We start from the raw sequence: 125,924 nt of genomic DNA on the forward strand, positions 1-125,924 counted from the left end.
CCGAGACGAGTCACACGGCTATTGGCAAAACTTCAAGGCCAGGCAGGCTCTGCTGCAGAGCTGTGAGCCCAGGCAGGGGAGATTCAAACCTCACAGCACCCCGTGCAGGGCCAGGAGCCCCTCCTGCGAGTCCAGAGGGACCCTGGTGTGACAGCAGATGGCACATGTGGCACCAGGCCAGGGGAGAGCCTATGACACGGGTGCTAAGGACAGGGACTCCCATTTTTTCCCCAGGTTTCTGAGCGATTCCCCACTCTGGATGTGGTGTGTGCACGGAAGGGGCAAGGCTCGGCTGTCTTTGGCTTCTCCCTGCCACAGCCAAGGCACAGAGCAGCCAAAGCACAGAGCAGCCAAAACACAGAGCAGCCAAAACACAGAGCAGCCAAAACACAGAGCAGCCAAGAGCTCCCTGAGCCCCCAGCCAACCCTCCCGCAGTGGGGCACACACCAGCCCTTGCTCCCTGGCAGAGCACAGCCCAACAGCTCGGCTGTGGTACAAATGTAATTGCTGGGAAGGTCCACAAACACATTTGCATGTACAAGGTGCAGTCTTAGATCAAGCAATTTCCTCACTACATATGTACAGCCCGGTCACAGCTGCTTTTGATCCGATTCTCTTTGTATCCCGATAATGTACAGAGAGCCTTTGTGTGGCGGTCTGTTTATTTAAATGGATTTGGAGCAAACATTTTTTTAAAGCTGAAGCTTTGAGCCTCTAAGTGGGTTACCAGATTATATGCTGTCTCCATTTTAATTACATTTGGCTCGTTTTGTTTATTGCATACATTTTCAAGAATTATGCTCACCGTGAGAATTGAAAGCATTTTGCTTCAGAAGATACCTGCCCTATAAAGGGATCCAACATCACACACGAGAGACGATGCAAACCTTCCCATCTCCAACAGCATTCTCCCTTCAGCTAGGACAGGAAAAAAGGAAGAGGATATATGGTCTGTCAAGCCTAAATTTAAAGTGAAGCATCCAACGAGGATCAAGGCAGCACCACCAGCCTAACAGGAGTTTGGCACGAACAAATACTAAACTTAAAAGATGTTCTTGCTAGGGGATGAGTGATCTTGGTTGTGGATCTCAGAGGGAAGAGAACCCAGAGCCTAGCACAGCCCAGCCAAGATGTTTGTTTGCCCATCCCTGTCTCAGGGTGGGAGCCCTTGCCAGCACTGCCCCAGCCCTTAGCATCTCCCCAGGGAGCCCTTCCCTTGTGCCCAGGCTAGACCAGGAATTTGTCTTCCTCAGACAAGGGGGTTTGTGTGAGGGGGGCTCAGCTTCCAGACAGAAGTGGAGTGATCTGTCAAGGACAGGGAACAGGGCTCCAGCCCAGAACCTTGGTGGAAAGGATGGGAAGCAGCAAGAAGTGACCCCAGAGACCTGAACTGCACATTTAGGGATTTGGGATGTAAATGAGTAGAAATTTCAATACAGCATAAGGAACTAACGAGGTCACAGTCACCTCACATGCACAGTCCTGGCCTTCTAATTAGACCAAAGATAGCACAGGAGAGAAAGGAGGAGGGTGAGCCAATGACAGCTTAAATAGTGGCAGGAATTTTAGGGTTGTGGTGGTTTTGAGGGGCAAGAGGAAGGGGACTGATGCACTGCAACATCAGTTATGCACTCAACAGCAGCTGAGATGAGCCCTCAATTACTCAGCAGACCCCTGACAAGGACACCCAAGGAGGAGGAGGAAGAGGAAGCAGGCCCACTTTCATTCTAGCACAGCCCTCTTTCTCTGCTCTACCACATGGTTTAGGAGGTTTTTGGGGAAAGCACAGCCCTGCACTCTCTTCCTTAGCAGTCCCTCTAGGAAAAGCATTTTCACATCAAGGGGGAGGTTTAGCTGAGCTGATGCTCACCAAGAACAGCTCCAGCTGCAGCGTGGTAGTGGGATTTGGAATCAGCCATACAGGAGCCACTGTGAGCTGCAGTGGGGAAAGCCTACATCTGTAACCACTTGGTCAGGAGGACTGAAGACAGCCTCAGCAGAGAGGCTCCAACCCAATGGGAACTAGTCACTATTTCTCTTGCTGTTGACATGCAGCTGCAGTAGCTGTGGGTGATTTTAATAAGGCAGGCCAATATTTCTATCAGTTCTGGGAGCTATAGATGGAACCCATATAGTATCTGGCTCAGGGCTGAATGATTAATCACAACAAGGTCCAAAGCTCTTCTCATACCTTGGAACCAGAGGGAAAACACATTTCATTCTGGATGTCACAATCTGGGGGCAGAGCAGGCTTCCCATGGCCAATTCACAGACTCAAGTGCCGTGGAAGAGCACTGTGAGAGCAGCAAATCTGCTCTGTCCCTGCTCCCCCACCCCACCAGTGGCAGCCAGTTCTGTGGGATCAGAGCCTTTCTGTGTAAAGGGGCTCCTGGATGCCCCTTTGAGCCCCTGAGAAACACCATTCACAGTATTAGAGCTGACACAGCTACAGCAGAGACACCCACCAGATCCAGCCTCACACACCCCTCACTGCCCTCTTCTCCTGTTCCAGTGATTTGGCTGCTCCTCCCAGCCCCAGCCCTGCTGGGATGCTCCCATCCTCAGCACCCACAGCTCAAAGAACACTTTCCCCTCTCTGGACAGCAGTGGAGGATCTGGGAGGAGCAACAGACCAGCCTCACATTCCATACAGCACAAACTAGCACCTTAACTCCTCATAAACCATCCAAACATCTGCTTTCTCCCAAGAGGTCCTTTTGCTAATTCCCTCTGTCATCATCCAGGCACTTTTTGCTCTTCCCAGTTATCCCATCAACACCTTCCCAGCCTGGTGCTGCATCCCCAAACCCCAGGAGCTTGGTACTGGCACCAGGAACCACCATGGAGGGTTTGGGAGAAGCTTAATGAAACCAACTGCTAGGGGCCACAAGCTTCACCTTTTTTTTTATCCACTTTAATGAACGTTTTTATTGTCTCTCTCTCAATTTTTATTAAGAGAAGAGCCAGACAAGTAGTTGGAGGGAATATATATTATGGCATGAAGCACAGGCACTGTGCAAGGGGATGTCTGTGACCAGTGCAATCCACTTGGCATGCATGAAGGAATGATTTAGGCTGGGGAATGCTTATTGTTGGCTGATGACCAGCATTTTCCTGCATGATCAATGTCTGCACCTTGACTTTCTGGTCCACAATCAATCCATGCCTGGGCATGGTCTGAGTTTTGGGAAGTGCAATGTCTGCAAGGGCTGAGCCACTTGGGGCTGCAGTACTGATGTGGCTCATTCTCCTGAGTTGGCAAGAGTTGACCCAAGCCCATATTTCAGCTCTGGGGCTCAGAACACAATTTATAGTAAAAATATAATTTATAATAAAAGTCTCTCTGCCCACACCATCTTTAAAAAATTTACATTTCCCTTCACAAACTCTACTACCTCCAGAAAACATGAGGAGGAGAGGGAAGTGCCCTTTTAAAGTTATTCAGTATGGACAGATTGGGTGTTTCAGTGGTCACATCGTGGCTCAAACCATCATAAGGTCTGAAATAAATCCCCACTTTTATTCTCTTAATCTTGTCTAGCCTCTGTTCTAGGTAGCCACTCCAAGGCATCAGCCCCACCTCATGTGGGTGAAAATCATTAAACCCCTGGGCAAAGGCTGTGCTGCTGTGGGGAAGGGGGGTCACAGCCCTCCCCAAAGAAGCCAACTCTGTCCCCAAACTCCCAGACAGCAGATCAGGTGAGCACTGCACCCTCCACACCTCTTCCCCTGTCCTGAAACAGCAGTTTCCCTCTCCAGCTGGGGAGAAAATGACCCAAATGGCTTTAAAATAAATGAATATTAAACGAGCACGTGGCACTGATAGCGGTGACCGACTGACATGGCACAAATGTCCTCCTTTCTCTGAGGAGCAGAGAACAGCAAGGACAGGGGTATGGAGAAACTTGTCCTTGGGGGAACCAGGAGGAGAGGGGTCAGGGCAAGAGGGACAGCAGGGCTTTAACCCAGAGTCTGTGGAGGTCGAGAGCCAGGCATCCCGGGGCCAAGCCAGCAGTGTGCTGGGTCATGAGCAGGAGCTTGTGTCCTCCACCCCACTGAACACCTCATCCCAGCATGGGATGATCCAGCTGCAGGCTGGAACATCTGGGATGGCAGGTCTTCCCTCCAGGGAGGGGATTCTGCACCCACAAATTATCTTGGCCATGAACTGGAGGCCCCCTGGGTGCCACTGGTCCTTGTACACCCCAGACTTTGCTCCCTCGCTGCTTAACCCCTCTCAGTTTTATTCATATTCCAGTTCACCTGTAAGAACCCTTGATGTGAAAAGCAGGGGGGTTTTACCCTTATTCTTCTGATTTTATTTTTTTTTTCATATAAGGCCTCTGCTGAGTAATCTTTGTAATTAATAGCCCCTAAAATAAAATATAATTAAAAATAATGTGGAACATGAAAAAGCTGCCAGCAGCTCACAGTGGGGGAGGCTGACAGGGGGCAGTGCACCTGGGACAGAAGTGCCCAGGTTGGGCTGTGGGGGTGCTGCAATATGCTGGGGTGGGGCCACCCTGGACTCACTTCACCCTAAAGCAATTTCTACATCCCCAAGAGCACTTGGACTTCTCTGTCACACCTGTGGGGACACTGGGGTGCATCTGGTCCCCCTCCCGTGGGAGGTGGGGCACGGCTGGCTCTGCTGGGATGAGATGCTGAACAAAGTGCTGGGGCACCAAATCCCACCCTGCAATGGCTCCATACAGACCCAGGGAGCCTTCCTGGATAGAAAAGTTTGATTTTGACACTCTTAGAAAGCCAGGCATGGAGAAGTGGCTTGTTGAACCCCCACTGTGCTCCCCAGCCACCCTCCTGCAGGAGCTGAGCACTGCAGAAGCATGGAAGCGAGGACTGGCTCATTTAAATTTCATGTTGATGAGGAGATCTTCCTCCTCCCTCCAGCAGAGAGCAGATGTTCTCACTTCACATCGGCAAAGCATCTCTAAATAATTCCCCCAGCAGCAACGTGCACGGTAATACCATTGTTTATATGTTATTAGTTAATATTTCATAGGCAAACCTGAAATGTTTAACCTTTTAAAGATACATTGAGATGCATTCTGGGCTTCTGCCACCAAAAATATCCTGTCAGTCCCATCATTAGCTTTCTCTCAAGACTGAGGCTGCTCATGGCACATAATTAAAAGAGCACTTTGAATTTTCAGCAGCTCACAGCATCTTCAGGATGCACAGGAGCCCAGGCAACAGAGGCAATGCCCCAAAGCCATGCCAGGCATGGGTACAAGAGGCAAGGGATGTGGTGTGAGAGGTGGCAAGCCCTGGGAGTGAGCCACGTGCCTGCAGCTCCTGTGGTCCCTCCTCTGTGCCAGCTCCTCGTCGTGCTGGTGGCACCTGGGGAGCTTTCAGCCAGTTCCACACGTTTTAGCTGGATCCTGTAATTTAATAATCCTGTGATTTAGCTGTGTGTGGCCTCTCCCTGGCATGAATCACCACTACCTTAGCGAGTCCACGGGCAGTACGAGCAGCTTTGCCTCTGGGGTTAACCAGTCTGGTGGTGGTGAGGGGGGACACTTGTTTTGGGGCTGCCCAAACACGGACAGAGCCAACAGGAACAAAATGACATCCTCAGGTGGAGGAGGTGCACGGTCTGGTGGGTCAGGGCTGTCAGCATGGGAGCAGGGCAGAGCTCATGGGGATCCAGCTGCCTTGTGGGCTGCAGGGAACACAAGGGAAGGTGGTGCTGTGAAGCCCCACAGCAGCAGGGCAGTCCAGTGCCAGCCCCATGCCCTTATGCTCTGCACACCGGTACCAGGGCAGCGTGTCCCCACATCCTCCCTTTCCTTGGGGTAAGGAGTGGCTTTGGGAATTTCAGGACATCACAGCCCCAGCCCTTGCCATGGGAGCTCTCCAGAGAACAGCCCAAGTCTTGAGAGCACCCAGGGATGGGGCAAAGGACTGGCAGGTAGCCCACACCAACCTCCCAGCAGCCCCACAGCAAGGTACAGGACATCAACAGGATCAAAGTCTGTCTCTGCCTCCTGGGAGTTGTTGCAGTGGAAAGCCTGGACCAGACTGTGCCCCAAGCAGCTTCATCTCCCTCAGCACTGCCCTGGGCAAGCTCCCAAACATCAGACATGGCCACAGCACTCAGTCACCCTCAGAACAGCAAGTCCCAAGACCTCTCAAAGAGCTGCCTTCCCAAAACACCCAGGTTTGCTTAGGACAGACGTGCTCACCCTCGTGGGGACCAGCTACCACCCAGAAATCACCCAGGGTTTCCCCCCACCATGGGCCTGATCCATTTCACCAGCTGAGTGTCCAGCTGTGACAGCCCTGACCCAGCCCCAGCATGGACAGGTGATGCTTCAGTCCACATCCAACCCCATGTGCAGCCCCACTCCAGCAGCAGCACAGTGGAGACACCATCCTGGCTTTATTTCAGCCCACTTGGGTCCTGGCCCTCCAAGCCCAGATCTCTCCCAGCCCTGCAGATGCTCCTGCCCCTCTCCTGCCCCAGTTCCTGCCCGTAACAGTGTGAGCAGACACAGAGCACTTGCACACACAGAGGAGCCAACGGCGAAAGGGAACATATTAATGCTCCCCTAACCAACAGAGGGGAATTAATCACATCAAACTGGTTTGTTGTTGTTGGTTTTGATTATAATTTTTTAAGCTCGAGCTTCTATCTGTCATTACTGTTATATTGCATAACTAGGAAGAAATCTGAATGAAGTTAATAGCTGCGGAGAGCAGTGCAGAATATTCATGTGCTGTGAGCCAGAATGAGGCAAATGTGAATCTTTATTACCAGTGGAGGTTGTTAAATATTTTCTGTTTGAGACACGCTGTGACACATGAAACTCAATTAGAATATAACTAAACCCCACTCTAAATTATAGATAAATGACAACAAATGAAGGGGAACAGCCTGAGCTCCCCAGTGCACAGCCTGGGGGAACAAGGGGGACAACTTTGAGAGGAGGGCAGCCCCCTCAGGACACCTCCATCCCAGCCAGCAAGCAACAAAACAGCAATGTGTTTCCTCTGCAGGGATGATTTTTGCCCTAAGATATCCTGAAGGAAACACTCAGGGAAGCAGGATTGAACCCATTTCCCTGCTAACCAGCTCATGCATTCACCTGAAACAGCCCCAGACTTCCCCCTTCCAGTGCACCATAAGAACTCCTGAGCCCTCTGTTCCTGGGCTGTGTTTCCTTAAATCTGACTGTGCCTGGTAATAAAAAACATAGTAAAAAGGAAAGACAGATGTTAAGGAAAAATATGTATAAAGGGCCAAAGGCTGCACTGGTGCTGTGTTACAGAAATGCTGGGATTTTCTATCTCTTGGCTCATCAAACCCGAGCTAAGGACATGGTCAGGGATGGAAAATCAGGGGCTGAAAGACCTTTGGGGTTAATTCTGTAATTGTTCTGTGAGATGCTCGTCATCACTAGAGAGGTTGCATGGACTGAGTGAGTTTTAAGTGGCTGCTGCTGGGATCAAGCAGAGCCTCTGAGCAATATCCACAGGGATATTGCTGTGGGTGGACAGAACACATGGGCAGACAGGCATGCTCTTAACTCACTTTCTCCCTGACCCTGCCAAAGCTCCCAGGATGCTGGGATTCCCCTTGGTGGCCTTGTAAGGGTATCCAGCAGGAGCATCCCACAGTGTTGCCATGGAGATGGGGTTCAGGAGAAGCCTGGGTGCTACACTCCTCTGGGGAGGCTGCAGGACCCCCACTGCATTACAGCCCTTCCCCTTGGCTGTCCTGGGAGATAAAAGGGATTTAAGGACTTCATTAGTGCCACAAGGATCTCATCCAGAAACAGAGGAAGGATCTGTGCTGGTGATCAAAGCCCAGGCCCTTCATTAGTGGCAGTGTCCAGGACCTTCATTAGCATGTGAAGAGGGAGCCCAGAGCAGCACAGCAGACAGGAGGATGGGGAAGTGCTGTGGAGAGAGAACAGCACCTGCCTAGAGGAGTTTTTGCCTTCTGTGCTTCTCAGATCTGCAAGTCTCAAAGGACACCAGGCCCGTGCTGTCCCCTTGACCCCAGTCCCCTCTGGGGGCTCTGCCAAAGCACTGCAGTCACAGGAACAGCAACAGTGAACCTCTGCCCAACACTGACCTGGGCACTGACCTTGTGCAGCACAGAGCTCCACAAACCCCATGGAATCCTGTGTGAGCTCCACAAACCCCATGGAATCCTGTGTGAGCTCCACAAACCCCATGGAATCCTGTGTGAGCTCCACAAACCCCATGGAATCCTGTGTGAGCTGCACAAACCCCATGGAATCCTGTGGGAGCTCCACAAACCCCATGGAATCCTGTGTGAGCTGCACAAACCCCATGGAATCCTGTGGGAGCTGCACAAGCCCCATGGAATCCTGTGGGAGCTGCAGTTCTGCCGTGCTGGTGTGCATCGCCCCAGGGATCGCCTGCCACCCGTCCCCATGTCCCCACAGAGCTCAGGCAGCACTGCTGCCCCAAAAGCACCATCCCACAAGGGTGTGCAGCATGATTTCTGCATTTCTGAATAGCTATTGATCCCTCCTTTATACTCTTCACCCCGGATCGATCCAGCTCAGCTTCTGTGACTCAAACTAAATTAGCTGCCATTAATCCATGGATAATTGCAGTGAGCCCAGCTCTGAGTGTCCCAGATTCATGGGTGTCAGGGACGGGAAGGACAGTGCTGGGTCACACAGGGACATTCAGGTTTCTCCTCTGTGGGTAAAAACCCCAAACAAGCCAGCAGACATCAGCCCAGAGGCACCAGGGGAGTTGCCTCAGGACATCCATGCTGCACCAGAAGCCTGGCTCCTGTGGCTGGGAGCTGCTATTCCAGCAGATTTGGCCCCAAGATCTGGGCATTGCCTCCCAGCTACAGATTTCTCCAAGCCTCAGCATTCCTGATGTGGGTTGTAGTCTCAGGTGATACCATGAAATTGCTACTGGCTCCTGCCAGGCTGCAGTACAAGGTGTTAACCCCAAATTCTACTCGGCCACAGGGAGAGGAGCAGCCTCAGCCCTCCTGGAGTCTTGGATAAAACCCCAGATGGAAAGCAGAGCCTGTTCCCCTTTGATTAGCAGCCCAAGCTCCCTGGGAGCCCTCAGAATCTCTCACCTCTAATTTAGCAGCTCACAAAACACCGAAGGCAGTGGAGATGCCACTGTGGCCTCACCCGGACTGACAGGCTGGCACAGCAGCTGGGGATATCCCCACACTGACAGCAAGGTCACCCCTCCACTGCAGTTCTGATTCCTCTGTACACCCCCAAAACACCCCTCCCACCCAGGCACCCAAAAAGGCACCCACAACACTGCACTTTCCTCCCTGGACATCCTCCTCTGGCCTTCTGTAAAGCCTCCAAAATAAACATTTAATTTTGATTCAATGCAACAGTTACCGCAGTCAGTAAATACCAAAACTCCATAAAAGGAGGATTAATGGTCTTGTGCACCCCTGCCCTGGCCTGCAATTGCCAAGTGTCCATTGTACAACCCTTAATTGGGTGCACATGGCCTCCAGCAGCACCACAGGGCCTTCAGCCATCCCTGCACACCCCTCACTGCCTTCCCAGCCCTGGCCAAGGGGGGTTGAGAAGTGGCTGGGATTGCTCCAGCTGCCAGGCAGGAATGGGAGACTTCCAAGTGGTAAATTGGTTCTAAGCATTGGACTGTGGGTACAGAGCCTGTTCAGAGCAGCTGAGCATTATGTGGGGATGATGGTCCCCAAAAAGCCTCGGCCAGTGCACCTGGCAAAGGCAGCCAGCCTGGGGAGAGTTGTGAGTTCCTCTGCACAGCTCTGGAGCACAGAAGGGCTCAGGGGATGGCCAGGCAGGGCACACACTCCAGGGCCATGCAGAGGTGCTACAGGGCTTGGATAGAAATGTGCTTTAGTGGGAGGGGAAACTAAAGCAGCAGCTGAGCCACGGGGGACACCCCCAGCACAGAGTCCTCACAGCACGGCCTGGCTGTGTCCCCTTGGTCCCAAGCTGCATGGAAGGTTAGTTTAAAAAGAAAGAAACATGTTTTGAGCAAGTGCTGGCCAGCCTCAGCTGCAAATTCACTTGTCAGGAATATTGGAATTACTTGGAGCTGGATGGTGTGAACATCTGTGCAAGGCAAATGCTGGGGGCAGTGCCCACCATGTATCCCCACCCATATCCCCTGCAAGGAGATCCTGGCAAGCCCCCCAAATTATCCAGGAGAGGAGGCTGAAACTCAGGGGGTTCACCATGGCAGTTTGCTGGCTGCAAATTCCCTCTGGGTGAATACTGGAGTAACTGGGCTCAACAGCCCAGGACTGGCTTTGGAGGGACTCCTCATACCAGCCCCACATCTCCTGCCCCCCTGCACCTGCCTGTCATGGGTTCCCCTAATATTTTGGGACATCATGGAGCCTTTCTATCACTCCCAGAGCAACCACTAAGCAGCACTTTCAAACAGCCTCCTCCTGCAGCAGACCCAGCTACCAAAATCTGCCTGTTCATGCCCAAAATAACCCTCAGGCAGGAGCTAATCGTCCACTCAGGCATAAGCAGATCAGTGCTCAGGTGCTGGCCACCCAAGTGTGGGACAAGGGGGTGCTCATGTGTGAGTTAACCATGTGCCCAGGTTAAGAAACCTCATTATTTTGCCCAATGTACCTTCTCAAAGGCTGGCATGCCAAAATTGCACCACAACATGTGTTTTGGATGGGGGTATTGACAGTGGAGCAGAGTTGGATCCAGGATCCACCCTTCTCCATCCCCCACAACAAACAGCTTTCAAAGCTCATCTCCCATTGATGTCACATCAATGCCACAGGAGATAAAAGCTGAGAGATCCAGAACCAGAGCTGGGTTTTCCAGGGAATATTAATTAGAGGGAAAGCCTCATTAGCACAGAAAGGATGGCTGCTTACAGTGCTTCACCCTCACCCCATGAGTCCTGGACCCCCCAAAGGGGCATGGTGGGTGTCAGGTCTCCCACCTGCCTTGGTGCTCTGATAATGGGGTGCTCTGCACATTTCCTGATGTGTTAAATGTTAAAGCAGGTGTTTATATTAAAAAGATGGCAAGAGAAAACCTGTTTCTCCCCATCCATGGTTGCTAAGGCTCCCGGGTGAGCCCAGAGCCCTGGGCAGGGGGAAGTCCCCCTGTGCCATCTCCAGCAGCCTGATGGCAAACCCAAGTGTTTGTGGGGAAAAAGCAGCACATCAGTTATCTGCTGTGCCTTTGGAGAGCTTTCTTGACAGCTCTGCAGCTGGAGAGGAGCAGGGGGAGTGCAGGATGCCACCTCCAGCCACGCTGAGCCTCAGCACTGGTGGAGAAAACCCCTGCATCTGCTACCAAAGGGAATGCAGGAAGGGATCAGGAAAACAGACAGTGTGAAGTGGCACAGGACCCCTGAGCCTGGAGATCCCACTCCAATCATCCTGAGAGCCTGGGCAGGCTGGGAAGCACCCACCAGCCCTGTCTCCTGGTAACTGTTCCAGAAAACAACCCTTGAAAAAAATGAAATTGGAGGGGTGGTGACAGGAAAGGGACGACAGGATGCACCACTGGGAGGGTTGAACCACTGTAGTCACCAGTGATGAGCAGCACCCCTGGGAGCCCCAGCACTGGCAAAGGGGTCCAGAAGGGGAGCTGCAGTAGAACTCAAGCAAACCCTTCCCCTGCTAAAGTCATAAAGGCCAGGGGTGGTTCCAGGGACAGGCAGAGTGTGGGAAGCACAGGACATGGCCACCAGCAGGCAGGGACAGCAGCAAGGCAAAGGTACTGGGAGATCAGAGGTGCCACAACAACAGTTATTCATCACAGAAAAAAAACTTCTCACTCTTTTTTGTTTTGTATTGTTTTATTGAGAGGTGAAGCCAGTTCATCCTGACAGAGGTTCACAGCACAGCTCTGCCTGGGGGCTGCTCGCAGAGACACCAACAAGCGACAGGGGATGGGAGGGAAGCACTCAGTGTCTGTGCCACGAGGGGCTGGTGGGCACCAAAATGGGCTCAGCACATCACCCCAGCCCTGTGCCACCTCAGGGACACTGTGGCATCTGTGTGGGCTTCCCCACAGGCACTCAGCAGCAGCCCTGCTCGCCGAGGATCATCTCCTGGCAGACACAAACCAACTCGCTCTGAGTGTCAAATCAATCCCCACAGCAGAGATGCCAAGCTAAAAAAAAAAAAGGGAAAAAAAAACCCAAAAGAAAGCAGGCAGCCATCTGCCAAACCAGCAATTTTCAGCTGGATTTTCAGAAACACTTCAGGCTTTTAAAACCAAGAGAGGAGAGAAAGCAAAACCACTCCTCTTCCACAAGCACAGAAAGCACTCAGATGAAGTGCAAAATTCCCATTTGACTTCAAAGGCATTTCTCCTGGCTAGTGACCCCCAAATCCTGGCACAACCCACTAGAAAGCCAGTGGGCAGTGCCATTTTGCTGCCAGATGATGGCATCCAGCCAGCTGGGGTGAGGTGCCATGCTGGGGGAGCCCAGGGTGTCAGAGGGATGCTGAAAAACTGGTACTCATCCATTTGGAAGCAGGGAGAACAGGGAGGGAAGGAGGAGAGGAAAGGGAGAATAAACTTTACATCACTTGTAATCAGCAGGTTTTTTTCATGCACTATATATTAAGTTAATGTATGTTACAATCTCCTCTGTAATGGAAAAATACCACAGCTGTTGTAGCCAGTAACACTTTTAAGGGCATGTGACTCCCAAGTCATCCAGGTGCTTTTGACAGTGTTACCCTGGGTTACTATAGCAACCCAAACAGTTTTCCCATCTGACTTCTCCATTAACATTGGGATTTATATTTAATTTGTTTTCCTTTTCTTTAGCAAGAAGGGGTGAGAAGCAAGCGTGCATACAGGGCCAGGAGATGCTCCTCCATGGGTGTCTCCTGGCCATACCAACACCAGCACCCAGGACCACAGCCAGTTGTGCTGAGAGCAGCAGTGCAAGCAGCCCCTGACATGCTGCAGGTGGGGAAAGGCACAGCCCCACTGCACTGCCAGGGAACCAGCTGGGATGGTGCTCAGGGTGGCTCTGTTGTTCTCCAGTGTTCCCATGCCAGTCTGTCCCACTCTTGCTTTCCCGTGGGCAGCAAGACCGAGGGGCTCACGAGCTGAGCATCCCACGCAGCTCCTGGACAGAGGTGACAGGCAGGGAGCAGGTGAAGTTGCTGCAAATATAGGCAGTGGCTTTCCCATCCTTCCTCTCCAGGGATGCGAGGAAAGGCAGTTGGCGGTAGAGGAACCCAGTGCTGTCTCCATCTGCGACCATCAGCACCTGCCCAGAAAAGGAGCTGTGAGAGTCAGAGAGTGCAGCTGCTTCTTCCTGCCCCACTGACATGCTGAGGGCTGGCACTGTCCCCACACACACTCTCCCAAAATGGGGAGGGGATGGGGAGCTGAAGGGACCCACTCCAGCCCTCTGTCCCACAGTGGTCACATCCCCATAATGCAGGAATTAGCATGGTGGATACGTGGCAGCTTTGCCTCCCTGAACCACACCAAACACTTGACACATCCTGAAGCACAGGGATCAGCACATCCCAGCCTAGCCAGCTCCTTGGGACACCTGCCCAGCCCAGGACAGCCCCAGAAACAGATGCAGCATTGCCCCATCCCACCTGCAGCCCAGTTCCTCCTGCCCTCCCCATGCTTCCCAGAAAAACTCAGGCAGCAACGAGCAGTGGGTCAGGGGCTTTCCTGTCTGACACAGCAGCATCAGCCAGAGGTGATGACTGGGCTGCCAGGATAATTAGCTTTTCTGAAAGGGAAAATGTTGGTTAAAGCCTCAGGGCTTGCAGGCTAATCAGGAGAAAGGCCAGGAGCTGGCTGCAAGCCCAAAAGATGCAAAGGGTGAGCAAAAGGCTGTCCCTTCCCAAGGTACAGAGGGAATATCCTGCTGCTGGAGCACACATCTCTCCCTTTCCTGCCCCAGTCCCAGCCCTGCATGTGTCTGCTGAGCATGGACACTTGCAACATGTCCCTGCTACTCATGCCAATGCCACCAAGGGATGCTGACACCAAATGCTGCCTCTCACAGCACACACATCTCCCACCATGGCACTGCACACCTGCCATGCAGCATCCTCTACAGCAGGGCCAGCAGAAGACCCAGCACTGACACCCAGAAACACCCACACAGCCTCACTCATGCCTGGCAGGGCTGCCCACACCCTTGTGTCCCCAGGGGGGCACCACATCCCCAAGCCCCTACCCTGGATAGTGGCTGCTGCAGTCCTGTCCTATCCCCCATCACCCCACATCTGCTTGACCCAGCTCTGGCTCAGCCTGTCTCCCTGTCTGCCTCCTGCTCCCCCCAATCTCCCCCCTCTTCACCTCTGTCTGGAATTAATTCCAGGAGTGATTAATTACCAATTCATGTCCAATCTGAAATTCATTATTCATTTTTCTCACAAGCTCCCCAAGGTCCTCTCATGGGGTCAGGATGAAGGCGAGCAGCAGGCAAGCGCTCTGCAGCCAAGGAGATAATGGGATCCTTCATAATTACCCTAAAGACCATTAACAGGGCAGGGATGTATACCAGGAGCTGGGATCCAGCCCCAGAGAAGGGATCCAACTACCTCTGCTCCCAGCAGCAGGACACCCACAGGAACAGCTATCAGCATCACCCCTATTTGAATCCCCACAGAGCTGCCTGCAGCAAAGGGCTATTCCAGACCCAGGGTCCATTTCAAATCACAACCTCAATGCAATTTTATCATCAGCATTTTGTTACAGCATGGATTTCAGGGTGAGGTTTGTAAGGAATTAATTACTGGAACGACCTAATTAATTGTATTCCTGCACACAAGCCTGGCCCCCAGCACCCTGCTGGCACGAAGGGACTGGGGGCACAGGGGACACAGGGGACACAGGGATGCTGCCCCAACTCCTTGGCAAAGGCAATTCCCAAATCAGCCATGTCCCTGGAGCATGTGACCCAGGGCTGCTCTGCTCAGGGCAGCTTCCTGAGACAGGGAAGGAGATCTGAGGAGGGGATGGAGGCAGGTGGGAACAGGAGCACGCTCGTGTTTGTGTGACACAGCATGGAAAGAGGGACGGCTGCTGGGAGGCAATGGGCTGCTCCCAAAGGTACTGCAACCCTCTGAGAAGTGGGACTCTGCCCCCTTCCTCCCATCACCTCTGCAAGGTGAGGAGCCACTGCTACTGCCAGAGATCATGCTCCTACCACTCCTGTACACTCATGCTTGGGGAAGGGCAGATATGTGTCCAGAGGGCTGTGCTCTTCTGGAGGAGAGCTTTTCCCTCCTGCCACAATTCTTCCAGGAAACAAACCCAAGCTGGAACAGCTTTGGCTCCATCCCATCATCACAACATGAGGAATACACAAGGGGCAAAGACAGCTAGACTTCCACCCTGCCTGCTGCCAGCCTCCAGCTGCAGACTCTCACATGCCCCTCGCACCATAGGGTCCCTGCAAGCAGCCCTGGCAGGCATGGCCATGGCTTCACTCTGCCATGGAAATATCCATCCAGAATACCCAGCCCTCATCTTCCTCCCTTCCTCAAAGTATGCAAAAGCTTGGGGTAGTAAGATCCTCCCCTGGGGAAGGAGCATCCCCACCAGCAAGACTTGTTACCAGCTTTGCAGGAGAGAGCCAGAATGCAGGGAAGAAGAAGACATGGCCATGCTATTTGTTCTGCTCAAGACCCCAAAACTGCCAGTGTGGGCTCAGGGGACCAAGGGCTGAACCAGCTGTTGGGCAGGTTATTAACAGTGGTGCTGGTCTCCTGCTCCTGGAAACTGGGTCACCCAGTGTCATCCTTCAAAGGGACAAGTGTGGGAATAGAGGCCTCACACACGAACAGGGACCTGTGTGGAACGGGGACACTGCTGGATGGGTGATGGCAGAGGAAGGACAGAGAGCTGTGTGCCCCACTAGTGCCCCTTGGAATGTGTGGAATGTGTTCCTCCTCCTCCAGTGCTGGCATTGAACATGGCTGGGCAACACCAGGCCCTGGCACCAGGACCCAACAGCCAGGGATGAATCCAATCCAAACGCTGAGCCCCCTCACTCGCAGCCAGTCCTATTTCCCTCAGCTCCACAGCTTTGCTGAGGTCAAAGCCATCATCCCCAAGGCAGGGACACTTCCCACCAAAGCTGATGGGCACCAGCTCCAGATGCAGCCAACTCCAGCCTATGTGGGATGCACTGATACATTTCAAAGCAGGAATGAGGACAAGCAGAACCAGGCAGGAACCTTAATACAGAGCAACAGCTGCTGAATGGGACAAAAGCTTTGGGCAAAGTCAGGCTCCCCCAGCTGGTGGCACCCAGAACTAGAGTAAGGCACTGCCTCATCCCTTCCAAGGATGCAAGGGTGTCTCCAGGCACTGACTGGACCTGCACAGGACATGAGACATCCACACTGGGCATGACACATTCACACAGGAATGAAAGGTTTCCCCTTGGGAAAGCACTGGATGCAGGCTGAGAGCAGTGTAAACAGCCAGCAGCAATAACAACCACTGCTGCAGCAACTTCTGGGCTGGGCTGGCCATGCTCTGTGCAGAGAGAGGGGTGCAGGGCTCAGCTGAGGCCCTGCTGGCTGTGCTTAGATATGAAAAGGACAGGATACTTCCCAGAAGAGAGGCAGAACAGAGGAGGATGGGTGCAATAGCTGCACTGGGAAAAAGGATGAAGCACCAGCAGTGCAGGCAGCAGAGAGCAGGGAAGGGCTGGCAGGCAGGAGGCACCCCTACCTTGTTTGGGCTGAAGACAGAGTGGATGCACTGCAACATCTCTTTGGTGTCTTCTCCTTGGGGGTCCCCACAGATGACGACCTGTCCAGGGGGAAGGTGGGTGGTAGGAGGGAGAAAACTGAGCTGTGACTGCACCCATGCCACTGCCAGCCCCAATTCCTACAGCAGGTCCTGCAGGGGACACTGAGCCCCAGCCCATACCTGTTTGAGGGTGTGATGGAAGACAGCAGTGGCCCGGGCCATCTCTGAGAGGGTTATTGGGATCTTCTGCAGCCTCTCAGAGAAGGCAGCCAAGATCTTCCCAGCTTTTTCCACCCAGTCCATATGACCAGAGTAACAAGCTGCTCGGAGCAGGTTTGTGACACTGACAGAGTTAGGGGTGGGCTCTGCTCCATCTTGGTCTGCAAAGGACATCTGCCATCAGGCCAGTGCCACACCACCATCTGCCATCAGCCCAGTCCTCCCACACCATGGACACGTGGCCAGGTCCCTGAGCTCACCATCCTTGAGACGCAGGAGCAAGGAGGGATCACCTGCCTCAGTGGAGAAATAAGCAAAGCCTTTAGGGTCCCAGAAGAGCTTGTCTTGCATGTGCTGGAGATGAAGGGCCCACTCCAGCCAGCTCTGCTCCAGAGAGGCTTCATACAGGTCAAAGAGTGCCTGGATGACAAAGACATAGTCCTCCAGGAAGCCCTGGATGGGCACAGCACTGCAGTGGCAGACAGGGAAGGAAAATCAGAATCTCTAAAGTGAGCAGCTTGGAAATGTTCTCCAACCCAGCAAAGCTCTGTTTACTGCTCTCTGCTACCCAAGGAGATGCCTTCAAGCAAAGCAATGGCTGTGGCCATCACACAGCTCAGCCCCAGGGTTCTGTACAGGAGGGGAAGGCAGGAGAAGACATTTGCCAACATGAAAGATGAGGAACAGTAAAGGTTTGGACCTCAGTTCCTCCTCACTAGCCAGGGGACACTAATCCTTCCTAAACTGCAGCAGAGCTCTATACAAAACAGCCTCCCTCCCTCCCAGTTCAGTCCTGCCTGGAAGAGAGGACAGGGACTGCTGGGGGTCTGGGCAGCACCTGCAGGTGGCCAGTAAGTCTGGACTCTCTGATACTCATATTCACCTCTGCTCCACTGAGTTGTCCTTGCCCCGGTAGCAGCTCCGCAGCAGCCTCCCGCTGCCGGGGTCGAAAAGGTGTGTCCTCAGGAAGGCAGCTGCCTGTGCAGCCCTGCTCACGTACTCCTGCTCAGCCAGGGCAGCCCCAGCCTGGGCAAAGCCTGAGATCATCAGTCCTGTGGAGGCAGAGACAGCAGGACAGGTCAGGAGGTGCACACAGAACCAGTGAGAAGGTCACTGTCAGTCCTCTGAAGGATGCTCAATGTGAAGCTCATCCTCCCAGCTGCCAGCAGGTCAGGTCTCAGTTCTCCTGCTCAGTCCCAATCACTAATAAAGTCACTCACTGTCACCAAAGAGACAGGCAGAGGACAGCAAGAGCTGAGCCTTCACTTGTGGGCAGATACAGGGCTCAAGACTATTCCAGTTTGCAGGATAACTCCATCCTATGCCAGCTCCAGACCCAAAGACCCAGGAATTTACTGCTGGGAACAGAGCCTGGCATCCTGCAGTTGCTCTCCAAGGCAGGACCCCTAGACAGATACACAGTGCTGTGATCCCTCACCCATGCAGCAGTAGGGATGGATCTGTGCCCACCAGGGGAAGAGTTATGCTGCTCTCTGCTGGCAGCTGGGGAGGGAAATAAAGCCAGAACAGTATCCTGACGGTCCTAAGGCTTGCAGGTGTGGGGCTGCTTCCACACAGTCCCTGATCCCAGCCTACCCAGTGCCTCTGTGGGAGCTCTCCAGTCCCAGAAGGACCGGTTGCTACCAGGCCCTGGTGGGGGTCCAGCCAAGGCATGTGTCCCCAGGATGGAGCCACCTCTCACCATTCCATGCTGCCAGCATCTTGGTGTCCAGGTGTGGGCGTGGACGCTGTGCCCGGGCTGAGGACAGTCTGTGGCGGCATTCCTGCAGCAGGGCACTCAGCTGGACTGGCTTCAGCCCAAAGCGGGCTGCTGTCAGCTCCGGGGAGCAGCGGGCAATGAGGACGTTCTTTCCCTTCAGCTCCTGATGGGGGTCCTGAAAGGAAAGAGAGACACATTCTAGGAATGCCATCAGGCTGGGGAGGTGTTGGACTCTGAGTGTTTTGGGGCTGCTCTGCCATCCCTCTGTGCTATGGATGCAGGTCCCTCCCAGTGCTCCTGGCAATGGGCAAGTCTTTGCTCTCTCTCACCTTCATGGGGTCCACGTTGCCGGCCTCTTCCACCCCATAGTGGTGCATGAAGACATCTGCCAAGGTTGTCCCCTCTGTGGCCCCCTCAACAGGGTCAGGGAGGAGAGTCTGGAGCTCCTCTGCTGCCCACACACAGAAAGCACCTTCTTGCTTCTTTCCAGATGTGGTGGTTGGGTAGGAATCTGCATCTTCTGCACTATAGAAACCTCCTGCCTGGGAAAAGCACAACAGAGACACTCTCCAGCTCCAGGACAGCACTTTCAGCCAGCTCACCATCACTGCAGGGCTGGCAGCCTGGCTAATGAGCCTCAGCAGTGCTCCAGACTGAGCTCAGCTGGGAGGGAAGGGAGGAAAAACCAGCCCCAAGCCACATGTCAGGGCAGGCAGGGTAAGTGGCTCCCTTTGGCTCAGCCCAGGGAAGAGCCTACCCGGTCACTCAGGTCCCGTGAGACATAGAGTAGAATGTCTCGGACAACATCAGCAAAGAATTCATCACCAGAGATCTGTAGGAGACAGAGGGTGGACATCCGTGTTACATGGGTGGGGCAAGAGACACAGCAAGATATGGTGAGAGATCTCAATTTGAGGACTTGGCAAAGGAGCATTTGAAAGTCCAAGGATTTTAAATGAGGGATGAATTCAGAGTAAGACCTTCAATGGAAATCTCCTATCTGTGAATACTGCAGATCTATGAAGGGCAGTGGAGAGCAATGCTGGAGTTATACCAAGGTCAAAGGCCAGCAGCATTGTTTGCTGACACACATAGACCAGCCCAGAGGCTGTTTCCTCCCCCATCATGCCCAAAGCCCTGGGGTGACACTGTCACAGGTTTGTGCAGCACTTCTGGATAAACAACAGCAGATGAAGTTTGGAGTGTTGGATTGCTCCATACCCATAGGATGGGGAGTATCTTGGAGAACAGGCTTTGAAGCTGCTCCCCAAACCAGGCCAGTCCTCACAGCCTGCAGAAGTGGGAGCTGCTCAAAGGGATGCCAGAGCTGTACCTGGAAGGCTTTGCTGTACATGACTGCCAGCTGCCCCTGGTCATAGAGCATCTTCTCAAAGTGAGGGACGTGCCAGTGCTGGTCAGTGGAGTAGCGGTGAAAGCCCTGCAGAGACCATGTGAAGATGTCTCTACCCCACACCTCCTGGATAGGGGCTTACCCCCAAAGATTTACTCCTACCTGACCAATGTGGTCATGGATGCCCCCATGGGCCATCATCTTGAGGGTGTGCAGAGCCATCTGCAGTGCCCGGGCACCTTCTGGAGTGGTCTGGTGCAGGGCCCAGTATGTGAACAGGAAATTCAAATTCACTGAAACACAGGGAGAAAGCAGCAGGCTGTGGGGTGGGCTCTGCCCCCACGGTGCTCTCTGCCCCACAGAAGGTCTCAGCAGCAGAGACCAGACTGACCTGGGGTGGGGAACTTGGGGGATTTGGAAAAGCCACCATAGTCCTCATCATAGGATCTGGAGAGCTGCTGGAAACAGGTGTCCATCACCTCTTTGGCTGGTGGAGGTGACTCCTGGCCCTGCACAAGGATCTCTGATGTGTGTCGCAGTGCTTCCAGAATCCTCTGGCTGCTCTCCAACAGGGCATCTTTGTTCTCCTTCCACTAAGATGCAAAGTGAAAAAAACAGTTCCTGCCTTGTACCAGTCCAAACCACACCTCCAGTTCTCGATCACCCACCCCAAATCAGCTCAATCCCACTTCTAGCCAAGACAAAGCATGTTCTCTGGTCTACTCTTTCTCACATCTGAATCTCCTAACCCAGTCACCCTTCAAGCCCAGCCAATTTCCCTCTTCCCCCTTTGGTTCAGCCCTGCCTGCTACACCATTCCTGTCCCACACCTGCTCTGCGATCCGCAGCAGCACAGTCCGAAAACCAACACGATGAACTCCATCCTCAGGAGGGAAATACGTCCCCCCAGCAAAGGGCTTGAGGTCTGGGGTCAGCCAGACACTCATGGGCCAACCACCTCCACCACTGGTGGCCTGAAAGATAAAACATATGTGAGCCAAGGTCATTCAAGAGGCACCTGCTCTGTGCCATTCCAGCATATCCAAGAGCCTCACTCAAAGACAGATGTCTGCTTCTGCCCACCCTTGTGACCCATCCAGAGCACCCCATACACTGGTTCCACTTGCCTGAGGAACATGACAACGAACAACACCCTGAGGGAGCCAGTCAAAGCCTCCTGGGGCCTGCCCACACCTCCCTCACCTGCACAAAGGTCATGTACACTTTGTCCACATCTGGCCGCTCCTCACGATCCACTTTGATGCACACAAAGTGCTCGTTCATGATCTCCCCGATCTCCTTGCTCTTGAAGGACTCCTCCTCCATGACATGGCACCAGTGGCAGGTGGAGTAGCCAACTGCAAACAAGCTCAGGTGGGTGAGGAATGGTCCTTTGCAGGGAGCAGGAAACATGTGATGGGGAGAACACTCAAGAGGTGGGGACCCTTGCTATGGGCAGAAACTGCTGCCTCCCTGGACAAGAGATGGAGGAGAAAAGTCTCCTGAACTCTCCAGTTCTTGCTCCTAAATACTGGCCAAGGACTCTGGTCCTGCATGTACTGCCCATTTTCAAAGAGAGCTACTCCAGCACTTGGTCTTCTCTTGCTTGGTGGCCATCCATATCTACATGGCTACTCACATACCAGCTTGGGATGCAGCTCAGCTTATCTGATCATCTACTGACCGACACGTGGGGACATGAAATATGCCTTGTTTCTGGTTACCTGACAGGAATATCAGCTTGTTTTCAGTCTTTGCTTTATCAAAGGCTTCCTGACCCCAAGGGTACCTGTGGAGGGAAGACAAGAGTCCCTCAACCCCATGGGCAAAAGGAGAGGAGGAGGAGGGGGGAAATGCCTCCCATTTCTCTTACCAATCCACAGGGTTGTGGGCGTGCTGCAGGAGGTATGGGGACTTTTCGTTAATCAGGCGGTTGGTGTGAAGAGGGATGCTGGGGGGGCTGGGTGTCCCTGCTGTGGCCATGGCTGCAATCCCCGTCAGAAACGTGTACCTATGACACCAAACAGGCTCAGGGAGTCCCTGCTCACCACAGCAAAGCTCAGCCTCTGCACAGAGCCGTGACAGAGCAGTATGCTGTACCCCAGGCCAGGCTGCTGCTCCCCATGCCGAGGGAACCGCTCTCAGCCCCAACCCTGGGGAGCTCAGTCCACCCCAATGCTCACCCCCCAGGACCTTACAGGTCCTTCCCACTCACTGGAGGCTCAGGGGAGGTTGTTCTCCAGGTTGGCACACCCCACCCACAGTGGGGTGAGGGCCATTCCCAGGGCTGCCCCCCACCAGCACACTTTGGGGGCACACTCAACAGCTGTAAATGCAGGAGCAGCATCTGTGCTTCTTCACCTGCGTGTCCTCAGAGAGAACAATCCCTCAGAGAGGAAAATTCCCTCCCGTGGGGTGCGGGAAGGGGGGGCACAGGCTCTTTATGGTGAGGGGAGTGAGGAGCAGGAGGGGAGCAGGGAGATCCCTCTGCTGCTGGGGAGGTGCAGGATTTGGGAATGGGGATGCAGGGAAGATGCAGGAGGGAGGCAGGGGGGATGCAGGAGGGATGCAGGAGGGATGCAGGAGGGATGCAGGCGGTGGGAAAGGGGTGCAGAACGGGTGCACCGAGGATGTGAAGTCGTGCAGGGGCTCCGGTAGTGCGAGGAGGATTTAGGGAGGATGTCGGGGAAGGCAGGAGAAGTGTACGGGTGGGGAAAGGCTATCGGGGGGACTCAGGAAGGTGCAGGGAATATCTACAGGAGATGCAGGAGGGGTACAGGGCGTTGCCAGAGAATTCAGGGGACGCGGGCGCTGCAGCGAGGACGCGGCGGCACAGGAGAGGTGCGGGGAGGATTCGCAGCGTGGAGGGAACGCGGTGATGCCCCAGCGGGGCTGGGGGGGAGCGCAGCCACCGCGTCCAGAGCCGGAGCCGCCCCCCCGACCCCTCCGGTACCTGCGGGCGCAGCGCAGCGGCACCGCCAACATGGCGGCAGCTCCCGGGCCCCGCCCCGTTACCGGCCTGGCCCCGCCCCGTTACCGGCCTGACCCCGCCCTCCTTCGTCGCCGACCCCGCCCCGGCCCATGAACAGCCCAATCATCGGCCCCGCTGCAGCCCCGCCCCCGCCGCAGCCCCGCCCTCACTGAGACCCTGCCCCTCCCGGTCCCGCTCCCGGTCCGTGAGCTGCCCACCCCCGTTACCGCCCGGCGGCCCCACAGCGTGGTCATTTATCCCTGTTCGGGGCACGGACAGGCGCACACCGGGTCGCTCAGCGCAGTTTATTGTCGCACGGGCACCCGCAGCCGCCGCAGCACCGCCGGCCCCGCCCCTGGAGCGGCGCCCGGCAGCGGGCGGGGGGCGGCGGGCCGGGGTGAGGGGGAGCAGCCAAAGGAGGGCGAACTCCGCGGGGTGGGAGGACCCGCGGCTTCCACCCCCAGCCCCGCGGAGCCCCAGATCCCCGCGGTTCTGGGGCTAAGCCCCACCGCGCCGGGCGTCCATCCGGCAACCGGGCCCCGTGCGCCCGGCCGGCCCGCTGAGAGGAGCCCCCTCACCACAGCCCTTCGTGAGGCCTCCGCCACGGCCCCTCACAGGGAAAGGGCGTTCCCTCCTGCCCGTCAAGCACCGGGGCTCATGCTGGCTGCCCCCCAGCCAGCCCCACCGTGGCCCCCCACACTGGCCCTCGCAGGGGAAGGGGTCCCCTGCTGCCCATTAAAGCAGGGGGGCTCATGCTGGCTGCCCCCCACGGTGGGCACGGGGACGGGGCTGGCTGGGGACACCCTCCCGTGCCGCTTAGCAAACCCCCAAAAGTCTTGGTGGAAGGAAAGATCGGGGCGATTGTAACAGCTGGGGAAGGGGTGAAAGTCCACATGTCCAGAGGCTTCAGAGGAAGGGGTTGAGCCCCCCGGGTGCGGACTGCGGGGCCGGGGGGCCGCTCAGCGGCAGTAAAGGCTGCGGCAAGGTGCTGGGGAGTTCGGGGAAGGTGCCAGCCTGCGGAAAGGCACTGGCGGAGGCGGGGAGAGCAGCGGTGGCAGCGGGGACACTGCTGAGGGGCAGCGGCAGGGATGCGCTGTAGGTCATGGAATTGGCGGGGTGGCCGGCGGGCAGGCCAGGCACTGGAGAGCTGGTCCGCATCTGGTTCAGGGTCGGCTTGGGCTGCTCGGAGAGGCTGAAGGGGTTGGTGGGGGACGGCGTGCTCAGACCTAGCAAGAAGATTGGATGTGTCAGGACTGCCAGGCCACCCCCAGCCCTTCTCCTCCTCCTCCTCCTCCTCTTTCTCCCCTGCCCACCACTTGCCCAGCCCAGGGAAGCCCTCGGCCAGCAGTCCTGCAGCACCTACCCGAGAGAAAGGGGTTGCGGGTCTTGGAGGCTGGAGTGGGTGCGACCAGGGAGTCCAGGTTGACCAGGGAGGAGGCGGCGGGGCCAAGGAAGGCCTCGGGGGTTTTACAGTCCTTCCGCTCCTTGCCAGAGTCAGGCAGGGAGTCAGCCAGGTTGGCAAGGTCAAAGCTCTTTGCACCGTCCTGCCTGGTGCTGGGGAACAGGTCGCCAAAGGGGTCAGGCTCTGGGATGGAGGGAGTGGAGATGAGACACGTGAGCCAGCTGGGAGACACCAAGGGTGACAGCATCCTCCCTTGCCACCAGGGTGGCTGACAACACACCTCACCCCAGGTCACAGTGCGACACAGTGGGGCTGAGCCTGCGGCATGGTCTGCCCAAATATCCCCCAAGCCATCACGGGAGACAGCAGAACTGGGGACACAGGTACATACAGACTTGGGCTGCTCCCTCAGCTGTGGGTCAGACTGACACCACAGCATGTGCCCGCAGAAACAAGTTCTGGCCACGCCAGAAAGCAGCTACATACACCCTGACCAGCCCTAGAACTTCCTCCCTGCCACATGCAGGGACAGGTCACCATCCCCACCTGCCCACTCCCAGCTCTTACCCACAGGGCTGCTGGACTTGGCCAAGGAGGATGGCTGTGAGGGCTCCTGCTCCGACGGCTCAGGCGGCTTTGCAAATGGGTCAAAAGCGTTCCCCCCTGGAACTGGGAGGAAGAGGGGACACTCAAGGAGGGGAGCAAGCAGGGAGGTGGGAGGCAGGAGATGGAAGGGCAGGAGAGAGGCAGGGGTTGCTGCCTGCAAGGAGAAAGAGAAGAGGGGGTGCAGTGTGGGGCATGGGGTTGGGGGTCAGGAATGTGCACTCAGGGAAGGCTTAGATGAACTAGATCATGGGATTATTGCAGACCAAGACACCCCTACTGCTCACAGCCATATTACCCCTTTCCCAGCCCCAGCAAGGACAGGTCTGCAGGAATGCTTTAGCAACCAGCACACCCCCCTGCCTCAGGTTCTGCAACCCTCACCAGGGACCAGAACTGGGGGCAACACATGCAGGACCTGCATGAGGCTGGAGGAAACACCAAGGAGGAACTGAGAGTGACGCTGAGCTTTGAAACACAGGCTGGTTCTACAACGGTTTCACCATTCACAACGTGGCAGCTGTGACCAGCAACAGTCCTGTCTGGTCCTGGCAGGCTGTACAGGGGTCATTTGGGTTGAACAAATAGGTATCACTAATGGGACACAGCATCATCTTGCTGCTGGAGGGGTGTGGGGCTGCCATCCGCTCCCACAGGATGGTTCTATTAACTGCCTTGTTAATTAAAGCAGCCTATTCTGTACAAAGATAAAGCCTAAAAGTTCCTTTAAGTCTTCAGGATGCTGAGGGGTGAGCAGAAGTCCTGCTGAGGGTCAGGAGGGTGGGGAGGGGGTGTTTGGGGAGCTGGTTGAAGGAGGAAGAGGGGAGAACCCGGAGATGCCCACTTGCAGGAGGGTAGTGATGGTCAAGGCTGTCCTCAATCCTCAGCAAAGCCAAAAGGTCCACTGAGCCTCTTACCAGGGGTTGGAGGCTGTTCGGGCACAGCAGCCCAAGGGTCAGGAGCTGGAGTAGAACTGGAGCCCTGGGGGGCTGGGGGGGATGCTGTTCCCCAGGGGTCTGCAGGAGGGAAGCCAGAAGACATGGGCGCCTTCCCCCAGGGGTCAGAAGCTGCAGTGGTGCTGTGGGGAAAGTCCCAGGGCCCAGCAGAGGTCTGCTGGGATGAGCTGCTCGCCTGGGAGAGGGGCTCCCCACCAGGGTCTGGGACTGGCACCCAGGGATCTGCTGTACCGGTCCAGGCAGAAGCCACCAGCTCCACTTTGGGTTTCATATCTGGAAAAAAAGGGAAACGGTGGGAGAGGGGAACAATGCAGAGCACAGAGGAATGCTGAGTGGTGGGGATGTGGCCAGGGGACCATGGCTTCCAGCAGTACCACCTGGGTGTGTAACACAGTAGGCAGCAGAGGGAGAAGGCAGAGGTCCTCACTGTTGAGCTCCTGGGGACTGGGGAGGAACAGAGGCAAGGGACAACCTTCTGCCACTGTCCCAAATTTTGGCAGCCTGCAGGTTTTCCTCACCTGGCATATCCCATGGGTCAGTAGACGTGTGGCTGGAGGGGGCTGGCGCTGGCCCAAATATATCTGCCAGCTCCAGAATAGAGGACTGCAGACAGAAAAGGAATAAAGAGGTGAGAGGAGCCTGGGGCAGACCTGCAGGATCACCCCTGTGTGGCCACCCAGCCTCCAGTGCTGTACCTGGCTTTTCTTCATCTTATCTTCTTCTTGCTCTTCGTCCCTGCCTGGGGCAGTCTCCTCCACCGGTCGCTGCTGCAGGGAGTTCTCCCCTTGCCAAGTCCTCACCTCCTGTGGGGACAAGGGATGGGGCCTGTGAGCTCAGCAACCCTGCAGCCAGCACCTTCTCCAGGAGACACACCCAGCACAGGAGCTGCCACCCAAAAAGTCCCAGCATCTGAGCAGACAGCTCCTCCAGGGCCAAGCCCCCCAGGAGAGCACTCAGCAGACAGCCCGGAGCAGCGAAAGCAAAGCGGGCACCGGAGCAAGTGATGTTTCGGGCTCTGGTGCCACAGAGAGAAGACCAAGTGCAAGGAGAGCAGAGTGCCAGGACTGCAGGACACAGGTACCTTCTTGTGCTCCTCTTTGCTCAGCGCGAGCGCGAGCTGCAATTGCCTTTCTTCGTCTGTACTGGAAAGTGGAGGAAGTGGCTTCTGGCAACAGAGGAAATTGGGTGACATTTCAGCTTGCCCTCAGCTTGCAGGACTTCTTGGAGGCTGTCCCTCATCTTGTCATTGCCATTCCTGCAGCCCCTTTCCTGCCTGCACAGCACCTGTGCCCATCCAGCTGGCCTTGCCTGCAGACCCCCCAGCCCAGTGTCCCTGTGCTTTCCAACCAGCTCCTGCTCAGCTTCCCTGCCCAGCTCCTTCCTCAATCCTATCACCTGCTGCTGGATTTAAGGCTGGGATGACTCTAAAATAGGCAGTCAGCATCTCCCCTGAGAGGTTTGTGGGGACTCTGATGCAGTCAGTGAAGGAGAGAGAATGAATAAGGCATCCCTGGCAGCCTGCTGGGGAAGAGGGTTTGTGACACTGACCAATCTCAGTTTGGGATTCCTGCCAGCCCCACACCTAGACCAGAGTAGACTCTGGGGAGAGGCTGTCTCTGAACCACCATGGGGGCCCTGATCACCACCCCATGGCACTTTTCCAGCAGTGTGGAGGAGACTCACAGGGGCTGGGAATGGGTACCCTGGTGGGGGTGTGCACGTGTCGACACCCATACATGTGTGCACATCCATGTGCAGCCCAGATGGACTCCAACAAACAGGCAACACTTTCCAGAGTGTTTCTACAGTGCTCATTGGAGCAGCGGGAGGAGGCTATAAATACTCCAATTTCAGGACAAAAATAGGGATATACGCTCTGCTCTGCCTCCAAAAGAGCCTCCATCAGGCAGGAAAGACTGGCAGCAACAAGGACCATCTCCAGAGCACATCCCCTGCCCTGCCAGGACTGAGCTCATGGTGCTGAGTGCCAGCTCCAGGGGATGCCCACCAGTCCAGCCATGCAGCTCCTTGGTCCCCATGTCCCTGTGACTTGGCATTCTGGCTGTACCCACAGGCTCATGCACACCATGCCAGCTGGTTTCCAGCGAGCCAATAATCCATCCTTGGTGGAAGAGGGGACAGCAGATAGGTGAGGGCACAGCCTGAGGTGGCATCACACTGGGCACAACAGCTCACTTGCTTGATTCCTCCTGGGGCTGTCTCCCAGTGCTCCTTCCAGCCCAGTTTGAAAGGACCAGACAGTGGGACAGAGCACCTGTGTGCAGTGAGCCCCCAGCCACGGGGATGCTGCTGGCCCTGTGTCCACACAACCTGCTGGACAAGGCTTTGCCTCCTAAAACCTCTGTGGGTAGGTGAGAGAAATGGGAGAGCTTAGACAAAAAGTCCTTGGCAGAAGAGGGCAGCCAGGTTGGGGGATAGGGGTTGGGGTAAATGCAGGAGACCCCCCAAGTTCACCCTGGGGTCTGGGAGACTGGACAGATCCCAGCTTGGTGCTGTCCTGTCTAATATGAGAACAGGGAGCAGGGGCAGCCCATGCCTCCATTGCCTGCTGGCCATTTTGGATGCCAGACACAATGCGAGCAGCCTGGTGCAGCTGCAGGTACATGCACCAGCCTCAGGCAGCCCCCAAAATCCTGCCTCTTCCCAGGGAACTGACCCACTGTATTCACAGATGAGGCAAGGTACAGGGAGATGCCTCACGCCCCAGGACAGGCAGGGTCACTCTACCTTCTCTGCCTCCTCCCGACTCATGGCCAGTGCCAGCTGCAGCTGCAGTTCCTCCTCTCCTGTTGTCTGGGGCCGTGCTTGCTCCAGGTCAGAGGCAAACCGTGGGGATGAGGATGATGCTGGGAGATAAAAGAGGAAAAGGAAAGGGAGTGGCATCAGTACTGAGGTATTTTGGGGGAGCACATCAGCAGGCTCTGTCGCAATGCCCAGCCTCCCCAGGAGATGTAGCCACACATTAGAGCTCCCTACATCAAACAAGCCATGAGTTTAAGGCTGGAGGCACCATCAGCTGCCACTGCTGCTGGGGTCTACCACTGGCAAACCTCTGCCCTGTGGTGCAGGATGGGCTTCAGCACCACCATCCCAAAAGATGCAGAAGAACGACGGGCACCAAGCAGGTGCAAACCAAATGCAACACCTGCCTCCCCTGAGCGAGCCGTCAGTAACACTCACAGTTGAATGAGGAGGGTGAGCCCCGTGTCCGGCTGTAATCTTCACCATAGGGTGACGCCCGGCGGCCGTAGGTGACCTGGTGGCTGCCGCTGCCCATTCCCTCCAGGGCCATGCGCTCCTTGGTCTGCAGCGCGTGTGCCCGTTCCTGCTTCAGCCGCTCCTCATCCTTCAGCAGCGCCATCACCTGCTTCACCTTCTCCCGGATGTTGATGCCCTGGTCCTTGCCGTCACGGTCCACATACTGGAAGTCCTTCAGCGTCTGGATGGTGTAGAGGTTCTCCCGGCACTGGTGGGTCACCTTCTCGGAGCCGGTTTTGATGAGGTAGTCCAGGAGGGTGAGGGCTTTGTAGACGTGACGCCAGTTCTTGCCGCTGTCGTTCAGCCGCCGCCAGATCATGCCCATGACCTCGGCGAAAGCCACCGTGTTGAAGGTGAGGTCGGCGATCTCGGACATGAGGGAGCTGGGAGGTCCCCAGGGATCATTGGAGGTGGCTTCCCGCACCTTGATCTCTGCCTCTGAGTAGTTGTGCACGATGTTCTTCACCTGCCGGCGCAGCGCCGAGGTCGTCATGGCTGTGTGGTGCCGGAGACCTGCTGCTGGCAGGCAGGAATGGTGGAGAAGGGATGAGTGAGCACAGCCACAGCCTCACCAGCGCCTGCAGCAGGGAACAGTGACACAGAGATCTCAGCATCACCCCAACCACCAAGACCCATCCCCAGAGCCCTTGGTTGGCACCAGGGGCACCCCTCAAGGTGGATGTGACCATCGTAGGGGTATCAGGTGCACCCTGCCAGGCTGCCACAGCTCACCAGCTCAGACACACAGGACACTCAAGGGGAAAAGAAATCTCATGGCAAGTGATACCCAGCATTGCAGAGCCACCATAGGTTTTGACTCTGGATTCAGCAACATTTGGAGATTCTACCCTGCACTTCTGCTTCTAAAAGTAACCTCTGAAAATGGCAGCTCACTCCTCCAGGTCCTGTCTGCCTCACCTCCACTGTCCTGGCGAAGCTGATTTCAGGGCCTCCCAGCCCTCCCCTGCAGGGAGGAGGACAGGACGTACAGCAGCTCCCCTGTACCTCCAGATGCCCTACCTGCAGCTGCACACAGCTTCTCCCGTCAGCCCTAGGCTCTCAGTGCTGTCAAGGCTGCATCATGCAAACCCAAAACCTCGCCATGAGTCAGAGCCTATCGCGACTCACTACTGCTGGCAGCTGCTCAGGCAGATTTTCCCAGCAAATTCGGTAATTTTGCTCCTGCAAGAGGCTGGCAAATTCAGGGTGCTAACAGCCAGGTCAGCCAGCAGGACAGATAATGAATGCAATGCCCCTCTCACCAAAACCCCAAGCTATCTCAGCCTCCTCTGGGCTCAGACACAGGGGCTGCAAGGGCTGGCATGGTCAGGAGCTGCCCTGGTACCTCCCCACGGGCAATGCCTGTCCTTGGGATGCACCACACTGATACAGAGGCAGTGATGTGGGGCAGCCTGGACCTGTCTTCACACAGCATCACAACCCTGTGCCCTGCTCCATGCTGGTCCTAAATCCTCACGTTGTCCCTGCATGGTGAGAAGACACTGCTCACCCTCATTTTCTCAGAAGGCCAAGCTGAGGGAGAGGCAGAGGCTGCCTGGAGGTGCCTTGCCCTCGGCAGGGCTGCACCACAGGACTGGGGAGCTGAGCTGCTCCCAGAGCCCTCACTGCAGCTGTGACAAAACTCACTGGCAATTTTTCCCCCATCCAAGATAACACAAGCGAGCAGAGGAATATCTCCCCCACACAGCAGTCTGCAGACAGCGATTATCAGTGTGCATCCCATCACCCATCTTGGGTGCCGGTAGCTCCCTGGACTGCAGCTGCTGCACCATATCCAGCCCTCTCCCAGCTCAGGATACTGCTCCATCCCACCAGAGCTGGGCCAGGGCCGTGCTGATGTGCCCACAGGCCCTGCACAGCACCCACCACGCTCCCACACAACCCGTGTGACCAGTCCAGCACCTCCTGCTCCTGTGGGCCAGCAGCAGTGGGCCAGGAGCCCCACAGCTCCGCCAGCAACACCTCCCATGAGTCAGAGAGGAGCCTGGCACCGCCGTGCTCATGGGTGAACGAAGTTTCTCTCCAGATGCTTCCCTGTACCGATTCCCTTTCACAATGCAGCCCGTCAGCATGGCCTTTGGATCCCTCCAGGAGAGCCCGTGGTGCAGACGGCCAGGCCACAGCCTGCCTGGCACAGAAATGCCTCCAGGACAAGGGCAGCAACACAGCAAAGTCCTCCAGGACTTGGCTCCACGCTCTGCTTTCCACCAACACCCAGGTGGACATAAAGTCACGTTTTCCAAAGGTGCGACCAGCCTGGAAAGCACCAGCAAGCACACCGGCAGTGTGAGGAGGAGGCAGGATAGTTCCTTCTGCCTCCAACAGGTTTCCTAGCTGGACAAACCCCAGGTCCAATGACAGGCTCCCGGCATTGCTCATCCTGGCCAGAAACCTGACCCCAGCTGGACTTTGCCCGCCATGAGATGGCCTGGGAAGTTGAATGGAAAGAGATGGGAAGCATGGGCTAGGGCAGGGATGAGAGGAACGTAATCAGGGCTGGGAGCTGCCAGCGGGGTTAAGAGCTGTGGGTTTATCAAACACAATATCATGCCCCCCCCTCCCTGGAATATAAAGGGAGTGAAACAGAAGCCGTGTGGGAGATAAGGCGGCAGCACCCAGCAGCTCATATGGAATTACTGCAGTGACCTTGACCAAGACGTGGCCAGGTGGGAGAAGGACACGGCTGCGGGGCTGGGTCCCCATCGCCTGCGGGCCGGCGCGGGGGCTGCGGGGGCGGCGGGGGGCGAGGAGGAGCGGCCTGGAGGGGGAGCGGCAGGGATGGGGGGGCTGCAAGTCGGGAGGGGGGAAAGTATCCGGCGAGGGGAGGGGGGATTACAGCTCCATCCTTAATCAGGTGCAGGGCTGAGAGGAGCAGCGACCGCCATGGGTGGGGAGCGGCAGGGAACGGCCCCCGCAGCGCTCCCCGCCGTGCCGTGGGTTCCCGCAGCCGCCGCGGGGGCCCGAGCCCGGCCCGGGAGGCGGCACGGCATCACGCTGCCCGCCGGGGCCCGGCATCCCCCGCAGCCCGCGATGCTCGGCGCCCAGAACCTTCCTCCTCGTCCCTCTCCCCCCCAGCGCAGCCCGGTGCCGGGGGCGCGCAGCCCCGGTTACCTGCGCGCCGCCAGTGCCGCCAGTGCCGCCAGTGCCGATGAGCGCGGGCTGGAGGCGGCCGCAGCCGCCCGCTCCTGCTGCGCGCCGCGAGTTGCCGGGCTGGCTGGGCAGGTCCCGGCGGCAGGTCCCGGCTTAACCCCTTCGGGACTGCCCGGGCACCGGCAGAGGCGCTCAGGCCCCCCCGGTGCGGTGCGGAGCAGCGCGGTGCGGTACCGGCCGCGGGGGATGCGGCGCCGAGCCCCTGCCCCGCTGCATGCGGGAGGCGGGGATGCTGTAAATGCTCAGTCACTGCCCCTTCTCTGGCAGCCAGCCAGGCGCTGCTCGCTGCTGCCTGCGCGCCTGTATTCCCTTTTTTTTTCCCCTCCTCCCCCCATTATTTTTAGACAGAAATCCGCGTCCCTGGGCGCGGAAGAAGCTCCGAGGCATGTCGACGCTCCCCACCACGCAGCTCCCTCTCTGCTACCCAAGGCCACGCTCGCAATTTGGGTTCTTTTTTTTTCTTTTTTTTTTTTTCTTTTTTTTTTCTGGGATCTAAATTTGGAGCGGGTTCTTCCCCTGCTCTGAACAGCTCCCGGAGCCTGGCTGGGGGGAGAGAGGGAGGCATCAGATGACATGACAAAATAAGTCATGTCTCTCGATCATTTCAATGCCACCCCCTCTCTCCCGGCCTCTGCCTTCCATTTTAATCACTGACAGCCCTTCAAGTATTATGGATATATATAATCTTTTTAATATCACTGACATTTTTCACGATGGAAAGCATCTCAGGGGTGCTGAGACATTCTGGGGTGGGAGGGGGATCGTGCCTTCCTGCTGCTGCTCCCGCCAGCCACAAAGTGCAGAGCTGAGATCCATTTTGCCCTAGGGTCCTGCCTTAGGTCTCGGGGGAGGCCATGTGTCTCTGGGGGCTTTGCAGATCTCAGCAGCCTGACTTTCCCAACAGGCTCTGGCTGTGCAGGCTGAATAAGCATCTATTCCCACTACCAGCCGCAGTGTGGGAAAAGAGCATATCCAGCATCCAAACCCTCTGCACGTCAGCCCAGAAAACATCCCAGCTTGGGAAATGGCAAGTGTTCTTCACTGCAGCCCAAGCTCCAACCTTCCTCTTCCATTCCCAATGCTCCTGCTTCACTGTGTCAGATGACAACTCTGTCAAAAGACAACTTGCCTTTCTTCAGGCTGTGATTTTTTTATAAGTGAACCTTACTATTGAAGGGAAAATACTGTTTTTGGAGCTGTACAAATGTGGGGCTTCTATGCTGGAGGGCCCAAAACCCCACTGTGGGCATAGGACCCAGCACAGCACTGCTTGCCCTCAGCAGAGGCTGGCTGCTCATCCAGACCCCCTTTGCCATTAAGAAACCTCTGGAAATGCACTGTCACCTTCTGCTTGCAGCATTTTCCTGCAATTCCCCCTCTTCCCATCCTCTCTGCTGGTGATGGCATCTTCAGGCCCCACTTACGTGATGGGTTTGGAATGTGACTCCCAAGGCCAGGAAGGTCACTCACCTTGCTTATTTAGCAAACACAACACAAATTATTAACACTAATACAAATATTGCCCACATTTGGGAGAGGAGAAGGAATCATTTCCTTGCCTGGCTGCAAGGACTCAGCCTTACAGGGCCCTGCAGAATGCAGGGCTGACAGCCCTGAGGATCTCTGTGCTAAGGACAGAGCCCACATCTTACACTGGACCTATAAATAAGAGGTATATATTTCTAAAGCTGCTCTGTGGAAGCCAGCTCTAATTCCACTGCAGTTCCTGCCCTGTTACTTCCATAAATCGATGAAAAAAAAAAAAAAAAGGCAAAAAAAAAAGCAGCTGGCTCACAAAAAGCTGCAGCAGCCAGACAGCAGAGGATCATAGTTGCTGGCCCAGCATATCCCTTCTTGCATGCTCCTTGTACCTTGCCCCCTGAGGACACTCTTGTCCAAGGCTGGAAGAGGCACTGGCAATACTTATGACAAAAAATTATGACAAGAAATTAGACTATTCACAGGTTTGTTCTCCTTTGCAGAACTCCTATGCCGCCCACCTGCCCTCTGCCACCAGACTCCTCCCTGGGGAGGAAAGATGCCAGCACAGGACATTCTTCCATTGTACGTGACTGATGTAAAACTTTCATCTACCCGGTGTTGTATTAACAGATTTTCCTGTGGGTAGATGAACACATGGAGCCTGGTTTCAATAGGCTGGACTGAAGATATGGATCCATGGAGATATGGATGGGCTTTGCCATCCTTTAAGGTAAAGCTACCAAATGAAAGGATTCCTGCCTCTCAACTGTGCAGACTCTCCTAGAAACAGATGGCTTGAGCAGTTTGAGTTGGGCAGATTCACAAGCTGATAATCATCTCCAGGGAGGCAGGAGCTATTGTCAGAGCCTGTGAGACACACCCCAACTTCAGGCCTTTTTCCTCCCAATTCTCAAAATGTTGCTGAAATTCTCACTCCAGGAATGCTGAGCAGAGACATTCCCTTTGTGGGTCTGTGCCCGCTAAGCCAGAGGAGGCTCCTGCTGCTGTAGAAGCCAAAATGCTTCCCCACACCCCACAAAGAGAAAACATCTCAAAAGATGAGGAGCCTCACCTGGCCAGTGAAAAAAACAAGCTGTGCTTTACCATGGTGCTGCTGGGAGCCAAGGGGAGGAATAGATACTCTCCCCAGGGACAGCACAGGAGTTAAAATGAGGAAGCAGACACCAATTCAGCAGAAGAAGCAGTCATTTCACACTACATGTGCAGCTCCAAGCCGTGTGCCAGCCCAGGGACAGGGCCACGTGCCCAAGGGACACACCTGGAGCCACTGAACTCATGGCTGAGTGATGCTCAGCATGGATAGGCATCTGCTGCCTAAGAGCTCCAGTGGGATCACCATCCCCAATTAATGATCTACTCTGATGTCATTGCTCTACAGGGCCAAAGCCTTTCTGGGGAATGCTGTCCAGCTGCTTTTACCAGGAAGGTGACACTTCCTGACATCAGACCAAGACAGACCCCACACAGAGCTCACTCTGCCTCGGGAACCTGCTCCAAGTAAAGTCCAATGTGCCAAACTCAGGTCTGGGATGCCTCCACAAAAAGCCCCATTCCAGCAGTGATGAACACATGAGGAAAATGGTGATGAGCCCAGACACACAAGCAGATGGATGGACTGGAGGGGTGTCTCTAACACGAGGCCTTACCATGGCTCACAACTTTTAGAGCACAAATTTCTCTCATTTAAGAGTGATTAGTCTTGGAAGGAAGCATGTAACACCTGGCTCAGAATGGGGCATGGGTACCTGGAGCTCAATGGAAAGAGATGGCAAGATCAGCACAAGAAGGAAAATTTTGAGTGCAAAACCAGGCAGGGTGGCAACACCCCTTGGGACAGTGTTTTTAGTGGGATCCAGAATGCCTCAGACAAGCATCCCATCAGCAAGTCCCAAGGGGAGACTGGACAAGCCACCAAAAATATGATAAAAACCAGGATGGATTTGTCTGCTCTCGTGGTACCAGTATTCATGAGTACAAGAACACCCTGCTCACTCACCTGCTAGCCAAGCACAATCAAGACACAAAGAACACACCTCATGGTAACTGGCACTTTTAAATTCTCCTTTAGCAGAAATACCAGTATTTTCCAGTCTTAACGTTTTCTGAGGTGGTGATGCTTCTTGCCTTGTCTCTTCTTGGCAAGCATCATCTGTAGCAGTAACAGATGACCTAGCAGTAGTCTCACATCACAGTGTGTCAGAAAAAAGGCAGCCCAGTATTTGTAATCACTGAATCACTTCAGAAAGAAGAATCTCCACTCAATCTGTGTAAACATGGTTATTTATTTCATTTTTTTAAAAGCAAGTTTATTTCTACATACAGAGGGCTTCACTTCCACTTCAGAGCATGTTACTGCTTTACATCCTCAAATAAAGATACCATTTCACTCACCATTGAATCCAGCAGCCTGTAAACCTACAGAAATTCAGAGAAGACTGCAGTGAAAACACATGAAGAAATCCTGAGGCTGAGACTGACAGAAATGGTTTGAGGTACATTTGAGGTACATTTTCATATGTGCACACACACAACCACACAGAAGTGGCAGCCTGCTGCTAACAGAGCTCTAGTTTCAACTTCTCTGGCTATGAAGTGTGTTTAACATTATCTGAGGTACAATTAATTCAGCTGATCCCTCCAGAGTCTGCAAGCAATGCTAAAGGCATCCCAGATAGAAGTCCCGCATGTGGCTGGATAATGGCTGGATTTCTGCTAGCAGATTCTAGGCTGAAACAAATTAATTTGGATTTCACACTTACCTTGCTGCAGCACAAGGGACATATGTCTGCCAGTTTTCTGAGTTTAACAAAATTCCTGCCTCTCCCCCTGAGCCTGAGTGTGCCTTACAAGAAAAGAACAAAACCAAGACAATGATACAAGCTTTGGTCAGACTCACTTCAATATAGAGCTTTTCCTGGTATGTTTCAAGTGCAATAGAGTCTGCCTGCTCCTGAGCAGGTTCTGCCCCATCTGTGTTTTCAGCTCCCTCTTTCACTGTCTGCTTCTCATCTCTTCCTTTGATGGACTCTGCCCCACCTTTCATGTCCTGCACTGAAATGGAAGATCCTTGTTTCTCATCTTTTGTTTTCAGCTTTCTGCTGCCTGAATGATCCTAATCAGGGACAGACCAAGAGAAAAATGGACCTAGGTCAGGACACTGCTCAAGGTGCATCTCCCAGCAGCAGCACATCTTTCACTGGGTGGGAAATCAGCTCAAACTCAGGATGGATCACACTGTCCCCAGCACTCAGGGCTCACCAAGCATCCCAACACCTACCACTTTCTCTTTCCCTGATGTCCCTCTGCTTTTCTTGCCTTCTTTATCCTTTTTCTCTTCTTTCTTAGTAATTATTTTGTCTTCCTTTCCTCCTTTATTTGCTCCTCCTTGCTTTACTTCCTCTACAAAAGAAAATATTTCAATTAACCAAAAGCCTTCACACATCCAGAAAGTCCAGCCCACTGCACTAGCACAGTGGGAATACTTTTGCAGTATATTTTCCTCTTTTTAATTAATCTGAGATGTACTGCACTGAAAAACACTACCTTGAAGAGTTCTTTTTTTAAACAAGGAATGAAGAGGTCTCATTCCTCATCCCAGTGTCTGCTGGGTCAGTCTGTGTGAAAACCATGGCTAGACCTAGCTAAATTAACAGGTCTTTTTTGTGGGTGGTTGTTTTTTTTTAACTGATGCTGAACCACAGACCCCAATTAGTAATGTCACACAATCTGCTGGGTTTTTTCCTGATGCTTTTCCCTCAGGGAGACATATTGAAATTGATATTTCAGTTCAAATTCATCATGTTTTTTTTTATTTCCAACAGAAAGCAGTTGCTGTGCTCAAACCACCATTTACCTGTTTCCTCTGGAACAGCTTCTACATAGGTATCCTTCTTAATCAAACCAAGCAGGGATCTCAGCCTCAGAGAGTGACTCACCAGGTCATCAATTGCTCCACGCCACAGCTGGAGGCTGAGAAAATGATCAGGATCAGGAGGGAGACAGTGCAGCAGCTGCCACCTTGTTTGACCCGGTGCCCAGAAGTGAAGGCACCTGACAGCTGCCCTGTGCAATTATAAACCAACAGAACAGCACCCACTGTCTAAATATCTGTGCAGGGGGGTGCTAAATTGCCTTCCTCGTGTCAGATCCCTCCAAGGTCTCAATGGTTTGCAAATCAACAGGCTCCCAGGAACCCATAAATATTACTGTGAAACTAGGTCTGCTCTTCAACATGACACACATTGGTAAATCAACCTGCTCTGTGTTTCCCGAGAGGAACCTGCATCCTTCTAATTTAGAAGCAACTCAAAGCTGTTGATGTGTTTACAGTCTGAAAGCCTGAGCAAAGAACAGAGAGACTGTATGAGGAAGGAGACAGTTATCTGAGTAAAAGGGTACAGATAATACCCAAAGGTTTCATAAATACAGACTGGAATAATCTTACCAGAAATAATCTTGTACACTCTCCAAAACTACATGCATTTAATATTCTAAACTTATCTACAGGAAAAAAAAAAAAAAAAAGGCATTTGGGTCCTAGAGAACTGCTACAATTAAGCTATTAAAAAAATCAGAGTGTAAAGATGACTTCTAGAACTCATATAATTATGTGCACTCTGACTCACAACATTCGTAACAGAGCTTGCTGACGCTGTTGATCACACAATGTTTTCACAAGCTCTTCCTTGCAAAGGTAACGCACCAGAGTGGATACAGAAGCTCTGACTGAGTTGGCCTCTGTTCAACACACAGCTCCAGAGCTGCCTTATTGAGCTGGGTCAGTGCTTCTTCCCGCTGCTCCTCCTCTGGGATTGACATTATAGCCTGGGAGAGAAAACACACAAGGGCTGTGGAGCACTTCTCAGTCTTTATTCCCAGCCCCTGAGCTCAGTGGAGCAGCCCACAGCTGTCTTCCTGGTCACCTGTCTGAAACCAGGCTGCACTGGGCACTTACACATCCAGATGGGGCTTCCTACACAGCTAGGATATGGTCAAGGTTCCCAAGATCTGTGGAACAATCCCGGATTCCCCCATCAGACTGACATTAATCCCCTTTGCAACTTCAGGTGTGCTGGGAAACAGGGATTCTGTCAAGCTAGAAGGCTCCCTTGTAAAGCTTAGTCATAAAAACAGAGAGATTTCCAAGACAGCACAACAGAAAATGCAGGGACCGAATCCAAAGCACTCTTACTTTAATCTGGGGAGGTCTGTACTTTATCCACAGTCTGTCATGAGTGCCCCCTTAGTTCTCTGATGAATAGGAAGGACTCTCCAAGAAGAACCCTTGGGGGAGCCACAGGAGGCTGTAAGCCCAGCCTGCCCCCCCCACATTCAGTCCTGGGATGACAGAAAGCTAACAGGGGAAGAGCTTAAAATATCTATTATATTGTGTGGCTCTCTTTTCTTCTTCACACAACAGCCCGCAGAATCTCTCTTGGGAATCTCTTTACAAGAGCCCTGAGGGTGTGGCCAGCAGAGCCAACACACATGGTAAATCTCTCAGCATACTGGCAGCAGCCCTTTAGGTGGGCTCACACTGGGGCAGGCTGGGCTGTTGGTAGGGGAATTAACACACCATCAGCTTGTGGGAACAGAGGTGACCACCTGTTTAAAGTCCTCGAGGGAAAGGTTCCATCCTGAAGGACCTGCTTCATCCTCCTCAATGCTCTTTTCCCTTGGAGCCTCCTCTGATGTGTACTTCCCACGTGTGAGCTCAGTGGTGCTGCTCTGGGCAGAGGGAGGCTCTGAGGTGTTCTCTTGGTACTCCATGTCCTCTGCAGCTCTCCTCTGGTCCAAGGGCACTTCCTTCTCCAAGCCTGAAGGAACAGCCAGGTGCTGTCTCCATAGTTTATGCAGCTGCTTTATCACTTGATGCTGATAATGCAACTGTAATAAGGGGGGAAAAGGTAAACATGAGCTGCACCTTCCCTCTTCAAACCCAACTGTTAAAGCCTCCATGGCAGACTCTGCCAGCTTCAGAACCCCAGGGATTCAGCAGCCCCATGGGTCTCATTTCAGTTGTGCAGTCCATCCAATAGCAAACATCACCTGGGGATTTTTCCTGTGGAACAGCTCTTCCTCTGTGACACAGGCATCCACAGGAGATGGGGTGCGCTCGGGTGTCCGAATTTGGTCAAGAAGTTCATTCAGGCTGTCTTTCACTATTGCAGCACCTTCTCGAGCAGCCAGCTCACTCTGAGGCACCACAACAAGAACAACTTGTGTGAGTCTCCATTGCATATGCAAACACACAAATTCAGTCCTACCTGTAACCACACTATTCATTATAGAGTTACAAGGACATGAACAACTGCAAATACACAGCACAGCAATACTTCCAACAGTTTTTCAAATAAATTCTACAAATCCTCCCCCCAAACGATACTTTTCAAAGCATGGTGTAATTTTCAATTTATACCTTAACTGTTATCATAGTGTACAGCAGTCAATCCCCTTCCCACTAAATAGCTAATGAAATTAATTACCAACAGAAATTTCATTCTTTAAAGGACCAGTGTGAACACTTCAGGAGACACAGTCATGACTTTAGTAACAGCATTACAATAGAATGAAGATTTCCTCATGTTATTTAGCAAACCTGCTCAAGTATGTGCAGACATTCTGTAAATCTCACTCTCAATAGTAATTGCACAACAATAAAAATACCATGTTGTCCACTCCTACCCTTATCCTCTATTTTCATATAAAGTTCAAAGCTCAGTTACCCAGCTACATGCTTGGTTACCTCCAGTTTCTCTCTGAAGTCAGCCAATTTATCCTCATACACAGCAATTCCCCAAAGGGTCACCTGAAGCAGAGTTCCTCCTAATAACAGAGGATGTGTCCTAAATTCCCAGGGCTCACTGAAAATGCCTGCTCTCTCTGACTTGAAAATAAAGGAAAACCTCCGAGTTTCTCCAGGCAAAATTACACCTGAAGTAAGAGAGAAAATGCATTGGTCTGCAAGAAGCCACCTGGTTAGCCTGACACTTTTTCAACACCACCCCAAGTGTCCTTATCTCTCTACAAGACACTTTCCCCCTAATTTAGCTGGTTATCACACTTCATCCAGCTATTGTTCTCCTTCCAGATTTACTCTCAGTCCCTATGTTCCTGAACTGTATTCCCAACTCTCCTTCTACAGCAAGCTGGTTTTCCTGCAGAAGATTATGCCCTGTTTGCCATTAGAAAATTATTCACTGCTCAGTATTTCACCCATTTACACCCAGAGCAGAAGCAACCTCCTTTCCTTTAAGTTCCAGGAGAGTGATCTGCCTTGCACAGCTCTTTTGGGGTGAGTCAGCTCCGACACCCAGGGTGTTTTCCTCAGGAGAAATCACCCAGCAGTTCTCTGCCATTAGTCAGACTCCACATCCCAGGTAACTCCCAAATTCCTGCTCTCTGCTTGGGGTAAGAAGGTCTTGGAGACCAGCAGGTCTCATACCTGGTCTGGTATCGAAGTAAAAATAGGGCATCCTCCTCCCCTTGGCTCCTCTGGAGGGGATCTGCTGGGGGAGCCTCATCCAGTTGTACCAAATGGCAGCTCTGCCATCATTGGTCACTGTCAGGAAGCTTTCAGCCTTCTCACTAGCCAGAGTCTCAAAGGTGACCCGGGCAGCAATGCCAATTTCCTTCTACAAGAAAGAGGGAAAAGATAACAATTTCTACTCTTTCTGGCAGGAATTATTCTGCATGAAGTCATAGCTCAAAAAAGGGGTTAAGCCTTGCTAGGAGAACTTGTAAGGCAGGTCCAAAGAAGTGGCCATTATACAGAAAAAGCCTGGGAATCTGAACCTCACATCACAACCAGAGCTTCTGTTCCTAGATCTCTCTGGAGCAAACATAGGGATACTCTATTATGTTCAGAATAAGCCCCCATTGTGAGGCCTTGGAGTGACACTTACTGTACAACTGACTTGGGAATTCAACTAGGCTTAGCTTGACTAAACAATTAAAATCTCACAATTACCCTGCAAGCAGTGACGCCCTTGATCCAACGAGCAGGCTGGCCACAGAAAACTAAAGATGGAACCTTTTCAGCTTCTGGAACCACAGTGAAGGAGTCACCTAAGGGATCACTGCTAAAGAAAACAAAAGCCAACATTTTCATGGAGTGAAATTCACTTCCAGAGAGGGAAGAACTAGGGGTGATCTACAAGACCCTAAAAGAAATAATCCCATTTAATGTTTTATCACACAGCAGTCTCTTCAGGGACAGAACCCTGCAGATGTGGTGAACCCATCTAGCTACATGTCACTGACAAGGAGGACAGGACAGCCAGAATATAAAAGAATGAGACCTGCCTGAAGTACATGAGTGAAAAAGAACAAGAGGCCCTCAGGTTGTGTCTGTTACAGATACACAGAACAGGGAAAACCAGGAAATTAATGATGGAAAGCTAGAAAAAGACAACCAAATGGAAATAATTGAGAGTAGAATCCCACCCTGCCTGATGTAAGCTCTGAAGCCACACAGAATGAAAACTGGAGGAAGAGCCTCAACAAAACTTTTCTCTGATTCTTGCTCCTTAGACACAAAGCCCCAAGGGACAAAGGCTCCTAAATATGGTGATAATAATTTAAGAATATGCCTTTTATTATGTCCCAGTGGAGACTTGTCTCCATTCATAACAGCTAAGGATATCCTCAAATGGTGCACACCCAAACTTCTTTATTTTGCCACAAAGTAAGACTTACAGGGTCTCAATCTCTTCAGAAATGGTGGCATCTCGAAAAGCCTCAGCTGAGACAGATGTGAAAGGCTGCCCTTTCCCAATCACCTCCAGTCCTTCCAGATCCTGGACATACACAGAATGACCAACTCACACTTGTTCTTTTATATAGAAAGAACATTAAAACATCAGACAAATGCACCAACTCAGTCAAGTAAAGTAAAGTTGTGGTATCTTGCTCCTACAATGGTTTTTAGAGGTATCCAAAGAATGCTCAAGGGACATGGGAAAGAACCAATTCTGAGATTCCCAGGAGTCCAAGATGACTGCATTCCCAACAAGCAATGATGCACAGAGAAAGTGTCCTTCACATATTTCTCACCCTCAGAGAGGTTTCAAAGACAAAAAAGTGAAGTTTGTTCTGTTTGTAGGAAGAGGGGCCACCTGCCTTCAGGAGATTATTTCTGTGTGTCTTCCACATGGGTAAAGATCTCTACCCTCTGCCCCATGGCACTAAATCAAAGTCCTGCAACAGTACTCAGCAAGTTTTTCCTAGGTCCTGGAAGCTGTGTGCTGCTGGTCAGGGGTCCTATTCTGAGGCTCCTAGACTTTATCCAACACTTTAGGAGGTCGGACAACTCCTTCATAGGTGTGGCCCTTTGGAAATGTGGGAACTTCCAGGTAAAGCACTGTGGAACAAAGTTTTAGTTTCCTAATGCTTTTTCCAGATCCTCTTTAGGCAATGTTGCTACTGTACAGCACCTGACAAGAGACACTAAGAATGTCCTTGTTCCTCTGGTCTTACCGGCTTAAAAAAGCCCAGCTCCTCTAGGAGAGATTTTAGCTCCTGCCGTCGATGTTTCAGGAAAAGACTCTTATCCCAGTTTAGGTGGCAAGGAATCTTCTTTGGAGGCTTCAGACCTGTGGAAATACCCATACAAGAGCTCACTCTCTACACACCCACATGCCTAATCAAATTTCATTCTCTGCCAAACTTTGGCCTTGTAATGTTTTAAAGAGGAGGCTTAACAAGAAGGAGCTGCTCCTCCACACTTGTGCTGCATTTCTTTGGAATCACCTCTCTGCAGTGTTCCCTTACCTGTTTCCCTCTGGACAGTTCGAGGTTTCCCCACATGAGTGAATGGCTCTGGGTGCCCACATTCTGTCCGAGTCAGGGTCAGAGTCAGCCCGGTGAGCTCATCCCCAATTTGCTCAGGAAGGCTCCAGAACTCACTTCCTACTCGGTATCCCTAGGGTGGGAAACAAGGCTCCCAGTGATACAGAGTTGTGCAGCTATTTTCACAGGCACTCGAAGCTAAAAAGAAGAGGTCTCATCCTGATTATATGAGCATTTTAAAAGTCTGTGGATTATCCTTTTCTGCAGAGCAAGCCAACGTTTTCTATCAGGCTGCTGTCAAAGACAAAAGAACTTTCTTCTATCTAGTGCACATGAAGGTAGAATGATATTAAAACAAAGCCTCACACAAATGCAAATTCTTTGATAGTGCTATAAATGTGAAAAAAGGATTTTAACACAATATTCCCATAACCCTCCTGCCTTACCTGTGCCCTTTTCTCCATGGCAATCACTAAAATCCAAGCCTGAAGCTATCAGATCTTTCTGCCACTGGAACATTAATTGCAACACGTTCCCATGCCACTTCCCAGGGCACAACAGTCTTTGGTGACATTCAAGAAATGCCACTTGCTCATCACCACTTTCCCCTGAATGGTATGGATAGCACAGTTCAGGTTTTTATTTTTCATGTCCCTGAAAGCTCTGCTCAGATACCAAGCTGAGGGATTCAGAGTGAATCAATTGAAACAAAATTAATTCAGAGTGATAAACATCTCCTGACAGCACTTCAGAGACTTACTCAGAACAGTGTTTCAAAAGAACAGTACAATCAGGACACACAGGAAGTGGGGCTCTCACCTTTCCAGGAAATAGGGCAGGGAGACTCCGGTCAATGAGGTCACGTTCTTCCTGAATTTGCCTGTAATTGTCTGACATGTTCATCAGCAATTCATTCTCTGGCTTGTGAAGAATTTCTATAAATAAAAAATGCCACACCATTGGTGCTGCACTTCTGGCCACACCCTTTGCTACTCTTACTGTTCACCTGTAACCCACCACACAGTTCCCTGCCAAATCCACTATGCCCTCCCCAACCAGAGCCACCAGCTCATCTTTCCACCCCATCCAGAGCCACCAGCATAAGTGTGGAAGTTCTGAGAACATGGAGTTAGACTGCAATGGCAATAGGATTACACCTGGTGGGCAATGACCACTGTGGTTTGGTGTGGGGACATCAAACTTCTCCACCTGCACACAGAATTTCACAGAATGAGACCTCCTTAGCTTTTCTCACCTCCTAGGTGTTTCTCCTGCTTTTTCCTCATTGCCATATGATGGTTCCAGTTCTGGAAAGCTTTGTGCTCTGCTAGTTTGGCCTGGTGTGCCTTTTCTTTCTTCTCTCCTCCATGTTCCTCTTTTAAAGCTGCTGCAGTAACATCTGGATGAGGAACCTTAATAGCATCTGCTAGCTGATGAGAGATTAAACATTAATGAACCTCTCCATGCACACCAGAACAGGAATGGGAGAGGGAAGAAGAATTCTTCAGATTAACAGCACTGTTATATTAGTAATCTGAGAGGAAGGAAACCAGGGGAGTAGGGACACACTCAGATACAAAGGAAATATTTATCTGAGTAATGAGACTCCAGCAATGGCATTGCTGCAACACCAGCTCTTCCCTGAAACTATCAGCAGGGCACAGAGGGAAGAGGAAGCCTGTGTAATTGTTCCCTCCATGACCTGGTCCTGCACAGAGGACTCCAAAACCTGCTGGTGCAGTTTCTCTGAAGGCAAACCCTCCCAGAGAGTGTGAGGCTGGGAAAACCACACCTCAGGCCTTCCCTGCTCCTGATAGGTGCTGGAAAGCATCGAAAGGTACTGCAGGCACCACACTCCACCTCTGGAAAAGTGCCATGCAGCAGCATTTTCCTAACTCTGCAAACCAACCTGAGTGTTTCTTCTGGCCAAGGCCTCCATCTTTAACTCCTGGAGACTTCCCAAAATGTGATGAGGGAGGATCTCTTCACAGCCATCCTCAAACTTTCTTGGTCCTCCAACATACATATAAAAATACCCAACCCCAGAGCCAGGTCACTAAAGTTTGGCTTAGCAAAAACAAAACCCAGAAGTAAGATGTGAAGTTGAATCCTACCAGGAAAAGTCAGTGGTCCCCTGGGTGCCCTGGGGTGAACAGGATGTGCTACGAGATGTGCCACCTCCTTGGGTCGGTATTTGCGGAGAAGGTAATTCTTCTGAACTGGAATTCTCCCAGCATCATGGGGAAGGCGTGGAGCATGAAGCTTCAGGAAATAAACAGTCACAGTGCAGTTAGGTACACAGTGACTCACCTTTATTCCACCTGATCCTTTTAGGATATGCACAGTAGTCATATCAGTTCCTGACAGGGTCCTGTGAGTCCTGGATAGGGACTTTTCACATGGACATGTAACAACAGGACGAGGAAGGAATGGATTCAAAACAGAAGTTTAGATTTAGACTACCTGTTAGGAAAAACTCTTCCCTCTGAGGGTAGTGAGGCCCTGGCACAGAGTGCCCAAAGAAGCTGTGGCTGCCCCATCCCTGGAAGTGTCCAAGGGCAGGCTGGATGGGGATCAGAACAACCAAGAATAGCGGAAGGTGTCCCTGCCACGGCAAGATGGGGAGGGTGGAGACAGATGAGTTTTATGGTCCTTTCTAAGCCAAATCTTCTGTGATTCTTCCCCTACAGGACACTTTGTGCAGACAGCACAGTGACCCAGCTGTGCAGATACCAACTCAGTTACTGTCTTACTCCTCTGGATCTTAGTTTATAACAGGGGCATGAGAGTTTTAAATCACTTTCCAGAAGAGATTTCTGCTGCTGTGACACTCAAATGCTTCCACTCACACACCATGACCTGCTTTTTGGAAGGAAAGCCAACAGAGCTACTAAACAACTTACACATCTCATTAGATCAGAAAGCTGAAGATGTAATTTTGAAGAGGCAGATGATTTATCCTTCCATTTGAAAGGACTGCACAGGCACCTATAATGCTTTACTTTTAGCAACTGAACCTGATGAGCTGACATTTTATCATAATAAAAAGCCCTACAGACAAAATGGCATGAGAACTCAGCTGAAGGAGTGAGTTTTGGCTTTGGTAAATGGGCAGCACCCTCTGTTAAACACACAAAAGGAGAGTGTCAGTTAAGGCAGCTATTTCTAGCAGTAAAAATACTCATACATACTTTCTCCAGGTCCTCCACCTTAATTTCAAGTGCCTGGATGTCCTCTCCTTGCAGAACATATGGAACAGGCTCAGGCTCGGGCTCTTCTGCAATAGTTGAACAGGGCTGTTCCAAAGTCTTTTCCTTCCTGCCTAAAACACAGATGAAGAGACTTCTTCAGTCTCCCAAGGAAGAACCATATTTCTGTCAGGATAGTTAATGATTTCCAGATTAACTATGTTTTGGGATTACTTCTCTTTAAGGTTGCACAGAACAATTAAATTCAGCATCTCTTGTAACTGAAAAAAAAATCATCTTTTTGGAGAACCTCCAAAAACCAAAGTGGGTCAAATAGGAGTAAACTGTCTCACACTTTATTCTAGATGAGAGACAACGGGTAGGGTAAATGCAAACAAATACAGATGCCTGCAGGTGGAACACCACATTCCTGGGAAGTGTCCAGCTCCAGCTGCACGTACACCGATAACCTGCGCTCACCCAGCAGGGCTCGGATAACAAAGCACTGGGTTTCAGGAGCTGGACGGGGTCGGAAGAGCTCTGCAACACCAACCCCGGACAGAGCCGGGTGCGGGGCAGCTCCGCCGGCCCCTGCGGGCCAAGCTGAGGGGATTCCACCAGAGGCTGCTCCCCCTTAACCTGCGCGCCCCTCCCGCTGGGACTTGCTCCTTTAAAATAACAAATATCACAATAATGACAGGAGGTCACTGGCTGGGGAAGGGGCTGCTCCGGGCCTCTTCAACCGCGGCCCCTTCGAGGCCGCAGGCTCGGCCTGGCCCGGCCCGGCCGCTCGCTGCCCAGCCCCGCCCTGCTCCGGGCCGTACCAGGGGGAGTGCGGCACCGGGACCGAGTCCCCCGCCGCGCCGCCATGTCCCGAGCAGCGCCGAGGGGCCGGGACCGCCGCCGGTCGCGATGGGTCGCGACAGGACGCGCGGGCACCCAGCGGGCCCGGGCAGCGCCCCCTGCCGGCGCTCCGCGGCACCGCCCCCCCGCGCGGGCCGCACCGTGCGCATGCGCCGCCTGCCCACACGCGTGCGCCGTGCGGCTGCGACACGGCCAGGGACAGCGGGGTACCGGACCGCGGCGGGATGGCTGGATAGACTGGGACACCCGGGACACCCGGGACACCCGGGACACCCGGGACACCCGGGACACCCGGGACATTGGGACACTGGGGCTTTGGGACACCCGGGACGCGGAACACTGGGCGAATAAGAACACACGTGGCACGGGGATACTCGGACACAGCGGGATATTGGTGCGCCAGGACTCCGGGATACCCGGATGTGAGAAACGACGCTGACTTTTGAAATTCCAAAGGTTTATTAAACCATAACAAAATACAAGAACTGAATAAGGAACGAGACGGCACCGAGACCACGTGACCGTCTGCCACGTGCTCACTCACAAAATGGCTGCTCCACCTTTTTGGGGGGGGTGCACAGGTAACCCTGGCCCCGCCCAGCGCCTGTCAATCAACTCTTCTTGGCCTCCCATTGGTGGAGACTGCTTTAGCGCACCTTGATTGGAGCTCAGCTGTTGCCGCGCCTGCGCGGAACAAGCCCGCCCTCAGGCCATCAACTGTCAACAATCCAAGCGTGAGGGGAGAGGAGACTGTGTGGAGAACAAATCACAATAACGTAACTGTAATAAATGGAATTGATTCGTGCTATCTAAACTGTAATTGTTATTAAAGTTATTATTAGAAGCAATCAAAAGAATCAGTGTTATAAGGCAGATGCACCCCTTTACAGATGTTAGATGTTAAAATTGAGGTACATTTTGGAAGATAAGTGATGTCCCAAGACGAAAATGGCCTTGAGATGGACAAAATTAGAATGACTTTATAACACGGACACCAGGGACATGGGACACCGGGCTTCAGGACACAGAACACCAGGATACAGGGGCCCACCCTGCAGTAAAACCTGCTACTGCCCCTGCCCCAGCACCCCTCTGCCAGCACGCTGCTCTTGAGATTTATTATCCATTGTGGCCACTTACAGCCCTCATATCCCGGCCACCAGCTCGTTCTTCTGCCAGGGTCCCCCTCGGTGTGCGCCGGGCAGCGCCCAGCACCCGCTGCAGCTGCCAGAGCAGGTCAGGCAGCAGCGAGTCCAGCACGGCCAGGCCAGCCCAGGTGCACCGCAGCCCCCTGAGAACGGGGTGGTGGTGAGCCCCGGTGCCCCGGGGAGACCCCCGGCCCAGCCCACGGCTCCCTGGGGCTCACCTGCTGTCCAGGACAAGCCAGCCCTCCTGCTGAAGTGCCTGAGCCTCCCCTGGCTCCCCAAACACGGCCTGCAGGCTGAGCTGGGGGGAGAAGTGCCCCCAGCGCTGTGTGCCCAGTGTGAGAGAAGGATGTTAGTGATGGGGCATCAGCATCCCAGTACCCAAAGGGGCTACAAGAGAGCTGAAGAGGGGCTTTGTAGATGGGAATGGAGTGACAGGAAAAGAGAGGAATGGATGGAAACAGCAGATTTGGATTAGATATTGGGAAGAAATTCTCCTGTGAAGGTGGTGAGGCCCTGACATAGGTTGCCCAGAGAAGCTGTGGATCCCATCCCTGGAAATGTTCAAAGCCAGGTTGGACAGGGCTTGGAGCAACCTGGTCCAGTGGAAGGTGTTCCTGCCCATGGCAGGAGGTGGAATGAGATGGGCTTTAAGGCCACCCAATCCAAACCATTCTCGGATTAGCATCAGATCAGTGTGGGGTGTCCCCACAGATGGCTCCTGACCTCCTGTGTGATGCCTTCATCCGTGCGCAGTCCCAGGGTGAGCAGCTCCTCCAGCCTGTGGGGACACAGAGAGCTGTGGGGCAGCACAGACAGGGAGGGGGCATGGGGAGGGACCCCTGTACTCACTGCTCCAGTAGGCTCAGCACCACCCGACTCCTGGTGCCGTGTCCCCGGCTCTGCACCTCCTGCATCCAGGTGACAGGCTCCAGGGTCTGGACACGAGCTTCCCGGCTACAGCCACCTTCACCTCGCAGCACAAAGCGCCCATGTGCCCCTGCAGCAGCCAGGGAGGGGGACAGTGGAGCTCAAGGTGCACATGGCCACACACTCCCCCACAATGGCCTTCTCTCACCCCCTTACCTGGCCCCACACCGATGTACTGGTCACCCCGCCAGTATGAGAGGTTGTGGGTGCTGAGGGTGCCCTGTAGGGAGAACCCTGGGGTGAGGGAAGGGGCTGAGCCTGCTGGGGGACCAGCATAACCTGGAGAGACACAGCATGGGGGTATCTCACCTTCCGTGCAAAATTTGAGACCTCATAGTGGCGGAAGCCGGCGCCCACCAGCGCAGTGCGGGCAGCCTGGTACATGTCAGCCAGCAGATCCTGTGGGGATGCAGGCAGGGCTCCCCTCTGGACCTGTGCTGCCAGCACCGTGCCCCGCTCCAGCGTCAGCTGGTACAGGGAGATGTGGTCGTCACAAAGCCCCAAGGCTGCCTCCAGCCTCTGGGTCCAGGCATCCTGGCTCTGTCCCGGCAGCCCAAACAGGAGGTCGATGGAGGTTCGGCCAGGGAAGAGCCCCCGCGCTGCTTCCACAGCCTTCCGTGCCTCTGCCGCTGTGTGCTCCCGGCCCAGCATCCTCAGCTCGGCATCATCCAGCGACTGCAGAGGGAGCGTGGTGACACTGGGGCCACGGGGGGCTGCGGGCACTGCGGTGGGGAGAGCCCCTCTCACCTGCACGCCGATGGAGAGGCGGTTGACCCCAGCTGCCCTGAAGCCGGCAAGGCGCAATGTGCTGGTGGAGCTGGGGTTGGCCTCCAGCGTGACCTCAGCACCAGAAGGAAGGTGGGCAGCCCCCGCCACAGCCTCCAACACTGCTGCAACAGTGCTGGGGCTGGCCAGGCTGGGGGTGCCCCCGCCGAAGAAGACGGAGGTGACGCTGTAGGGCAGAGGGTGGGAAGCTGCAGGTGGCCACGGAAGGGCCCAGTACTCCCCATGAGCCCACCCTGCACACCCACCTGTGCACCTGGCCGAGGCACAGCAGGGTCCGTGCCTCCCGCACCAGACAAGCGCGCACAGCCGCCTCGTCCACCGCCGGCACCACGTACGTGTTGAAGTTGCAGTAGGAGCAGCGCTTGCGGCAGTAGGGCCACTGCGGGCACGGGGCGTGTGGGCACGGCCATACCCTCACCCCTAGCCACTCCACTTTGAGGGGAAACAGCCCCAGCCCAGTGCACGGACCCCAGTGCCCCCCCACCTGCCCCACAAGGCACACAGATGTGACCCTTCAGCTCAGGTTAGCCCCATGACACGTACGAGGCTGGGCTCCCCCCAGCGTGTGCAAACCCCGGGGTCCCACATACACCCACGTGTATGCGAGTCCCAAGGAGCCACGTTCACCTTCCACCTGTGCCAGCCCCGTGCCCCTCCAGGTGCACAAGCCCCGGGACCCACGCGTGTCCCCACGTGTGCAAGCCCGTGACTCTTCGTGCAGCCCCGCACATACACAAGCCCCGGGCTCCCTCCCGTGTCCCCGCTCACATGCACGTAGAGCGCGGCTGTGGCGGGGGCGGCCGTTTCTGGGAGCGGCTCCGGGGCCGGTTCCAAGGCAGGAGCCGGTGCCGGTGCTCGTCCCGGGCCGCCCCCGCCGGGCAGCGCCGCAGCGAGAGCCGCCACGTTCCGCGGCCACTTGCGCAGCGCCGCCATGGCCCGAGAGCCGCGGCACCGCCCGCAGCGGGCGGGCACCGAGCGGGGCCGGCCCCGGCGTGCGCGGGGCTGGGCGGGGAGCAGCGCCCGCGGGAGGGAGCGACGGCAGCTCCCGACGGGGCTGGCCAGGGAATGCTGGCTGTGAACGACGGGGATGCTGCGCTCAATGTCCTCTCCCGGTGCCGGGAATGTCAGGGCCGGTGTCCTCCCCAGACGCACGATCCGAACGAGGTTTCGGACCTGCCCCCGCATTCTTCCCCGGCTGCTTCTCGGGACCGGGAAGGGTTTCCCAGTGTTTCGGCGGAGGAAGGTGGCATTTCCCCACTCAGGGCTGTGCAAACCCGCAGCTGGTGAAGTAGTCTCTATTAATATTCACGAGAAGCTCTGAAATGCCCGTGACAAAGGCTGTGACTGCAGATTCCTGTTGCCAGGCCAGAAACGCAGAGTTCGGCATAACTCATCACTGATGTAACCTTCCCACTCCGGGGAGTTTCCGAGCAGGCAGCGAGGATTATAAGAGTGGGACTCAGGCACGGGCAGGACAGAAGCCATGGAGCACTGCACACACCGAGACTGCACTGCCAGCCACAGGGGCCAGCTTTTCATCTTCCGTGAGTATTAATAGCCGGCGATTCATCATCCCAGAGGCTGGGAAGGGGCAGGAGGCACCACGGGAGGTGTCCTGGCTGGCGAGGGCTGGATATGCTCTGGGAAAAGCATGGGATGGTAGGGAAAGCTTCCCTGGGACCAGAGTCTGCCAGGGCTCAGACCCATGGGTGGTGCTGCCCCACTCCCAGGACAGGAGCAGGAGTGGGGTGGCAGGGACTGTTCCCCCTGTGCTGGCTGTGACCAGGACTCACTGGTTTTCTCAGCTGTGTGTCTGTCCTCACCAGCCAAGCCTGGTGTCATTCATTTCTTATCCACTGCCCCCCATCTACAGTGGGGCACCTGTGGCAGAGCAGGGGTCGTGCCAAGGGTGGAGGTACCGATCAGGGAGGGGAGGAGAAGCTCCACTCACTGCAGGCCTGTCCTGCACCTGGGTTAGTGCTGTGGGAAGCAAAAGAAGGTAAACAGTCCTTCCCTAGACATCAGGCACAGAGGGCCTCTGTGTCCCCAAGGTCCCTGGCTACATTTGCTGTCATGCAGGTAACACTTCTTCCCTCGGGAAGGAAGGAAGGGAACCAGGGGAGGGAGGAGACCTGAGTGAAATGTGGAAGGATCAGTCCTGAAACCAGCCCCACGAGCAGTGTGGGAACAGGATAGGAACTTGTTGGGAAGACACTGCAGAAGGAGTCTGACACAAACCATCCATGTTTTTTTCTTTCAGAGTGCAGATGTGGACAGAGGACTTGCCCCCACCGTCTGCTTCCATGGATAGAGCCTGGAGAGCAGCTGCAAGATGAAGGATTGAGACCTCACTGATGCTTCTCCTCTCTCCCTGTCACACCATTGCCCTCCACCCACTGGAGGAAGCCACAGCGTGGAGGGGGCCCAGCCTTTGCTCTGAAAGGAAGCAGGAGGGAGACAGTGGGAGGTCAGCAAGAGTTGGCAGCAACATTATCTGCTTTCCAGCTGTGCTGAGATGCTTCTGCTGGCAAACAGGAGCTCTGCTGTCCCTCTTCTCACAGGAGTGTTTCATGGTTGGGATTACCAAATAAGTCCTGTAAAATGCTGGTATGCTGTGCTTCACTCTGCCAATGGGACAAGAATTTTGGTATTTCTGCAACAACCTGTCTTGTCCAAAACAACAAAATAAACAAAGCCATGTCTGTCTTGGAGAATGTTTTTTTTTTGGGAAACACCTGGGGGAGGTATGGGAACAAAGTGAGCTTTTCCAGCCAGTTTTAGGGAGCCCCAATGCAAAGTCTCATTCTTTGAACTCCCTGCCCCTCATTTCAGGTTCAGTAACTTTTAAATGACCCAGCAGTCTCACAACATCCAAGGAGAAAAGGCATCACCTACCCTGGGAAGCCAGGCCAGGGCATTTGGACTTAAAGAGTGTCAGTAAAATACCCACCAGCATCTGTTCAACTCCTGTGAAATGGCTGCAGCCAAACTCAGAGACACAGAAAATATTTAAACCTTCATAAGGTCTTTCAGCAACTGGAGAGAATTCCAGAAATAAGCATCCCTTCCTCACATCACCTCACACCAGTATTTCTGTTGGCAAAGAAACAAGCCCAAATGGGAAAAAAGGAGCTTTGTTTTATTGACTAAAAGTGCCATCAGCCTGATGTCAGGGAGGAAAGTCTCCACTGCTTAGCCCAAGGCACAGGGAAAAGCAGACTCAGAGCTGAATGAAATGGGGCTGATTTATCCTGGATTTTGCTCTTCCAAATCTCAGAGCTGCAGGTGCTTCTCCATCTGCTCTCTCAACACGTATTTCTGAATCTGGAATAGAGGGCAGAGAGGAGGAAGAGAGAGAGACTCCGAGAGGAGCTGGGACAGAATTCCAGGGTTCCTGCCGTACCCCAGCCCCCTCTTACCTTGCCTGAGACAGTGAGTGGGTACTGCCTCACAAACACAACATAATGCGGGATCTTGAAATGCGAGATCTGGAAAGAGAAAAACTGGGGCTACACAACCTGAAAGGAACAGCCTGGCACTATCAGGGCTGGGTCCCCCAGCACTGTAAATCCATGGGCTTTTGTCCACCAGTCCCCAGCAGCCACTAGGTGCAGTGGTCTGGAAGGAAACTGAGGACTGGGAACCCACCTTCCCTTTGCAGAAAGCTTTAATCTCTTCCTCGGTGCAGTCCTGCCCAGCCCGCAGTCGGATGCAAGCACAGATCTGTTCTCCCATCCTTGAATCCTTCACACCAACCACCTGGTTGGGACAGATGGATGGACAGTGTGACCCTTGGGGATGTCCCTGGCCTCCCACAGGATCTGTGTGCGGGCCCATGGCATGTTCCCTGACCCCATAGCACAGGGTGCTGGAGCATTGTGGATGCAACATGGACCTGTCATCCCTCTGCTTCCAAAACATGGGGCAAGAGGTTTCAAAAACAACAAGGAGACTTGGTAGACTGACACCAGTGTTTTGGGATCTCCAGATGGAATGGCAGGGAAGGGATGAGGTTGAATTAAAGGATTATTTAAAACCCTTATAATCACAGATCTTAGTGGGCCACTGCCTGTGACACCAGGAAATGGGTTTCCAAAGCCTGAGCTCTGTCCAAAGCTTGCTCCCTATTCCACTATTCCACAAGAATCCTACTGTCATTCCCTGCCTTGAACCAGTATCTCAAACTGGTAGAGACACGTTGATCCTTTTGAGTCCAGAGCAATGACATAAAGCCTTAGAAACCACATAAAAAGGGCTGGTGTGCAACCCATCTGCACTGGGACTGTTCCAAGGAGAGATGCTTCCCTGGCACAGGCAGAACACTGACTAAATAACCAGTTTATTTATGGGGGAAACTTGTCTGGCACAAAACCTGGAAGAGAACAATCCCAGCAGACGGGGAGCAGCTGCTTAGTCCTGGAAATCTTTGCGGTCTTGCGAAGGAGTGAAAGTTTCACTCCTCATCTCCTGGGACTTGTTGAAAGAGTCTTCCTGGATGTCAGAGTTGAGCAATTATCAGTAAAAACTGTCCTTCCAGGCTGCTTTCTGAGTAAGAATTTCAGAGGGAGCTGTGGAAGTGGACAGGCAGTTTGCAGATGTGCAGCTGGAACACAAGGGGATTGCCACAGTCCATATGCCTCATGCTAGGAGCTCTGCCTGCCTCTTCCATCCCATGCTTCTCCCTCCTCATTGCTAACCAGTATTAAATGGAATTTGATGTTGAAAACAGGGAAAGACAACCAAACAGCTGTCCCAGAAACTTTATGTACAGGATTCCCAAAGATAGTTGCTCACCCACCCTACCTCCTCCCACTCACCTGGACCTCCTCAACCTTGGGATGGGTGTGGAGGAACTGCTCAAGTTCTGCTGGATAGATGTTCTCTCCTCCCCGAATAATCATGTCCTTGCAACGTCCTATAATTCTGCAGTAGCCATGCTCATCCAGGCTCCCAATGTCCCTGCAATGACAACAGCCTTCTAGTCCTGTCCCAGCTGGGTGGAAGGATGGCTGATGTTCCCACCCATGCAGGGTGGTATCAGAGGACAATGGCTGAGATGCCACCTGAACACATGGAAGAGATCAAAGAGCTCCTGTTACAGAAGCTGGCAGTATCCACACAAGCACCAGGGTTTAGGGGGGAGGCAATGCCTGGCCCAGCCCTGTACCTCCACAATCCCACCATGCACAAGTGGCCAGTGACAATCCCCCTCTCCAGGGACACTCAGCACCAAGGGCTCTGTGCTAAAAGCACTTCTGAAGTGTCACAGACAGATCAGAGGGATAAACTGGGGCAGTTTTCTCTGCTTTGGAAATCCCAGCCAAGCACTCCTATATTTACCCATGCATCCCCATCCAGTGTCACCCTGTGGGACCATCTGGGAGAAGTGGGGCTGTTCTCAGACTCACCCTGTCTTGTACCACCTCTCAGCAGTGATCACTTCACTTGTCTTGGCAGGGTCATTCCAGTAGCCCAGCATGACACAGTAGCCACGGATCTGAAGCTCCCCAGGAGTGTTCAGAGGCACAGATTGCCCTGTTTCTGGATCCGCAATTTTTGCCTGTAAGGGAGGAAGGGATTAGTTAAACACCAGCATCAGACAAGAAGGATGGAGTGAGGTCTGCTGCTGGCAGAGCACCTGGAGCACGTGGGAAAAGTCATGGTCACCTCTGTGTGGGGAAAGATGTATCCCACCGTCTCCGTTTTTCGGTCGATGCTGTCATTGGGGAACCCCATGAAGGTGACAGGGCTGTTTTCTGTGGTCCCATAGGCAACCTGCAAACACAGGAGAGGAAATGTGTCTCAAGGGGACTGCACTGCTTCAGGTACAGGAAAGACAAAGCTGATCATGACTGCAGGGGACAGTGGGGTGTGAGGAGGATGCTCCCCCAGGTCGCTCAGGTCACAGGAAGCCCTGATCTGTTGTGGATGGGGCCCTCCAGACACTTCTTGCCAGAGAGTCTTGGAGAAACAGGAGCTAAAGCATCACTGCTCCTGCCTGCCATGGCCTTCTTCACATCCCTCACAGTGCTCCTGACCCCATCACAACAACACTTGTGGTGTCATGTACTTTTGACACTAACTGCTATTTTTGGAGGACTCCAGGGTTTGCCATCCTCTGCTTCTCCTTGCTTCTCCAAGCCCTGTCCTGTTGACTCCACAACATCTCCGCCACTGACTTTGCCTCGGTGCCCTTGCAGCCAAGGTGCTGAGTTCACCTTGCATCTCTAACAACTCAGGGAACACGGGACATCACTTTGGAAAAACCCTGGAGTCAGCAGCAGACTTCTGTGGGAGCCCGTGTGTCCTGCAGCATGGCTGCTTGCTGCAGATCCTTTTGTGCAGACATCAGCCCCTGTAACCTTTGTAATGGCATCACGAGGCTGCTCAACACTTGGCACAGCTGCCCTTACAGACCCAAAGCCTCACAGCAGGACAAAAGCTTCTTGCCACTAAACCTCCCTCCCAGCTAATCCTGATAGCAGGCTCTGAGCCACCTCAGCTGAAGGTCACTTCTCCTCAGAGGAAAATTCCAGTGCTCTATGCCCAGTGCAGTGGCCAGGCTGAGGTGGCAGGAGCTGCACAGGAGGTGCCCTGAGCAGCTCTGAGCTGCACCAACAGCACCATCACCGGGATTGCTGCTTCATCTCCAGCTCTTGGGAGCTCTGTTTCAGCAGTGGGAGTTGCTGGAGCACTGCTCTGGTGTCTCTGACCCACTCAAAGTAATGTCACCCCAGTAATGTCACCTGTAGCTGCTTTGCTGGGAGAGCATGGCTGTGAAACAGCTGATGTGAGAAGTATTTCCTCATTTCTCCTCCAGTTCTCCAGACTGACACATAAGCAACTCTGACCCACCAAATTGCCCTGGCACCCAGATCTGGTCAGTTCCTTCAAAGTATCCAAGTGTGCCTACATGGTCATGGGTTGGGCATGGTGCTCACCCAGGTACTGTGCCCCAAATCAGTGTGGGGCTTTGCAAAGGACTGTGATGAAGCATGTGAAGAAGGATAAAAATATCCTGAATGAGCTGAACACAGCACTGCTTTAGTGTACAACAGTGTGTAATAACACTGGAGCACTTGGCACTTTCCACTGCTTGGAGCTGCTGGAGGATCTCATGTTGGGCACAGTCTGTCACAATGGCTGATGCTCTTGTTGACTGCACCAGGGTCAGTGTGAATCAAAGCTGGAGCTTGCTTCCATCCAGGAATCTGGAGGAGAACTTCTCCAGGATGCTGCAGGGTCCATCTGGTACAAACTGCTCTGCCTGGAGCCTGGCAGCCCCCAAGGAGAACTGTGAATAGGCTTCTGCTCCCAGACACAAGGACAACTTCCCAGCCAGGTGCAAACCCACAGCATCTCATGCTCAGACTGGATTTCTCTCCCACCCACTAATACAAGTCCTGTGGCTGGATCAGTGACTGACTAGTCCCAAATCCAAGACTTTAAATACCTATTAAAAATCCCAGTGCCTTTGTTTTCTTTGTTTTACTTTGGTGGATGAATTGCAGTGTTGGTCCCGGGATCCCAGCCAAGCCCTGAGTCACTCCTTGCTCCCTCCTCAGGTCACTCCAGCAGTTTAATTGGATGCAGGAGCAGGCACTGGCAGGATGATGCTGTGAGTGCCGTGTCTCAGCAGGCTCCTCCAGATGCCTGGCACTGTGCCCTGTACCCCAAACACCAGCTATTGGTGGTTTTTTTTGTTTTGTTTATTGTCTTGGCCTGTGGCTTGTCCCCATAAACACCCTCACTCTCAGGAATTGGCTTCCCAACTGGTCCAGCTGGCAACATGGGTCTGAAACTCCAGCCCCTCATCTGCTTCCCAATCATTGCCTTCCCCTGCCTGTACCAGCACATCATTCTGTAGCTGGATACCAGGATGTTGGTCCAGATCTTTCCAAGATGTTATCTCCCTCTTAGAATGGCTTTTTCCAGCTGTATTCCTGGGATGGAAGCAGGGAATGGAGCAAACCCTTGTGCCAGCACTACTGTGTTTCCCAACCCTTATCTGACATGTGAACCATCCAACATCTCCATTGCCAGCAGCAGACAACACTTCCACAAAATCCCACAGACCAATTTAAATTTGGAGGTACCCATGAAGATTCCTAGCCTTCATGACCCAAAGGGACACTTAGCATCATTCAGCCTTGTCATCTGGTGTAATTCAGTCCAGAAAACCTCACCCAATAATTTCAGCATCAGCTCCATAATTTCCACTGGAGCTGTATCTGGTGTCAAAGCAGAGCTTTCCAGAGGCAAAGATTCCAGCTTGGACCCTTGGCTTCAAGAGGAGCTGGAATATAAAATATAATTGACTGCAAAGCCTTTTTTCACTGTAGGACCACAAGTGACCCCCCAACACCCAGATCAGTCCTGCCCTCCGTGATGACAAGGAAAGCAAGCTCCAAAACAAACTGCTGCCTAACTTGCTCCTACCAACAACACATTCATTCTTTGTGAATCCCAAGCCTCTGTATAAACCAGGAATAAAAAGAACACCTTAGCAGAACTGTGTTTTTTAAAGCACATTTCCCAAACATTTCCTGCTAGTGCTGTTTAAATACTGGTCACTGTGGAACAGGCAAAACAGTCTGAAGAGGGAAGTGTCTAAAAATTAAAAATAAAGTAAAAACAATCAGACTCCAGTCTCTTTAGTAAACATTTGGGAGGCAGGCTGATCTGGTGGGGACAGTGGGGACTCTGAAGACCCTGGGTTTTTCCCATCTGTGCTGCTTATTTACTGCATAACTTGGAACAAGCCACATCAGCCCTCTGCTTCTTGGTTTTCCCCTGCATTCAACAGCAATAAAAACACCCAGTGCCTTCCACATTCAACTGCTGCTGAAAGGCTGTAATGAAAAGGCTGGAGTTTGTACCCCCAGTGCTGCAAGTGGGTTATACTGGGTGGGACTGAAGCAGAAGGTCAGGGCTGCAGGAGGGAATGAGTTCCTTGGAGGACACCCTGCCCTGGGCCTGAGCAGTGCTCAGGGAGCATCTTCACAGTCCTCGTCAGCACCCTCTGGCTGTGCCACACTGGAGGATGATGATGGCAGGGCTTGAGCTGCCTAATTAAAGCCTCCAGAACTGAGCTTTGCTGGAGACAATACTGGCCTCAGAAAAAAAGCAGTAAATTGACCGTGAAATAATAGGGATTTTCAGACATCAAAGAGGGCATAATGAACAACAGAAAGCAGACTGGCAACCCAAGAGATGTGCTCAGAACATCTAAGAGGCCCTTTGAACCCCTCTCAGTGTAACATGCTGGATGGATCTAATTATCCCTAAATCCATGCTGAATGCATCTATCTTGGATATCTCCACCAGAGTCAACCCAAACCCTTCCCATCACAGCCAGCTCCAAATCACTCTTAACTGAGCAACAACCTTCCCTCCCTCAGCTGCTCACTGCCAACGTCACCCTAAACTTTTCTGTCCCCTGAGGACATCCATCTCCTTGCTTTGGATATATCCCACTATCCCAAAATGTATTGGAATATTCCTGAACTTTCAGGTCAGCTTTGCTGCTGCAAAAAAACAACTTCTGATCATATCCAGCCTATGTGACACCGAGATCTCATTTCCTTCCCCAGCAACAGTACCATCTTTGTGTCAAAAACATCAGGACACAAACAGGTCTTGCAGGACAAATCTCCAAGGGTGGCCACCCTGTTGACATCTCTCCCCACCAAGAGAGCTGCCAAATAGTCCCAGTTTGGATGGGGCTTAAAACAGATCCCAAAAATATTAGGTGCCCAAAGCACCCTCTATGTGCTGTGGCACGCAATGTCTTTGCCTCAGGAGGAGACCAAAAGGACAACCCAGTGTGCCCAAGCACTGGGGATTAATCTCCTGTTATTGCTCAGTGAGAACAGGCTGCTCCTCGTGGTCTGGAGTTAAATCTGCCTCTCTTCTCTCCAGGCCAAGCAGAATCCTTGAGGCTTGGAAGTGTTTCCCCCCTCCTGCCAGCAGTGCAGAAGCGTTGCCCTGTGGCAACCAGCAAAGACATGGCAAGTTACTGGTTCATCCACAGTGTGATAAAAGGTCTTTCCTGGGCAATGAACTCCATCCTCCCTACTGCTGATGCCAATGCATTTGGGAAAAGTGAAATTAAAAGGAAAAAAGAGAGAGGAAATGTACAAAGTGTTGTGTGAAGGTAGAAAACCACTGGTTTGGGGATATCAGGATGCTCAAAGCTATTGGAGAAGGAAACAGCAAAAATCTAGGGGCAAAGGTAACATCCCTATGGATTTGGAGAGCTTAGCTCCCACCAAACACATGGCTGGAAGTCCAGAATCTTGTTGCTTCCATGAGGCATTTTAAATGTTCTCACAGACAATTTCCACAGCTACAGGAACTCATCAGGTCCTCCTAAAACAAGGTGGAGTGGGATGGAGAGGCCAAGGACAAGCAGAGATGTGGTCACCACATGGAGCCCATTTTCTGTTTTGAGAACAGAGGGGATTAATGGCTGGGGAGCATTTGGGAAAGTCAGAAGTCTTGCATGGATCAGTGGTGCTCCACAAGGAAAGAAGGCTCTGCAAACCAGGACAAGAGCCCTGGCCAGAGCAGTGGGATGCTAGGGAACATCTGGTGCCTTGCAGGGCTAGGAGAAGCTGTAAGGGCTGGGTGAGCTTCACAGGAGAGGCCAAGAACCTCATCCAGCAGCTGCTGGAATTGGCAGAAGGGAAGGGTGGGTGGACATCAATGGGGAGCCAAACTGGCAACAGATCAATGGGTGGAGGCCATGCTACAGTGGAAGAAAACCATCAGAAGGCAGGAGGTGAGCCCACCATCACCTCCTCCAGCCCAACAAACAGCCCCTAGACTGCACTGATGGTGACCCTTCAAGAATTTAAAATAAAAAGGGCAATTCAGGTCTAAACTCAGAGCTCTGGATGCTACTGCTGGGATAGGGGCTGCCTGGAAGAGAGGGAAATCCAGGAAAGCCTCTGGGACTCCCCTTTGCCCACCCACCACTGCTCCTTGAGTGCACTGCCTGGAGTTTACTCTTCCCTTGGGACAAATCCATGGGACACTGCAGAACTTGCAACTTTTCCCACCCTGCTCCCAACCCAGCACCTAGTGCCAGGGGCTCAGCTCCACAAGAGCTGGGGCACTCCAGGACAGCCCCAGAAGCTCCCTGAGCCCTCACCTTCAGCCAAAATGAGGAGAACTGCACCCCAAGGTCAGCTACAGTGATGCCACTCCAAGAAGGTGATTGTTAAGTCTGTACTGTCACAGATCTGGAGCCCCTAAAAGATACAGAATCAGGCTTAAAAGAGTAATGGACTATTTTAACTATGGAGCTGCCTTGATATGCCAGAACTGTTCATACTTATAAAAATAAATATTAAACATGGTAAAGACCATCTCCAATATTGTAGCAAACCGGTTCAGACCTAAATCAAAAGCACCCTAAATCTGTATTTGTACTGCTTCAAAAATTGCATTGATTTGCTTAGCTGACAACGCCTCTGAGGAGGAGAGGAGGAAGTCCAGCATCTGCAAATCACCAGGAATGTTTGCAGAACTGTTAATCAGTTAAGGAAGAGAAGGTGGTGGGCTAATCCTGCCTCTTCTGCAATGTCCTTGCAGTGCTGGTCCCAGGAGGGGATGTGTGAGGTAGGAGTTGGCCAGGACCCAGCTCCCTGTGACTGCAGCACAGGGACACCCACACTGCTCCATTGTCACCTGCAGATCCACCCACGAGTAGGATCCAGGCAGGTTTTGAGGATGGCTGGACATTTTCTGGCCAGTTGAGGGCTGCAAATCCTGGTGTGGGAAGGGCAGAGCTGTCTAGTGAGCAGCTCAAAACAGCAGGAGCCCGGGGAGAAGTGCCAGCTGTGGCAGATGCCAAACAGCTCCCATCACATGAATGTGCTTGCCAAGGCATGGAAATCAAAAAATACTAAAGGAAAGAATTCTTTTTATTCACCATTTGTGTCTAGAGAAATGGAGCTGAGGATCAGACACCTTTTCCCTCTTGCCACTCCACTGTGGCTCCGATAATAACCCGGCATCCACCTAAACTCTACTCCAGGTTCAGGACTGGGGGGAGTCCTGGAGCAGGGACAGCTTCCCACCTCACACCAGCATTGTGGCAGCTGCATCCCAGCAGTTTCACAAGGAAGCAACAGGTCTCACAGCCACAGCACACACATTCCTGCAGGGAGAGAGTGTCCCTGTACCCCAGATCTGCAGTCTCAGCCAGAAAAGCAATAAAGGATGGAAGAAATGGGAATTTCATCCTGAGAGGAAGAAAGAGAATGAGGTTTGAGGTTTGAGCAATTTAATATTTGAAAAGGGTCTTGTTCCAGAAATACACATGGGTAGAATGTATTTATGGATGGGGTTTGCAAGACCCTCACCAATTTTTTGCTCCACCCTAAGCCACACTGGCTGGAATCTCTGCAGAAGCAATAAGCTCTTAGGTGATTTTTTTTTTTTTTTGCAAGGGGATGGGAAATTCAAGTACCAGACTCTCAGGGAAGGAGCACAGATTCAGTGCCCAGCAAAAACAGGCAGGGTTTTAAATATCACCCACCAGTTGCTCCTGCACAGAATAACATAAGTGCAGGAATAGTTCATCAAATGATGAAATTATTCAGTAAAAACTGAAGTGATTGAACCTGCTCAGAGAGAAAAATAAAATCTATTAGTAGATAGAAGATGATGCTTTAAAGGTGATTTTTTTTCTTTTCCAATCATTCACCCAGCTCCCTGGCTGAGCTTTATGAGCAGTGCACACTCAGGGGCACACTCAGAATCATGGACCAGCACACTGAAGAAGCAAAGAAGGAAAACACAGAAGGTTGTATCTCCTGTTTCTCTGTCTCAAAGGTCATGACCAAGGCACTCAAAGAGCTTTTCTAGAGAGAAAAGCATGTGCATGACCATTGTGGTGCCTACTGAACCAGGCATAAGCCAAAATACCATTGTTTTGGTCAAAGAGTTTTAAATCCTGCAGTAACCAGGAGGTCCCTCCAGCAGGAGCCTGGAGCTCTCAAGGTCACAGCATCTCTCCAGAGTGAGAAGCTCTTGGTGCTGAGGTGAGCTGCTCCATGTCAGGGCATCACACCCCAGGGCTGACAAACACTGAAATCCTGACATGGCCTTGTTTGCACCATGACATCACTGTTCAGCCACAGGCTCACCAGAACCCCAGAAGCCTATTTTCTGCCCTAAATTAGTGCTGCAGTGCAAACACTGCTCAGACTGACAGCTGCTGACCAGAGCAGGGCTGCCAGGCCGTTTGCATAACACGGTCCGGAGCACACTCGGCGGCGCCAGCTGATTCCTCACTGCAACAATGGAAAAATCCAGAAATCTTCATGAATAAGCCAGTCTGTGTCCTAAGTCAGCCCTTGGATTTCCTCCCTTTCTTGAGCCCGTCTCGCCTCTGCACAGGCTCCGCTGGGGCTCTGCAGCCAGCCTCAGAAGCAGAAATCTCAACAAGCTCACAGTTATGTGCTCGCCTCTCAGCTGCTTGCTGCAGCCAGGAACTGGCTGGAAATCAGTTCAAAATGTTCCAGTTCCAAACCCCACCCCACAACCCCTGGATCTCTCTCTTCACACTCACAGAAGCAGGCACTGGGCTTTTAACAGCTTCGCTTTAGCCTTCTTTATTAGGAGAGCAGGGGACCTCCCTTGTGGTATTAATGCACCTTTGCCACCGCTACCCTAAGGCAGGAGCCAAGGCAGATGCCACTCCCAGCTCCAGCAGTGATTGTTTTGCTTTGCTACCTCTCCATCCCTTCAGCAATGCCAATGCTTTTCCCTTTCCACAGCTCTGCCTTGAGAGCCACCGGCATTGCCACCTACCTCTACAGCACTGCCTGGCATTTCATATCCACCAGCCCATGTCCCACCACCTCCCTGCAGGTTCTGATGCTGCCCCACCCCTTGTTGGAAGGCCACCAGGTGTCCTGACCATGACCATGTTATCCTCAACTGTCCATAGGAAAAGACACAGTAGAAATTCAGACTTCCTTTCTTGGCCAGCTCTTCAGTGCAGCCTAGATCTGGAAGTGCTCAACCAAAATCTTGCATTGCAAGAGCCACTGCAGTGCTGCTGGCCTTTGGCACGACCCCATAGCTCTCCAATCCCTGGTTAGGCAAACTCCTTTTAAATCAGTGAAAAAAGGCACTCCATCCCCCACCAGGAACCTTCCTCTGTGAGAACAGGACCAGGTCCTTCTCCTCAAACCACCTGGGGCTAAACAGAACCCTGCAGCCTGCTGGAAGCTCCAGCAAGAGGTGGCTGTGGAGCTTAGCAGTGCTCCCTGATATGCTGTTCAACCAAAACAGGCTGTTTTCCCCTCTGCAGATGAATCTGGGCCCTGCTCAGCTCAGCAGGGACCAGGGAGGTTCTCTACAGAGCAGGTCTGCATTGGTTCTTCCTGAGTATTTGCCTCCCATTTTCCTCCAGAGATGAAAACGACCTCTGCACATTGCTCAGCAGCAGGGCCAGGCAGCACCATGGACACTCCTGCCTGGTGCCAAGGGGTTAAGCTCACAGTAAGTTCCCAAAGCCAGTTGTTTCCAACTGGCTGCTGCCTGTGGTTTGTGGGAAGGGATTTTGCTTTTTAATAACATTATAAATAGGGCTGTGTTCAGTATGCTGCAAACTCAGTTTCTCTCTCTCTCTCTCTCTCTCTCTCTCTCTCTCTCTCTCTCCCCCCCACCCATCACTCTCTTTCTCCTGCTTCTCTTCCCACCACACTTAATTCCAGATCTGACCATGACTGGGTCAGGCTTCCTCCTCGGTGTCCTCAGCCTGCTGGTGTGTCTTGTCTCCACCACGCAGGCATGTCCCCCCAGCTGCCACTGCCACGGCGGAGACCTGCAGCACGTCATCTGCGACAACGTGGGGCTGAAGAAGATCCCCAAAGTGCCTGAGCAGACACGGCTTCTCAACCTGCAGAAGAACAACTTCCCCATCCTGCCGACCAACGGCTTCCGTGACATGAAGAAGCTGGTGTCCCTGCACCTCCAGAGCTCTCGGATCAAGGAGATCTCCAGCGGAGCCTTCCGGGGCCTCAAGAGCCTGGTCTACCTCTATCTCACCGACAACCAAATCAGTGTCATAAAGCCAGGAGCCTTCGATGATCTCTCTGATCTCACCTACCTGTACCTGGACAAGAACAAGATCCCAGACCTATCAAAAGGGCTTCTCTCCCCTCTTGTCAACCTCTTCATCCTGCACTTGGGCAGCAATAAAATCCGTGAGCTGAAACCAGGGGTCTTCAATGGGGCTAAAGATCTGCGCTGGCTCTTCCTCTCTGACAACTCCCTCACCAGCCTCCAGCCTGGGGCCATGGAGGATGTAGAAAACCTCGCTGTCCTCCACCTGGACAAGAACCAGCTGAGCAGCTACCCTGTGAATGCAATGAGTAAGCTGAGAGTGCTGGAGGAACTGAAATTTTCTCATAACCCAATTGAGGTCATCCCTGACAACGCCTTCCAATCCTTCGGGCGATACCTGCAGAAGCTCCACCTGGACAACATGAAACTGAAGAAGGTGAGTCCTTTTTCTCTCCAGTTGCTCCAGATCAGAAACAGGAGGCTAGGTTTTCTTCCCCTTTACAAAGCCCTTGGTTTGCTGTCCCTCCCTTGCAGAGGAGAGGGGAGACACAGGTCTGCAGGCTCTGCAGGCAGCAAGGCACTGACAGCATCCTGATGTGGCTAAAGTGAGAGATGAGAGAGCACACCTCTCCCCTCTGTTATTTATACAAAACCAAATTATCTGGAGCTGATTAAGCCCTCTGGATGGATGCAAGGCAGTGCATTCCCTCCCAAGCTGGATGTGACACCAGACACTGAGAAAGGTATCTGGGATGCTCCAGGACAGTTAACAACCTTCCATACTCCCATGAACAAGGTGAGGGATGAGAGGTGAGCATGTCCCTTGCAGTGGAGGGCACTTCCACCTTGCAGAGCTGAACTCTGCCTCCTTTGCTCAGCCCAAGAACCTGCTGTAGGTCGGGAGGGTGAGACTCCTTGGATGGGCTGTGAATAGTCCTGGTTTCTTACCCCTGCCTTGCAGACAGGTAGGGGCACAGACCTTCACCTCCCTGCTGCCTCCCAACCCAACACGTTACAAAGAAAGGTTTGTTTATTGATGCTCTCTCAAAAGGAACTCTCCCAACATCTTACAAAGGAGCCCTGTTCTCACTGGAGGGGAGGAGGGACATTCAGGTATCCTGAAGGGCAAAACAAACCCCTCCTTTTTCTGTGAGAAAGCAGGATCCATGGAGCATCACACTCAGGGAATCACTTGTGTTGGGACCTTTGAAAAGCCAGGCAGAGCTGCAGAACCCAGCACAGCATCCTGATGCAGCCTGATGTCCTGGGTGAATCCCCCATGGCTGGAAAGCTGCAGGCACAACAGGACAGCTCTCCCTGGGATGATGCTTTGCCAGGAAGCCCAAAGAGCATCCAGGTGAAGCAGGCTGGGACTGCATGGCAAAACAACACCCAGCACATTCAGGAAGATGTGATGTAAAAGAGAATTTCTTCACATCTCAGTCTCACAGGGATGAGCAGATCACATGAAAGCTACAAGAAATGCATCAAACCAGAGCTTTCAAAGGGATATAGCATCCCAAAAAGCTCAAAACCTGGAATTACAGCTTGTCCAGGTACAGAACAACACCAATTAAACCTGTTCAGTAATACTTCAGTATTTAAGCCCTTGTCCACTATGAGCATTAACCTCTCCAGTATGGGACTGAGCAAACTTAACACTTGAAAAGGATCAATTGACTTTACTAGGCAAGACCTTAGATGTGCTGTGACTGCACTTCTGTAGACTCAGTTCTAAGGCACTTTCAGTCAAATATTGCAGCATAATGCTGTACCAGCTAGAGATATCAGAGTCCCAAGTTATATGTTGAAAAAATTAGACTCTGGGGTGTTCCAGGGAAACAAGCATCCTTGGTTTGGCCAAAAAACAATGGCTAACAATTCTAGCCAGCAAAAAGGACTTTATTTTTTTACAGTTACCACCTGTGGACAGGAACTTAAAAGGCTCTTGTTCAGCCAGTGCCTCCTTTGCTCCCCAGCAGCCCAACAGGACATCAGTTTATGGGATCAGCACTAATAGGGGTGGCTTCTGCAGCTTTAGGGCTTGCAAATACAAAACTTCCAGCTCAATTTGATTTTCCCTTCAAATCCTCAAAGGCCTCATACCCAAACAGCCCACATGTGAACTCTGCACTGCTAAGAGACATCTAATCACAGAGGCACACGATCCAGGAAATCACCACCAAATGCTCTAAGTGCTGCCAGCATCTTGACTGCAGCTCTTTCTCCTTCACAAACACACTGTCCTTAGGTCTTCCCTGCATGGCTGCAAGATTTTTGAGCTGATCAAGTATAAAGCCATGCAATTCTACTCCAGCCTAAATTACATTTGAGCAAAAGGAAGGGCAGCCCTCAGGCCCCAGCACAGAGCTCCCATTCCACCTCAGCATCACAGACCCACAGCAGACTCCACAAGGCTGTGTTGCACAGGCCAGGACCCTCCTTGTACCTCAACATGAGACAGGCACCCCTGTTACACTGCATATCCAGTGTAAAATAACTTAACAGCAGTACTCCTCCATCTAAATAAGGGATAAAAATCACCCTTTTCCTCCCAAATACATGCTCTGGCAGGCAGGTTGGCAGCTGTTAGCAACAGTTGTGAACTCTTCTGATGGAGCTGGGACAGGAATGGGCAGCTGAGACAGTAACACCACTGTCCAACCCTCCCTCCCCTCTGCATGGCATGCCAGCATCCCTCAGAGCAGCTCCACTATCAGCACGGTCCAACCTCCCGAGGTCAGCTCAGTGTTGGAGGAAGGCCAGCAATGCTGACTGTCCAACAGCTACAGTGAGCTGGGAGCCTCCTAGCTAAGCTCTAATCCCATCCAGCAATGCTTAATTTGGAAGATGACAAAAGTTCATGACTTAAAATAGTGCTTTTACTCTGTCAAGCTTTCCAGCTTAGAGAGCATGAACACACCCTGATGGTCCACGAGAAGTGCAAGGCTCTTTTCAGAAATGGGAGCACAGGTCCTGGGACTGGGAGGCTCTGGGAATATCCTCTCCAATATCCTCTCCAACCTTTGGAGAAAATTTTACCCTGCTTTGAGAGGGGGTAAAAATGGTGTCATAGCCAAGAAGAGCTTTGTGCTTTTTCAGGGAGCCCCTCTCCACTCCATCACTGTAGGGAAGTTCCTGTTGAGGGGTTTACTTTCAACAACTTTCCAACTTGAGTAATCATGGGCTGAAAAATGCCAGGGATGAGGCCTCAGGGAAGAGAGGAGAGGTCTGCAACCTCCCTTGCTTTTTGGCAGCTTTCTTAAGGGAGGCTCTACCTTAAAGCCTCCCTGTCAACCAAGGAAACAAAAATTTTACAGCATCCCTTGCAAAAAAAAAAATCCACTGGAAATGAGAAAAAATGGAAAAGGCTGAGGTGCTGGAAACCTGCCTGTATTTCTACATTGCTCAGATGCCAAGTGTAACTTTCCACTCAGAGCCCCCAGGCACTGCCAAAGTCTACAGCCCCTTCAGAGGCCACAAACATTCCTCCTTCAGTCGCTCCAGGACAGGCAAGGCAACAGGCCTTGGGAGGATTTCCAGCCTTAGAAAGGAATATACCAGAAAATACCTTCATTTAGAACAGAGAAGTATGGCTCAAAAATAAAAAGAGCTGCCAGACTTCAATTTATTTAGGGATGTGGCTGCAAAGACAATCCCACATGGATCTGGGACATAGCTCTCCTTGTAGGAGACTCCATCACCCATGAGCCCGCCAGCCTGCTGCCTCTCAAGTGTACAGAGCTTCCAGCAAGCCAGCTCCCTGTTCACAGTTTCTTCTCTTGCTCTCTCCACACTTCATTGAATGATAAAATAGCCTGGGTGGGAAGATGCATTAAAGATCATCCCTTTCCAAAACCCCCTGACATGGGCAAGGACACCAGGTTGCTCCAAGCCCTGTCCAATCTGGCCTTGAATTCTTTCCAGGGATGGCACTTTCACAGCTTCTCCAGGCAACATGTCCCAGTGCCTTGTTCTAACGACACTCAAAGTTTGAAACAGAGGCCTTTAGCTTTGGAGTCCCCAATCCCCAGCTCCACGCTCCTCACAGAAACCTTTGTGCTTCAGTTTGCAGACAACGCGTTTGCTGGTGTGAGTGTGCTGAAAACCGCGCACCTGGAGAACAACCGGCTCACCCAGCTGCCCCGAAACTTCCCTTTTGACAAAATGGAGACGCTGACAATCTCCCGAAACCCCTGGCACTGCAACTGCCAGCTGGCTCCTCTGCGCAAGTACGTCACACCCCACGCTCCCCGGGCTCCCCTGGGCCCCCTGAACTGTGCCAGGACACTGCTCCCCACACCCTGCCCTCTGATGTCCGTGCTTTGTCCCTTTTTTAAGCTCCTCTCTTCCTCTCTCCCTGTGTCAGGTGGCTGAAAGGCAACCGCACCCGTGCTGAGGACAGCTGCTCCACGCCAGCCCAGTACCGGGGACAGCCCATCAGGGACACCCCGGCCCTCCGCTCCTGCAAGCTGCCCACCAAGAGGTCCAGGAAGGGGAGCCGCCATTAAACACGTAAGCTGGATCCCTTTTAGTCACACCAGAACCCCCAGCACCTTTTGTGGCATCGTTCTTAAACGGCACCAGGGTTTATAGCAGGTGTCCATCCACCCAGCCACAGGTGTCTCTGCTCAGAGCTGCTCCATCTCTGGCTCCATGAGCTCCCAGACAACCTCCCTGTAGCATCAGGGGTGGAGTCACCTCTGTGAAACAAACATCAGGCTAAAGACAGGCCTGGGGCAGAAAGTAAGGGCAAAACATGTAAATAAATATGAAACAGAGAAGTAAGGATCCTGAAAATACACACAGAATAACTGAAACCTTCAGAGCTTCTATTGTAACATGGGAAAAAATTCATCTTTTTGCAGCAATCATTGTACATTAGGGAAAAACCCAAAAGCCCTGCACTGTAACAGGGTCAATCGTGCTTCAGGCACTACGGTGACATGCACCCTGTCCTAACAAAAAGGTTAGGACCTAGGCAAAGCCCCATATCAAGTCAAAATGTAATTGTTATGCAAAAGAATAAACACCATATATCAAAACAAGGGTGGATTTAGCCGACTCTTACCCTCAGCTGGGACCACACAAGCTTTACTTTTCTAACCAACTGGAGATGCTCAGCCCTTTGCCCTGTAAAGGTCCTCCAGGTCTGCTGTGAAATCCAGAGCAGGGCAATGCTGGGAAGTCTTGGCCAGGACTACCCAGCCCACAGGAAAGTAAATATCTTCCATTAAGAGCAGCTCTTGATCCAGCACTTCCCTTTCCACAACTACAATTCCCTCCAAGACAGTCAGGTATTTAAAAACAATGGCTGTTGCCTTCAGATGAGTATCCCAGAGGACAGAGGTTCAAGACAGCAAATATCTTTTGGGTAAGGTGTCCTGGGCCAGGAGGTGATTCAGAGACCAGGCTGCCTTCCCCTCCACCAAGGAGCTTTTGCTGTCAGTTACCAAAGCAAACACCAATTGTGAAAACCAATCACACAGACACCTTCCAAGGCTGGAAACTACCAGGGGGATTAAGTTCAGACTGCAGAGGACAAAAAAGCCACAACCATCATCACTCCACCCCAAGCATTTTACTTTTTCCTGTCCCAGAAATAGGCCTGGAGTTTGTATGGATTCCAGAGGACTTAAATGAGCCTGCAATTTTGTAAGCTTTTAGGAAAGGGACCTTTGCTCATTTGTTAAGGAAAGTGCAATGATCCTGCACTGCATTTTATGAACAGAGGTGCTCATTGTGCCATATTATGGCCATTTGATCCCCACTTCACTAAGGATATGCACAACAAGATGAAGAAGGGAAATTTATGACCAAAATTTCAGGGATTATGCCAGCTGCTCTGTGCCTTTCTAAAGTGTTTATTTCTCTTGTAGAGCCAGAGGGTTTTATGGATTAGAGATGAAAATACCAGTCATTCCATACAGGGCAGGAAAAGTTCTGCTCTAAGCACGGAAAAACTTCAGTTTTTCAAACCACAGTACTTAAACATAGTTTATTATAGGTCTGACCCTTCTTAATCTTCTTTCCCTGCCTGAACTCAATCCCAGTTCACTCCTCCATGGTGAGAGTAAGAAAATCATGACAATAATACCTGTTTTTTTCTGTAGCACTTTCCATCCAGCTCCCTCAAACAGGTTTACAAGCACTAATGAAATAGGAAAGTATTTATTCCAGTCTTGCAGAAGATAAAGCTCAGTGCATTCAGGTGTCAGTGACAAAATGCAGGTTCACAAACCCACTCCAGTACAGTGAGTATGAATTTTATGACAGTACCTCTGACTTCATCATGCACCTCTCGAGAGCCAGGCAGCTGTCAGATATAGGGGTCTGTATTTCAGGGGTGAGGACTGACCGGGTCACTGGCTACGTTTAAGATGAAAAGCTGCTTGGTTGTTTCTAAAGCTACACCTGTCCTGGATTTTCAGAACCAGGGCATCAAAATAGTCCACTACTCTTGAAAATTTTGCTCTGAGTCTCCTTCCTTTGTCAAGAAAATGCTCCCTGACCATCAGCACTTTGGGTAAGATCCTCAGGATCTTACCCAGAGAGTTGGCAGAGTAGCTCAGAGACAGACCAAACCCATTTCCTCTGCTGTGGGAAGCTGTAACAGCTCCTTGACTCCAAACTCTTCACTTTCAAGTATGGGCTTCATCCACTGATTTAAAAATAGACAAATGTTACAAGTTTACTGCTCTGCTGGAAAAATCCCCTTAAAGATGTGGCCTTCTCTCTTTTTTAGTGCTAGCAGGCTCCAGTATGGCCTGTCCTGGTGATGGGTCAATTCAACCATCAGAAAACTACTGACTTCCAAGTCCTTCCTTGAACTTCTCCTACCTATCAGGAAACACTTCTGACACACCTGAACATCTGCAGCCTCCTCCAAATCTTCGCTTCTCTGCTGATCACAAGGATGGAATCCACCTTCTCAATCTTTTCCAACATCTATGTACTTTAAAAGAGGCCTTTTTTAAAACTAAACTATGCATGACCATACTAAGACAAGCTAAGCTAGATCCTGCCAGTAAAACACAGTCATCTCTCCCAGAAGAAACATAACCCACATCCCTGATCAAGCAGCTGCTTGCTGTCTCTCCCATTCCAGAGGAGCAGGAGCAAATGGGAAGGCAGGAGCACCCCTTCCCCAGCTGCTTGATAAAGAAAATTGGTCTCAACCCATGCAAAGAGACTCCCCTGCCTTCCCATGGAGGGGATCCCTGCAGGCCAGGGCTGAGGGGACAGGTGAAGCAGCAACCAAGAGCCGGTGGCCCTGAGGCAACAATCTCCCAAAATTGGCCAGAAATCCTTGAAGGGAAGCAGTACTGGGAACCTCCAGCACTGGAGCCATCTGAAGACTTGATTCCCTCCCAGTCTGTAGGGTCACCAAGCTGTCCAAGACCAGAAGGTGTGCATGGTGCAGTTGGCTCAGGCACCCCTCCTCTCCTTCCCACTCACACCCAGAGTATCCACCAGGACACCAGGATGACTGTGGTTTATTGTCACAGCTATAACAATGCCACAGTTGCAATTCAACTATGTTTATAATCCTAAAGAGTTATATAAATATATGTCTATTTATTCCTCTGTAACAGTGTAAATGACCTTTAAGAGGGTGAAAACTCCTCTGCCTCCTATATAGAAATCAAATTGTATATTTTCTTATGTACATCTTCTGTATAAAGCTCTTGCTGCAAAGATGAAATCAACAAGTCTGTGTGTCTGTCTGAGGGCTGGAGGGATCAGGAGTAACATGAGACCAGTGGCACAAATATAGACTTAATCCTCTTTATCCCATGGGCAGAGCAACTGTTAGAGAGGGTTTTATTATTTCTCTTGCTACAAATCAGGAACATGTGACACCTAATGAGTCCTGGGCTCTCACAGTAATGCTTGAAAATATTTTGTGAGGCCAAACTCAAGTTTACTATAAAAATAGGTAGCTGTCACCTGACAGAGCTCAAGCAGCAGCACCAAGGCTGTCTCTGGTGTTTCCAACTTGGCATTAAGAGCATCATATCTGGGAAAAAAACCTGGCTGCATCCAAGACAGCTTCAGGACGGATGCCCTGGATTCCCCTGGTCTGTGGCAGAGCACAGAGTTGTCCCTGTAAAACCCTGCTGCTGGTGCAGCCAACAACAACAGCTTCATCTGACTCCCAGACCCACTTGTTTATCCATCACTACTGGCTGCTTCCTCAGCCTTGGGAAGCAGCATGATACCAAATTAATTTCCTTTAGGGTAAAACAAAACAGTTTTTTTCTGGCCCAGCCATTTTCATGCAGATGGCAGGACATGCCTAGGAAATGTGTCACCCAATAGGCCACTAACCCCCTTGCTGGTGGTCTGTCCCCACATGCAGCACATGCTGGTGGCTCCTGCACAGGCCCAGGCTGGTGGGAGATGTGGTGGAGCAGCAGGACACACGACCCAGCACATACTTCCCTCCTGGCAATGCAGCATTTGGTGCTGCACATGTGGATGGCACCATTCCCACGACTGAGACACGATAAAAACCACACAATAAAAAACACATTCACAGGAAATCCAGGATGGGGAAAGAAACTCGACAGCTCCACAGCAAGAGGAGCACAAGCACCCACCCACAGGAACATGAACCAGCATTGCCTCTGCCATCATAATCCTGGCAGTGTGTACAACTGAATGTCAGTGAAAGTTTTGAAATGAGCAGCAGAATTTCACTTAATGACATTGAATGTGATGCCTTGTCTTCTTTCAAAGCTTCCTCCCCAGACACCTCAGCAGCAGCTAGGCAGAACACCCACTTCTGTCTTCCAGCTCCTCTGAGCCTTCCCTCTTCAGCCTGATCCCAGCAGCTCCAGGACCACAGGTACCCCTGTCAGTGTGGTCCAGAGACACCCAAATGCAGCATCTCACCATGACAAACATCCCCTGAAGCTCTGGTCACAGCAACCACAACTCACCACAAGCTCTGGCATGTGCATCTTGGTGATAATTGTCTTCATGATCTCAGGGGGAACAGGAGAACCCGCAATAATTCCTGGAAGAAAAAGGAAAGGACCTTGGAAACCAGCTGTTTATTCCTGAAAGCAGTCCCTCAAATTGCTCTGCACTCCCAAATTTTATGCTGACAAAACCTGTGGGATACATTGGTTCCTGTCAAAATATTTCCTGAATCTTTTTATGCAGGACCTAGTTGTTCTAGAAGCAAAGGCTGCAGCAAGGCCAATTTGCCTTTCTCAACAGGAAAATAAACTCTGTAACACAAAACTAGTCCAACCTGCAGATCTCCAAAAATTGAAAGGTTCAGAGCAGAAAAAGGCACAGTTTTATAGTGGGACAAAAACACTCATTGATCATCACCATAAAACCAAAAACCTTTCCTCTTGCCTTGCACAGAGCAGCCCTTTTAGGAGAGATTCCACTGCCACCTGTTCCAACCTAGGATGACAGAGCAAAAGAGCAATCTGTGGGCTTTGATGGAGAGCAGGATGAGACAGGACCATTTTGCAGAGATGATTAGGTAACCTGCTAAAATATTTCCTTATGCTCCAGCACCACCTTCTCTCCATACTATTATTGCCTCAAAAGGACTGGTGGTCTGCCCAACTATTTCCAAGGTGGGCTGTGACAAGAGAGGAAGCTTCAGCACATGGTATCACATCCTCCAGCACTGGGATGAATGACTTCAGAAACAGGCAGGAAACTTCAGGTCTGAGAAAGAAATCTGAGCTTGGCTCTGCTTTAGGGACTAGACTGAGACACAGAAAGCATCTGCTGCCACATGGTGGTGGTTGGAGAGACAAGAATTGAGGAAAATCAGACTATTCCTGACACCTCCCCTTGCAGCTAAAATAGAAAGGTCCTTCCCTAGACTGCCTTCAGATGAAGGAGTCCTAAAATAAATAATGATGGAAGGATTCCCCAAGGAAAGGAAATGTAGCATCAAATTAACAGGGAAAACACAAGGTTCGTGCAACTAAATTTTTCCCACCAGAAGAGACATTTGCTCACAAAATTAAATATAGCATCTCAGCAGGGAAGGAATATCCTGGTTCTCAGGATTTTTCCATTTGAGTTCTGGGACTTACCTCCCCGGAGAGTTGACAGGTCATAGGAGTCAAAGTCTGGCTGGGAGAGCATATCTATGTACATGGTGGGTGTGCCAAGGATGAAGGAGCATCTCGAGGAAGAAGGGAAAAAATGACAAAGCTGCAGAGGTGGAAACTGGGGGCAGCACCAGCTCAGCACCCAGCTCATCCCATCCCATCCCATCCCATCCCATCCCAATTCCCATCCCAATTCCCATCCCATCCCAGTTCCCATCCCATTCCAGTTCCCATCCCATCCCAATTCTCATCCCATCCCAATTCTCATCCCATCCCAATTCCCATCCCATCCCAATTCCCATCCCACCCTGCAGAACAGCAGCACAGAGGCAGGCACAGCAGATGTGCTGTTTGTCAGCACACACAGAAACACAGAAAAAAACAAAGAGACATATGAACACGTGTGATGCAGACACAGCAGCAGCTCTTTTGTTTCCCAAGCTATACTTGAGGAACAATATGGAAACACAACTGTCCCAGCAGCAGAGCTGGACTTGGAAAAGGACAGCAGGTGTTCAGATGTGAAAACACAGCAGCCACAGCAAACTAAGACACCACTGTGCTTCCCAACCAAAGGCCTATGGTTGCAGGAAGCATCCCTTAATTTCAGGAGAAGGGTGACACACGCCCAAGCACAGCTGAAAAGGCAGACTTTGGCTCCTGAAGTGCCTGTGAGTGCAGCAGCAAATCTGCCTCTCCCATTGTGGGAAGGAAGAGCACAAGCAAGGTCCTGGCAGGTGGGGCAAGGGAAGGAGCAGAGCCACAAGGCCAAGAACTGCTCCTCAGCAAAACAAAGTCTCACTTCTCTCGAGCCACGGCCTCCAGCGCAGCCTTGCCCTCGAAGCTGGGCGATGGGAAGATGCAGGAGGTGCCATGCAGAGCCATCACCATGCAGCCTCCCACTGATGCCAGGCAGTGGTAGAGAGGTGCAGGGAGCCCACAGCGACTCTCCTGGGATCAACCAGACAACAGTGAGGTGAGGAGACCTCCCAGTGTGTGTCCAGCCCATCTCCCTGCTGAAGAGTAAAGATCTGAGCAGAGACATTTTTCCTGATCCACTCAGCTGGAAATCTGACCTTCTGCTGTGTTCCTGTCAGGTGAGAACACAACTGGCACATCCTGTCTCTAATAAAAATTAGCTTGGGAAGTTTTTTATGTCAGTATTTCATCCTATAATTTTGCAATGTCTCTTCTTTGCTAGACTCCTTGGTCTGGTATTGGTTATGCATTATGTGCCACAAGAGATGAACAGGAATGCTGTGAGAGGCATGAAATATGCAGGACTTGGCACATGCTATTCATTTTACTTTGTTTTTTATGAATCACCAAAGGCTCTGGAGTCTGACTGAAACAACTCATCTATTCTCTGGATACAGCAGGAATTAGTACTTCAGAACTTCAAAAGAAAATATTTGTCTTTAACAATTTTTAAAAGAAATCACAAAAAAGATTTATACCGTGATAAAAGATATAAGACTGTAAACATGACATGAAATGAAGTTATGTAAATCAAATTAAAACCTCATTCAACAGAATACAAAGCTAACATCCAGAGTCTTGTAATTATCTGAAATGAGTATTCACCAAAACAAAAAGTGATTAATTTCACAAAAAGATAACCTTTTTTGCCTAAAAAAAAAAGCTTCACATGAAACTGAAAAATCAATGAACTCCACTGAAATGCAAAATGTTATGCATTAATATCCCTCAATGTCATTTGCAGCAAAACATCCTGCCCTTCCACCAAGTGAACACCAGCATTCTCCACAGGTGTTCTCTCTGTTCCCACCAAACCCACCTGGTCTGTGATGCCCAGCCTCAGACCAACCAGGTAGGCATTATTCACAATGTTCCTGTGGGACAGGGTGGCTCCTTTGGGACTTCCCGTTGTCCCCTGGAAGACACAGGGAATTATGCAATAACACCACCTTTTCTGAGGATCAACTCAAGGGTGATTCCCCAGGCAGTCTCTGGGGTGATCTTGCACCTTTTTCTCCTATCAGACCTGGGAGACTGTTTTTACTTCTTTAACAGCACCTGAATCCCAAAAAATTGCCCAATTTCAGCTGAACAGAATTCACCTGGCACTGTCTCCATCAGCCCTTGACAAAGGGTAGAATAAAAAGAAAAGGAAGAAGAGGAAATGCTAGAACAGTTTCTCCATCCTACTGCAGAAGCTTGAAGCTTGGTCTCAGAGGGAAATAGGAAGAAAATGTCATGTGTGGCATTGCACACATCTGTCCCCGTGTCCCCAGTGAGGAACCAACCCCAGGGCACGGAGCTGGCAGGGCACCTACTGAAGTGAACTGGATGTTGATGGGCTCATTGCAGGACAGGGACTGCTGCACAGCCCTGAGCTGCTTCACATGGCTGCTGTCCCCAGCCTGCATCACTTCGTGCATGTGGAAGGTGCCAGGCAGCTTAGAGTCGCACATGATAACAATGGATAAGTCAGGTAGCCTGGCAGAGAGAAAAATATCATCAACAATAACAGGACAAGGAGAAAAGTGCCCAGACAGGTGCACATTGGTCAGGGCAAACCTCTGGGCCAGTCTAACTTGTTCTCTTCAGAAAAGATGTCCTGTGGGTCCTTCTTCAGCAAAGCCTGTGTTGTGCAGCTGAGGGGACACAAGGCAGGACATGACACGTCAGTGCAAAGACACAAGATGTTCCTAACTCACCTTTTGCTCTTTATTCCCCCTGGACTGGATTTTTCTAGCTCAGGACATGACTGCTTTAGAATATCATAGTATTTCTGTGTTTTAAACTGAGTGGGGAACACCAGTGCCTTACAGCCAACCTGTGAAGGGAGACAGAAATTCATGAAAAGCCATGTTGGGTTGATGGTCAGGACATGACAAAGAGCAGCCACCACCAACACAGGAACAGGCTCCAATGACTAAAGCAAATTAGCCATTACAGCTGTGCATTCCTAAAACCCTCCAAAAGCAGTGCTGTGCAGTGCTGTCACTGCACACCCAGCATCCCAAGCCTGGATCCAGCTGTGCTTTTCTCCTCCTGGAGAATCATCCTGCTGGATTCAGGATGATTTTTGCTGATCAAAAAAGCAGAGCTGCAGTCTAAGGTTCCCTCCTTGCCTGGAATCAGCACCCTTCATTGTGAGCACAAGGCAAACAACTGATTTTTCAGATTATGAGTCTCATCTCTAACAAAAAGCCCAGTCCCAAAATATGAATAAATAAATACAGTTAAATTAATTTGTGTTGATCTGGAATGAGGATTTTTGAGGAAATTTGGAAAAACAAGGATTTGTAAAATCTGCCTCTAAGATCAAGCCAAGATATTTTTTGTGGAATTTTTGAGGTGTTCCTTTATCTAAGATTTTTCCACCTCTTTTAAAGCACTAGCTATTTTGAAAATGAAAACATTTTTCATTCAACCCTTACATTTACATAATCCCAAAACAAAGCACCTTAATTACTCCAAGAACATGTTTTTCTTTTTCAGCAGCAGAGATTTGCTGAATTTGCCCCAGATTTGCAAACTGTTTTCATCTTCCAAAATATGCATTTGTGTCCAATAAACTATTTACATAAATTATTTACTCAGCTGTTCTCATTATTTTCCCAGAGTCTGGGAAATAAGGAAAGGCTATGCCAATAAATTATTTTTAAGTACCCTCTGGGCTTTGTCAGAAAGGAAGATCAACATTTGCTCTATTTTCTGGAACAGGCTGGCCAGAACCCAGGGGACTGAGGCTGTTTTGGGCCTCTGCAACTTTTTACTACTAATTCCTTCAAACTAAATTCTGATTGAACCAGCTCTGAAAAACAGATGCTATGTGGGGAGAAGAGGGCTGATTGAAGGGGTGATGCTGTACAAGATAAGAGTCTCTGGTTGTGCTTCTTCCACTTGGTCTCAACCTAAATGGCAGCAGACATGTCTTCAAAGAATGTAAACTATGAAAACTCATCATCAGTTTGCTTCTACAAAGCCCTGGAAATACAGTATGACTCCAAAAAATGGTTATTCTACACATATTTCCATATATACCAATTGGACTGCACAGATGGATGGGATCCAACAGGAAAAGCCCTAAAGTCTTCAGAAATTTTGTTATGCAAATAAACAAACACAAACAAATCCTCTGGTGAGGAACTCCAGAGATCCCAGTGTCGAAGGTGCATCATAAAGCTGGGAATGCTGGCAAATCTGGAAGGGCAAGACAGGAGCAATTCCCAGTGGAGCTGAAGCACATTTCTGCTCTTACTCCAAAATTCCAGATTACATCACAGGAGAAAATCAGAGGAGATGAAAAGGAAAACCAAGGCCTTGCTGGGGAAAAAGGGAAGAACTGAGTTTCACATTCCAGTAGAGAGAGAAGCCCAAGGACACCCACCCTGGAAGAGTTGATGCTCCACTGCAGCACTGGGTTCAACCAGTGCATGAGAACAGGAGTGACCAGCAGGACTGCTGAGGGGATTAAATAATGGATTAAACAAGAATTCAAATTGCAGCCAAACAACTCATTACAGAGTTACTGATACAAAATGAACTTGCTAAACATTATCCACTTTCTAGGTGAAACTAACTTGGATGGTGCTGGGAACATTCAGAAGTGGCTCCCTCTCTTCTAGTATCAGCCTTTATAGCTGAACAAACCACAGTGAAAAAATTAGCTGCTTAATCTTAATTTTTACCCATCAAATGTTTAATAACCTGAATTCCTCATTATTTGAGCAAGGGACCCTGAGCAGTTTAAATTGATCAGTGCTCTGCACATCACACACCCAAACCCAGGCAGGTATTCAAGGTGGCGTGGTGGCAGGATCAGACAGCAGAGAGATGTTAAACAGTGGCAATGCCTAGGACTTAAATCAGCTTAAATCCAAGGCCTCAGACTTGAGAAGGAGACCTGAGAAGGAGAAATCAAGTAGACTGGTCCTTTCTGAGGTTCTGCTTTCAAGGCTGAGATCCCAGGTGGTGATTTTTGCCCTGAGCAGGAGGGGCAAAGAGGAGATACCAAGTCCTGCATTTTTTCTCTCATTCTCTGGTAAATGATTGCTGACAGAGGTGGTTGGTTTGGGGTAGTACTGGCAGTAACTAGCTGTTAGCAGAGAGAGAGGGATGAGAAGGATACAGCAGAGGGGCAGCCACAGGGAACAGCAAGAAATGCAGGCACTGAATTGCAGCTTCATCCCTTCCACACATCCAGCACCAGCCCTGCTCTCCAGCCAGCTCTTCCCATACACACAAATCTTAAGCAGCTCATCTGCACCACATCCCCAGCAATCCCCTTCAACAGACAGCTGATGCCATACGAACCTGCCTGAGCACAAACTCCAGCTCAGAGGCCTGGTAGGCTGGATTCACAGATACCTGAAGAGCCAGAAACAAGAATTTGATCACGTTCTGTCCCTGAACACCCTCCCCCTAGCACAGATTCCAACAGAAAAGTTCCTCCAGGGTTAAGCCACACTCAGAGCCTCTCCTCCAACACAGAACTAACACCACAGGGAATCCACATTCACAGAAAATATATCTGAATTCTGTGTTTGTGTGGAAAAAAACAATTGGAAAAGAGATTTATGTGAGGTCACATAGTCAGGACGGAGCTTCAGGAACAGAAACCAGACCTCCTGTCCCACAGGAGTTGATCCAGTTGGTTTAGTTGATCCAATCCACTAAACTAGATCAAAACTCTTGTGCAAGTCAGGTTTCTTGATGGACAACCATGATAACACCTTCTTCTACCCAGCTCTCCACAGAGTGGCCACTGGAGTTAAGTTCACCCACAGGTTCCTACTGAGCCACACTCTTCCACCCTCTCCTGCAGACACTGGAATGAACCAGGATGGAGGAAATGCAGCAGAAGGCAGTGTACAGACCTCAAACAGTGCACTGCCTAAAAATGGTGTGTTTTGGTCATGCTATCAAATGAAAATTGGCTTTTAGGGATATGCAGCCTGGACTAGATTTTTAAGTGACTTTGTTCCATGCAACAACACATTTCAAATGGATCTAACCAGCTGATAACCTGGACACAGCAGTGTCCCATATAAAAATGGTCCTGTAGAGAAAAGCACATCTCCCATTAACAGCTGTTGCAAATACTTTTTTGCTGCTCCTCCCTCTGCAGCCTGCTTCCCTACAGAGTGGAGGACAAAGATGCAGAGAGCTGCACAGATCTGCCTTAAATACTTGATTCAGCTATAGATGACATGCCAGGTCATGGGAGCATGGAAAAAAGGGACAAACAAACTTTATTCTCCAGTATTTCCTATTGCTTCTTTGTTTCCTTTCCCAATAGACTGCTAAAACCTAGACACAGCAAACTTCTTACCAGGATAATTCCTGCCTGGGCAGTTGCAAACTGCATGAGAACCCACTCATATTTATTGGGTCCCCACATTCCCAGCCGGTCTCCCTTCCTCAGACCAAGGGCCAAAAGTCCAGCTGCTGCTTGGTCCACCTGAAAAATACAACAAGAGCATCACACACAGGATGCAGTGGGGGATATTGGTCTCCAGGCACTTCTTTCTGGAGAAAAAGCATCATCTTTGTAACTGAGATGCACCAGACTGTATCTACCCAGTACAGTCCATCAGCCCATGGCTGCAGCAGCTTCTGAGCCTGGAGTACAGAACAGCCCCTGCTCATCAGGTTGACTGTAGGCATAAAAATAACAAATCTGGAACAATACAACAAAGCAGGAAGGAAATCAAAATAGGCAATTATGTTATTGTAAGTTGCTTCTTGCCCAAAGACTATTTATTGCTAAGTTCCTCATCAATTCCACTTAGGACCAAACCTTCCCCATATGCTGGGCCCATCCACACTGTTGGATCAGATCCAACTCTGGAGGCATTAAAAAAACAATTGGATGTTGCACTCAGCACTCTGACCTACTTGACAGCATTGTGTCTGGCCAAAGGCTGGACTCAGTCTTTGAAACATTTTCTAACATTAATGATTCTCTGATTCATTAACTCAGCCGCTACATTAACAACTACCTTATTTTGCAGGATGGTAAGTGTGTTTCAGGTACACAAATGTATGTATAAGTACTCTGAGACATTCAGGAAGGCTTTTATAGTTTTGTTAAGTTCTCAAATTTATAAAATCTGCCTTGTAGGAGATAGGAATTTAAAGAACAATTTCATTTAGTTCTGAATTACAGCCTACTTCTTAAAATCAGGGTGAACAAAGCTAATCTTGTTTATGTGAATCAATGTGACCAAACCATAGTAAGCCTAAAACCCCACCAAACAGTAATTTCCTATCAAAGATCATATAACACATTTATTAGAAACTTTCCAGGTAGTTAGTCCCTCCATTCCAAAAACAGAGAAACATATATATGTATATGCACACACCCACACACATCTGTGAATATGATATTGAGCCCTAGTCCTTGACTTTTCTTCATTGCCTTCATGCTTGGATAAAGATCTTGCCCACACTCAGTACCTCTGATAACCAGAGTGACTAATCCAGAAGGTGGAGTCTACTCCAGCAGATAAAAACACCATGACTCAGATCATAACCCATCAGATAAGTGTGATAATTTTTAAGTATGAATGTTCATTATGGGATATTAGCATTTTGCATATGCCACTTCCTCCCTTTCATCTCAAGGCTCTGAGGAGGATGAAGGCAGCACACCCATCGGTGTGTGCTGGAAACATGCTGCTCCCTCTGCACCAGGATAAAGGTCCACATACAACTCATCTCAGCCCTGAGCTGAGCAATGAAACTGTTTCCCAATTCTCCATCATACCTGCTTCTGTCCACTCACCTGAGGGGTGAACAAGGCACTCACCTCCTCTTTGAGCTGAGCAAATGTCTTCCGAACCCCATCCCAGCAGAAGACCACGGCCTCGCGGTCAGGAAAGCGCTCCACCGTCTGCTCCAGGCACTGGCCCATGGTTTTGTCAAGAAGGGGAGTGTCTGTGGGTCCCTGGATGTAGCTGTTGGTCACCTTGGGGGACAAGAAGGGCATCCTTGTGTGCAGGGCACTGGGAAAGAAAAGAAGAGGCTATTTAATATAACCTGTCAATACAGTTCTCCCCATCTGGAGGAATTATCAGCCTGCTGATGACATTGGGAATACCTGATGCACATTACTCCACCAGTGGGAACCACAGACAGCTCTTTCAGTGGGTCAGAATCAGGAAGATTTCCTGATTTCCAAGAGGACTTGGAAAGCTTATGCAGTGGCTTGGGGCACATGGACAACCTTGGTACCCCCAGGGCACACACATTTATGTGCTGCATGTACCAGCAAGCAAAACAGGCAGAGCCTCCATCCTGCACCAGCCCTGCAGAACTGGCACAGCATGGTCCTACCATCATCCACCTGCACTGAAAACTACACAGACATGTCAGCATGGCTGGACACAATATGGGCTCTGCAGTTCACTGAGAGAGGGACTGGGTTTGGTCCTTCTGAAACATTAAAAAGTATAAATAGCAATGAAATAACACAACCAAACGTCTTTGTAGATAAATTCTCCCAACTATCTGAAAAGAGCAAACAAATGAGAACGAGAGAATTAAAGAGGTCAGTCTCCAAAACAATCAGCAGAGTCTAATCCTGCAGAATGAAAAATGTTTAGAAGAGTTCAGAGAAGCTGAGGTGTCTGCAAAGGAATGGTCTGTTTACAGCAGCAAGCAACTGTACATGTTCTATCTCTGACAGCTGGAATGCAAAGAGTTTATGGGACTGAAAGAACATCAATAAAACCAGGAGCTACCAGAGAGATGAGGGGGGAGAAGTGCAGAGGCAATACCACAGCAGGGAGGAGATGGCCCCCTGCAAATCTGGGACAAGTGGGGAGGAGAAAAGCAGGGATGGGATTGAGAAGTGCAAACCAGGCAGGGTAGAAGCACTGAGATGTTGTGCTGGAGGCCAAAGGGGAGGCCAATGAGCCAAAAGAAGCATCAATGAGAAGACATGGTCAGAGAAATAGGGAAAATAATTTAAAAATCATTAAGGCTTTCCCTGAGGTTTGATCATCGGTGGAAATGCAGCAATCTTCCCTCATACCACAGCTCCTGACCATCTGAGTGCTGCAGTTCCTAGCCTGGTTTTTCTCTCCACCTCCTACAAGCCTCTCTGTTCTCCAGCAGCCACCTCCCACCACCCAGGCAGCTCCCCATCTTCTCTGTCCCTCCTCATTCCCTCTCTGCCTTCCTCCACGACTTCAGCTCCTCCAGGAGACAACCCAGGAGGGACAGGGCTAAGGGACACTTGTGGGGCATACAGCACAGTACAATTCAGTGTATAACGGGGAAATCTCTGCCTTAAAGAGAAAAAATAGCTCAGCCTAAACACCCATCTACTACAGGATCAATATTCTGCAAAGACTTGGTGTTACTGCCACAAAAGATTTGTTTTCCTGCCCACAAGAACCAAGCCTGAGCATGGAGTTACCACCTACATGGAGTGAAAGGCAGTGTCCAGAGAACAAAAAACTAGATTTTACCGTAGGGGGAGAACTGCTCCAAGAGACATGACCTGACCCTTTTCCCCCCACTGCTTTTCGGCAGAGGGAGGGTTGTGTGAACTCCCACGGGCTCTGTTCAGACATTCCTCCTCACCGAGCTCTTGGGCAACTCACATCAAGGCTGTAAGGCTGCTTGAGGAGGAGGGAGGACAAGTGCTAAACTGAATTACCTTTTATTGCTAGAAAACTCTTGAGCAAAGCATGTAGATAAACGAGGACATGAAAGAAAGCTCTGAAGAAAGGCTTTTATAAACACAGGCTCTATAAAATAAAAGGTAGAAAAAACTCTCCCTAAAGCAAGGGAAGGATGAATGCCCCAGGGAGAGCAGTAAAAGCCAGTGCAGCCACCCACAGCCACTTGAAAAGGTGACTGGAGAAGTCCCTGTCCCCTGTCACAGCTCACCAGGGTGAGGGCAAGGAGGAACCCTCAGGCTGTTTGTTAAAACGCTTAATGGGGCCAGTCACACTCACATCTCCCTCAAGCCAAATAATCTCCAGTGTCAGCAGAACCCATCCCTAAAATCCCTGCCCACGAAGGGCTGGAGCAGGCAGGGAGCAGCTGTTGATCTGGTTGCACAAGAGCTCTTCCCTCCAGCACCATCTCAGGGGGCACTGGGAGCCAAGGAGGCTCAGCACTGGGAAAAATAAACAGCAAAAGACCATCACAAAAAGAGACTGGAGAGGGGAAGAAATACTACAAAATTCAGATTGAGAAAATTCAATCAGCATCCAAAGTGTCCAGCTGAAACAGTCTCCTGCTCTCCGCAGCTGGCCTTCAAACAGGTACTTGCACAACGCTGCATTGCCAGTGAAAAGGGGAATATCTTACGCTGTCATGTCTTGGCAAAGCATTACACATACAAAGATCAGGCTCTCTGGGCTTACTGTGTCAATATTTTCAAGACCTGAATTGCCAAAGGGGTTCACTGACTTTTCAGAACCTGACTTTTACACTAAATGCAAGAAGGCACAAAGCTGAAGGTTTTGTGGCTTGGTTTCCTCCCTACCCCCAAGCATGAGAATGAAAGTGCATCAAAGAGCAGTAAAAGATATCATTACAAAGCCATGTGCTTGAAAATACTGAGAAAATACTGCTGAATTTCACACTGTGAACATAGCTTGTACTCAGAGCTCCCAAGCATTCACATTTTCAAATGAAAGCTTCAGCAGCACTGAAATTAGAGGTTAAGAAGAATAAGATATCTCATGCTCATAACCCAGAGTCACTGACTCCTCTCAAAGCACTAACTCACAAAATTTCTTCAAATGCATTAAAGAAAAATTCTCAGCTGCCATCAAGTCTTAGCTCCTCAAATTCTGGTCTGACATTCACATGTGCTTCAGCATTTTGTATCACTTCAACAGTGGCAGAAGTGAAAGGTGTGAGATAAAACATAGCAAGCAGCCTGTTGGAAGCACTGGGAGTGTTCCAAAACCGAGACAGGGGGTCAGGAGTGGAGTGAAGGAGGCAGACACAAGATATGTTCCTAATCAGCAGCATCATGCTGGAAATCACATAAGGCTGGTCTCCCTCCTGCCTGCAGCCAGCAGCACGTGTATGGATCTGGTCTGAGAGAATGTATTAAGAGACCTCTAGAAAGAAAGGGTCCAAAGGATTTATAAATAATCTCTGTATTGGCCTTTGTTACAGAAAAAACAAGTAATTCACCCTTCACCTCTTCCTACAAAGCATCTGGTGCTGCTGGTGATAAAACAAGACCAGTGGTCTGATATTACACCAGCTCTCATTTCCCTGACTCAGCCAAAGGAGAGCAAATAAAATTCTGCTTGCTCTTGGGTGTCAGCACAGACTGTAAACCACGACTTTTGGAGAGCACATGCCAAGTGCAAGACAGCCTGCAAATGAGCCAGCTTCATCCACAGGCTGCTCCTGCAAAACTTTGGAACCCTTGAGTTCAGCAGTACAGCTCAACAGAGAGACATCAGAGATATGGGGAAAATGCATCCTCCTCCTCCTCTTTCCTGTAAAAGGCAGGAGAGCAGCCAAATCCCAGCAATCCCAGAGCTCTCCTGCTTGTTGGGAGGAAGCAGAAATTACCAGATTGAAGGAAGCACTCTGGACCAATCCTAGGAGCTGTTTGTATTCTTCTCTGAAGAGCCCCAATTGACAGTCTGGAGTTGTTGACATATGATAACCAGCTCTGTTTTCACTTCTAACTCTTTACTAGTCTCTACAGAAATTATCAAAAGAGATGAAAGAGAAAACAAGGACTTCCTGTCCCCTTTGCAGTGTGAAGGACACTGACCTGCCCTGTGGTATCATCACCTCTGCACCTGCAGGAAATACCCTGCCTTCCCAGAGTTTGGGAACTGTCCCAAATACAGAGTTCATACTTGGAGAGGTTCACAGGCTCTGCCAGTTCCTTTGCTCATGGGCATCTACCAGGAGCTTCTCTCCCAAAGCAAGAGCTTTTGGGTCTTTTCTGTAGTATGACTGCAATTAAAGTGGTAAAAATTAACTATACTCTGTCCTCTTTTCCACTTTAATCTCTTGACTAAAGAATTAACCAGATACTTACTACTTTCATTATTATTATTATTATTATTATTATTATTATTATTATTATTAGTGTTTAAGGAGAGATCAAGTTCCCAGGGTTTCAGACTCCTGCAGCAACTTTCTGGTTTTGCTTTCCACTGTACCTCTCTGCCCTCTGCACTCTCCCTGCCAAAAGGATAAACAAGCCTAGGAGCAGAATTTAATAAACATTTTTTATAACAATACTAGAGTTTAATCTCTAAATACATGCTCTCTTTCTCCAAGGACTTTGTGTTCCTGTTCCTCAGTTTCAGTTCTGGGCTGGTGTGAACTGCAGTGAACTCTGTCACACTTCCCTTCTGATCCTATTTCTTAAGAACAGGTTCTGAGAAGGCAATCTTCACACATCTATGATGAAGTGGCTTCAACCACCTCACACCTAATGTCAAACAGTTGAAAAAAAAACCACCTGAACCCCGTCTGTGGGAAAAAAACCCAAAAAACAATGTCCCGCTTGGTTCTTGGAATTGCTCACTGGAAGCCATTCATCCCAGTGATTATTACTCTGAATATCAGCTAATACTTCAGAGCCTTTCCCGGAGCCAAGCACTTCCCGTTGCTGTTTTTTCACATAAACGTGCTCCAAGAGGCAGCACTGAAGAAAAACAAGACAAAGAACTGGCCTGACTTCCCAAGCCCCAGAGCTTCTTGGTGTCCTGGACCTGCCGCATCACCCAGCACGCAGGAGGCTGCAGGACCACAGCTGGACAGGGAAAAGTCAGAGCACTGAAGCCATTTGAAACACTTCACATTGCTGCAACGTGAGGTGAGCCCCGCCCAGGGAGGCAAAGATTTAGTTTCAGATAAACATTGTTAAAGTGAGAGGTGTGGCTTTAAACCCTTCAAGAGGGAATTCCAACCTCTGCCTCAGGGGATGTGCTCTGTGAGCCCGTGAAGAAATTCCACCCCAGACCCCTCGTGGGGTGTCAGCCCAGGCAATTCTGATTTGGTTTGAGCCCCTGGGGTTTCTCCTTTGTTGTGTCCTCAGTGGTCCCTGACCTTGAACTCCTGGTTCTGTCCCTGCCTCTGTTTGGGGCTCTCTGTCCCTGGATCTGAGTTTGTTCCTCTGCTGATAAATGGTTTCCTGAGGAGTCTCGTTGGTGTCCCATGCCGGTTCCTGGTATCTGTAGCTTCTCCGGACTTGATCCTGCAGCTCCGGAACGCAGCACTGCAATCTGGATGGAGCTGCTGCACAAAGTTCAACCCTTGCTATGCATTCACTCCCGTTCGCCTGCTGTGCAAGGTTCATCCCTGGCCCCCTCCCAAGCTGGGGCTAAGCAGATCCAGGGGGTATAGCCTGCCTTCTGACACTTTGGAGGGGTTTTAGGGGGAGCCAAGGGTTACACACTGACACGAATATGCCCTCCATGCATGCAGCTACTGGCCTAGCTGGACACTCACAGCGCTCTACAGCTGCCCTACAGCCCCTGTCCCCCATCACACATGGTCTCCATCCTCTGCAGCCTCTGTGCCCTGCAGCTCCCCAACCCCAGAGCCCTCTGCCCCCTACAGCCCCCTGTCCCCGACAATTCCTATCCCTTATAGCCCCCTACAGCTACCCATCCCCTATAGCCCCACAGCCCTGCACCCCTACAGCCCGCACCTCCGGTTCCCCAGCGCATCCCTACCTGCCCGGCGGGGCTCCCCGCCGCTCTCCCGCCCGCCGCAGGAGCTGAAGCCCGTGGCGGGGCAGTGCAGCCAGGCGGGCCGTGGCCATTCCTTCAGCAGCAGCAGCAGCAGCAGCCGAACAGCCGGCGGGACTCGTCTGGGGCCGTTCTGTCCCGTCCCGTTCTGTCCCGTTCCGCGGCTCGGCCGTCGGGGGCGCTGCGCTCCCCGGCACGCCCAGCCCCGCTCCGCCCCGGCTCCCCGGGACCCTCCGCACCGGGCGAACGGAACCGAGAAACTGAGAAACAGAGAAACAGAGAAAGCGCCCGCCCTGCCCGGTCCCTGAGAGGGACTGGAGGCTCAGAGAAACCCCCTGAGAATTTTTTTCCTTGAAATGTGAAAAATTGGCCTTGGCTGCATAGGGGTCACAGAGATCTTCCAGGAGTCTGGGAGTGGCATGACCAGCTCAGGCCCAGTAAGGATCATTACATCGCAATTAGATCGACTATGTTCATCCCAGTTCCCTCAGCATTTCCTACTCCCTTCTTGCTAATGTTCTTGCAGCCCTTAGCAGAGTGCACAGATGTACCTTGTGCTATGCTTTGTCTGTCTGGTGGAGTTTCAAAATCTTTCTAGCCTACATGCACAGATACTTCTTCTAGTCAGTCCCACTGAACTCAGCAGTGAGGTGAATTTCTGGATTCCCACAGGGGATGTAAAGCTGTGTGACATCTGTGGCCAAAAGTTGTCCTTCCACCATTTGGCCAGAACAACTCTGTGCTGATGGAGCGTCAGAGCTCTCAGTATCGTGTAACCACAGGGAAAAAAATTGATGCAAACCTGTAATAAATAAAAATAAAGATGACTTTTGGCTTGATCTTCCCACATTATGATCATTAGCCTAGAGGGTGAATCCTGGTTAAAGAAAAAATTAAACCAAGAATTATGCAGAAATTAATGTCACTCTGATATTTGGGTATATTTGTTTGAGAGCAAAGCAAAGGACCCCTGAAGCAGTACCATTTCATACACCATTGCATTAGGTATCATTCCTTTCTAATCAAGATTTTAAAAACTGTTGATCACAAATAAGTAGTAAGTTTTGTAATCCATCTGCACCCTTGTTTGTTTTTTGCTAGGAGCCAAAGACCCTTGGATTTGTTTGTAAACACAGATTTCAGTCTCTGTAGTGCTGCATGGCCAAAGACCTTTCCCAGAGATGCAGGGGGTCTTGCTCAGACCCCTCCAGAGCCTGTCTGGGTTTTGCTCTCCAGAGCAGGACTGTAGTTGGTGCCTCCCAGCCATGGAAGGGAACAGCACAGCACATCACATGAATCCCTCACTGGCTCAGGGTAATGAGGGGATCAATAATCAGCTGCCTCCCTTGGAGACCTGGCAATGAGAGGCTTCCCCACCACCCCCTGGAGCAGCTCTTCTCTGACCCTTTCCTCCAACAACAAACATTGTTGTGAAAAGCTGAGGGATGGGGGGAGATTCTTGGATAAGCAGACCTCACTCTTCTCAGATGAGGGCTCTGTAATTTCTGCTCGCATTTGGAAGAACAATAACATGCTCTGAAAAACTTCCATAATTGTGGACATGATTTTCTGAGCCTGAGAGAGTTATCAGCTTGATAGTGGCTGATCTGTTCCCAAAGGAAAGTTTCCTGAGAACATGTTTCTCTCAAGGACTGTTTTTGTAAATAGGTTTTTGGTTCTCAAAACAATGTTGTATAGATGTTCTGAGTGTTTTCTCTTATTCCACCAATGGGACCACAGAGGTGTTGTTCCCTCTACCAATCATGTTAAACCCGTACCGGAACACTTTATAAAAAGGGCTTTAAAACCCCAAATAAAGGCTTCTGCCTTCTTAGGATGAAACCTCTGCTGCTGTGATTGAATCTGCACTTCTATTTCATGTCCACTAGTGACACATAATCTCCTAGGCAGGAGTACCTCAACCTCAGGCAGATTTTAGTGTAGTTTCTGTGAGGCAAATCCTTGCGTGCTGTTTTGGGAGAGACTCCTGTGGCCTCAGTTACCTCAGAACTGAGCTAATGCTGGTTTCTGGGTGTTGGAAGAAATCCACTGGCAGCTTAAAAAGCAAGCTAATCCATCCACAGGGTAGATGTGCTGCAGTGCAATGTCCCAGACATCACAAATAGCACAGAGGTCAGGAAATACATGGCATTGTGAATTCCTTGCTGTAATCCCATTACCAGGTAACACTAATTTGGCTCTGCCCCAAGTTCCTATCTCTTTCACTGACTTTCTTTACAGAGGATTAGGAGAGTGCTCTGTTCCTGTGGGACTGGAGCCTTGGGAACAAAGCAGGAATATCCATTTAGCGTTCCTCCTGTGAAGAGACATTGTGGGGTAATGTAACAGCCCAGCTGAGGGGGAATTCACCCCTCAGATTAGGAAGAGTGTGGACAGACATAAGCGGCTGTATCAGATATTGCAAAACAAGGCATACATCCCTGGGTTTCTGTTATTCTAGGATTATTGGCCATAAGCTGGTTGGTTTTCTGTGTGGTGGTGTGTGGCAGGTGACGTGACTAGTTGCAAACCTCCCCTGCCCATGGGTCTTGGCTGGGAGTTCTCCTTCCTTCTGTAGGGCTGTTTCCTGTAGCCCAGATCTAAACTCCTGCCAGCCTGGCCAGGAGCCCAGGGCTGGTGGGACAGTGGCAGGGATGCCCTGAACTGTGCTAGTGTGTCCCAAAATTGGTTCTCCCACCCAGTGTGCAAGAGGCCAACCCACACCCAGAGTCAAGGTATTTATTTACAGTTCTGCACTGGATAGCAAATCCACAAAGCCAGTGTGACGACTGTCAAAACTTTTGACTATTTACATATTTTAGCAAACAAAGGCATTAATGTCCATTGGCTACAAGTTACCTAGTTCTCATATTATTTAGTATTCTATCTTTCATTGGTTAATGATTCTTTTGCTTCCTATGCTAATTAGTCTATAGGCTTGGTTTTTCCCTTCCTTTGGCTTGGTGGGTTTCTTGGGTCTGTGGCCATGAGTAGGTGGTCACAATCTGCCCCTGACAGAATTACCTTTCACCTACTTGGAGCTGATTCAACCCAATTGCTGAGCCAGCTTTATTAGTTTCTTCCTTATCTTGGAGATTCTGCCTAATGTCCTTGCAGCCCACAGATCCTGCATTCCTTGTATCCACTATCAGTACATCTTTCTTCCCAAGCTTTGCTAACCTCCCACTAAGTCTGAGATCATTGGATCAAGCCTTAAACCTTAACAATTCTACCAGCAAGTAATTCATCTAAGACAGTGCTTAAAGATTATTGGCTGCTCTCTGCTTCGGGGATTAAATCTCCTTTCTTGTTGCTTGTTTGAAAGTACGCAGAGATCAAACATCAGATAACATCCTTTCTGAAGACTGTAGTTTTTTTGCGGTGCCGGTGGCGGTGCGGCCCCGCTCCGGGCCGGCAGCGGGCGCGCTCGGCCCCGGGCCGGCGGCTGGCGGGGCCCGCGCGGACGTGGCCGCGGAAGTGGGTGGCGGTGCGGGCCGCAGCGCGCCGGGACGGGACGGGACGGGCCGGGCCGCTCGGAACAGAACCGAACCGCATCCCTGTACCGAGCCGCTCCGAACAGAACCGAACCGCTCCGAACAGAACCGAGCCGTTCCTAACAGAACCGAGCCGCCTCCCGGTACCGAGCCGCATCCCTGTACCGAGCCGCTCCGAACAGAACCGAACCGCTCCGAACAGAACCGAGCCGTTCCTAACAGAACCGAGCCGCCTCCCGGTACCGAGCCGCATCCCTGTACCGAGCCGCATCCCCGGTGGGCGGCCGCCGACGGAGCCATGTCGCGGGGTAGCGGGAAGGGGCTCAGCCTGAAGGACAAGCTGGACGGGAACGAGCTGGACCTGAGCCTCTGCGACCTGAACGAGGTGCCGGTGCGGGAGCTGGTGAGTCTCCGGCCGCAGGTCCCCCGGCGGGGGTGGGCATCGGTTCCGGGGAAGGGGCAGCGTAGGGGAGCCGATGTGCTGGGGGCTTGTGTCCTGGCCTGCAGGTATTTACAGCAGTGAGGTTCTGTGTCCCGCGGGCCCGGCAGCTGCTGGTCACTGCTGTCCCTGTATAAGAACCTTTTTGGACCCAGAGATGGATCCGGAGGTGACGTGACCGCGGAGCAGCCGCGGGGGATGGACAGACTGACGCGGGAGAAACCGCAGAGGCCGAAGCAGAACTAGCAGGTGTCAGAGGGGCTCGGGTGAACATCTGTGTTCATTCAGTGCCTTATTTGTCTTTCAGGCCGCTCTTCCGAAAGCTACTATCTTGGATTTGTCCTGTAACAACCTCATTTCCTTGCCGGTAAGGTGCTAGAGAGCGGGATGAGTCCGTGGGGATGAGTTTGCTGGGAAATACTTGGAAAGATAGCTGGTGCTTCAGTAGAGGCTCACTGTGGAACTGGCACTTTCCCTGCCCTGGGGTGGCTGAATGACTCCGTTGTCAGTGACAGGACATTGCTGGCAGTGGATTTGGCTGAGGCAGGAGAGAATACAGGGTTGAACTGTGTGAAGATTGCAGTACATTCCTTCCAAAGCTTCCCCAGGTGAATACAGAGGAGTTTCATCAGCAGTGGAGACTCGGTTTGTTCCCATTGTGTTGTCATCCATAACCTTCTCTGTCTTATCTGTCTCACTGTGTCTCACCTCCATCTTCCAAGGCAAAGGAGGAGAGCGATTTTCCTCCATCACAGTCCTGTAGTAAGTCAAGGATTTGTGCCTGATGTGAGGTGCAGGCTGTCTCCATGTACTTCTGGCTGAGGTTCTTCCATAAGGGTGCTGACCAGCTTTCTCTGGATTTTCTTTGTTTGGGTTTTAGTCAGACTTCTGCAGTTTGATGCATCTGGTGAAACTGGATTTGAGTAAAAATCGGTTGCAACAGCTGCCTTTGGATTTTGGCCGTCTGGTCAATCTGCAGCACCTGGATCTTCTGAACAACCGCTTGGTCACCCTGCCAGTCAGCTTTGCACAGCTCAAGGTAAAACTGTTTGCTGGGCAGTTATGTAAAGCTTTGGGATGCAGCCCAGGGTCTTGTGATTCTGCTCAAGTTGATTTCTCTGGTAAAACATCCATCCTGCTGACTACCCATTCCAAAATTCAGCTGGCTCTGCACCGCAGCTCAGTGAAAATCCTCTCAATCTATTGAAAACATCTCTGCTCATCTTCTGTACCTGTTTAATTCATGTGAAAAGCAGTTCTTTGCTTCTGTAAAGATCACTTAAATAATTCCAAGACTGTGCTCTTACAGCCTCCCCTTTGCTGTGCCTTTTCGCAGAACCTGAAGTGGCTGGATCTGAAGGACAATCCCCTGGATCCTGTCCTGGCTAAAGTGGCAGGAGATTGTCTGGATGAGAAGCAGTGTAAGCAGGCTGCTGTCAAGGTAAGGAGCCTGCTTTAATTCTATTTTTGTTTTTCTTTTCATGGCTTTTCCATTGATTACTCCTCTGCTTGCTTAGCAAGCTGGGCAGCTGCTGCAGGAGCCTGAAGTTTCTTCAGGGAGTGAGGGGCAGATCTACTGCACTGACTCCACTGCACTGACTCCACTGCTGCTGTGCCTCTGGAGAGCAAACACCTGGCTCAGGAGGATGCTTCTCCATTAGTGGAGTTAAGAGAGGATTAAATGCTGGTTGCCAAGAAAGTAGAGGCATAATCAGACATAATAATCTATGCCTGTAGTGATAGTACAAAAAACCTCTGAAGAAGTTCTGGCAAACAAATAGAAATGTTCTGTGATGCTCTGTGTCACTGAGCACCAGTTTTCCACGTTTATTTTTAATGGGAAGATCTGGTTTTTAGCAACAGGGACTTAAATAAGTTGTGAGTTCTTTTCAGAGCTGTAGGGGTAGGTGAGGGTTTGGGGTCAGCTCCAGCTGCCTGTCCTCAGCCCACACTCAGTTCTGTTCTGAGCTGACTGTGCCACAAGGTTTCTGCATAGCCCTCAGGTTGTTTTCTTGGCCCTTTAAGGTACTGCAGCACATGAAAGCAATCCAGTCTGAGCAAGATCGACAGCGGCAGCGGAAACTCCAGGCAGAGAGAGGTAAACACAAGGAGCCCCCATGTGCTGTCTGCTGAGGACTGCTCTTGGTCTCTCTAACATACCCAAACATTCTGATCACCATCTAACAAATTGCTATCTAGGACATACTTGTAGCCACCCAAACCCAAAGTACTGAGGGAGTAACAGGGTAAGAGGGCTGGAGGGAGAGCAATAGTGGGGGGCGGGGTAAGTATGTGATTTCTTGGCCTGAGAAATAGTTAAATCTCTAGATGGCATGTGCTACAGGTTACCTATAAAAACATGAAAGAAAAGCACAGCAAAATGTAAGGTATGTAATACTATATAAAATGATAAAATAGAGGATAGTTGTTTAATTGGTTTCCTCATTCCAGTTGGGACAATAAGGTAATAAGAAAAATGGCAGTGACAATCCTTTACATAAAAGGGAAATACTTGCTGTTATCCTCCAGAAATGGAGAAGAAGCGTGAAGCAGAACAGCGAGCAAAGGAGGCTCAGGAGAGAGAACTGCGGAAGCGAGAGAAGGCAGAGGAAAAGGAGCGCAGAAGGCGAGAGTATGATGCTCAGAAAGCTGCAAAACAGGAGATGGAAAAGAAAACTAAAAAGGAAACGGTGCACACCCGAAGTAAGTAGTGTCCATTTTGGGTGGGATTGTGTCAGGTTTCATTGTCATCAGATTGTGATGCTGCCAGAATTGCTTTCATGTATCCCAGGGAGACCATGGGAGAGGGTAGGGGGGAACTTCTAGGAGTTCCGATAAACTCTGCTGCTGTGCCCTTTTCCCCTTTGCCTGTGTTCCCATGAACTGTGAAGCTACAAGTCAGGAAGTTCTCCAGCTGTTCCTAATGAGAACTTCCTTTCAGTAATTTTTTCTTAAGTCTGCTGAACTACATTTGTATCATCAGATCTTGTGCAACACAGAGGTGCTTTACACCCTCTTCACTGCTGCCCATGAAACTTTTCATCCTAAGCAGTTAAATCCTGCACATCTACTTATTTATCAGAGCTAAGTGATGAAAATTCACAACAAAAGCCAACTGCAGCAGAGGATTAAGTATCTTACCTGAACAGTTTTTTTGTGAGCATAGCCTGTTACAGTTGATTAATTCCTCACATTCTGTCCTGTTCATGTTCTCACTGCAGAGCCAGCCTCCAGCTCCCGTCCCCCTCAGCCCCCCCGGCACAAGCCCTCGTGGTCGCGGTCAGTGCTGAGAGTCCTGCTCTTTGTGCTGTTCTGCATCCTCTGTACTCTGGCTGCCTGCAAGCTGACGGAGCTGCAGCATCAACCTCTGTGCGTCAGCGTGAACACCCTCTACGAGGACGTGGTGGCTGCTCTGCAGAACCACAAAACCCTGCAGAACATGCTACAGCACAACTCGCAGCACTGATTGTCTTGGATGGGCACTTGCTTCATCAGCATCTCCTTCCACCATCTACGCAGCCAGAATTCCTATGGAATTGTGTTCTGATGAAACTGCTTTGAACCAGTCAGCATTGGTTTGCTGGTCCACTCCACAGAGCAGAGCTATTGTTCAAACCATCTTTGTTGTGCATGTCTCTCAGTCAGCCTGTAACTCTCATTATTTGTGCACGTTAACCTAAACTTGTTACCACTCCTTGCCTCAAAGTACTGTCCACCAGGGTTGTGAGGTACAAGCTGTCAGGAAGCTGACAGACTATAGGAATGGGAACAAGCAGCCCTCATGTCACCTGGGTGATGCAGCTGTAGCTCTGAGCTGGAGGTGGAAGTTTTTTAGTACATATCCATTCCTTGCTGTCATTTCTGTTTGTGCTAAAATTGGTGGTATGGCTGTATGGGAATAACACTCTTAAGGCCCCACTCCAGGACCAATTACAGGCATGTAGGATGGCTGTGCATCCCTATGATGTAGCAAAGAGGCTGATGTGCTATTGAAAGGAGCTGAAATTTTTCAATACAACAGTTTTCACAGCAATTTGTCTGAACTGGATGTTTATGTTGCTAACATCGTTTTAATTTTAATTAGGTCTTTTAAGAACAGCCACTAATTATTTTCAAGTACTTGGGAATAATTCCTGCCTGCTGCAGCAGTAGTGGGTGGCACTATGGGAGCACTGCAGGCAGGAAAGGGGAAGCCTTGGGGCTGGGGGAAGGCTGGGAGGTTGGGTGGTTTGTGCCTCAAGAGGAAAACTCACCTCTGCCATGGTCTGTGAATTATTTAGAATTTCCTTTAAAATTACTTAAAATAATTCATTTTAAAATTTCCTTTAAAAAAAATCCATCAAGCAGAAGTTTTTCATATCCTTAAGGGCTTTGTGAGTACTAAAATGAAGTTTCAGAGAATATCTGTGTTACAGACTCCACTGAGACATCCTACACTGGTCTCCAGAATCGCTCCCTCTTCTCACACCTGGGATTACTGCTGCCAGGAGCAGTGCTGTGGGGAAACAATCACAGCAGGAAACTTCCATTTTTCTATAACCTGATAAGATTGTGGTTTCCTGAATATCACACAGGAGAGAGAAGCAGCACAAGTATCAGATAAAAGGAAGGGCGAGCTGCCTCTGCTTTAGGAGGGTGCATGTTTTCAAAGCTTCCTTCAAACACCTTTAAGCTTTGCTTTCGATGTCTAACTCATCCCATTCTTTAAAAGATCCTTACTGCCTATCTAGAAATGTTCAGGAAAATGACCCAGCATCTAAAGCAATGTTTCCCCCATGCAGCTCTTCCTGCCAAAATCCAGGTGAGTGTTGCATAGGTTGGGGAGCACCAGGCTTATAGTTTATAGATTCAGGTCAACAGCACTTCTGGCCAGGCCAGGGCTCCTGCTGGATGCCTGGAATGAGCAAGACAGGTAGGGATTTTTCCACTGGAGGCAGCAGGGTTCCAAATAGTTAAATTCTACACATGGGATGCAGTTTAATTCTCTGAGCACTCATCTCAGCAGTGCTGTTACAAAAACCCTCAATGGCTGCATGGACTGTGGTCCCCAATCTAATTAAAAGGAAGCTTTTTCTGCCAACTGTTTAGACCTCATAATTCCAGCACATATAATCAGATTTCAAGATCCTCTCTAAATTAAGCTGTCTGGAGACTGAATCAGGGCACTCTAAACTTATATCTGAAAATTAGTCTTACTCATTCCCATCTGCTGCAGCAGAACAATGAGAGGCTGTTTTGTGAGGTAAAGTTCTTTCACCTCACTCGAGCAGGTGCTGGGGGGGAAGCACCATGTTGCTCTAGCATCAGGATTTGTCCCAAAGGAGCAGAAGGCAAGTCCTTGAAGTTCAGGAGAACAGGAAGTATTCCTTTCAACAGAGCACCTGTTGTATGCAGGTATGCACCTGTCTATGTTCAAGACGCCATCTTAAGAAGCAGAGGTTATTCTTCAAAATTATTTATTTTATAGAAAGACAAATAAAACAACATCAGTACTATAAGCTGTGTGCAACTCGTGTGCTTAGGGAAGATGTTCACCATCTTTCTTGTGTAAACTCCTGCTATTCAGCAACTTTATCCAACTTTCTTCCTGCTACAATAAAGTCTAAATGTGCTTCAAGTCTTTAAACAAGGATCAATGAGTGTTATCTAAGCACTTCTTCACAGAAGAAAACTGAAAACTTGACCAGACAAACGGTAAAACCCATATTCCCTGGAGCTACCCAGTGAAATCCAAAACTGAACACTTAACCTGACAAACAGTAAAACCCTTTTTCCCTGTGCTACCCAGTAAAATCCAGACAGAGGTCAGGATCATGGGAAGTCATCTGCAGATAGATGCGTCGGGACAGTTCCGGCCCAATGTGCCGGGAAGTGGCTGTCACACCCTCCCCACGGTGCACAGGGATATTGGCCAGCATGTTCTCCCGCTCCTGGTCCGAGGAGCATCTCTCATAGGCCTAAAAACAACACAAAAGGAACAATGGGATCACCCACTTGCATCCATCCTTCAAAAACCAAAGCTATGCACCTGTACCTGCTTTGCCCTTCCACAATGTCCACTCATTTTTCATTTGGTCTCTGCCCAAGTCCCATCTGTGAGCTAGGAGAGTGGAGCCAGTGCTGCTCCCTCAGTGGGAAGCCAGAACAGTGGGTGCCAAGGATTCAGTTCCTTTGTTAACTTACTGAACTGCTCATACAGAATCATTGTGTCTAATTTAATACTGATTAAATTACTTCTTTCACCCCCTGCATGAGCTGGCTGCCTGCACACAGTGCTGGGTATCCCTGAGGCATCCTCACCTGGATCAAGAGCTGAGGAGAAGGGTAGGCAGACACAATAGCCTCAGCCATCTCAGAGCTGACACGGTTAAATTGCTGTATCTGCCTCTTCCAAACTTTCAAGAGACCCTTTCCAGAAGAATCCACCTTCACCCCTCCGCAGCAGCCCTTCTCCAAGTAGAAAGAGAACCCTGTGTTCTCTCGCTCTCGCCTAAGGAGAACAAGGAATGAGGAAGCAAAGGAGACAATGTGGCTGCGATGAAAATCCTGTCCCTGCCATCTGTTGTCACAGAGCCAGAGCGCTGTCCCTCACTTGAGTTGTCAGAGACACAACTGGCATCAAAGGAAACATGAACAATTTGACCCTGTTTTCTTTACATACATTACCAACCTCTTTTAAGACCCAGATTGCTATTGAAAAAGAAACAATCCTGTATTCAACAGCAATCTTGGCACAAGCCAACTTGCAGACAAGTTGTAAAGTGGTAAAAAAGAATTCACCTTCTGGCTGTGAGCCATAATAAATCACTTTTAGATGTCATTTTTAATGACATCTCAGCTCTTGTCATGGCTGACATGAAAATCCAGCAGCTGCTGTGATAGGAATGCCAGGATTGCATGAGACTGCACAAGATGGCTCTCTTAGCGATCACTGTGCAACAAGCTCCTGTCCTCCCTTATCAATGGAAAGAGACAAATGGTTCATTCTCAGGCATGTCTCTTAGCTACACACTGAAAAAGAAAAGCTGGCACTCTAAGAGGCAACCTTACTTGCATTCCCTTCTCCTTCCAAAAATCTGACTCAAAACACGAGCTGTACTTGATGTTAAGGCTCCAGTGTGAAACCTGAAGGTTGTGAACCACCAGAACAAATTGCCCAAAGAAGCTGCAGATACCCCATTCCTGGAAGTGTTCATTGCCAGGCTGGATGGAGCACTAAGCAACCTGGTCTAGTGGAAGGTGTCCCTGCCCATGGCAGGGAGTTGGATTAGATCATCTTTAAGGTCCCTTCCAACCCAAACTAGCCTATGACTATGAAACCTGGCTCTGTCCTGACCCCTCTGTGGGCAGGACATCAATTTCAAGAACAAGTCCTGTGTTGAAGGAGCTGCAATAGCAGCTGCTCTGTCACCAGTGCCTTTAAGAACTGTTATGCCTTTGTTGTACCTGCCATTCCCTCCCAGTAGCTTAAAGAGCAGCCTCTCCAAAGGCAGGACCAAACCTCCTCTGTTTACTCACTTGTATGGTGCCTCAGCCACAGCTTTTGTGAACATAGCAGCATATTCCCCAAGTTCCTCACTGCTCTCAAAAATGCTGATTTGGACTTGAGTGCTCAGCTGCAGATCCACCAGGGCCTGTATCACCATTGGGAACAACAAATGGCATAATCAGTCTTGTTGCATCAAATTCCATTTGTGTCTGAAGCAGAAATGGGTCACAAATGTCCTGCTGTAGGACAAGAACCTTCACTCTCTCTCTATTTTGGGAGCAGTTAACTTAAGACACTGAAGTATTTAGGGGCAGCCTGTCTCCTGACAGTTAAGATCACCTCAGTGTCCTTTGAGCTGCCTCAGCTCTTCTGTGGCTCTTGTTATGAATAGGCCATCACCAGTGGACTTTGCCAATGGGCCATGAAGGGCAAGAGGTGCTGAGACTGACATCAACATCCAGGTGAATGAGACACTTCAGTCTGTGTGGGAGCAGGTACATGACTGAGCAGTGGGGAGCTGAACCCAAAGAGCTCTGTCCACAGACTGATGGATTAATGAATAATGAAAGCCATGTACTCTCATCCACAAAATTGTGTGACTGGGTCAAGTGTTCAAATACTGGGAGACAACAGATGATGGCTACATGTCTATTTTAAATTACTCACTTCTTTCACATCCATTCTGGATAAGTCCAGGCCAGAATCCTTAACCTCCTTTTTTCTCCTTTCTCCCCGTTTCTCTTGATTCCCACTTGCTGCTGTCTGTCGCAGCCTTTGTTTTGGCTGAACTTGGAGAGACCTAAAAAGAGTAAAGTAAGACTGCGGTGACAGTCTGGATGGACCTTTGCTTCTGTTTCTGTATAAAAAGTGGTGGAGCAGTTCTGGGAATACCTCTTATACTCCAGTATTTGCTAGAAGGAATTAACATAAACACCTATGGCATTTTTAAAGGCCAGAGAAAACACAGAAACATTCAGAGGGAAGAAGTCTGACCTGAAATAAGTTTCTACTCCAACTACTGCCAGAGCCAGAATTCTCCCAGGCATTTTCTCCATCATATGAGCTACACAGCTCTGCAGGGTCTCCTTTTGCCTTTCTGCACAGCCATCAGCATTCTACAAAGATGAATGGGAAAAATAAGGAGTTAAACCATTTTGAGGTACACAGAGAAACACAGCAAATTATGGCCCTGGCTGTAGGTCTGCAGATAAGTCTGTTCATCCTTGCTCTTCAGGGCAAGCAGGCAATACTTGATCCCATGTAAAGTTAGAGCAGAAGGAAAGAAAAAAATAAACCCACTTGACATAACAATGTGTGAAAAAGTTTTAACTAATGAAGAAAGTTTGTCAGAACTTTACGTTATACAACCCATTAATGGCTCCTAAACCCATATTTCTGTTTTAATGAAACACTGCAGTCCTCCCACACCAAAACCTTTCTGCTACTAAGAGAGACAACAAAGCATTGGTTTTGTATCACGGCACGTTCAGGAGCACAAAAGTCATAAGCGTTCTCACTTGCTTGTAGCTGTGAGCCATGGACAAAAACTCCTCCAAGCCAAGCAGAACAAGGACATTTGGTTCTTCTATCCATTCATCTCCTCCTCCCATCTGTTCAGATATGAAAACAAACAGGCCACAGTCTGTTTAGAATTCACTCAGATTCCCACTCAGCTCTGAGCAGGGAGATTAGAGGGTGTTTACTTGGGTTGCTAAATACAATTACTAATGACTGCAAGTAACACATGAAGGAAAGGGCAAGATTATCAAAATTTTGTTCACATACCTGTGATGACACGGTCTTTCTCCTCCAGGTGATGCTGCAGGGAACAGCGTGGCTCTCAAACACACAGGAATAATTGGCAGCCTGCAAAGCACTAAGGATCTGGTCACCACCTTCTACCTGTAAGATGACTGAAATTGATGCACGGGTCAGGCCTCCAGAGAGAGGAGACAACAGTCAATACAAGGCAGATGCAGGCTGTGAGGTCAACTACCTGGATCTAGCACCACTGTTATGTATTTCTGGCACTCTCCTGGCCGCTGAGCTTTCAGCATCTTGGCAACGGCTCTCTTCCTCTCTTTCTCCTCCTCCTGCTCCCTCCTCTTTTCTTCTTGCTCCTTCTTTCTCTGCCACACATTCTGGCAGATTGCCTCCCGTTCCTTCTGACTATACTGTCGCTTCTTGAGAGGGAGCGATGTTTCTGGCCTTTCTCTGCATACCGGGGGGCTACTAGGCCTGTCTGAGTCGAGTGGCAAAGAGCACAAGGAGGATCTCTCAGCGCTGCGTGCACCATTCTCAGTGGCACAAACCAATTCTCCAGACGGCGCCAGGTCTTTCCGCAGCCCTTCGCTCCCAGAAGCCATCAGGTCACCACTAGCACAAAGCCCAGATGCCTCTCCTGTATCGCCAGCGCTCAGGCTGAAAGGCTCAGGCTCCGCTCCCACCCTCATCTTGACCGTCTCATCCAAAGGGACGACGTCCATCACCTCCTCACCCATCTCTTCGCTCCCGCTGCTCACCATCTCGGCAACCTCTGCCGCTTCAGGATTAGGAGAAGGCGACCGCGGGCGACTCGGCTCGCCGAGACATGAGGACGGCTGCAGCAGGGAAGCCAAGGAGGGCAGGTTCTCCTCCTCGCTACTCTCAGATCCCGACTCGCTCTCCGCCATCCCCAGTCTCCTCAGGGGCACCGGAGCGCGCCTGAGGGGAAAGCCCGCGCCGGCCGCTGGTTGGCCCGGAGGCGCGTGCGGTGGGCGGTGATTGGTCCGAACGCTCGCGACGGCTCCTTCTCGGCCCAATCAGCACCCGCGCGTGGCCGTGCGCGTCGCCTTCCCTGCGGGAAGAGGAAGCGGCGCCATCAAGATGGCGGCGCTGGGACGGCTCTGTGAGTGAGGGCCTGTGTCAGCTCATTACCCTCTGAGGGGTGGGGAGCGGGGTTTGGCCATGGAGCGGGAGGGATCAGCTCGGGAGAAGGTGCCCCAGGGAGGTCACCCCGTAGGATGTCGTACCCCCGGTGGGATGTCACCGGCGGTAGCGAGAAGCCGAGGCTTTCGCCTTTGCCTGGAGCTGAGGCGGAGCTCTGGCGATGAGTGGGTTTGTGTATGTGAAACTGTAACTATAGTTCGTCTTTGTCTAATTTCATGTACGTTGTCAAGTTCTCAGAGGCTTTAATTTACTTAATGGGTCATCTCCTGAAAGTAATAGGGTTTTGTACCCTTTCCTCAACAGTATTTCATAGAATTATGGACAGATTTGGGTTGCAAGGAACCTTAAAGATCATCTTCTTCCAATTGCTGCCATGGGCAGGGACGCCTTCCATTAGAGCAGGCTGCAGTAAGCCCCATCCAACCTGGGATTGAACACATCCAGTGATGGGACACGTTTCCAGCTCACTGAGTATCCGTGAAGATCGATTGAGATAAACTAGTGGTTTTACTCAGGTTAAGGAAACAAGATAACCACTGTTCTGCACTAACCTGCTGCTTAACAGGCTAAATAGAGGGATTCAGAAAAATTGTGTTTGTCTCCTAAGTGCCTGAAATGTGGTACTGGAGAGATTTTTAAGATAATGATGACTTGGGTTGAGAAGGAACTTGAAGATCATCCAGCTCCTGCTCCCTGCCATGGGCAGAGACACCTTTCACTAGACCAGGTTGCTCCATGCCCTATTCGACCTTAAACACTTTCCTTAAACTGGGAGGATTAATGAAAAAAACTGCTCCAGACAGTTTGTTCCCTTTTTGCCACACAGGGGCTCTGTATTCCTTCTTAGAGCATTTAATCATAGAATTACAGAATCACTAAGGTTGGAAGAGACCTCCAATACTAGCAAGTCCAACCTTTATGCTCCTTCTGAATACTCTTTAGACTGTTTCTGGCTAGTCATACATGTTTATATATTTTCCAGAATTGGTGTCTGCTCATATATAAGATTTCAGGGTGTAACTGTGTAAGTAAATGCCATTTGGTCAAAGAGGAAACTGAAGCAAATCACAACTCATCTTTTCTCAAAGCACTGTAAGAGCAATCTACAGCAACCAGTGACGTCTGTGCTGCATTTTACAAGAATGAAACAGGAATTTGTGCACATCATTTAACATTGTTGCTGAGAGTTTTATTCTTACCTGGGCAACAGCAGCACTGGAGATGTGGCCTTTCTTCAAGGAACTTAGGCCATTTTGGTCTGATTTATCTTGGAAGTGTTTTTTGTTTCTCCCAGGGCTTTCATTTGCCTTTAATTTTAAAGCCTGCCTTAACTGATATCCTTTACTGATAGAAGGAATTATGTGTGATAGTTTTTCCAGCTGATGATGTTGTTCTTTCTCCTAACCTAGTTCTAACCACTTACAATACAAGCCTGGTTGCTGTCAGATGGGCTTCTAAGAAAAGTGGGGGCAGCTCGAAAAACCTAGGTGGCCGAAGCCCGGGGAAACGCTATGGGTTCAAAAAAGTCGAAGGTAGGTCTGAGTATCTTATTTGCATTTCACTGGGTTCTCCACAGCTTCTCTCCCCTGACACGTGTCAGTTGTTGAGTCTTTCAGGAGATGGGCAGGGCACTTTTCCAGGAGAAAGAGAAGGGGAGGATCAGTGAAACCTCATGATCAAGGGTTGCTGGTGGGAGGGCAGGGTGAGTCAGCTCCCCCCACCATGAGCCTGCCGGCTGCCAGCCAAAATTGCCTACAGAAAACGTACTTTGGTTCTAACTTTGCCTTTCAGAGGGCCCAGGAGGAGGGAGCACTGTGGGACACCTCATAACTGCACTGCACTTTCCCCCCACGCTGTGTGGAAAAACTGAGTATTTCCAGTGTTTACAAAGGAGAGAATTACACGGCTTAGCAGAAGCCAAAGTGCAGATTCTTGCAGTTGAGTGCTTAATAATTATTAGCTTTGCTGATGGAAACATATCAATGTAAATGCAATAAAATGCCTTCAGCAGCCAGAAAATGCCTTGTACCCTAGAAGCAATCTTTTCACAGATTTGACTTTTTGCCATGGTCTATCAGTTTCCCTTTTATTTCCTGCTAATAGCATTTTTGTTCAGATGTTTTTAGCATTTGAAGTAATTTTTTCTTAGAAAATACCTACAGAAAGCTGGGATTTGTAAGTCCTGGAATCATTTGTGTTATGCCAGGGCTCTGGGGAGCTGTTTCTTTGCAGTCTGATTGTGTCACTCTGTTGTAGGTGCATTTGTCCATGCAGGAAACATTTTGGCTACACAGCGGTTGATTCGCTGGCATCCCGGCGCTCACGTAAGGCCTTTTCTCTCTTTGGTTCTCAGCAGTGCCCCCACCACAGTCCCATATTCACTGCCTGCTCTCTTTCAGTCTCATTCTTAATGCTCATCCCTGTGATCTGTGGTGTTAGTCACAGAGCCTGCTCAGAGCCTCAGCTGTGTTCATGGGACTCAGGGAAGGTCTGCAAGTAGTGGATATCCCAGAACACTTGGGTGACCTGACTGGGCACTTGTGCTTCAGGGTGGAATGTGTGTCTCGTGTCTCGTACTGAGCACCATTGCAAACTGGTTGCTGGAAGCAAGTTGTACAATTTTATTTTAAAATATAAAGCAACAGATGCTGTTGAAGGCAGAGTATCAAACAAGGCAGACCAATGATCAGATCTGTGCTAGCTGTGGATGTCCAGCCTCTCCTTTCTAATGCTTCTCATCCTCTCCCAGGTGGGGATGGGCCGTAACAAGACACTCTATGCCCTGGAGGATGGGATTGTGAGATACACCAAAGAGGTCTATGTGCCCCCACCCCGCAGCAGCAATAGCAGGGATGTGATCTGCCAGCTGCCCAAAGGAGCAGTCCTTTATAAAACTTTTATCAGTGTTGTTCCTACCACAGAGGTAGGAAACTTCAAACTCATCACAATGCTGTGAACCTGCCGTGTCATGTGGGCACAGAGGAAAAGGACAGACCACTACAGTTATACTGGCATCTGAAGACAAGAGTGGCTCTGAAGATACTGCTTTAGAACTTGGCTTTGCTCCTGAAGCACTTGTGATCTGTGTTCAGGCACTGAGATCACCTGCTGGCATTTTAAAGAGTCTGTAATAAATGCTGTGGGGCAGCTGAAGGTGTTGGCTGCTCATGGAATGTGTTACCATGGTCATTTAGTATCTGGAGAGCCTGTTCTGTTGTGCCACTGGATAAATTCCCTCTACAGTCACTCTTGTGTCAGTACTTGTACTGCTAATAATTCCCTCTATTTTTGCTTATTTTTAGCCATTACTGTTCTGCTTGTACCTTAATTCACAATACTGCAGAAGAGATCCTTTTCCACATGCACCTAATGCTGTGTACCTAGAAGCTGGATTTTTCCCTCTACCTCACTCACTTCAATGATTAACTTAAATATCTGAGTGTTCCTTTTACTGGCCATGTGAGGCAAGTTCACCAGCCTAACTCTAACTCATTACTGAGTTCAGGGGGCCTGGCAAGGTGCCCAAATCTGGGCTGGTATTTGAAATTCAGCAGCTGGAGGTGTATGATAAAGCATTATCCAGGATACTCATCCTTTTATCTTTGAGTCATTACATGGTATTTTTGAGTTTGTATTGCTCAAAACAAAGGAGCTTCCATGTGTTGTGCCCAAACTGATCTCATTTTATCTACAGGTTTGTAAACAATTTGAAACACTGACTCTGCAGTAGAAAACAGGTTATCAAAATCATTAGTGTAAGGACACCGGTGCTGATGTTATTTAGACAATTCTGCTCTGCAGAAGATCAGGTGAACTGGGTCAGCCACACATGTCCTCCTGTACTTCACAGTCTTCATGTAGACCTCCAGCTGTTCAGTCCATGCATCTGTCCTTTCCCAGCCTGCAAATCCAGTCCTGTGGTTCCTCTTGGTGGTCCATATTTGGGTATAACCCATGGAGCCCCTCCACATCTGTGTGTGGGGTCTGTATAGAACTGCTGTCAGTCCCAGAGGTTGTTGGTGCCAGAGCACGCAGTGATGCTCCAGAGCACATCCCTTCTGCCACTCACAGGTGAGGATTTCCACCTGGCAGCCAATCCAGATACCATGAAACACACTCAATAACCTAAGAAACGGGTGAAGCAGCACACCACCAGTCCCTGAGGTCTGATCCTTTGTACAGGCAGAAGTGCTGCCTCACAGAGATATGAAATGCTGTTCCTGAGGAGCTCTGGTGTAGCAGACCTTCCCCTTGGCTTTTCCCTGTGCAGCTCCAGCAGCTGGAGCTTTGCCTTTGGTGTTTGCCAGAGAAGAGTGAGCAGATGTCCTTGGTTACTCTTCTCAGTGCAATACCCAGCAATGGCTCTGTGGTTGTCCTTGTGCTGCAAGAGGGATGTTCCTGATGGTTGGGTTGGGCTTGCCTGTGCCTCAGCCAGTTGTGGATGTGGGTGAAGGTTTGGCCATTCCCTGTGGAGGCACTTCTGTTGCTGACAGCACAGGAAGCAGCAGTACACTGAGGCTAAGGCCTTACACCACAGTGTTTCGCTGAGTTTGGTGGCTGAGGGGGGCATTGAAAGAGTCTGGAACACCATGTCTGTCCAAGGTCTCTGAGCTTATTCCTGTTCCTGAGAGAGCTGGAGGATGCCTCAGAGCATGCTCATAAGGAGGTGGCATCTATTGAGGAAAGAGGAAATGCATTACAGGGGATCAGAAATAACCAGGAGATTATCCCACCTCTTCTCACAGTGCGGATGAAAAGGCTCACAACTGCCACCAGACTGAAATTAAACCCCTGCAGTTCCCCAGAACAGCTGCCTGTAGGCTGGGGAACACCTGGAGGTGAGAGCATCAGTCTGGAACATGGCACAAACCTACTGAGAGACACATTCTCCCCTCACACTCTGTGCTCTTCCCTGTTCCCCTTCAAGGACTTGGCAGAAAGCCAGAACAAACTTGACATTTGTTGAGAGAGGGCTGAAGTTTGCTTCCCCTTGACTGTAAGAAAAATTACTGGGATTTACACAAGTACCTACAAACCAGGTGTTGTACCCAGGTCATGCAGCAAGTCTCACTGCACAGAGAGAGGAACCTCTAAGCCTTGTCATGGTTGTTTTGGAAGAGCTGGGCTAGATTTCTCCACACAAGTGACAGGAAGTGTTGTGAGGATGCTGTGGAAGAGCTTCCACACCAAGCTTCCAGCTTCCAGTGCCATTCCTCTACTATTTGTCTTCAGTTTTACTCTCCTGTGCACTTGTTGCCCAGGTTTCATAGAATCACAGAATGGTTTGGGTTGCAAGGGACCTTAAAGATTATCCAGTTCCAACCCCTGCATGGGCAGGGACACCTTCCACTATATCAGGCTGGTACTTTTCAGGCAGATGTCATTAGATACAGCTCCAAACACTGAGTGGCACGAGTTGTCTATGCCAGGCTTTATGGTACAGCTCTAAGAGCTCAAAAATGAGGTAAATGGAAATTTTAATGCTTTACTCGAGGTTTCAAATGTTTTTGTTCTGCTTTAGACAATGAGGTCTCTAAATGGGAGCATCTCAGGATGCTGCCACAGGACCTACTTGGGAGGATGCACTCACTTTTCCCTGTTCAGCTGTGGGAGAGCAGATCTTAAACATAACAAGCAAAGCCTCCTGCTCATAAATAAGCCATAAACACTTCAAGGAGTCTCCCTATGAGTGTCCTGCAGGGAGAAGGAAGCAAGAACCCATGAAAGCCTTAGAGATCCAAAAATAACACTCCCAGCCTAGACTTGTATGGAGCAGGTGATCCGAAGAGCCTGCCCTTTCTCCCTGGGGCTTTGCCCTGCCTCCTGGTACAGGCATTTCTGCAAATGCACTGGGGGAGGGGAGATGGATCATTAACCAGCACAGATGTACACCAGAGGAGCCTCCTGATACACTCTGTGCCTTCCCAGAGATAAAAGCTATCGGGGGAAGGCAATCACAGAGCACAGAGTCCTCAGCTACCACCAACTGCTGAAGCAAGACACAGATATGGACCACAGTGGTGACTGCCATGGGCTTCTGCCAGCCCCCCACTGCAGGGAGGGGAGCTCACCTCCTGGGATGGCTCTGCCCACAGCCCAAACCTGTCAGCAATCATCTGATGGATTTCCCGCTGGCGATCTTTCTTCCGCACGCTCTCGTAGCTGGGCAGGCGGGGCTGCTCCCAGGACGGGAGCTGGTACGTGCTGGGGGGTCCGACACAGAAGAGCTCGTCTCCCTAGAAATGCCCATCCCCAGAAAAGGGTCAGTGTGATGGTGGCTCTCATCACTAGAAGTTAATGACCTGATGCAACCTTGAGTTAATACAAGGTTCAAAGCTGTAGGTACTTGTAGGCTCCTCTGAACACCCAGAGAGGATATCCATCCTCCCAGGAGCCAATAACGCTGTGATCAGGCAGGATCCCAAGCCCCCAGGATCTACCACTGGCACTTCATTCCCAAACACCTCAAGGCACTGTGGTGTCCTCTGCAATATTCCTTCCCTCCACATGATGCCTACCCCCGGGGTTTTTACATGCTGGCAGCACTTCCCAAAGTTGTGGGATAGCACCAGAAGATGCTGCCCAGCACCTTCTGCCCCAGACAAACCCCATAACCAGAGTCTTCTTCCAAGCTCTTGAGTACCTTTGCCATCATTCCCACCCAGCTCCCAGGAGGGACCCTGCCATCACCTGCATGCCCGGGTTCTCAGCAGTGCTCTCCAGCCGTGAGGCTCCACGCTGGGGTCCCACCAGCTGCTGGCTGCTGCTGAAGTAGGGCGGGGGGCGGTCCTGGAACGAGGAGGAGATGAGCAAAGCCAAAATCCCTCACATTCTTCCCAGGAGACAGCAGAGCTCAACCAGCTCTCATGGGACAGCAGGACCCTGGCAAAGGAACAGCTTCTCCCTCTGCCCGTGTGGCTCCTGCAGCTCTCACGGCTGGCAGCAGCCCCTGCCTGTTCAATGACACCAACAGATCTGGGACATTTTCCCTGGCAGCGCAGGGTCTGCTCCAAGGGCTGGAGCCTGCTGGAGCAGAGCATAGCCAGAGGGACAGTCTCAGCTCCAGGGCAGGGTTTCATTGAAAATCAGCAGAACCATCTCTTTTTAGGGGACAACAAAAAACAACCCAACTATTCCACTGGTGTAGGTAAGAGCTCTATCACATGCTCAGGGTTACAGAATTTGTAAGCTCTTATCTACAGAGGTTGTGGTTTCAGAATAATGTAGCAAGCAAATCTGCAGGGCAATAGCTGTGCTGTTCCCAAGCTGTCTTGCTCCAGTTAAAGTGGATTCCCTGTCAAGGTTTTGAGTAACAGTGAGCAGAAATCCTGTTCACAGAGAACAGCCCCTCAAGCCAGAGCCAGGACTTGAGCCATGGCTGTACCTTGCACTCAGAAAACCCCAAATCTGACAGAAGAAACCAGCCCAGAGACTCCCAGGGCAACCAGGGATGCACAGGGAGGACTATGAGGATTTACTTTTGCTCTCAACAACCAAGGAAACATTTGTCTTGGCCCTACAGCACAACTACAGAAGCTGCAGGAACACAGCACCCAGTTGTTGGTTCAGTAACTGATGAGCAAAACCAGTGCAACTATTCCTGCCCAAAAGCTGCCTCATACACTACAACTGCTTCTCTTTTTCTGAAAGACATTCTAGATATGTTCCCTTTCCATATTTAGTTCTTTGCATCCATCCTTCCACACAGCCCTTTGCTGAAGGTAAGATGCCTGCTTGAAGTTTCCCCCTCAGAGCTCAGGGACCATCCCACACTGCCTCAGGGAGCAGCTCCACAGGGCAGGGGAGCACAGCAGCACGGCCCGCTCCCAGCGTGTGCCATGGACAGGCAACAGGAGGGAAGAGAGGGAAAGGAGTGGAGACACTCAGACAAGGGCACCATCAGTGCAGCCTATTTCCACTGTGATTTCTGCTGGAGACTTCCCAGACTGTGCTGGACTATTAGATTTGCTTTTCATAGATCTAGTAGTCCCTCCACCCCTTGCTAGTGAGGCTGAATATACATCCACTCTTCTCCCAGGGACTGCAAAGTGGTACCTGCAGCCCTCCCCTCAAGACCCATCCTTGCAGCTCTAGGGGCTGAGATTTCCCCAGGCAGTCACTGCCACAAAAGCAACACTGGCTACACACGCTGTTGTTTTTCCATCAGCTTCCCTAGATGAAAGCCAGCCCCAGGAAATTATAGATGTGAGCGAAAGGGCTTTGTGTTTCACTGCTCCTTCCCCAGGAGCTGTGCACAAGACAGCCAGTTGTCAGGGATGCGGGTGGCTTTGTCTGCCTTTGCCCTCAGCTTCCAGCTCCCTTCCCTGCTGGGCCCCTTGCTATAAAGCACAGCTCGACCCCACACATGACTGTGCAGGGGGAGGAGAACCTCTCCTCCGAGCTGTGTGGAGAGCAGGGAAGCCTTTTAGTGTTGGGCCTTGGAGATATAACCACAATGGCACATCCAGGCAGGACTGGGTGGGAGGATGGATGGATCTCTTGGATAGAGTGGGAGCAAGGAGGTGGCAGAGCCCAGCTCTGCTTGGAGGACCCATGTCCATCAGCAATTCCAGCCAGGCTGCAGGATGGTAACCCAGCAGTGCAGCCCCACAGACCCAGCTCAAGGGAACAGAAGCTCGGGGGACAGAAGGGGACTCGTGGGCAGGAGGAAGAGAGGGAGGACTCAGAGGACACTCACATACTGGCTTGGGGTCTGGAACAGGCGGCAGGAGCAGAGGAACTGGCAGCACATTGGATCCCGGTGGTACAAGAGCAGCAGCAGAATGAGGATCGCTACGATGAAGACGGAGGTGGACACCGCTGCGGAGAGACGGGAGAGGCGAGAGAGCCGGTGTTTCGATGGGACCGCGGGCCTTCTCCTCCCGCCCGCTCTCGCCCCGCGGCTGCCGCTCGGAGAAGCCCCTGAGAAGCCAATTCCACCCGCTGCCCGTCCCAAGAGCGGCAAAGCCCCTTTGTGCCCAACACCTCTCCCTACGAGACCGGGAACAACCTGCAGAGCCAGGAGGGGCTCACCCCATTCCGGACCGCGGCGGCAGGGACAGAACCGCGGGGACCGGCACCGGCACCGACCGTCTCTCGCCCGGGCCTCTCGGCTCCCCCAGCACCACGGCAGGGCGCCGGTTCGCCGGTGTTCCGGTCTCCCGGGAGCCCGCGGCTCCCCGCCGGCCCAGCCGCGGATCCGCGGAGCCCACCGGCACCGCCGGCCCGCTCCGCTCCGGCCCCAATCCCGCGAGCCAGCGGGACCCCCGGACTGGGACCGGCTGCTGCAGCGACCGCTACCCCGCCCGCCCCCAGGTATCGCCTTATCGGCACAGCCCGGGAGGCACCGGCAGAGGCCGATCCCGCCCGGCGGCCGCCCCCGCTCCGCTCCCGGCACCGCCGGAGCCCCCGCACGCCACTCACTGGCGGCGATGACGATGGCCAGGACGTTGTTGTCCATGCTGGCGCTGGCCGTCGCTGTGTGGCCCGAGGCCTCCGCGGGCTGCGCCATCCCGACCCCTCCACCGCCAGCCCCTGCCCGCCGCCCGCGCCCCACAGCCCGCGAGGGGCGGGCCGGGCCCGGGGCGGGGCCCAGAGCGGGCGGGCTCAGCCCCGGGGCTCCCGGGGCTCCCCCTTCGGGCACGCGGCAGAGCCAGCCCCGCTCATCCGCCACTGCCCCGGCCTCGTTCCGCGGTTACCGGAGTCCCGCGGGCCCGGCCGAGCCGCAGCCACTGCCGGGAGCAGCGGGCACGGGACAACCACAGCGCTGCCCCGCTCCTGCGGAGGGAAAGCTAGGCTGTGCCGCGGTAGGCTCCTGGCGCCGCAGGCAGGAGGTGGTGCTCGCTCATTAGCTGATTAACATATTAATTAAGTGTCATGTCAACCCTAAGTATCCGGGTACCTTCAGGGCACCCGCTGCCAGGGTGTGAACCCGACTCAGCCGGTGGCTCCAGGTCGCTCCCCAGCTCTCAACTCTCCAGCCAAAGGCTTTGAAAACCCCGAGCTTGATTTTGGGTCACACATCACCCATCTGAGGAAGGTGACCCTGCCTCAACACCCTCACAGCCCCTGTCCCGGTGTCCAGGAGGGATTCACACCTTCGCCAGGTATGGCCAAGCTTCCCCGACCCATTCAACACCACAAAAACCCAACACACGGAACTGTAGAGATATAGATGTATTTGTGATGATGTTGCATATTTAAGACAACTTTACATAATGGTTCTCACACAAGAGTTTTGGCGTCCTCCCCTGTGTGGCCCCTCTTCCCCCACATTCTTCCACAGCCCCAAAGCACCCCAGGCAGGAGTGGGTGCAGGACAGGAAGGCTGAGTGCCAGCAGGTACCTGCCCTCACAGAGAGAGGTCTCAGTCCCCTCCATCTTACAGTACACATTTTGCAATACCCGCATCCTTAAATTTGGAGACTGGGAGTGTCAGACCTGCCAGGTGGAGAGAGCAGGGACATGGGAGAAAAGTTAGGATGGCACAGATCCATGGAGACAGCAAAACTCCACCAGCTCCTGAGACCCTGCTCTGAGCAGAGGGTTGGGCCAAATGGGCTCCAGATTGTCCCCAGCTGTGAAGCGTCTTCCCAGGGTGAAACCAAACCCAGACTTCTCCAGGCAGCATCAGTCTTGGACAGAAGAACATTGGAGGCAGATCCCAAAGACATCCTGAGGGGACTGCAGGGAAGGGGGATGCTCCACTGCAACCCTTCCCAAGTGGAGGTGGCGCCTCTTCCCTCTGGAGCAGTGGGTAGCAGAAACAGTGGAGGGAGGATGGAGCTGGCCAGACCTCGTCTCACTGCTTTATCTTTTGGCCAGGGAAGCACAGCAGGTCCCAAGAGCTTCTACCGACGTGGGAGAAAATAAAAAGTCGGGTCAAGGAGCTGTGGCATAGGGCAGCCCTCCAGGCACAGCTGATCTGCAGCGAGACATTGGCCCTATGGATGATATTTTGGCAGAAGATCAGGGCGTCCTTTTGCTGAAGTGGAGACAGAAGTGGCGGGGTCTACAGCGCAGCTTGTCAGACCTGAACCACACGCTGAGCGCTCCCTGCACAACACACCAGAGCTCCAGGCATTTGGCATAGTTGGGCAGCTGCCCCGCAGCCTGGGGGCGACCCTGCCCCAAGGCCATCAGGCTACAGGTCCCCAGCAGCCCTCAGCAGGAAATGGGCAAATGGTAAAACAATAATAATAAAAAAGTATGTAAACGACCCAGCACCCTGTCCTGTAGCACCAGGATACCCAAGGGAACAAGGTATGTTACAGTCTGAAGGGAGATGGAGACACAAGGACTTCCCGGCCAATGCGGGGTCTCGTCTCTATTGCACTTTGCATCATATATATTTCTATATATATATTTATAAAAATACAAACTAAAGGGCTGGGGTGGAAGGGATGAGATGCAAACCCTGGGCCAGCAGCAGCTCTGTGCACATGGCAGGTTTTGACCCACTCTGCTTCTGCCTATCCCCAGTCCCTCACCAGCCCACCACGGCAGCAGCCAGCAACAAGGGCCCATCCTGCCAAGTTCTCACCCGGGGCTGGGCAGGATACCGAGCTGGTCCAGAGCCTGCCCACCCTCCAGCCATCCCTCCTTCCCACATCACCCCTTCCTGAGGCTCCAAGGCCTGGAGTAACAAACACACAGCTCTTGCCAGGTGCCTGCCATGCCCCCACAGGGATGGGCATTCCAGCTCACTTTCCCTGGCCAGCAAGGGCTCATTCCTGTGGAGATGGGCAAGACCCACCTCACGCCTCTCCTTTCTGCCCAAAATACCCCACAGGAGAAGGCTTTCCTCTGCCTGGAGGTTCCCATTTTCTCTTCCTTGAGTGACTACAGTGCAAATGGCACAGGGTGATGTGGTCCAGGGACACCCCCCAAATCAGAAATGGAGGATGCTCCTTGCTCCCAAGGGTGCCCTCCAGCTGTTCCTGCTACCTCAGCCGCCCATCAGGTTTGACGGGCCCCAGTTCTGATTTGGGGTCTGGGGAGAGGGAGCTCCAGGAGGTTTTGCTGCAGGTCTCCAGGGAAGCACAGGCAGAGGGGCTGCTGACACAGATATTTGCTGTGGACCAGAAGGTGCCGATGGCAGCGTCTGCCCAGTCCTCCAGCTCCTTGCCCGTCAGCCGCGCCTTCCGCACCGCATCCTCCTCTGCTGCCTCGGAGCGTGGCAGGTTGAGGATCCCACCCAGGCCCTGGAAGTTCTGGTCCATATACTCATTGTGGGGGGGCCCACCATGCAGCCAGTTGCTATCATCTGGGAAGGACAGGGAGAGAAAAGAGAGGGGATGAGCAGCACAGCAACATTCTAGCACCCTGCAGGTCCTACCCCCAACTCCAGCTGGGGCACAGCACCCCATCCCTTTGCAACCCCAGCTCCCCTCCAGCACAAGGAAAAGGACACTGCTGCAGGAAGGAACTGACATGCCAATGGGTTCTCCACAGCTGCCAAGAGGACAGCCCAGTCCAAGGATTCACATGGGTAAGGGGATATCAGTGGAAAGTTGGCTCCAGCCCGGTAATCAGCTGCAGCCCAGGGGCCAACACAGAGGGAAGCACGTTGGACTGCCCACTGGAACACCCTCTCATCCAGCCCCAAACTCCAGAGCATCCTCACCTTTCCTGAGAGGTTGCTTGTGATTGAAGGTCTGAGGCACCACCAGGAACTGGTTCTCCGCCAAAGGCTCCCAGAACTGCAGGAGGCGGATGGTCCAGATGCCGGGGCGCAGGGGGTGGTTGAGGGGGGGCTTGTACTGGGTGAACTCTGCCTCTGCATCCACCGTGATGTCGTAGGAGGCGGCAATGACATAGGTGGGGTCAATCCACACCACCGTGGCCGTCAGGTTGGGGCCCCGTGACCATTTCTGCATGGCCACCGGCTCGTCAAAAGGCCCCATCAAGCCTCCAAAATTGCGGAAGAGTCTTTCCTTGGGGTCCCACTCCGTGCCCACCTGAAGGGACAGGAAGCACAAGCAGTGAGACACTGGGCAAGGACACACTATCAGCTGAGGTTCTGCATTTCACCTCCCCAAAACAGAAAACACAAGCCTTGGAGTCCAAAGTAATGGACACCTCACCATCCATGGATCACATGCCAGCACCAAGACAGCTGTGCAAGGCCTCCTGCAACTGCAGGTGCTGGATCTCAACTGCCTCTGAAAGATCCCCTGAAGGCCTGTTCTCTAATGATCAGCTCCTCACAAATAAACCAAACTTCCAGATAAAGGTTTGTTCTCAGGCACAATGTCTGAGGCCTCTGTGTCCCTCTGTCCCCATGGCAAGCAGGTGGGGCAGAAGAGGAACGGCAGCACCAGGGAGGAAAGCACTCCATTTACCTCAAGGTTTTGCAAGCGGTTTGCCTGCCCTCCATGACCTGACAGCTTCAGAGCTCCTTGGGGCATCATCCACACCTCCAAGGATTCTGCCTGCCCAGTTGCCAAATTCTGCACTTCCTGCATCACCAGGTAACCCTGGAAACGGTCGTCATAGAAATATAAGTGCACACTGGAGGGGAAGCCTCGAGGCTCAAATCTGGAGAGACAGACAGAGAGGTTGCACGTGTGAGCGTAAGCATCCTTCCAGCACAAGATAAAGGCCTCTAGTTGGAGCCTGGTCTGAGACCACAGAAAATACCCCACCTGCAGAGCTTGTCAGCCTTGGCTGCGGGTGTGGATGAGGCTTTGTGGAGCCCCAGCCTGGAGAAGGCTGTGTAGAAGGTGAGGGTGACGTCGGTGAGACCGCTGAGTCCGTCGACACGGTCGTAGACGTTTTCCCAGTAGGCCTTGAGGGCCGGGGTGTTGGCAGGGTAGCTGCCATAGAGGTGCGTGTCCAGGATCTCCAGCACCTCCTGATTCACCGTTGACTCAAACTTGCGGGCAAAGAACGTGGGTCTGGAGAGTTGCTGGAAGAGCACAGGCATTTTTAACAATGTTGGCTCCACCCACTCTGCCCTCCCACTCTAGCAGGATCCATCCTACCCACTTTGAAGGCACAGGCTAAGGAGCAGCACAGCACAGCCAGCCTGAATATGGGATCCTCTATTACAGGACCAGTGGGAGCACACCAACAGTTACTGGTAATGCAGATGGGTCCCCATCTCCCCCTTTCCATGCCCAGAAGCAGCCAGGTGTCAGCCAGCTCCTTTGCTGCAATCTCTACTCTGATGGGCCCCCATCAATCAGAGCCACTACTGAGCCCTGCATTAGCTCTGGCCATGTGGCACAGCCTGCAGGAACAGGGTCTTGGCCTCCACAAGCCTGGACTGCTGGAAAATCCTGCCACAACTGCTCTTTTCAGGGATGGATCTATCTTCCCCAAATCTCCTGTGTTCAGTCCATGTCTCCATGCACTGAGAGCATGGGAGACCTTCCACCACAAGGCATTTTGACCTGCCAAAGAAACAGCACTCTGAAGGGGTTTTACTAAAAAGGTATTTGCCCCAAATGATACATTTGCAGGGAAAGAGCAGGAAAACAGGAGAGAAAGTCTAAGAATAGGAGCAGTGCTGCAAGCAGAAGCCTCGCTGCAGGGCAGAATAGTCAGGATAATCCCACTGCCTGTTTACAAACACATCTACACTGAGCCCCAGTGGGACCTGACCATGCTCCAGTCTCCTGTGAGGACACGCACAGTAACTGGCACTTGCAGCCTGGGGTGCCTGCAGGACAGCTCAGAGAGGAGAGGACAGGGAGGAAGGGAAAGAGCAGGAAGAGAAAGGAGGATCTTTTTCACCTGTAGCCGAAGGAAGTCCTGGGGTTTGAAGTCATTTGGGGAGCACCCGCACCAGTCGACTATGTGTTTATATTGGCACTTACAGCCCAGCTTCCGGTTCCAGTTGGTCACTCGGAGGTTGTTATCGACCAGTGTCTCGCAGGCGTGGCTGTTCTCCAGGACCGTGTGGAAGAAGGACTGTGCAGGACAGAAAACAGACAGGACACCCAGTGGGATGGAGGACAGGTCGTTAATGGAGATCCCCACTCATAGAGGAGGACAGATCTCAACTGCTACTGAACAGAAACTAATCCCTGTTCCCAGCACAGGGCAACACTTAAGGGACCAGGCTCGCACCAGTCTTTATCTGGCCCAGAGGGTGACTGGACCTAAAGCTGGGCTGTATGTAAACATGACCCCTGACCTGTCTGTTCCTCTCTTCCCACTTTCATACCTAAGTTTGGAAAAGGGAAGGCACAAAACAGAGCAGAACCAGCAACACCCTTTGCAGCTACCCAGAGCAGAGATGAAGTGGGGCAGAGATGTTAAGCCCCGTGGGAAGAAAATCTGTCTGGTGGCCCACAGCCAGCACCCACCTCAGCTGGCAGGAGTGTGTAAGTGTAGAACTGGCGCAGCTGGGACACCAGCTGGTCATCAGCATAGACCACATATTCCACAAAGCTGCGTGTCAGCGAGAACCAGTCGGAGCCCCCATCCACAATGATGCCCTCAGGGATGTGGCGCTCGCCCAGTCGCCACATGTGGGAGTCACACTCATGGAATAAGCGGTCCAGGCCCTGCTTCTTGATAAACCTGGGCATGGGGATGAAGAGTTAGGAGTGTCAACCACATTGCTAAGTGCAGATGCAGAACATCCCCTCCCTGCCACAGCTGTTTCAGTTCTTTTCTGAAATCCCGTTTTCTGTTCCTCCAGTTCAGCTCTGCCTCTAGCTGAGATTACCTGGCATTGTCTCGGCCATGGGACTTCAGGAAGTTCTTATCTCGGTATTTGGACAGGAACATCACCAGTTCATCATTGGTCCTGAGGTGCAAATCAGGAATCATTAATGCTCCTGGGGTGAAGCAGCCCAGTAAACATTCATTCTGCAAGAGCCACTACACACAAGGAGCCCTAAGTTGCTGACTCAAACCCTTGTCCCATCACTGGGCAGACACAGCCACAGCCTCTCAGCTGTATGGTGCCCCACATGCGTATTCTCCTCAAATACCCACCCCACAGAAACAGAAACAGCTTCTGAGGTACTGGCTGGGCTCCTCTGCATACATGGGTCCAATCTGGACCAAAAGCATCATCACCAGTATGTGGGTGCAATCTCCAGCCCCATCTTCCTCAGCTCCCCGATCTTCCCTGCCCCTCCTGAGGCTACTGCAGCATCGTACAGCCCCAACACCTCCAGCCTCCTCCCCTGCCCCAGCACGGCCCTCACCTCGTGGGGTAGTCAGTGGCACTCAAGTTGATGAAGAAGTCCCAGGGCCACTCAGACAGTTCCAGCAGGTCCTTCATGCTACGCAGGTACATCTTCAGCAGGCTGGCACCTCCCCAGATGGTCACCATGCGCCAGGGTGTCACACGGATGTTGGGGTAGTGCCGGGCCAGCTCCATGGCCTCATGATGGAGGTAGTTGGAGCGCTACCAGGGAACATGGCTCACCCTCAGCAAGGAGCTCATCCTCCCAGGGCCCTGCTTTCCTTGCCACCAGCCTGGATTCAGCTCCTGCAGCAGCCTCCACAAGGAGGGAAGCAGCAAACAAGGCAGGGGGGATAGGAAGGATCCTGCTTCCGTGGGGCTGCAGAAGTAGCGGCGGAGGGTCACAGCTCCACAGCAGTGAGGATTAACCCTATCCAGCCACTTTCCTCACTCACTCACCACCACCCGTGCCTCAGCTCTGCTCCCTCTCCCAGGGACCAATGGAGCAGTTAGCACCCACTCCCTCACCCCTGCCACACACCTTGTCAACGTGGATGTAGAAGAAGTGCTGCTGGTGGTACACGGCCTTGATGAGCCGCTTCAGCTGGCGGATGGCCCTGCCATGCACCACCAGCATGTAGGCAATGCGCACAGGTTTGCTGGGGGGCCCCTGCTGCAGCCGGCTTTCGTCCCACTGGATCACAGGGCTGACCTTGCCTGCATGGGGAGGGAGAGGGCTGTCAGCCACCCCCAGCCTTGGTATCTACTACCTGGAGCTCCTGAGCAAGGCAGGGAACAGCAAGGAAGCACTCAGCCTTGGGCAAACCCCAAACTGGCTGCAGTGCCAGGGAATGGTGGCACACGCAGCCCCTTGTGTTACACTGATGGGGGTTGTTGGGAAAGGGGGTGTCCTCTTCTGGTGCCTTAAAACAGAAAATGCAGCTGGGCCTGGCTCTGACCCCTGCAGAATTGTAGACTGGGATGAATAGCCCAACTTAAGAAGGCTGGCACAGCTTTGATTGGATTAGAAAGGTAGTGCTAATCTGGGAATCTCAGTGACAGATTGAGGCTGCTGTTTGCCAGGTGGGAGAGTTTGGTGACATAAGGAAGGTGGGATATTCCCAATGCCCAGGGTGACCCGGAGCACTCCAGCAGGACTTACCTGAGAGCTGGCAGTGGCGAGGCACAGACTGGGGCATGAGGCTGCCAGCTCGGTGCAGACACACCACGTTGGCGATCTCCTGTTGGCACTGTTTGCTGCTGGCCCGGGCCAGCGCCGACAGGGCGTCTTTGCCCGTGATTTCGCACTTGGGGGTGAAACTGTTCTCGGTGGGCTGGGGAGCCCCCTCCACACTGCCCGTGTCACCCTGCTGGAAGATGGCCAGCTGGGCCTCTCTGCGCAGCTCCGTCAGGTTCCTGCGGCTGGTGGAGTCCAGCATGGCCGGCAGCCTCCATCCCGGTTTGTGCCTGGCCGTGACGGCTCTCACCACCTTGGACACCATGGCCCCGGGGCTGTCCGGCCGGCCCCGCCATCGGCCGTGCTTCCGGCTGGCACTGCTCCGGCGCCCAGCAGAGCTGTCCGAGTCCTTGGAGCCGTCGCTGCTCTCAGGAAACCCAGCTTTTTTCTGCCGCTCCTGTAGCAGGTCCATGTGGATGCAGAGGAGAGGACAAACAGCATTAGCTCGGGCCTGCTTCCCCCTAGCTCTGTCAGCATGCTCCTCAGAGCATCCCTGCTCCCATTCCCCACAGAGCTCAATGCTGCAGCATGACAGGTGCTCCAGGAGCAGCCGCTGTGTAGCACAGGACATTACACAGCCCCTTCACCACCTAAAACCCCAGGCTAAGACACAACAGCAGCCTCTTGCCTATGCCCCCAGCATGGAGACACACAGACGGTCTCACCCTCTGTGTAAAGGCAGCAGTAAATTATACTTCATTACTTCTGCCAGGTGGCTGACCAGCAGACAGTCAGCCATGGGGAGAGCAGGGAGCTGGGAAGTTTGGATGCCACACTCATGGGAAAGTTTTCCCACACTCATTTTCCCAATGAGTAGCACCCGTGATGTTGGGGCCATGTGCCCCAGCCCACTGCAGGCACTCCTGGATGACAGACAGGCAGCTGCCTGCTCCAGCCTGGCCTCCCAAGGCTGTCTCACAGGACCCCCAAACCCCAAAGCAGCTGTGTCAGGCATCATGGGGAACTGTAAGGAACATCCAGGGGTATTTCTGAGCAGTGGCATCTCACAAGGAGGGACAAGGATGCTGACAAGGGCAGCAGGACTGAACTAGCTCCTGGCACAAGACTCCCCTGAGGGTATAGCTGCTGGGAAGGTCACAGCCAGGAGAAAGCACAGAGTGAAAAGACTGGAAAGCATTTGGCATGATCTGCACATTTCAGAGTTCCCAGATTACCCATGTTGTGCTGGCACAGCCATGGCCAAACCACTGCTTAAATCCCAAGAGGTTGGTTCAGCAGGGATCAGCCAAGCCTGCTTCCACCCAGACAGGCATCACTGGCAGCCCGAGACAGGCAGTGAACCCTTCATTAGTCACTACACAGAACCATCTGTTCCAGAGCTATAAACCTGTTTTCCCCACAGAGCATCACAGGAGAGGGCAGCTGGAAGGCCACAAGTGAGGAAAGAGTCTCTTCCATGTTCCTACAGGAAGAGATTCACTGATCCCACTCACATCCTGCACTCCCCAGCACACCAGACTCTGGGGACACCCCCTATTCGATGCCCACCTATGGTTACAGTTCCCAGCTCAGGAGCACGCCTATCTGCCTTTCCCAGCAGGGAAGTTGTTAGAAGCACTGCCAGCCATTCTGGAGCTGTCAGCCAAGGAACTCAAGGGTTTCTAATTACTGCACCACAGCAGAGTGATCCTTCCACCCCAGCCTGGCAGGGAATGGATCCGGCCACGTTGTTCTGCTGTATTTAAAACCTGTGTGGAACAATCAGTAAGGCTCCCCATCCCCATTCCCTCCTTCTCACACAAACAGCTGACTCCAGGCATCAGCCAGAGCTCACTCTAGAATCACAGAATAATTTAGGTTAGAAAGACTCGCTAAGATCATCCTACTGTTAAACCCCTGTCAAGGCCACCGCTAAACCATGTCCCCAAGTGCCACATGTACACATCTTTTAGATATCTCCATAAACTGTGACTCCACCACTTCCTCATCCAGCCTGTTAAAGGGCTTCACAGCCCTTTTGGTGAACAAATTTTTGCTAATATCCAACCTAAACCTCCCTTGGTACAACTTGAGGCCATTTCCTCTTGTCCTGTTCTTTGCTACTGGAAAGACTTGTCCTATTATGCCTCCCCCAACGCAACACTGCCACTCCAGAGAGACACAGAGCTGTGGGTCATGTATCTACCTGCACCCCATCCCCAGCACTGTGCCATTGGGAGGAGCAGAGCTAACAGCACCTGGTTTCTGCAGGATTCCCTCTCTGGCTGTCTGGTTTCTGCCACATACCAGCACTCATCAGGCAAAACCAGCACCAGAATGTTTCAGAGTCATCAGAGGAATCCTGAGTCAAAATGGCTGGATTAAGTCCCCTAAAGACAAGTTCTTTGGCAGGAAAAGTAACTATCAAGGAATCTCTTCTCTGGAAGAAAAGACACTTCACAGGAAGCTTCTCTTGTGGCCACAGCACAGAGAGGACACCAACACACAGGCCTCTGAGACAGACAAAGACAGGAGACCAAGTGGCTAAAATACTGCAGTGACAGATCCTCTTCTCCACCCACAAGAGAACTCTGTGGTTTGAGTTTCACTGATGCCAGCTCCACCATGGACTAAGAGCTTCAGGAAGCTCATGTGCTCACTCAGGAGCTGTGGGTGTCACAGTGACAGAGGCAGGATTGCTCTGGTCTCTCAGGCTCCCACTTGTGTGGGGAGACACTTATGCTGACCACAGCAGGAATGGGAATTTCCTCTCTCATCCATCAGTCAGGATAAGGATAGTGTTGTTTGATCCTGGTGGGACAAGATTAATTTGTTTTCCACGGGAAACACAGTGTTGACTTGGGCAGATGGAAACAGATACAGATACTCCTGGTCTGCACCCCATAAAACATCTGCTTGGTGAACAATGGAAGCCTACAGGACCCCAATATAGGGCTTGGGAAGAGAACTGATGGATTCAAGAGGCACAGCCAGCTCCACAGCGCTTCCAGGACTCCAGAGTCTTTCTTTCTCCACAGCCAGTCACAGCCCATCCATGGTGGGGATGAGCTGTATCCATTAGTGGGAAGGAGCCATTTACTCTGGCAATTAAGAAATCCCAAACTTCCATGAATCCTTTCAGGCCTGCAAGGTCAGACTCTCCTGGGACTGTTCCCCAGCTTTACCAGAAATGCCCTTAGGGAAATGGTGTCTCCTTTAGGTCTGGCCAAAATCAGAAGCTGCAGGACAGCACAGAAACCAAGAGCTTTGCATTTTATAAGAAATAAAGGTTAATTGGACTTTTCCCAGCTTGCTAATGGGTTCAGGCTCTCTGTGAAGTTAAGGATGGTTCTTGTCTTCTCAAAAGAGGCATGTCAATTCCAAGGACTTCTGGTGGTGAACCAACTCCCTTCCAGGAAACAGGACCTATGCCCAAACCTCTTCAGCTGCCCAGCTCAGCTCATTTTGGAATGAGACATGGGGAAACCAGGCAAGGACCAAGGCAGAATGAGCCAACCCAGGAGGCTGTGAAGGGCAGGAGCAGAGAACAGCAGGCAAGCAGTGCAGGATGGTGCAGAGGGAAGGAGAAGCCAGGATGGGTGAAGTAATTTGATAAAGGTCACAGAACAGGGAAAGGATCAGCTGGGCACTCCTTGGTGTCAGATCAGTCTGCTCTCATGCTTCCAGTGCATCCAGATCACGATCCTCTCCTTGCCACATTCATTCCCTGGTTCTGTGTTGCTGATGGGCATATGATGGCACATGAGGGTGTTCATGGCCATTCCCTGTAGCCCAGAAGGAGGCCTAAGGCTGGACATTCACCTCCTGAATGAGTGGTGTCACTTTAGAGACCTTCCCCACTGCAAGGGGCTGCCCTGTTCCCCTTCTCACATCTTTGCCCTCAAGAAAAGCTTTCTAGATTTGCTGACCATGGGATCACTCTCCACACCAGGGAGGCAGCAGGAGGCTTCAGCTATTGGTCCACGAAGACATAGCAGTCTGTGGACACAATCTGGGGAGTTTCCAACAAATAATCCTAATTAACAACTCAGGGGTAGGAGCTTTGTTTAAAGGTGGCAACAATGTGCTTTATCCGCCTAGGTCCTCTTTGATACTTGTTCTGTGTCTGACCTTGGGCAAACTCCTTCACCAGACCATGCCTCAGTTTCCCCACACTCACAAGAAAGAAGTGATGTGTTTGGTGTAAGCAGGGTGTTCTGGCATAAAGACATCAGTGACTCCAAAAGGTCCTTGTACTCTCCCACTTCCCAGAGATACCTCTCAGCAGAACAGCTACACAGAACTGACACAAACCTCCCATCTCTTTGAATTCCATGTTTTTTTGTTTGGGTGTCCCTGACCCCAGTTTCCCACAACATCCCCCAAACCACAAATGCAAGATCCCCTTCAAACTCCCCACTCTATGCCAAACCCAAAATAGCCCCCCTGGGTCACAAGCTCCCCTTCTCAGGCGCTGTCACCCTGCACTGCTGCAGCCAGAAGCCCCCCAGGCAACATCCCGCTGCCCACCCCACCGCCAACACCCCCAGCAGCCTGAGGCTGCGGGACATCCAGCCCATGAACCCCATCACGGGGCTGGGCTTCGCAAACCTCACAGAGCCCATGCCCTTTTGTTCCCGCTCCAGCTCCTAAGAAAGGGACACTCGCGACCCCCAGGGCACTGAACCTTCCAAGGGTTCCCCCACGAAAGCCCCGTACCAGCACCCACCGCCTTCCCATGACCCCCCAGGCCCTCAGCCCACCTCGAACCCCCCGTCTCCCGCGTCGCCCTCAGCCCCCTCA

At 51.5% G+C, this 125,924-nt stretch overlaps 11 protein-coding genes and 4 long non-coding RNA genes across 27 annotated transcripts; 7 read left to right on the forward strand and 8 right to left on the reverse strand.

The window, feature by feature from the left end:
- Nucleotides 1-12,035: 12,035 nt before the first annotated feature.
- Nucleotides 12,036-23,073, reverse strand: SPATA20 (spermatogenesis associated 20). 5 transcript variants are annotated; one of them, XM_033518700.1, is made up of 16 exons: nt 22,963-23,073; nt 21,883-22,020; nt 21,734-21,798; nt 21,213-21,367; nt 20,840-20,983; nt 20,401-20,602; nt 20,172-20,302; nt 19,992-20,096; nt 19,416-19,490; nt 18,988-19,200; nt 18,641-18,833; nt 17,822-17,990; nt 17,199-17,407; nt 16,900-17,099; nt 16,699-16,816; nt 12,036-13,252 (listed from the first exon to the last, which is right to left on the reverse strand). In XM_033518700.1, the coding sequence occupies exons 1-16, from the start codon at nt 22,992-22,994 to the stop codon at nt 12,999-13,001; spliced, it is 2,403 nt and encodes an 800-aa protein (XP_033374591.1). In that variant the 5' UTR covers nt 22,995-23,073; the 3' UTR covers nt 12,036-12,998. The 5 variants fall into 5 exon arrangements, with proteins under 5 accessions (XP_033374591.1, XP_033374593.1, XP_033374594.1 ...); XM_033518702.1 differs by lacking the exon at nt 22,963-23,073 and adding an exon at nt 22,225-22,936; XM_015646100.2 differs by having other exon boundaries at nt 12,759-13,252; nt 16,699-16,779.
- A 197-nt stretch (nt 23,074-23,270) lies between these two features.
- Nucleotides 23,271-32,635, reverse strand: EPN3 (epsin 3). 2 transcript variants are annotated; one of them, XM_015645924.3, is made up of 10 exons: nt 32,353-32,635; nt 29,143-29,798; nt 28,690-28,808; nt 27,023-27,106; nt 26,637-26,744; nt 26,460-26,544; nt 25,903-26,214; nt 24,950-25,051; nt 24,344-24,565; nt 23,271-24,206 (listed from the first exon to the last, which is right to left on the reverse strand). In XM_015645924.3, exons 2-10 carry the CDS (start codon nt 29,711-29,713, stop codon nt 23,887-23,889), a joined length of 1,923 nt encoding a protein of 640 aa, XP_015501410.1. In that variant the 5' UTR covers nt 29,714-29,798; nt 32,353-32,635; the 3' UTR covers nt 23,271-23,886. The 2 variants fall into 2 exon arrangements, with proteins under 2 accessions (XP_015501410.1, XP_015501411.1); XM_015645925.3 differs by lacking the exon at nt 27,023-27,106 and having other exon boundaries at nt 32,353-32,634.
- On the forward strand, nt 31,364-36,284 carry LOC107212532. Its single transcript, XR_001524484.3, has 3 exons — nt 31,364-31,907; nt 34,374-34,603; nt 35,273-36,284. It is a non-coding gene; the product is annotated as an uncharacterized LOC107212532 (long non-coding RNA).
- On the reverse strand, nt 36,157-47,825 carry MYCBPAP (MYCBP associated protein). 3 transcript variants are annotated; one of them, XM_033518620.1, is made up of 19 exons: nt 47,696-47,825; nt 46,875-47,005; nt 45,798-45,945; nt 45,593-45,696; nt 44,939-45,113; nt 44,503-44,618; nt 43,666-43,816; nt 43,372-43,487; nt 42,592-42,692; nt 41,864-41,975; nt 41,339-41,528; nt 40,640-40,827; nt 39,943-40,089; nt 39,499-39,780; nt 38,597-38,718; nt 37,748-37,863; nt 37,172-37,293; nt 36,654-37,006; nt 36,157-36,309 (listed from the first exon to the last, which is right to left on the reverse strand). In XM_033518620.1, the coding sequence occupies exons 1-19, from the start codon at nt 47,739-47,741 to the stop codon at nt 36,282-36,284; spliced, it is 2,748 nt and encodes a 915-aa protein (XP_033374511.1). In that variant the 5' UTR covers nt 47,742-47,825; the 3' UTR covers nt 36,157-36,281. The 3 variants fall into 3 exon arrangements, with proteins under 3 accessions (XP_033374511.1, XP_033374512.1, XP_033374513.1); XM_033518621.1 differs by lacking the exons at nt 45,593-45,696; nt 45,798-45,945; XM_033518622.1 differs by lacking the exons at nt 45,593-45,696; nt 46,875-47,005; nt 47,696-47,825 and having other exon boundaries at nt 45,798-45,880.
- LOC107212533 lies at nt 36,708-38,481 on the forward strand. Its single transcript, XR_001524485.2, has 2 exons — nt 36,708-36,811; nt 37,716-38,481. It is a non-coding gene; the product is annotated as an uncharacterized LOC107212533 (long non-coding RNA).
- A 346-nt stretch (nt 47,826-48,171) lies between the features above and the next one.
- RSAD1 (radical S-adenosyl methionine domain containing 1) lies at nt 48,172-51,539 on the reverse strand. Of its 2 annotated transcripts, XM_015645312.3 has the most exons (10): nt 51,365-51,539; nt 50,842-50,975; nt 50,558-50,762; nt 50,120-50,485; nt 49,967-50,030; nt 49,733-49,880; nt 49,607-49,661; nt 49,102-49,205; nt 48,876-49,026; nt 48,172-48,485 (listed from the first exon to the last, which is right to left on the reverse strand). In XM_015645312.3, the coding sequence occupies exons 1-10, from the start codon at nt 51,527-51,529 to the stop codon at nt 48,456-48,458; spliced, it is 1,422 nt and encodes a 473-aa protein (XP_015500798.1). In that variant the 5' UTR covers nt 51,530-51,539; the 3' UTR covers nt 48,172-48,455. The 2 variants fall into 2 exon arrangements, with proteins under 2 accessions (XP_015500798.1, XP_033374514.1); XM_033518623.1 differs by lacking the exon at nt 50,558-50,762 and having other exon boundaries at nt 50,120-50,557; nt 50,842-51,448.
- A 58-nt stretch (nt 51,540-51,597) lies between these two features.
- Nucleotides 51,598-53,307, forward strand: LOC107212432. The gene is made up of 2 exons (XR_001524465.3): nt 51,598-52,140; nt 52,857-53,307. It is a non-coding gene; the product is annotated as an uncharacterized LOC107212432 (long non-coding RNA).
- A 407-nt stretch (nt 53,308-53,714) lies between these two features.
- ACSF2 (acyl-CoA synthetase family member 2) lies at nt 53,715-89,610 on the reverse strand. 4 transcript variants are annotated; one of them, XM_015645652.3, is made up of 16 exons: nt 89,433-89,607; nt 83,558-83,753; nt 82,079-82,207; nt 81,061-81,114; nt 78,456-78,574; nt 78,072-78,234; nt 77,573-77,668; nt 76,577-76,725; nt 75,757-75,848; nt 74,629-74,705; nt 56,264-56,371; nt 56,005-56,156; nt 55,414-55,555; nt 54,245-54,355; nt 54,016-54,084; nt 53,715-53,920 (listed from the first exon to the last, which is right to left on the reverse strand). In XM_015645652.3, the coding sequence occupies exons 1-16, from the start codon at nt 89,519-89,521 to the stop codon at nt 53,870-53,872; spliced, it is 1,797 nt and encodes a 598-aa protein (XP_015501138.1). In that variant the 5' UTR covers nt 89,522-89,607; the 3' UTR covers nt 53,715-53,869. The 4 variants fall into 4 exon arrangements, with proteins under 4 accessions (XP_015501138.1, XP_033374481.1, XP_015501139.1 ...); XM_033518590.1 differs by having other exon boundaries at nt 54,016-54,355; nt 89,433-89,609; XM_015645653.3 differs by lacking the exon at nt 81,061-81,114.
- CHAD (chondroadherin) lies at nt 61,858-73,383 on the forward strand. The gene is made up of 4 exons (XM_015645656.2): nt 61,858-66,119; nt 69,752-69,915; nt 70,053-70,198; nt 72,429-73,383. Exons 1-3 carry the CDS (start codon nt 65,217-65,219, stop codon nt 70,192-70,194), a joined length of 1,209 nt encoding a protein of 402 aa, XP_015501142.1. The 5' UTR covers nt 61,858-65,216; the 3' UTR covers nt 70,195-70,198; nt 72,429-73,383.
- A 3,312-nt stretch (nt 89,611-92,922) lies between the features above and the next one.
- On the forward strand, nt 92,923-97,781 carry LRRC59 (leucine rich repeat containing 59). Its single transcript, XM_015645659.3, has 7 exons — nt 92,923-93,344; nt 93,688-93,747; nt 94,261-94,419; nt 94,717-94,821; nt 95,406-95,478; nt 95,910-96,083; nt 96,602-97,781. Exons 1-7 carry the CDS (start codon nt 93,240-93,242, stop codon nt 96,844-96,846), a joined length of 921 nt encoding a protein of 306 aa, XP_015501145.1. The 5' UTR covers nt 92,923-93,239; the 3' UTR covers nt 96,847-97,781.
- Nucleotides 97,782-98,819: 1,038 nt separating this feature from the next.
- On the reverse strand, nt 98,820-103,565 carry EME1 (essential meiotic structure-specific endonuclease 1). Of its 2 annotated transcripts, XM_015645654.3 has the most exons (8): nt 102,866-103,565; nt 102,655-102,782; nt 102,387-102,479; nt 101,863-101,984; nt 101,536-101,668; nt 100,899-101,014; nt 99,681-99,870; nt 98,820-99,337 (listed from the first exon to the last, which is right to left on the reverse strand). In XM_015645654.3, exons 1-8 carry the CDS (start codon nt 103,539-103,541, stop codon nt 99,161-99,163), a joined length of 1,635 nt encoding a protein of 544 aa, XP_015501140.1. In that variant the 5' UTR covers nt 103,542-103,565; the 3' UTR covers nt 98,820-99,160. The 2 variants fall into 2 exon arrangements, with proteins under 2 accessions (XP_015501140.1, XP_015501141.1); XM_015645655.3 differs by lacking the exon at nt 99,681-99,870 and having other exon boundaries at nt 99,167-99,337.
- Nucleotides 103,566-103,654: 89 nt separating this feature from the next.
- On the forward strand, nt 103,655-107,043 carry MRPL27 (mitochondrial ribosomal protein L27). Its single transcript, XM_015645662.2, has 4 exons — nt 103,655-103,756; nt 105,207-105,329; nt 106,054-106,121; nt 106,547-107,043. The coding sequence occupies exons 1-4, from the start codon at nt 103,735-103,737 to the stop codon at nt 106,751-106,753; spliced, it is 420 nt and encodes a 139-aa protein (XP_015501148.1). The 5' UTR covers nt 103,655-103,734; the 3' UTR covers nt 106,754-107,043.
- On the forward strand, nt 105,336-105,816 carry LOC117245246. Its single transcript, XR_004499716.1, has 2 exons — nt 105,336-105,499; nt 105,589-105,816. It is a non-coding gene; the product is annotated as an uncharacterized LOC117245246 (long non-coding RNA).
- A 412-nt stretch (nt 107,044-107,455) lies between the features above and the next one.
- Nucleotides 107,456-113,367, reverse strand: LOC107212430. The gene is made up of 5 exons (XM_015645661.1): nt 113,221-113,367; nt 112,496-112,617; nt 110,488-110,586; nt 109,869-110,033; nt 107,456-108,470 (listed from the first exon to the last, which is right to left on the reverse strand). Exons 1-5 carry the CDS (start codon nt 113,306-113,308, stop codon nt 108,324-108,326), a joined length of 621 nt encoding a protein of 206 aa, XP_015501147.1. The 5' UTR covers nt 113,309-113,367; the 3' UTR covers nt 107,456-108,323.
- A 591-nt stretch (nt 113,368-113,958) lies between these two features.
- Nucleotides 113,959-121,651, reverse strand: XYLT2 (xylosyltransferase 2). The gene is made up of 10 exons (XM_033518711.1): nt 121,107-121,651; nt 120,486-120,661; nt 119,964-120,166; nt 119,477-119,557; nt 119,112-119,328; nt 118,537-118,713; nt 117,444-117,706; nt 117,141-117,336; nt 116,423-116,756; nt 113,959-116,062 (listed from the first exon to the last, which is right to left on the reverse strand). Exons 1-10 carry the CDS (start codon nt 121,591-121,593, stop codon nt 115,740-115,742), a joined length of 2,457 nt encoding a protein of 818 aa, XP_033374602.1. The 5' UTR covers nt 121,594-121,651; the 3' UTR covers nt 113,959-115,739.
- Between the last annotated feature and the right edge of the window lie 4,273 nt (nt 121,652-125,924).

This window comes from Parus major, chromosome 18 (genome assembly GCF_001522545.3).
Source record: "Parus major isolate Abel chromosome 18, Parus_major1.1, whole genome shotgun sequence".
Taxonomy (NCBI): domain Eukaryota; kingdom Metazoa; phylum Chordata; class Aves; order Passeriformes; family Paridae; genus Parus; species Parus major.

Excerpts from the sequence above, each read along its gene's own strand:
- SPATA20 (XM_033518700.1), bottom strand. The coding sequence starts at position 22,994 with ATGTTGGCGGTGCCGCTGCGCTGCGCCCGCAG. Across the intron at positions 19,201-19,415 it reads CACGGGACCTGAGTGACCGG|GCAGGAGGTTTCTATAGTGC; the intron begins GTAGGCTCTTCC and ends TGCTTTTCCCAG. Across the intron at positions 17,100-17,198 it reads GCTCCTGCGTCTCAAGGATG|ACCAAGATGGAGCAGAGCCC; the intron begins GTGAGCTCAGGG and ends TGTCCTTTGCAG.
- EPN3 (XM_015645924.3), bottom strand. The coding sequence starts at position 29,713 with ATGACGACCTCGGCGCTGCGCCGGCAGGTGAAGAACATCGTGCACAAC. Across the intron at positions 28,809-29,142 it reads CTCACCCTCCTCATTCAACT|CATCATCCTCATCCCCACGG; the intron begins GTGAGTGTTACT and ends TTTATCTCCCAG. Across the intron at positions 24,207-24,343 it reads CCGCAACCCCTTTCTCTCGG|GTCTGAGCACGCCGTCCCCC; the intron begins GTAGGTGCTGCA and ends TCTTCTTGCTAG.
- MYCBPAP (XM_033518620.1), bottom strand. The coding sequence starts at position 47,741 with ATGGCGGCGCGGCGGGGGACTCGGTCCCGGTGCCGCACTCCCCCTG. Across the intron at positions 47,006-47,695 it reads CCGGTGCCGCACTCCCCCTG|GCAGGAAGGAAAAGACTTTG; the intron begins GTACGGCCCGGA and ends TCTGTGTTTTAG. Across the intron at positions 41,529-41,863 it reads AGGGCGTCACTGCTTGCAGG|AAGGAAATTGGCATTGCTGC; the intron begins GTAATTGTGAGA and ends TCTTTCTTGTAG.
- RSAD1 (XM_015645312.3), bottom strand. The coding sequence starts at position 51,529 with ATGGCGGCGCTGCGCAAGTGGCCGCGGAACGTGGCGGCTCTCGCTGCG. Across the intron at positions 50,031-50,119 it reads TCTCAAATTTTGCACGGAAG|GGCACCCTCAGCACCCACAA; the intron begins GTGAGATACCCC and ends TTCTCCCTACAG. Across the intron at positions 49,881-49,966 it reads GTACATCGGTGTGGGGCCAG|GGGCACATGGGCGCTTTGTG; the intron begins GTAAGGGGGTGA and ends TGGCTGCTGCAG.
- CHAD (XM_015645656.2), top strand. The coding sequence starts at position 65,217 with ATGCTGCAAACTCAGTTTCTCTCTCTCTCTCTCTCTCTCTCTCTCTCT. Across the intron at positions 66,120-69,751 it reads ACAACATGAAACTGAAGAAG|TTTGCAGACAACGCGTTTGC; the intron begins GTGAGTCCTTTT and ends TTTGTGCTTCAG. Across the intron at positions 69,916-70,052 it reads CAGCTGGCTCCTCTGCGCAA|GTGGCTGAAAGGCAACCGCA; the intron begins GTACGTCACACC and ends TCCCTGTGTCAG.
- ACSF2 (XM_033518590.1), bottom strand. The coding sequence starts at position 89,521 with ATGGCCACGGCCCGCCTGGCTGCACTGCCCCGCCACGGGCTTCAGCTC. Across the intron at positions 82,208-83,557 it reads TTGCTCAGCTCAAAGAGGAG|GTGGACCAAGCAGCAGCTGG; the intron begins GTGAGTGCCTTG and ends TGTATTTTTCAG. Across the intron at positions 74,706-75,756 it reads CCTGTCAACTCTCCGGGGAG|GAATTATTGCGGGTTCTCCT; the intron begins GTAAGTCCCAGA and ends TTTTTCTTCCAG.
- LRRC59 (XM_015645659.3), top strand. The coding sequence starts at position 93,240 with ATGTCGCGGGGTAGCGGGAAGGGGCTCAGCCTGAAGGACAAGCTGGAC. Across the intron at positions 93,748-94,260 it reads ACAACCTCATTTCCTTGCCG|TCAGACTTCTGCAGTTTGAT; the intron begins GTAAGGTGCTAG and ends TTTGGGTTTTAG. Across the intron at positions 95,479-95,909 it reads GAAACTCCAGGCAGAGAGAG|AAATGGAGAAGAAGCGTGAA; the intron begins GTAAACACAAGG and ends GTTATCCTCCAG.
- EME1 (XM_015645654.3), bottom strand. The coding sequence starts at position 103,541 with ATGGCGGAGAGCGAGTCGGGATCTGAGAGTAGCGAGGAGGAGAACCTG. Across the intron at positions 102,480-102,654 it reads GAAAGACCGTGTCATCACAG|ATGGGAGGAGGAGATGAATG; the intron begins GTATGTGAACAA and ends ATATCTGAACAG. Across the intron at positions 99,871-100,898 it reads GTGGCTGAGGCACCATACAA|GCGAGAGCGAGAGAACACAG; the intron begins GTGAGTAAACAG and ends TGTTCTCCTTAG.
- MRPL27 (XM_015645662.2), top strand. The coding sequence starts at position 103,735 with ATGGCGGCGCTGGGACGGCTCT. Across the intron at positions 105,330-106,053 it reads TGGGTTCAAAAAAGTCGAAG|GTGCATTTGTCCATGCAGGA; the intron begins GTAGGTCTGAGT and ends ACTCTGTTGTAG. Across the intron at positions 106,122-106,546 it reads GCTGGCATCCCGGCGCTCAC|GTGGGGATGGGCCGTAACAA; the intron begins GTAAGGCCTTTT and ends ATCCTCTCCCAG.
- LOC107212430 (XM_015645661.1), bottom strand. The coding sequence starts at position 113,308 with ATGGCGCAGCCCGCGGAGGCCTCGGGCCACACAGCGACGGCCAGCGCC. Across the intron at positions 110,587-112,495 it reads TCCAGACCCCAAGCCAGTAT|GACCGCCCCCCGCCCTACTT; the intron begins GTGAGTGTCCTC and ends TCCTCGTTCCAG. Across the intron at positions 108,471-109,868 it reads GGGCAGAGCCATCCCAGGAG|ATGCCACCTCCTTATGAGCA; the intron begins GTGAGCTCCCCT and ends TTTCCTCAATAG.
- XYLT2 (XM_033518711.1), bottom strand. The coding sequence starts at position 121,593 with ATGGACCTGCTACAGGAGCGGCAGAAAAAAGCTGGGTTTCCTGAGAGC. Across the intron at positions 120,662-121,106 it reads TCGCCACTGCCAGCTCTCAG|GCAAGGTCAGCCCTGTGATC; the intron begins GTAAGTCCTGCT and ends CTCCCCATGCAG. Across the intron at positions 119,558-119,963 it reads GCCACTGACTACCCCACGAG|GACCAATGATGAACTGGTGA; the intron begins GTGAGGGCCGTG and ends TTTGCACCTCAG.